The 144,179-nt window shown below is 35.1% G+C and overlaps 1 protein-coding gene across 9 annotated transcripts; it reads left to right on the plus strand.

Annotated features, from left to right (window-relative positions):
• Positions 1–3,985: 3,985 nt before the first annotated feature.
• Positions 3,986–110,430, plus strand: PRKACB (protein kinase cAMP-activated catalytic subunit beta). 9 transcript variants are annotated; one of them, XM_033114378.1, is made up of 12 exons: positions 3,998–4,229; positions 72,654–72,677; positions 74,308–74,331; positions 78,620–78,681; positions 80,829–80,957; positions 85,378–85,476; positions 86,516–86,598; positions 89,462–89,588; positions 90,511–90,606; positions 93,836–93,958; positions 101,106–101,270; positions 107,092–110,430. In XM_033114378.1, exons 1-12 carry the CDS (start codon positions 4,184–4,186, stop codon positions 107,215–107,217), a joined length of 1,104 nt encoding a protein of 367 aa, XP_032970269.1. In that variant the 5' UTR covers positions 3,998–4,183; the 3' UTR covers positions 107,218–110,430. The 9 variants fall into 9 exon arrangements, with proteins under 9 accessions (XP_032970272.1, XP_032970269.1, XP_032970268.1 ...); XM_033114379.1 differs by lacking the exon at positions 3,998–4,229 and adding an exon at positions 64,059–64,297; XM_033114380.1 differs by lacking the exon at positions 3,998–4,229 and adding an exon at positions 64,584–64,891.
• Positions 110,431–144,179: the final 33,749 nt, after the last annotated feature.

The raw sequence follows: 144,179 nt of genomic DNA on the forward strand, positions 1-144,179 counted from the left end.
ATCTAAAACAGACGTATAACTTTTCTCAGAAAGTGTATTACATACTAAGAAAGGAAAAAAATGTTGTTGGTTTTGTTCTCCCTCCAACGTTTTGCGTTTTTTTTCCCCTTAATGTTTTCAGTTTGTATTCCAGTCCCTATGCAAGGGATACGCTACAATTCTGCTCTGGTAGAATTGCTCGTTTTTGTTGACTTTGAGCAGATTACTGAACCACAGTCAACTATTTTAGTCTCATCTGTAAGGGAATACCCAAAAAGATGAATACCGAACTTCAGGTAATATTTGTTTTTGAACAAAGGGATCAGAATTATGCCCAATAAGAAAACTTTGTATTGTTCTAGAATGATTTGAACAATTATCATATTTGTAATTTATTACCTATAAACTTACTTCCTCATTTCAGAAGTATTATTCTGTCCTTTGTCTAATATTTAATGTGGAATCATTTGGTTTAGGGCATGCAATACTGTACAATAATGAAATATTAGAGTATGTAACTTACTAGTTGTCATTCAAAATCATCTTATGATTGTTAAATAAATTCTCACTTGTACTTATTTGATGTATATTACAACATAAAAACAAAATGACCTGGTCATATTTACCAATAATTTTCAATCCCAGCTTATTTGTCCTAGTGATGGTAAATGAAAAACAAGTATTTCTGACATACAGAGGTTTTTTTTGAGGGTGCTTTACTTTAAAAGGACTTGGAAATCAAGTTGATAATATAAGTAAAAACTACAAATAAATAGTAACAATTTACTAACTTTTTTCCCACTTTCTAGCTAGAGTGAAGGGCTGACTCTAGAAAAAGGAGAGTCTGTTCTAAAACCCTAATTTTCTCATCTGCAAAATGGGGATAATAAAACCTACTCTTAATGAGAATTGAGATTACATTGGTATCACAGAGGTGGCATATAATCTAGTGCTCTGCCACTTACCATTTGAGTGACCTTGGCTTTGTTACTTCACTTCTTTGAATTTTTTGTTTTACTCATTTGTAAAATGGAGCTAATGTAACGTTGTCTTGTTTATGTAGTTTGTTGTGGGGATAAGATAAAAAAATGGCATGTGAAAATACGTTTATAAAGTACTAAAAAATATAAGGATGTTTATTTCCAAAGAAACTACCACGGGTACAGTGTTCAACTGCTAAATAGTGCTGCATGTTATTAGGTAAAATATTACATGGAAGGGGACTCAAAGTCTTTTCTCTGTATGACACTCTTCTTACTGCATCTGCTTTTCTAGGGAAAAAAAGTATAGTTCTATCTTTGTACATGTCCAGGTTATAGCAAAGTTATTAGTGGCAAAGGATAGCAATTGCTTCACGCAAGCTCCAATCTGCAATCATTCAGGCATAACTAGACAGTTAATGAAATTTCTGCCTCTTCTACAATGTAAAAAAAAAAACACAAAAAACTTGAAACAGTCTTTTAGGAATTAAAAAAATAATTCCTATAGAGAACTTTTTTCTAATAATGAAAAAGGAACTTTTATATAATTACAACTAAATGTGAATGTTAACTAAAAACTATTTATGAAACTATATTCTTTAAAATATTTTTCTTTATCAGAGCAGCAGTGATAAGCTAATGTAAGAAACAAATAATAGCATAAGAAAAAAAGCAAAATATTTCCAATGGTTGATCAATTTCTTCTTGATTAACAATTAATTTACTTTCTTAACCAATGATAACGTTAAATTGAGAAAGGGAAAAATTTTGTAAAGCTGAGTATTTTGCTTATTGATTTTCCAGGATGTAGTTATTACGTATCTAACTCTGTAATCATTGTCTCCTTTGCAAATTAATGATTTACTAAACAGATGGCTGCCCTCTTATTAGACACCTAGAATTCAAAATTGTTAAGGGACAAATTATGCATATAACCACTATTTTATTATTAAAGCTGGTCTCTAAAAAGGCACACATTTTAAAACTCACCCAAATATGCAAAGTGTAAGTATTCCAGGATCTTATCATGATACCATCTAGAACAAAGTATATCAAAAAGTTGTCTTTAATTTGGCATATATCATGTTTCCCCGAAAATAAGACCTAGCCGGACCATCAGCTCTAATGTGTCTTTTGGAGCAAAAATTAATATAAGACCCAGTATTATATTACATTATACTATATTATACCCGGTCTTATATTACAGTAAAATAAGACCGGGTCTTATATTAATTTTTGCTCCAAAAGACGCATTAGAGCTGATGGTCCGGCTAGGTCTTATTATCAGGGAAACATGGTATGTGGCCTAATGCTATTTACTGAACTTTCTATATATGCAGAGCAAACTGTCACATCCACAACACAAAACTGAATGTGATTGAAAGGATGAGTGCGTCACTGTTGCAACACTGTTGCATGCTAACACAAAATCTCATAATATCTAATCCAAATCCTTCCTTCTATTACTTTCATATTACTTGGATTTAATAGAAACCTAGAAAAAAATATAATGAATTTCTCCAAGAAGTAAACTCATTGTGCATGTATCTTTTCAAGTCAATGGTATTTCAAATAGGGATAAAGAAGTTTACCACCACATCCACAGACTTCTGAGAAACATTATGGACAAAAGGTTAGACTGTGGAGCCCCACTACCTAGGTTCAAATCCTGCTATCCCCAGATAACAGCTATGTAACTTTGGGTAAGTTGCTTAAATTCTCTGTGCCTCAGTTTGCTCCTAAGTAAAACAATGATACTAAAGCAACATGTCTTATAGGGTTCTTGAGGATCAAATGAGTTACTATTTGTATCGAACTTGGAATACAGCACGTGATATAAATGTCTGTTACAATGATTTAACAGAATTGGTAATAAGAAATGGCAGGAAGAGCTTACTGACAAACTTCTATATTGCCACTCCATTTTTATCGGTCATATGTTTTTTAAATTCTGAGAAATTTCCTTGGCTTACTTTCAAGTCAACAGGTATCCATTAGACACGTAATGCCTTGGGGATACAAAATAAATTTATGTGGCCCCTACCCCTGGGGAAGTTGAAATCTTTCTACACTAAATTTAGACTAAATACAGAGCAAAGTTCAAAGGAACATGCAACAACAACAAACACTGGAGTGCCACATAAATAACCCAATACGTAAAGCTATTCGCAAATTTAAGTGCTTTAAGATGTATATTAATAAAAACGCAACTACCAATTGGGAATGCATTTATTTTTATATCGACACACAGAGCTGCTACAAACCATGCAACACAATAGACATCCTGCAGAAATAGCATTTTCCTTTATCTCCGCCAGAGATGCCTGATGAAACCTGCGAGAGCAATCCTTCTAAACCACCGCGAGCCAAGACTGCACTGAAAACATCGAAGGACTTGTGGCTGTTGCCGAAGAACCAGGAGGACAACGTGGTGGGCTCAGCGAATACCTGAATCCGCAAGGTGAAGGGAGGATCCGGATCACAATTAGAGACGAGGTTATTTCCGCGGCTGATGCTGACCAGTCCTAATGGCCCAGAGGCGAGAACGAGGGATGTCCCCTCGCCAAGTGATCTACCTGACGGTGCGGTTCTCTGCAGCAGGGGCTGTGTGTAGAAGGCAGCCTGTGAGCGAGGAGCCGCCGCGACGAAGGGCACAAAGCTACCCGAACCCCTGCCTGGCCTCGGGCGGCTCCTCGCCAGGACTCTGGCGACGCCAGGCTGAGAGACAACGTGTTCTTCAAAGCTAACGGTTCTCACGTCGCCACCCACATCTCGGGGATGGGCCTCCGAACACCAAGACCAGCGACAACATCCGGCTCGGCGGGCAGCGCGGACTGGCTTGTCCGGGCCACCCGGGTCCACCTCCCCCAGGCCGATCCCCCACGGTCGGCCCTCGGAGGCCCGGGCCTGTACGTCACTTCCGGTGCTCGTGCCCGCCGGTGGACAGGGACCCGGACCCTGGCGGGGCGCGCTGCTGCGCGGGGGCGCGTAGGGAGGGCGGGGCCGGGGAAGGGGGAGTGTCTGCTGCCGCCCGGCCGGAGGAGTTCGCTGAAGCCCCGCACTCAGAGTCGGCCGCGGCTTCCCGCCGGTACTCTGGGCATCAGCACCCGGCACACTCACCGCTCTGACCGGTGCAGAAGCGGGAGTTGCCTTAGCCTGTGGAGCGGCGGGGACGGCCCCAGCCCCGATTTCCCTCCCTGACCCCCTCTTTCCATCGCCCAGTCATGGGGAACGCGGCGACCGCCAAGAAAGGCAGCGAGATGGAGAGCGGTGAGTCAAGGGCCGGGTCCTGGGACCCGCAGGGGGGGCCAGGGCGGGGCACCGTGCGCCCCTTCGGGTCGGTGCCCCAAGGCTGCGGGCATGGTCCAGGCCTCGCAGCAGCCGCAGGGAGCTGCTGGAGGGGGCCCTGGGGACCAGCTGCCTTCCTCCTCCACCTCCCTGCCCCCAGCTCCGGTCTGAGGGCTGAGCGCTAAGGGCCGGATGGAGAGAGGAGGGAGAAGTGCGGTCCTCGCGATTCCCCGTCTCACTAGAACGAGGGGGACTCACACATTCTGAAACACTTCCCCAAATATGGACGGGATAAAGAAGTCCCTTGTACCATCCCAACCCTTTCTGCTCCCTCCTTTCTACCCCCCTCCGTCCCCCTCCCCCCGCCACTTCTTTGGGAGCCACAGGTAGTGCTGTGGGCAGAATTGGCTCTTTTCCCTCCATCACGGTTGCAACCAAACCTTATCACAAGGTGAAGGCTGCTAGTCTAGCTCTTCGCAGGTGAGGTTAATCCGGAGTGGGCAACTATGTTTTAGAGATCCTCCCTCTTCAGATCAGGAATGGAAAATACGATAAGACTAAACAGCAACTTTATCCATTAGAGAAAGAAAGCGAGGCAGACTTGCCTTTTCTTAAGATTTTCAAGAATCTGCTACAATCTCTCTAAGACTTAAAGGTCACTCGGAGTTGAAGAGCTTCCAGAAAACTGTGGATTTCTTCTGAGAGCTGAAAGTGCAGGCGCAGCACACTTGACACAAAACAGGGCTATCCGAATATCCATCCATCCATCTATATATTTAGTGGGGGTGAAAAAAATAATTTTCCTCCCAACTTCTGAGTTCTTCTAACTGCTAGTAAATTAACACGAGACAGATCAACAGGAGAAAATCTCCAAAGTTTGTTATGGATCTACATTTGGGGGTGCCATAAGATAAGAGACCTAAAGGTGCATTGGGCAGTTGAGGTTTATATGCCATTTTGGATAAAAGAGAAAGGGGCAGAGCTCTGGGATTTCAAAGGAAAAGTAGGTTACTTACAGGTAGATAAAAAAAAAAGAAAAGGTGGTAAACAAATTCCTGCTGGGCCACCCAGAAACAACGGGGCAGAGAGGGAAGTCTAAGAAACAGGCTCTTCTCTCTGTCTGTCACATTTAGTTTATATTATGATGCTCCCTTCCTTTAAGCAGGTTTTTCTGTGTGAATACCTTTAGGCAGATAAAGCCGGAGGGTCAAAGATCTTTTTCCTGAGTCTTTTGTTTTGTTTCTTAGTAACCAGTTTAGAATCAATATCCCAAAAGGCACATTTTGAGGTGGCAAAACTTTGGTTACCCTTTACATGTGTATCAGGATTGTTGTATAAAAAAAATAAATAAACAGTTTGCCTTTGTCAGATTCATTTCAGATTTTAAAATTCAGACTGACCAAGTAACAAATGGTATTTGTTATAACACCATGAGTAAATTACATCTCAGCACACTTGAGGGAATGTCTGAAGATTTTTTCTAGTTTGTTTAAATAGTATCTCTAAATGCTTCTATGTTTGTAACATGTTTTAGGCCAATTTTGTAATTTAGCATGAAGGAAATAATTCTTTTTCTGTATTAATAAAGCAGAATTGATTTGGAAAGATTTAGTTATTCATTTTGTTTAATGTGAATAGTGAGATCAAATTAAATGCTTTATGTTTCACAAGTAAGGTTTTGGTGTTAATTTTCAGGAGTTCCAGAAAAGTTGGATGTACTATCATGCAAATCATCAAAAAACACACCTTATGTGATATGGAGATTTTAAAAAGCCAATGTAGAGGTAGAACTTTATCTTTGTAACTAAATGTATAGAAAGTATAAAGAATATAGAAAGTGAAAAGAATTATTTGTGCCTGATGCGTTGTCATTTTTCCCTTTTAATTTAAAGCTGTATTAATTTAAGCTAAAACGTGTTAATTGTATTACAAAAAGTTGAATCATATCAGTGATTTTTATTAGCAAGTGCTGGCCTGTACAGTGTTTATATTTTTAATAATGATAATAGACTCAGCTGTGATCTACAGTACTTCCTCCTTATCCATAATTTTGCTTTCTATGGTTTCAGTTACCCTGGTCAGTCACATTCCGAAAATATTAAATGGAAAATTCCAGAAATAAACAATTCATAAGTTTGAAATTTGTGCCGTTTTGAGTACCATGATGAAATTTCGTGCCATCTCACTTTATCCCACCCAGGACATGAACTATTCCTTTGTCCAGTGTATTTACTATCTGCCCATTGGTCACTTAGTTGCCATCTTGGTTATCAGGTCTACTGTCAATGGTAACAGTGCTTGTGTTCAAATAACCGTTATAGTAGCCTAGCACTATGTCCCAATGCCTGTGTCATCCACCTCACTGCATCTCATCACATAAGCATTGTATCGTCTCACATCATCACAAGAGAAGGGTGTGTATGGTACAATAAGATATTTTGACAGAGAGAGACCACATTCACAAAACTGTTATTACAGTATATTGTTATAAGTGTTCGATTTCATTATTAGTTACTCTTGTTAATCTCTTACTGTGAGTCTACTTTATCAATTAAACTTTATCGTAGGTATGTATATCATGTTTCCCAAAAATAAGACCTAGCCGGACAATCAGCTCTAACGCGTCTTTTGGAGCAAAACTTAATAAAAGACCCGGTCTTATTTTACTATAATATATTATAACGTAAAACCGGGTCTTATATTAATTTTTGCTCCAGAAGACGCATTAGAGCTGATTGTCCTGCTAAGTCTTATTTTTGGGAAAACATGGTCCATAGGAAAAAAATAGTATATGTAGGGTTCAGTGGTATACATGGTTTTGGGCATCTACCGGGGGTCTTGAGAACGTATCTGCCGTGGCTAAGGGGGAACTACTGTATTTCTGTTCAGTGTTTCTTATTAAGTTACCAAACCAATTCTCCCCTAGACAATATTAATTTGAAGCTCATATTTATGGGATAACCTTGGAATATTTATAGAAAACAGAGTGGAAGCTTTAAATGTTTATCTAAATATACTTAAATTATTCCTGTGAATAAATTCCTTTCTAAGCTTTAATTGTTAGTGACAGCCTACTTCTTAAGGATGTCTGCCAACTTTTTATGTAAGTTTATTAATGGAAAATGAAGGTCATTATGGTAGTTTGAATAAATCTTGAAAGTGGTAAAAAAAAAAAACATAGCAAATAATGTCTCATGGGGACAGTTATTTGAAATGTCACGTGTTGGTCAGTTTGTAATTTTTATTTGGAACAATGTTATCAGGCACATGCTGCTGCTGTTCTGTAGTGAACAAAGAAATGTTATTGACTATCTTAAAACTTAATGAAAGAACAGCTTTACTATTATATATCTAACTGTTCTGTGTATTTTTTTAAAAAATTACTCTTGAAAATATATGCTTTTCACAATTTGAATATAATTATTTAAACTTCAGCAGATAGATGCATAAAGCATAAAGTTTTAGAAATGTAAGTAATCAGTGGAATGATTACACTTCAAAGCCAAAGAGCCTGATCTCTGAAGAAGCTGGAGTTGAGATCATACTAATAGTGATACACAGTAAGAAATAGATTCTGGTACCCTGACTCCATTCTGTATCACTAAATAATCAATTAATACATATATTTTCAAAATGTCTACCAAGTGTATTAGTTTCAGTTGGAGACCCTGTGAATAAAAACTTAAGGAATTTACTATTTAGTGTAAGAGAGAAAATATACATATAAAAGTTAACTGGAAAGCAAAATACAGTAAGTGCTAACATTATGGAAAGTGACGTTAGAATTCTGAAAAGTACCAATAGGAAAATGTTTGATTTGAAAAGCTGATTTAAAAATATCAGATTGGTTGAGATTTGAGGTTTGTTTTGGACCATGTCTTATACAGGTGACCCTGGAACTTAGTTCTAAAAATATTCCAGAAGAATGAAGCTGCACATAAAGATATTTGAGAAGGATCTTGATTAGCTTTGACCATCTGGTGCTTATGTTGTACTCTATTGAAACCTATTCCTCTACTCTTAAAATTAAACATTTTCTGGGATAAGACTTGTAAGCTAGGGAGATTCCATTCTCATTTCCACAGTTTCTGGAGACAGCATTAAGTTAGGTACCTATTGTACTATAGTGAACTAGGAATTGTATTGATATGTCTTAAAACTTAATGAAATAATAACTTACCATTACATACTTGTTTTGTGTATTTTTAAAAAATTACTCTAAAAAATATATGCATTTCAAAATTTAAATGTAGTTATTTAAACTTCAGCTAACACACAAAAGCATAAAGTTTTGGAAGTTATGAGTATATAATTCTCTGAGAAGTTTTAAATTCTTGTCATTCAAAACCGTTTTACTTATCCAATCTCTCACTGTTTAATTAGCCACAGTGACCAACATGAAAAACACATGCCACTTATTTTAATCTGGGAGGAGTTTTATTTGTTTTATTTATTTCATTTTAAAAAAATGTAGACCCCCCAGGTTGCCTGTGGAGCTTTGTATTATTACACTCTCATGGCAAAGGTGTTAAGACCTGTGGGTGAAGTGTTTTGGATGCAGATTCTCTCATGACTGCAAGTAGTAGAGCCACCATGTAACCTAGGGTTTACGTAACAATCTTTGAATGTTTCCCAGAGTATCTCTCTGTCTTAAGAACTTAAGGTGAATAGAAATTAATCAAAGAAAGTCACCAGGAGACTAGGTTCAACCAAAATGCAAGTTTCATAACAACTACATTTTTTGAAGGCTTACTATGTGCTAGGTTCTCTAAGTGCTTTGCATGAATTATTTCACTTAATCTTTTCAACCCTATGAGTAGTTATTTCTCCGCTTTATGGTTGAGGAAATGGAGGCTCAGAGAGCGGAGATGACTTGCCTAAGGTTACATAGTTAGTAAGTCAAGAAGCAACATTTGAACCAAGGCAGCCTAACCCCAGAACCTGAAATCCTAACCACTGTGCTAAACAGCTTCTGTATCCAGTGAAAAAGCTGATTCTAAGACACAGCTTATACTTTACTTCATTTTAGTTTATTATCAATTATAGAAAATGTTGGTTGTTTTCAATAGTGACTTTATTTGGATATATTAAATATCTTCAATGAGACTCATTTTTCTCTTGTACCTTTCTCTAGATTCAGTTTTCTCATCTGTACAAAGAGGAAGAGGGATTAAATTACCTTGAAAGTCTTTTCAGATTCAATATGGTATAATTTCAAATTAAGCCATATAAAGTTAGTTTTATATCTTAAAGTCTTTATTACTATTTGTATTTAATTATGTCTTCTCATCCGTAAATGTATGCCAACCAAAAAATTACTATTTGAACTTGTATTGACATTTTTAAAGTATTTAGAAATTATCGTTTTTGCCATGGTGTAGAATAGCACTACGCAATCATCCTTTCTGCCGTGATGGAGATGTTCCTACCTGCATTGTCTAATGTGTTACACACTAGCTGCATGCAGCGTCGAGCACTGGAAATGTGACCAGGGCAACTGAGGAACTGAAGTTTTAACACATGTGTGGCTATGAGTACTTGGTATGTTGGACAGCACAGATGTAGAACATACTAGCTGTCTTTCCATAAAAATGCCAATGCATCTTCCCAACATCTTGGGAATTTGTGGATCCTCACAAATGTGTGTAGATCAACAAAATGCTAGATTTATCTTTTCCCAGCTAAGAATTAACTTATTTCTTCAGCATTTTCTCTGAATAAGCGTTTGTAAACTTAGTGAATAGATGATTATAGTTTGGGAATTTGTATATAATCTGTAAAGTTAACTACAAAGTTAATTTCTTTATTAGGTGCTACTAGAATTAAAATTTTGTAGCTTTTAATACTGAATCTCACTGAATATATTCTTATTGAAAATTTTTATAGATTTAAATATTGATTAGGAGCAAATTTAGTGATCTCATATCTTACTCATGTCTTTAATTACAGACTTTTATTTTAAAGGAAAATCAGTAGGCGATATTTGAGCTATTTGTTCCAATTCAGTGGACTGACAGAAGTACTTAGGAATAGTCTTCCTAGGGTTAAAAAATAAGAAAAAGGAAAAAAAGAAAGTCAAAACAAGCAGCAACACTATTTAGATGATAAAGACATGTTATGTCATCCAGTTTTGTGATTCTGTGATTCATTTGTGCAGATTATCTACTTTATAAAATTATCTCATGTTCAGGAAACATTTTCCTTATTCTCCTGGTCAGTGTCCTCCACTTAGATAAAGACAGATTGTTACTTTTCATTTTCAGCAGCAGGATAATTAGAGGCATGAGAACAGCTTAGAAAAGTAAGCCATGGCTGAGTGGCAGAAGCAGCACATGTAAAGATCCCACGTAAGCTATTAAGATCCTGTCAGATAGTCAGGAGTTGACCATAAATCATTTTGATATTCCATTAAATTAATAAAACAATTATTAGGTTGGTGCAAAAGTAATTGCGGTTTAAAAGGTTAAAAATTATTGCAAAAACTACAATTACTTTTGCACTAACCTAATATAATTTACAAAAAATTCTCTCTATATCTAGGTGATAATAAATATTAGTACATTTATGTGACCAGATTTCCTTGGGGAAAGTAAATTTTAAGTTTTTAATGAAAAAAATTGTGTTAAATACAAAAATGTGGAATTTATGGGCGATAAATATACCCAGTTCAGTACCATATAATTTTGAGCATTTTATCTTAATTAAAAAAAATATTCCTTCAAGAGTATCCTATATGGTTCTTTTCTTTATTTGTTCATTCATTCATCCACATACTTGAGCTTCTAAATGACTGACTCTAAGCAAGACTATGAAACTAAAGATTAAACAGGACACAGTTCCTGCTCCAGAGTGTCTGTTTTCCAGAAGAGGGAGACAGACATGTTAACAAATTAATGGAAAAAAACAAACAAACCAGAAAACAAAAAACTTACAAATATTTTCATGGAAGTTCAGTGGGGGGACCAATGGAAAGTATGGTCATTTACACTGGGGTGGAGGGTGAGATTCAAAAAGGACTTCAAAAAGGAGGTGAGCCCTGATGTGAGCACTGGAAATGGTAAATGTTCAACAGCAGGATTACAGGGGAAATGGGTTCTGGGTAGCGGTGGCACAGAGTGAGCAAAGATGCAGAGGTGTGAAGCAACATGGCACATTCAGGAAAAGGAAATAAGTTCTCCATTAGGACTAACTGATAGGAGATGGGGTTGGTTGTAGGGAAGAGAGAAGACTGTGTAATACATGATGAGACTGAAGATATGGATAGAGGCCATGTAATATAAAAGAAAGAGTGTATTTTACCCTATAAACATTAGAGAGCTGGTACAGACTTGGAAATAAGGGAGAGATACAATTTGGGTTTTCGAGAGATTACTTTGGTGGTAATGTGAAGATGAGTCACCATGGAACAAGTGGAGTGGAGGCAGGAAGATCAATTAGAAGACTCCCTCATGAGGGGCTTTGAGGTTATGAATCAAAGTGCTAGAGGTAGGGATGCAGGAAAGGATCTGAAATGTGAGAAATTTGGAAAAGAAAAATGAGCATACTGTACTTTACTGATAGCATGTGGGGAATGAGGAAAAGGAGGAATTGGGAATGACTCCCAAGTTTTCACCTTCTGCGTTTGGTGGATGGGTTGTGATGCCAATAATGGAGTTAGAAATAAATACAAGGGGAAGAGCAGATTTGGGGGAGCATATTCAACTTGGGGTACCTATGACTTTTCTGAGACATTTTATCTGGTTGTTTTATATGTGGATGGTCTTTTATTCTCCTAGCCAAGAGGGATGGGGGCAGGAATGATCTTGGATGGTCAAGGGGTCTTTTCCACATTTCATCCTCATTTTGTTCCTCCTTTTAAGGACAGATGGTTAGAAACTATAGAACTGTAATATCTGATAATATTTATAATATCTATAAATTAGGAACTACACCTACTAAATGCACTGATGAGAACATTGTAAGTTTTAAAGACACAAAATAATTTAAAGTTAGGTAAAATATTACGATCCTAATTCAAGTATGCATCCTGTAACCTATTGAGCTTTATAGTCATGTGGTATAGTGGAAAGAACATGTAAAATATAGTACTAACATGTATTGAATAAATAGCAGTTTTCTTCCTCTGGAGTGTTTTAAAATAGATATTAATAAGTTAAGATGTAATTTAATAAAAAGAACGTGAACTTAGAGTAAGAAAAATCTAAATTCTGTTTCCTAATACATTCTGTTGCTTTACTTTGGACACGTGTTTTAATGTCTCCAAGCTATGCTGTAAAATTGAGAAAGATGGATTTGATAATGAGTCTGTGGTGTCTTCCACCTTTATAATCAAATGATTCCAATATATGAGTATTTATGAAATGAAAGAATATACATTTGAAAAGGAGCAAGACTCGGACATAAGTTATAGAAGGTCCTCACAAAATAATGTAGGTAGAAATGAGTCCCAACGTGAGCAAATATAAGGTAATTATCTAAGGAAATGTTTTATCTGTACTTAAAGAATTATAGTCTCTGCATTTTGACCTGAAAAACAAATTTACGAATCACTGTATTGATCTTTGAAGATACTCTCATGTTCTCATGTTCTGCTACAGATAAAGGGATTATCTGAATGTTGGTCAACAGGAGAGTGTATTGGAAATAAATGATTCTTGAGCAGTTAACAAATACGGCAAGGCTCTTGGTAAGACTGTCTATCTGAAATGACATGAAAAGAAGGGGATAGGAGATAACATGGTTAAGGAACTGATAATGAGGCTGTGGTCTACTTTTAATGTGAAACCCCTAGCACACTATGTGTAGTTGTGATATTTTGTATATGGCAGATCCAGAGAAAGTTAAAATCAAGGGCAGCTAATAGAAGTAAGAATGGAAGATCTATCGTATGAGGATAAAATAAAAATAAAAATCAACAAAACTCTTCAATCTAGAAAAATTAGAGCTGCATGATTGAAGTGTATACATCAAGTAGTATCAAGACAGAAAATATAGCATTGTTCCCCTAAATTTGAAAAACTAGGATCCATGGGCTAACCTCAAAACTTATAAAAGCTGGTTGTAGAGCAAATAAAAGGAAGTATAGTCAAACCTTGATAAACTAGGCTTAGAAAATAAATCTATTTAACTGATTTTGCAATCATTTGTATTAAAGGTAAAAATATTTGTACTTATAAATTCAGATAGTATCTTTAGCAATTGCTAGAAAAATTTAATGCTCTTTTACTCTTTTTATAGGTTTTGTCACCCCTTCAGATTTTACAGCTACCAAAAGAATCATCAATATTAACCAATAAATCTTTTTCTTGATAATATTGAGGTTTATTATGGTAAAGCAAATGATAAATTCTCGCCCCTGATGTGGAGGTATAGCTTAAAATTTTATATTCTAATCTGTTATAATTCATTCATCTATTTTTTTAAAATTCTGGGCGGTGGGAGATAAAGAGTTGTCATTATGTAGCTCATAGGCTAGTGGAAGATTTAGGTAAGTAAGTGAGAGCTTTGTAAGAGGTATGTATAGCATAGAATGTTTCCTGTAGTAATAGTTTGGTTGTTCACTTTTTGGTTGTAATGTAAATTAGATTCAGGAATCCTCTATAGCTATGCAGGTGAGTTTCTGAATCAAATTTGGGACTCTTTTAAAAAGAAATACGCACTAATTGAGAATTCACAATGATGACTGATGCATTAGCATATTGGACAATATGCAGAGACAGTATCTATCTTGTTTAGTGTTTTAATCTCTAGAATTTGGCACAATACCTGGCTCATAGTGGAAGGTGAGATCATGGATAGTTAAGTGATTTAAAAAATTCAAGCCTATTTTAGAAATGTTTACTCCTCTTCCCCCTCAGTTGGCAGGTAATTTCTCTGTAATATATTGACTATTTGGGTATGGTAGTAGATTTAGTTGGTAAGAGGATACCTCTTTTCCTCTCTTCTTAGCACATCATTTATTCGACATTTGTATATCAAAATTATATCACTTTTAATTGGTAGGGAGAGACTGATCTCAGGCTTCAGGTAGGAAGACGTAGGATTAGGGAAACTATTATGCTACCAACCTCTTAAAACAATTCCTGTTCTTTTGAGGCCTGCTATGGTCTGAATATTTGTGTCTCCCCAAAATTCGTATGTTGAAACCCTAACCCTCAAAGTGATGGTAGTAGAAGGGAGACCTTTGAGAGCTGATTAGGTCATGATTAGGGCAGAGCCCTCATGAATGGGATTAGTGTCCATACAAAAGAGGCCTGAAGGAGTTCCCTTGCCCCTCCCGCCATGTGAGGTACAGTGAGAACATGACTGTCAGTGAGAAGGTGGGCTTTCACCAGATGCCATGTCCGCTAACCCCGTGATCTTAGACTTCACCCTTCAGAACTGTGAGAAATACCTTTCTGTTGTTTATAAGCCACGCAGTCTGTTGTATTTTGTTATATCAGCCTGACCAGACCAAGACAAGGCTGTACCATTCAGCAGGACGTTCCCCATTCTGTTGCTGTCATTTACCAATCTATTGCGTACTTCTCTTTATTCACCAAAAACTGTAGCACCTGGCTCAGTCTTTCTCTATACTATGAGCCCTGCATTCATTCATCACGGGTGGCTTCAAATTCTATGTGGATGACCCATCCATTACCAGTGTGTCTCAGTTCCTCAACCACGTTATCTTCTGTCCCCTTCTTTCCATGTCATTGCAGATAAACAGTCTGACCAAGAACCTTGTCGTATCTGTTAACTGCTCAAGAATCATCAATGAAGGCATGCCATTCTCTGATTACCATGTCCTCTCCTTTTTGCTTGCTTTTTTTTTTAATTAATTAATTTATTTTTTAAATTTATTGGGGTGACAATTGTTAGTAAAATTACATAGATTTCAGGTGTGCAATTCTGTATCACATCATCTATAACGCTTTTTTTAGATATTCCCATTATGATCATTCGGCATCAGATCCTCTCATCTATTCATCCATCAGCCCTCTCCCTTTATTTTCCTTCTTAACTAGTTTAGATTACACAGTTCCCAAAATCCTTTACACTTTTGTCTTTTTATCACATCTTTTCCACAAAAATCTAACTGATAAACTCAACTATCTGATTTCTCAGTGCTTTCAGCCCAGATCTAAGCACTGGGTGGCTGGAGAAAGCCACATAGAAGGGCGCTATGAAGTCAGCCTCAGACGGGCTGGCAACATGACCTGACAATTCTACCACATTTATCTGATTCAGTCTGTCTCCCAGTCTTCACAAGTTCTGTTTCATTCTCTTCTCTTTATAATTCTGAACTCCCCATTATCTCTCATTCTCAGTGATGATCATGCCTCATGTTTCACAAAGAAAACAAAAGATATCAGACAAGAACCCTTCAACTTCTTTCTGTCAAACATCCACATATCTTGTATTTTAACTTAGCTCATCTTGTTATTCTCTTACAATAGAGGTTATTTGTTCCATTTATCTATTGTTACATCACATATCACTTCTACATTTAGTGGCTTAAAACAGTGATAATATTTGTTTTGCTTAGGAAGGTGCAATTTGGGCAGAAGCTGTATACAAGGACGTCTCATCTCTGTTCTGTTCAACAGCAACTAGCTCAGCTCAAAGGCTGAGGCCTAGAATCACCTGTAACCTTGATCATTCATGTAACTCCTTTTGTGCTATCTGTGGATAGTGGGAACTTTAGGTGGGACCCCTGCACATGGCCTCTATGTGTGGCTTGTGCTTTCTTATAACATGGTGGACGAGTTCTAAGGGAGAGGAAAGGAGAGAGCCAGGTGGAAGTTGTATCACCTTTCAAGACCTAGTCTCAGCCGATGAGCAGTGTCACTTCTCCTGCATTCTGTTCATTAGAAGTGAGTCATTTAGGTGAGTCCATATTTGAAAGAAGATGAATTAGATTCCACCCTTTGATGGAAGTTCAAAGTTTTTGGAATGTTTTTATATCCACCACATTCTACATCTTTCTCTGCAAGGCCAGTCCGTCTACCATTACTTTGGACCCCATCCCTCCTGTTTTCCTAGGAACCTTATGCTACTGGGTGTTCTTCTCTTTTATGTTAACCTATCTGCTTGTCATTTGTGATACAAATGTGAACCCCATTATCTTGAACTTTCAGTTTTGAGTTTTGACTCTACAGTCTCTTCTTTCCCCCTTTTTCACCTACTAAAGTGAACTGGCCTGTGAATGTGGCCATTTCAGTTGCCTTTGGTTGCCAGGCAGGTAATTTAAATGTGTGGTAAAGCCTGAGGCCAAGATTTCTTTAAAAAGGAGAAAATATTCTTTTTTTGCCTTCCTATGTTATAGCAACTTGCATTCATCATGCAGAGAACATAACCTACACTTAATGCAGTTCAACTTTTAGAATACAACTTGTTTGAAAGTTGTGGTCTGCCTATAAGTGCTTCAGTGTGTAACAACATAAAAACATTAAAAAAATGTTAAAATGAGAGAGGGGCAACTGACTGAAAGTGTATGCAAGGAGGTGATTATAATGCTTGACCTTTGAATTTATACTTTTTAAGGAGTAAAAAGGAATTAGGGTATGAAGTATAGTAAAACTGATTGGAGGTCTTGGTAAGGTTTGAAGATACAGCTGATCCAGCGGTATTAAAGGGAATGAGCTAAAAAGAAAGATAGGTGGTGATCAGAGACAGGATAGAATGAAATGGGTCTAGGGTACTATTTTTGAAGTGAGTGTCTAAGGTAGGATAAGGTGGGGATGTACATATCAAATGAATATAGATATTAAATTAGAAAGATTAGAGTATATAGATATTAAATGAACATATATATTAAATGAACTACAAGTGGCCCAATTTTATTCGTGGTGTTAAATATAAGAAATATATACATGTTACGATGCCTGTTTAAAACTTTCATTAAAAACCTTAGCAAAGTACTTAAAATTTTGATTTTAACAATGTAATTTTCAGATAAAAAGACAGTATGTTAAATGTATTTAAATGGCATCAGTTTTTAATCTAATGGTGTATAGCCCATGATCTGCAAAATGGAGAGATAATGCTGAGTTGTGAGACTTAGAAATTGTGTATGACGTGTTTCTCTTGGACCTAGATGATCAATATGTAGTAACTATAATGTTTTAAGGTAAATCCTTAACCACTGTTTATATAGATTGGACACTTTTTTTTATTGAGTGTGAAGTTCCAGTCAATGGACAACTAGAAACAGTAAATTAATGTACTGGAGTAATGTTAGATTATAAGGAGAGGATTTATATTCATAACCTCAGAATCACCCAGAATAAAAAGATGGAAGAATTCAGGGAGAAATTTTAGAGTTATCCTTCAAAACTTTTAAAAATTACATAAAACAGCTTACATCTCTCTCACAGTAACCCTATGTAATAGATATTATTATTTCATCATTTTTTCTAGTAAGAAAACTAAGGCTTAGAATAGTGAAACAAGGTCACACAGGGAGTTAATTGGCAGAGCTTTGTGTGACGTAGCTTAGTTGATCTGATACAAGGCCTTCTACTCATAGTCCCTATGTTATACTGCTCCCCTAACATGCTGATGATAATTTTCTTTTAAAAATTTGGAATTGGAAGCTGGCCTAGAATCCAGCGGGCCCTTCGAAGATTTGTCTACCTACCTGTCACCTTTTTAGAATATTACTCAGCCTATGTGCCAGGCACTGCTGTCAGTACTACATGCATAATACCTCATTTAACTTCATAACCTTTTGCGGTAAAAACTATGATTGCTTTTATACAAGGGAAAAATAGGCACAGAGAGGTTAAGTAACTTGTCCAAAGCCATATGGTTAGTAAGCAGTAAAGCAGGGATTTGAACCTAGGCAGTTTGATTCTAAAGTCTGTGTTCTTAACCGCATGCCATAGTGGCTGCTTTTCTAAAAACTTGTAAATTTTTTATTTCATTTATGCATCTCTTTCATAATAATCTTTCCAGTGATGGTAAACTCATTATCTTATAAAGCAGTATATCAGTCAGGGTTACACCAGAGAAACTGCATCAGTAGGATATATATTAAGAGATATAGTGCAAGGAACAAACATCAATTTGTGGGGTCTGGCTAGACAAGTCCAAAATTCACAGGGCAGGCCATCAGGAAGGGCAAACAGGAACTCTGGGGCACAGGCTGAAGCTACAGTCTGTCCCCAGGCTGAATTTCTTTAGGGAAGCTTCAGTTATGCTTGTAAGGCCTTTCAACTGATTGCATCAGACCCATCCAGATTATCTGCTTGAAGTAAACTGATTATGAGCTTTAATCACATCTACAAAATACCTTCATAGCAAAACCTACATTAGCGTTTGAATAACTGGAGACCATACACTAGCCAAGTTGGCACATAAAACTGATCATCACAGACAACTTTTTTTTTAACCCCTAAGGGGTGGGATGGGGTGGGGGTCGGGGAGTGTTTTTTTCCCCTAGCCAGGAATGGAACCTTCTATTTTATTTTCAACCTTCATTTATTGATTGATCACTCCTACTACCTCAACTCCACCCCCCACCTCACAAGATACATAAACCATATTGCATGTAAAGTAAGAAAATTTAAAATAAACACAAGCCTCAAAATAAAAAGTACAGGGCCTGCCCGGTGGCTCAGGCAGTTGGAGCTCCGTGCTCCTAACTCCGAAGGCTGCCAGTTCGATTCCCACATGGGCCAATGGGCTCTCAACCACAGGTTGCCGGTTCAATTCCTCCAGTCCCGCAAGGGATGGTGGGCTCCGCCCCCACAACTAAAATTGAACACGGCACCTTGAGCTGAGCTGCCTCCCGGATGGCTCAGTTGGTTGGAGCACAGGCTCCCAACCACAAGGTTGCCGGTTCTATTCCTTGAGTCCCGCAAGGGATGGTGGGCAGTGCCTCCTGCAACTAAACTTGAACACGGCACCTTGAGCTGAGCTGCCACTGAGCTCCTGGATGGCTCAGTTGGTTGGAGAGCGTCCGCTCAACCACAAGGTTGCCGGTTCGACTCCTGCAAGGGATTGTGGGCTGCGCCCCCTGCAACTAGCAATGGCAACTGGACCTGGAGCTGAGCTGCACCCTCCACAACTAAGATTGAAAGGACAACAACTTGACTTGGCAAAAAGTCCTGGAAGTACACACTGTTCCCCAATAAAGTCCTGTTCCCCTTCCCCAATAAAATCTTTAAAAATAAAAAATAAATAAAAAATAAAAAGTATAGAAATGAGGAAACCAGAAAAACCTATGCTGAGACTAGGTACTGTGAACATAAAATTTAGCACTTTTTACGTGGCAAGGGAGTTACTATAGAATCTCTTTGCAAATTCACTGAAATTCTAACAGAAATTGAGCATGGGTTTCTATAAGAAATTTAATCTATTAAATAAGCCTACATAATTGATGAGATAATTGTTTAATGAAAGAGAATTCTCTGATACTTAGATAGACAGATAAGTTATTTGTGTCTACCTTTTTATCCTCTTTTGATAAATAAAATTTGAAATGCTGTAAAATCCATTACTAAGACATAGAAAATTTAAAGTAATATGTCAGACTTTCAACTAGACTAAAAGGCTTATAAAAATCTTAAGTGTGTGCCTTACAGACCCTCTCAATTAGATAATTTGGGTTTCTAGAAATAAGGACATTGTCCCATAGCAGGCTTACATGAGGCCCAGGATAGAGAACACTTTCTCAGAAAAAAATGTGAATGTGGCTTTTGTCTGTTGGAGTTGATTATAATTTGATAATAAGAAACCCACAGAGTTTTAAAAGGAATTGTATCACTTAGATTGAAAGGGGCAGAGAGTTTGTAATGAGAAAAAAAAACACAACAAAAACTCTCTGTGCCTTCAACCTCCTATGGAAGGAAGAAGGCTGAGAAGCTATTCAGTTCTAAATAGAGGCCATTTCGTACGGAAAATGAAGAATGACTCAGAGGATGCAGTCAAGAAGCCAGGAAGTAGAGCTAAGAGACTTGGAGAACCACTCCCGGGGCTAATCAAGGAACTGGTGACATGTTCCCAACTGGATTTCAGAATTGCTATTGACCTATGACTATTATGTGCCTCTTATTTTCTCCTGTTTTGAATTTCTTCCATTGCAGTTTTCCTCTTCTTGCTTCACCATTGATTATTGGGTGTGTACTGTATAGATAACTTGAATCTTAGTTCACTGGTCTTCAGATCAAAAGAATCATAGCCGAGGAGCTGCATCCAAGAGACTGGATCTGAGGATCCACATTTACATCTGTACCTGATTTAGATTCGGTCTTGGACTTTGAGCCAATATTATAATGGGATGAGAATTTCGGGAGTCTTGGGAGGGATTGAGTATATAAGTATTTTGAAAATAGAGTAGTGTAAATAATATGTGGCCAGAGAGTAGACTGATAGAGTAGAGAAGGCTCCAAAGTTTTTAACTACTTTTTTCATTCAAAGGCATAGTTGATTTCTTTACCCCTTTGAATCTGGGCTGGGTTCGTGATTGTTTAACCAGTAAAATACAGTGGATGTGATTCTGGATCAATACCAGGCTTATGCTTTTGAGAGGGCTGAGAGCCTCTGCTCTCGTAGAAGCCAATGCTATGTAAGAAGTTTGACTATTCTAGCATGCTGTTAGAAGCCCAACTGGCCACTTGGAAAGAAAACATCTGAGACAAGAGAGCAAGAGTGAGAGAAATTGGCTGCATGAAATAGCAGCACTTGGCACTAGACAAGTGAGTGAAGCTTTCCTAGGCCTTTTTCGTCAGTCAGCCCAGCCTTCAGCTGAAGCCAGATGAGTGAGTGACTCAGGCAACGGGGAACTGAGATGCCAGATATGTGCAGCAGTCGGGCTATTCCAGCCATCCTCCAGCGGCTTGTGCCACCCAGCTCGGCCCTCACTCCTGCAGACAGAGATGAGCAATTCCTACTGTACTTTGTCTAAATTCTTGAACCACAGAATTGTGAGCAAAATATAGTTATTGTTTTAACAGTAAGTTTTGGTATTTGTTACATAGCAAAAGACAACTAAAACACAAATGAAGGAGCTGAAATACAGAAAAATTCTGTCACCTGCCCAACTTCACAGAGATAGGAAGAACCATAGTCTTCATTCATATTTTTACCTGCCTACATCCCCGTTCTTTTCAGAGGATCCTCTGGAACCCCTTTTCCATCATTAGCAAACCTGTCTGCACCTGTAGGTTTTTCATGTAATGCAGGTTTATTCCCTATCACCTTACCTGTAATAGTTGGACAGTTATGGTTAGATATGACATACAGCTGGGCACTATTTAAAAAAATCTCAAGTGGGACCTTCTCTGAGTATTTCGTAAGAGAAATCTCTCACATGAAAGCATTTAATTAACAAAGTACAACTGACTGAAAATTTCTTAAAAGACATTCAGAATGATTTATATAATGTACCAAAAGGTCAAATAACTTAGTCTTCATGAGATGTTAAAGTTTTTCTCAAAGATCCTTTTGATTGCACTATTGATTAGAGATCTTTCTGGACTATTCACTAGAACAGAATTCTACCCTGGTCACTTCTCCCTTCTGGATATTTTCTTCTGGAACATCCAGTTCCTTCCCATTTCCTTAACATGCAGAGAAACTTCTCCCGTTCACAGAGAACCTAACAGAGAATCTAACATTGAGGTACTGACACTTGGCTTTTTTTTTAACCTAGAGTGAGTTTATCAAAGCATATTTTTGCAACGAATGAATTTTCCTATAACTATTAAGAGAGTGAAAGAAAATTTCCACTTATCATTACTTATGTATTAGAAAAAGAAGAAAAATCTCAAGCAGAATTCCACCCTTCAAAGATAACCACTGTTAGTAGCATTTTTTCTTTAATACAGTAGTCCCCCCTTATCTGCAGTTTTGCTTTCCATGGTTTCAGTTACCCATGGTCAACTGCATTCCAACAATATTAAATGGAAAATTCTAGAAATAATTCATGAGTTTTAAATCATGCACCGTTCCGAGTAGTGTGATGAAATCTCCACGCTGTCCAGCTCCGTCCCTCCAGGGTCATGAATCATCCCTTTGTTCTCTGTGTGTCCACACTGCATATGCTCCCTGCCCATTAGTCACTTAGTAGCCATCTCAGTTACCAAATTGTTTCCATATCACAGTGCTTGTGTTCAAGTAACCCTTATTTTATTTAATAATGGTCCCAAAGCACATGGGTAGTGATGCTGGCAATTTGGATAAGCCAAAAGGAAGCCGGAAAATGCTTCCTTTAAATAAAAATGTATGCGTGTATAGGAGAAACCTTAGTGCACATAGGGTTCGGTACTATCCATGGTTTCAGACAGCCACTGGGGGTCTTGGCACTTATCCCCCGTGGATAAGATGGGACTACTGTGTAGCCCTTTAAAAAATACTGTGGGTGAGTTTTAACAAAAATGGGATTATACTGATGATAGTAGAGTGCTATGTGCCAGACACTATTATAAATGCTTACTCTGGTTTATTTAATCTACTCCATAACCCAGTGAGCTCTGTACTTTTATTAATCCCATTGGCAGGTGAAGAAACTGAAGCAGTTAAGTAATTTGCCCAAGCTCACATAACTGGGATTCAAATCCAGGGAGTCTTGAATTTAGAGTCTGTACTTTTGATCATTATTCTAACCTGCCATCCATATTAACACACTGACTTATACTTTGATTTTTTTTTTCATTTTTATGTTTGAATTTTTACATATAGTCAAATATTATTCTGTGGGATAATTCTTTTTACATTAGCATCCAGTATGATAAATTTATTAAAATAATATGTAAGAACTGATTTTTTAACTCTACTTCAGTGGTAACCATTCTCTCTGCTTCCAATAGCATTGACTAGTTTTGCCTGTTTTATAAATGTAATCATACAGTATGTGCTCTTTTGTGTCTGGTTTATTTTTTGCCTGATAGTTTGTAGGATTCATCCGTATTGTTGAGTGTAGTTGGGAATTGTCCATTTTCTCTGGTATTCTATTGTTTGACTATATTACAGTTTATCGATTCTGTTTTTGGGATGTGATCATTTTCTATTTGGGGGTATTATCAATGGTGCTGCCATAAACATTCTGGTACATGTATTTTGGTGAATATACATATGCATTCCTACTGAGAGTATACCTAGTTGTGGACATTCAACTTTAACAAATATGGTCAAACACTTTTCTAAAGGGGTTATGCCTATTTGCATTACTACCAGCGCTGTATAAGAGTTCTCATTGTTCTATATTCTTACCAACTTTTGGTTTTTCCTTCCTTTTTTGCTTTAGTCGTTTTCGTGGATGTTACAACATTTGTTTTATAACTACATAGTGTTCCATTGTATGGATATGTGTTATCTTTTTTTAAAAGGCAGCTGCTATCGTTGGGTATTTTTGTTTTCCATTCTTTTTTTGAAAAAATATAAAGTGTTGAGATTAATATTCTTATTGATTTATTTTTTAAGATTTCTCATACATATTTCCCATGCACATAATTGTACAAATAACATGAGTGTCCGTTTCACTGAAACATTACAAGAATGAGTTATAACTTTTACAACGTTAGTTATTGGCAAAAGACAGCATATCATATTTTCAATTTAATTTTATTTCCAGCAAAGTTAACATTATGTTTATTGGTAATTTTGTATTTTCAATAAATAACTTGTTCTCATCCTGTGCTTATATTTCTGTTGAAATATTTGTGAATGCCTTTATTTGTTACCATTATTAACCCTTTCCTGGCTATATAGGTTTCAAAATTTCCTATTTACCTTTAAATTTTACAAAAATTTGTTTTTATGAAATCAAATTTTTATTTTAGCTTTTGTCTTTGATATCATGCTTTTAAAGGTCTATTCATATTTTCAATTCTTCCATTCTACTATCTTCTGACAATTAAGTTCACGAACTCATCCTAGAAAAAGTGCTACATACTTCATTGCTGAATATCACTATAGTCACCTACAAAGCACTCCCCTTGGGAAGCTATGCACTGATGCCAGCGCCTAGTCCACCCTTCAAAGAAATTTTGGACTTCCTTTTCTGGAATGGCTATCAGAGCTGTTGTCATATTACCATTGATGTCCTGAAGTTCTTCAAAATGTCTTCCTTTCTATTATTTCCTTTGTCTTCGGGTAAGGAAAGAAGTCTTGGGGGCAAGATCGGTGAGTAGGAGTGACTGGAAATCACTGTTCCAATACAGTGATTTGTTTACTGGATAAAAACTCCCTCACAGACAGTGCCCTGTGAGCTGGTGCATTGTCGTGATGCAAGAGCCATGAATTCTGGGTTAAAAGTAAAGGTCACCAAACCTTTTCACGCAGCCTTTTCAGCACTTCCAAAAAGTAAATTTGGTTAACTCTTTGTCCAGCTGGTACAAATTGATAATGAATAATCCCTCTGATATCAGGAAAGGTTAGCAACATCGTTGCAACATGTTCCTGAACTTAATTGTCAGACCTCGTGTGTGTGTGTGTGTGTGTGTGTGTGTGTGTGTGTGTGTGTGTGTGTGTGTATATACCGTGTTTCTCCGAAAATAAGACCTAGCCAGACAATCAGATCTAATGTGTCTTTTGGAGCAAAAATTAATATAAGACCCGGTCTTATTTTACTATAACATAAGACCCGGTCTCTAATATAATATAATATAATTAATATAATATAATATAATACAATATAATACCGGGTCTTATGTTAATTTTTCCTCCAAAAGGCTCGTTAGAGTTGATTGTCCGATTAGGTCTTATTTTTGAGGAAACAGGGTATATGACGTGTATATACATATATACACACATTATATGTATATTCAAATTTTTTCCATTTGGAAAATAATATGAAAATGTAACCTTAATCTATGCTATCATTTTCTTTTTCTCAAATTCCCTTCAAAACCAAACTTCTCAATTAATAGGCTAATTTCACAGCTTCCACTTTCTTACTTTTCTGTTTACACTTCAAATTCTCTTACTTTGATTTTTATCCCTACCTGTTCTGGCAAGTGTCATCAGCGATCCTAGAGTTGTTTTTGTTTATGAGCTTTTTCCTTTATAATAGAGCTTTCCTATTCTAGTGTTTTCCCAAATGAGTCATCCACTCATTTACTTCAGCTACCACTACTTCCTATTACTGTATTTCTCATCTTTGTACCAACACATTTCTCTCTTCTAGTCTTCAGCCATATCTAACTTATACTGGGTGTGTTCTTTTGAAAGTAAAACTGAGGAAATTATCTTTTCCCTAAATCTGCATCCCCTTTTTTGAGGAACTTTCTAGACATAGAAACCAGAAATCTGGGAGTCATCCTAGCTTTTTTCATTTTCCTTATCCCTACCTCTCATTGGTGATTGGGTCTTAATCAATGATTTGTGCCCTCATTTTTAGTGTTACTGCTTCTAGCTTAGTTCGTGTCTTTATCATTCCTTTCCAAGATATCTAAAATAGTTGCATAGCCAGTCTCTCTACCTTCAATTTTCTTAACCGTCTCTCAAATCTGATCTAATTACTTCCTGCTTAAAATGTTTTTATTGTGCTCCATTGCATGTAGAATAGAATTATTCTTAGCATGGCATATATAGCCTGTCATGATTTGGTCCTTTTATCTTGTTTGATTTCCTTCCTATTACTCTTTATAGTACTTTCTAAGACACAATAAAATATTTCTATTACTATGATTGCATTGGAATTGTTGCCGGCTTGAACACCCAAAGTTGTGGTATTCAGAAGTGTGCCCCAAATACCAAATGGTTCATTCTGTACTGCTAGCTAATGTTTACTAAGAGAGCACAAATTAACATTTTTGGTTGTTCTTTTTTTAGTTTGAGCAAAACAAATCAGTTTACAATGGGAAAAAATATATTGGGTTAATTCCAAGCTAAAAAGGATTTTGCTGTTTCCTGCTTGGGGTTATCTATAGTAATATTTTCTATTATTACTAGTATAGAAGTAATCTTCTAGTAATCTAGTATAGAAGATTTATTGTACATGATCTCTTCTTCCATTATTTCATTATTATAGAAACATCTCAAAGGAATTATCCTGGAATATAAATAGTATACATTCATAATTAGCAATTTCTTTATCATATTTTACTTGGTAAGTATGCTTCTTTTTAAGGTATAATTTTTCAAATTCCCCCCATACTTTTCTTTCATAAGTCCTGTATCCACAATGTTGCCTGTCTGGAAATCTCTTTATCTCTTCTCCCTTTGTCTAATTAACTCTTCATGACATCCTTTACATTTCATGTCAATCATTACGTCTTCAGGAAATTGCTCTCTGATCTCCCCACACTAGAATAAGTTCTCCTCCTATATGTTTTCATAGAATCGTGCCGCTTTTTTTAATAGTACAGTCTTTCCCACTGAATTATAATGTCTGTTTTTCCTCTTCATTGAAATCTAGCATATAGTACTGTGCTTGGCACATATTAGGCCCTCCAGAAATAATAAATAAATGAATACAGTTTCTTGATAGGCAACAGAGGATAGATCTGAAATACTTTTCAGATAGATACTTCTTTTAAATATAGCCATAACAACTTAGATATATCTAAATATTATTGACCCTATAGAATGATGTGCTAACTGGTGCTTATAATTTTGATTTTGTATTTATTCCTAATATAAGATTGGGAATATAGCCATCAAAATACTCTTCTTGGTAGTAGAGAAGACTAATTATGTCCCTGGAGATAACTGCAACTACATACTTCATCTTCAGGCCAGGGTTTACTTGCTTTATTAGAAGCAATGTCTTAATGAGAAACTAATATTGCAAGTAGGTCTTGTGAACTTGGCTCAAAGACACAACATCAAATGGAGATTATTTTGTAGGATTGAGACTATATTGGTGCAGGAATGAATATCCATTGGTGACATTGTTATCAGCGTTGGAAGTGAGTGTCCATTTTACAACAGACAGTGTCCTAAGTGGATTTCTTCTCAACTGTGGCTTGCCTCCTTCGGTTCTGCCTTAACCTGGTTCTCCAGTCTTCCTAACCATTTTATAATTTACCAACTAATAAATTCCTTTTCTGCTTAAATTAACTAATATCAGTTTTTGTTTTACTGCTTTACAACCAAGAACCTGATTGGTACATATCCTCAAAGGGGAGCGTAGTTCACATGTCCTCCCAGGAAAGGCAGCTAGAGGTCGTACTTGTATGCATGTTTCATAGGTCTCCTAGGAAACCAATGAAAAGTAATCTCAAGATGGATAGTTAAGCTTTTACTCATAGGAATGAAGGCTCATAAAACTCTAATTGGTAGTTTGGACAAATGTTTTTACACAGAACTCTGAAAAGACAGTGCTCCAAATTCCTTAAGAAAAGAGATTGACAGGAAGCATAAAATTGATGGGATTAATATCCAGAATAAAATAATATTTTATAGGTGAACAAAGAGAGAAATGAGAAGGAAAGAAAAATATAGTAAAAAAATATGAATAAATTACTAAAGATGAAATTCAGATGATCAATTGACATATGAAAATATATTTTATTTCATTAGTAATCAGTGAACTGTGATTTAATATGAAATGTCTTTTTACATTCACCAGGTTAGCAAAGATGAACAAGTCACACAATATCATGTATGGCAAGCATATTGAGTGTAAATTGGGATAGCCACTCCTGAGATGATTTGGTTGTATCTATTAAAACTGAAAATGGATATAAACTGTGACCCAAGACGTCCCAAGAAATTTTAGGTATCTTCTGAATAGAAATATTTAACATGTACAAAAACAATTACGTATTGAAAAAAGAAAACACAGGTGTTGGCGAGGATGTGAAGAAATTTGAACTCATACATTGCTGGTGGAAATGTAAAATGGTGTAGCCACTTTGGAAATATTTTGGTAATTTCTCAAATTGTGAAGCATTAAATTACTGTACTCAGCAGTTCTAGTCCTAGAAATTTATCCAAGAGAAATAAAAATATATGTCCATACAACAACTTGTACGTGTATGTTCAGAGCAGCATTATTCACAATAGCCATAAAATGGAAACAACTGGTTAAACAGAATGTGCATATTCATACAACAGAATACCTTTCAACGTTAAAAAATAACAAAGTATTGATACATGCTACGACATGGATGAATCTCAAAAACTTTATGCTAAATGGAAGAAGTGAGACACAAAAGACCCATGTTGCATTTCACTTATATGAAAAAGAATATCTGTAGAGACGGAAAGTAGAGCAGTATTTGCCAGGGCTAGTGGTGGGAATCGAGAGGGACTGCACATGGGCATGAGGTTCCTTTTGGGGTGATGGGAAATGTCCTAAAATTAAGTAGTGGTGGTAATCCCATAATTCTGTAAGTTTACTTTAAAAGTTACATTGAATTGCACACTTAAAACTGGTTAATTTTATGGTATATAAATTATATCTCAACAAAACTTAAAAATGGCTAATCGCCATTTATAATTTCATTTGTATATATGAAATAATGCTCTTGCATATCTCTAGTGCATAAAATTCTTATTTGTGTATAGATGTAAAATTGTGGGAGTTTTTGTGTACTGCTGAAACCTAAGGTAATGATAATAAAAGATATTTCTGGATTTGTATGTGAAGCCTAAATGGACCCATTCTGCCACCTTCTGGCTCACTCCATATCTTACGCTGGTATGAACTAAGTATCTAACTGTTCCTGTCGTGGCTGACACCAGATCATTTATTTTGAGGCCTGGGAGATTTCAAATGGGGTCAGTTTAATCTATCTGGTATTGTTAATACCTTGGGCTCATATTTGTTTCTTAGTTCTAAAATGTGTTAGAGTTTATTGAATAGGATACCACATTGATAATGTGTGGGGCTGTTTCGTCCAACAGTTACATAGTTATAACTACATTTGGCTTTTCCACAATACTACAGTTTTGTCAGATATTACTTGATATTAAAACTATATCATGTTTTTTAGCTATTACAGTCACGATACGTACATTATTTGGAGAGTGATATAGAAATGAAAGTTACTGAAATCTCCGCTAAGTTCTTACAGAGAAACTAATGTTGGGTTCAACAATCACTTTTTAGGGCTCTAAAATAAAAGGAGAAACTATATGTATGTTAGTGAAATCTTAGTACCTTGTGTCCTTGGTTTTGTGACTCTTCAGTGTATTTTCATTTATTGGAAAAAGATTTTGGTAAAAGCTTAAAACTTGAAAATGTAATTCATTTCAAACAAGTATGATACACTTCTTGGGGGAGATAGGCAGAAGGAATTAAAACAGAATATAGAATATTACAATTTTGTGACCTTTTACAACATATTTTACCTCTCTGTGCCTCTGGCCTCTGGAAAAATGAGATAATAACACTCATCTTCAAGGTAGGTTGTTTTGAGGAAAAATGTGTTACTTCATGTAAAATACTAAAATAATGCCTACCATATAATTTAGCATTATCATCAATCTTACAACATTTAGACTATATTACATATTACATTTTATAAGTCAATAGATTATAAAATATTCTACATAATAAGTTTTATATTTTCTTACAGTTTATATCCAATATTAAAATAGAGAAATTGAAGACAGTGGAAATGCATAGCCTCCTAAATTAGAAATATATGGGATATACTGGGGCTTAATATAGGTCCTCTATTTCTGTCTGTGGCTCATCTTTGATTTGAGAAACCTAAAATTATCTCATAAAAGAGCAATGGTGTCACTAAAAAAAAAAATAATCTATTCAAAAACATTTATTGAATGCTTACTCTGTAATCACCTTTGTGTTGTATTCTAGAGGTAGAAAATTATGGGAGAAGCTCCTAAGAAGAGTTAGCAGTATAAACATGTAATTATTGCACAATGTGGTCAGTACAGTAATGTGGGTGTTAATATATTTTAGGAGCTAGAACAGAGGAAATAACATTGAACAAGACATTTGAGGAACGAGCAGGAATTTTACAGGAGAAAGTTCCTATTACATTTGTTAACCTAAAAGCAAAAGGCCAAAGAGAGAGACAACAAATGTTTGAGATCCAAAGAATAGTTATTTGGGAAGCATTGATTCAGGCAGAAACCCCAACAGTGTTCTGATTAGGAAGTGAGGGCAAGGAGTTTTTATGAGAAAGGGAAGGGAAATAATTACATGAATAGAAGGAAGGAATTTCTGTTGGTATTAATAAGTCAAGGAAGGATAAGCTGAGTTATTTTTCAGCTATATATGGTGCTGCTAATTCTAAAGAAAGTCTTTTTCAGTCTGGTAGTCAAAATGTCTGCTTTCCTGTTAGCTTTGCAAACAGTTATTTGAAATAGTGTTGCTTTGGCCCAGTCCAAAGGTTGTTTTTTGCCCAGTTCAAACATTGCACAGGTTTGAAGAGTAAGATATGCAAGGTAACTCTATTTTGCAGTGACTCCATTTATATTATTTTTCACCATGAATGGAACATTTTTGATTGTTTTCTTTACTACTGGTTCACTTGCATGTTCTCATATTTCATGTTAGTAGCTCTCTGTGTCTCTGGCCTCTGGAAAAATGAGATAATAACTCTCATCTTCAAGGTAGGTTGTTTTGAGGAAACAACCTTTCATATCAACCTTTCTGGGTATTGCCTTTCATACCCAGAATGCTTTGTCAGACATCATCTGAAGAATGAGGTTTTCAAGCATTTGTATTTTACTGTGGAAGACCAGGCTTCCGTCATAATAATTCTGGATAATGGTCAACTGTACTTTTCTTGATGGGCACTTGCAATGTTGCTATCTGAGCCTATAGCCCCCTGTGTTCACCTGCCTATTCTGTGGAACTAGACCTACCATTCTGGCAGGCAGATACCTGAGGCCTGGAGCTTGCCCTTATCTACACTGGTGAGGATTCTTATGTGAGTGAAAGGAGTGACTCCATTTGTGTAGTTGCCATGGGAGTGGGATATGTTCCATCTTCTTCACATCTGTTTCAGATATTTTGAAAGTCCCTCCATGGAGATTTCAACATTGTGCTGCCTGGCCATAATCCTGGCTAGTGAGTCAATAAATATTTCAATGAGAAAGTTGTTATTTACATAAAGGGCTATCAGAGCTGCAGAGAGAGAGTGCCTTGGCCAACCATGATTAGAAATTTCATATTTCATATACTTTAGAACTCTGAAAACAGTCCCACTTTTCCCACCCCTGTCATCTTATGTTTAAGACTTGTATTATTTTTCTATTACTTCCATAACAAACTACCATAAATTTAGTGGTTTAAAACACACTCCTTTATTGTCACATATTCTGTAGGTCAGAATTCTGACTGGCTCTTACCTGTAGTTTCTGAGGAAGAATCTACTTCCAACATCATTGATAATTTATGGCAGAATCCATTTTGTTGTGGTGATAGGACTGAGGTCTCTGTTTCCTTACTGGCTGTCATCTGAGGGCTGCCCTAACTCCTGGAGGCCTCTCACTGGTCCTTGCACAGAGGCTCTAGTATCTCAGAACCAGCAATGGGTGCTGAATCTTTTTCATGCTTGGAAACTGAGAACTTCGTGCCCTGGCTCTCTTCTGCTTCAACCTGGAGCAAGTTCCCTGTTTTTAAGAGCTAATGTGATTAGATTGGGTGCACCTAGATAATCCACAAGAATCTATTTTAAGGCCATTAATTAGTAACCTTAATTATATCTGTAAAATCCTTTTAGCTGTGTCTTATAACATATTTACAGGTTCCAGGGAATAAATGGAACAAATGGGGGCAGGGGACATTCTGCCGATCACGAATACATTGTCTGACTTTCAAGTTTGGTTTGAACCAAAGCGGGAAGTGTATGTACAAAGGCATAGAGTTAATAAAGAGCACGTTGTACTAAAAAAATGGTAGTTAAGTTTGTATTATTGTTGAGTTATAAATTGGTGAAATGGTGCTAAATGGAGGCTTGTTTAAGGTTGGCAAAGGACCATGATGACTGCGGAGAGTTTGGACTTTGTAGGCCATGGGAAGTTGTTTGGAAGTCATTCTTTGGAATGGCGTAGGATTGTGTTTTAGAAATACGATTGTGTTTTACTAATATGACAAATACGATGAGAGTCGAACTAAGACATTGGGAGTTTGGAAAGAAAAGGAAGTCACAGACTGTGACCTGTGGTATTCATATCAGACTCAGGCACCATTGAGAGGAGGATTCATTTAATAGTCAAAATAAATTTAAGCCATTCTTTATTCTCTTGGATAAGAAATGTAAAACAGTTGATAACAGATATGCATATGATTAAAATAAAATTTAGAATGTAATGATGTATTTCAGACTCATATCCAACTCTCTTTTAGAAATCTCCCTTTTGACGTCTGATCAATAGGACTTTATGACAACATGCTTCCAACCTCTTCTTTCTTCCCCCTTCCCTCAATTGACATCATTATTTACCCAGATGTTCAAGCCAAAAACATAGGTATTATTTTTGATAACTTCCTTTTGTTCATTCTCTAGGTTAAATATATCAGCAAATCTTCCTGTTTCTCCAAAATATATATGAAATTTATCCATTTTTCTCTCTCCCACCACAATCTCAGTTCAAGTGGCCACCATCTCTTGCCTGGACCGGTGCAGTAGTCTCAACTGTTTTCCCTGCTTCCACTCTTACTCTCAACCTACGCAGACCATTTCCCAATCCATTCTCTGCCCAGAGTCATATTGTTTCTGCCTCATTCCTCTCTCAGAGTCTTTAATCCATTGTTCCTACTGCCTGGTATATTCTTCTTCCATTAGTTCCTGACTTGTTCCTTTTTATGTTTCAGGTCTTGGCAACTCAAAGAAAAGTCACATTTCTCAGATATTTGTAGACCACCCTATATAAAGTAGCCCTCTCCCTACAAGTCACTTTCTGTCATATCTTCTCTTATTTCCTTCTTCATATTTCTTAATCTGAGAAGGAAGAGTGAATGGGGAGAATATTTATTTTTACCTACAAGCCTCCATTCATACAGTTTTATCTTCTTGAATTGCCCTTGTTACATTTTCTGGTCTATCTAAATTGTACCTATCCTCCAAAACCCTTCTCAATTTTTACATATTTAATTTCATTTTCCTCAATATCTAGTATACACTGAACTCCCCTTTCTTCTCTCTATGGTCTTTTGGTACTTTAAAGTCCCTTTAGTCCTTTAAAGTGCCCTAAGAAAGAAATACTAATAGTCAAGGATGTTGACATTCTAAAATGGTCAAATTTTGATTTTATACCTCCTGTGATGTCCATATAGATCAAGTATTTGGAATTTTTTGGTATAGTGACAAGTATTCAATAATGTGTTTGGTTTAGTGTATCAGAGGGGTTATTTTGTTATCTCAAGCCACAAACGTATATAGAAAAAAATTGCCTCTATTCTACAGTTATGTATTTAATTTTGTCATATAAATCTTGAGTTATTACATATGGTAAATTTTACTAGATTTTACTTAACTTATAAATTTTTAAATTTATACTTAACTTATAAATTTCTTGGGTAATTATGTTTACATAATTATTTTATATTCTCTGTAAGTCAATGCTTGAACATTACGGATTCTCAGTACATATTTGTGGGTGGTTATATGTTCTCTATTTCTTTGTTAATTAGGTAAAAATGCACATTGGAATATGTTAAGTTCTTTGGAACTTACTTAACTCAAGCCTCTAAATGAGCACATTACACTAACACCAAAAACATTTTCTGAAAAGATAATAAAGCTAATTCATTTCTGGAAATATACGTCATTCTTCCAAGGAATAAAATATTCACTGGTAAAATCTCACTGGTGCAAGACATGACCAGTATGCCATATTTGAGTGAATGTAAAGAAATGGAATAAATTCCACTGTATATGTTACCTGAAATATAATATAAATGCGTACATATGTACATGAGATGAAGATATGTAAAGGAGAAAAACCAAAGAGTAGAATAAACAGCTATGTTTAACAATTAGAAAATAGTAATCTATCAAAAATTGAAAAACAGGTGCATCAGTGGTTTAAACATATCCTTAGTGGGCATGCTAATTTTCTCCTATTCCTTAAAAATATCTATAAGAAATACAACTAAGTATTCTAAAGCTTTTATTTGCTGGGAGGAAGAATAAAAACTGAAAACAAAAATGCTGTCCTATGAAACTCTGCAGGAGGTATATTCAACTGTATCATTATTAAAAAACAAACAAACAAAAAGTACCTTTCCAGAAAAGAGTAAAGTTACATTACATGCAGGTATTACGAATAGTTGCATTTAATTAGGTAAGTTGCATGAGTTCAGAACAATCAATCATTTCCCATAAATGTTTATTCCTCGTATATTACTGAACTAGTTTACTGTGTCTGACTATAATATAAATGAGAATATTGTGGTTTTATTTCTTTTTGTTTTTCTTATGTTTGATAACTATACACACCAAATTTAGTTTTTGTTCCCTGTTGGAGTCTGACTTTTGAAAAGTTATTTTTAATAACACATTTAATTATCTGTATTGACTATTTTCCTCTCTGGAGATTTACCAGTTTGTTTTAAAAGTACTTCCAGTGAATACATTTTAGGTTTTGAATAAAATTCAATATATTCTATTCTTATATCATAAAATTATATATTAAAGATAAATATATGTTGAATGGAAATTTTTTATTCCCATTAGACAACTGATTTGCAAAATTTTGCATTATGCAAAAAATACTTTACCAAGACTGTTCAGAATCTAAACTATTTTTTCATTAAAATTATTCTATAATATAGGTACCTTCCTGCTAAAAAGCAGTTTTAAAAAGTGTTTTGGCATACAAGGTGTATTATACAGTATTGGATACAGAGAACTGATACCTTTCATATTTTAGGAGAAATTTGCCTAGGTGTCACTGGAACTGTCCATTCATATCTATAGCATTATGTCCAAATTGCATATGCAATTTGTGTGCAAATTGACTATTATGGCATACCTATCACTTTCTCATAGACACACTCAAATATTACAACAGAACAGATTTTAAAAATCTTATTTGAACAATTTAGATGTTTGGATGCTTCCACTGTTTAGACTTTAAAAAAATGATACTGAAGTATACTTTGATTTTCTTTAATCTGATTTAGATACATAATAGCCATGTAGTAATCAGATTTATTAATGTAATACAGTCTGCATTTCTATAATATTTACAATTTATAAAGCAATTTCACATATGTCATCTTATTTGAGTCACACCTAAAATCAGCAATATAGTCAGGAGAGGTATTAATGACCTTGTTTTGCAGAAGTGGAAACCAAGAATTATAGAGGTAACTGATTACTTAAAAAGTGTCATAAACTCATCTATTAGTAAACATAATAAATCCTAAGTTCTTTACTCAGTGTGCAAGGAGCTAGTTAAGTCACAGAAGTAACTAGTTTGAATCCCAGTTTCCACAGTTCTTCCCATCTACAATATTCTCATCAAATCATCTATTCAGAACTGTTTTAAGAAAAGTAATATTGGAGTGATGTCAACCTTAGGCAAAAGGAAACAACCCCTCTGTGTCACCCCTTAAATCTACAAACTAGTTGGTCATCTATAACCCAACAAAGTTCCCTCTGCTCAACATACCAAGACACCAGAGGGATCCACACAACAGTGCATCTGGAAAGTGGGAGTGTTGGAATTCATAGGGGAGCAGGAGGAGGGAAGGACAGGGACGGTTCACACTGCCCTGGTTCCCTAGTTGTGACAGATAAGCCAGCAACCCTAGTGAATGAGCTAATGGTGGAGGAGTCCCATACCACAGCCCAGTGGAGGGGAAGGGAAAGCAGCAGCATCAGCACCCAAGAATCTGGCTCCCTCCCCTGATTGACATAGTGGTCACATCATCGGAAGAAAGCCAGATTACAGGAGACACATCTACGGCACCCCAGCCACAGCACAGCTGCACCAGCAGCCATAGGGAACCAACTAGCAGCATAGCTGGTTTATGAACCCGGCTTCGCTCCCACCTGCCACATTCTCCCACCACTGCGGTTGTACTTTGACACTAGACAACCCAGACATAGCAGGGGAACCCACCATCCTGGTCACCAAGGCAGTGACTCCCAAACCATAGTGGTACCCGCTCTCCCCATGACCCCAGAGTAAGAGAAAACAAAAACTTGCACTATAACACCATCTACTGGAAAACAAAACACTGTAATTATCAACTTTCTGAACTGTTAAAATCAAAATGGTACCTAAATAAGAAAAGGGCTCACTACTGCAAATGTGACGGCAGAGAAACAACCCATCAAGCAGCATGAACAACCGAGGTAACACAGGGGGGGAAAATAGTTCTCCAGAAACCAAACTGAAAGTCATGGAAGATTGTGATCTAAATGATAGAGAATTCAAAAAAGCAGTTATAAAGAAACTCAGTGAGATAGAAGAAAACAGTCCAATGAGCTCAAGAATAAAATTAATGAACAAAAGGAATACTTTACTGAAGAGATTGAAACCATAAAAAACCAAACAAAAATTCTGGAACTGAAGGACTCAGTAAATGAGATGAAGGGTACATTAGAAAGCATTGGAAACAAGAGCAGACCACATGGAAGAGAGAATTAATGAGCTTGAAGATAGGAAACTAGAAAACATTCAGGTGGAAGAGGAGAGAGAAGCAAGATTTAGAAAACAAAAAAGCAAACAAAAATAATGAACTGGATGAGAAGTATCTGACTCCATTAATAAGTGCAATGTAAGGATAATGGGTATCCCAGAAAGAGAACAGAAGGAGAAGGGAACAGAGAGCCAATTCAAAGAAATAATTGATGAGAACTCACTAAATCTGAGGAAGGAGATGGACATGCGAGTACATGTAGAAGAAGCTAACAGAACACCTAATTATCTCAGTGCAAAAAGACTTTCTCCGACGCACATTATGTTAACTGTCAGAAGTTAACGATATAGAATTCTCAAGGCAGCCAGGAAAAAAACGATAGTAATCTATAAAGGAAATCCCATCAGGTTATCAGATTTCTCAGCAGAAACTCTACAGGCCAGGAGAGAATAGAATGATATATTCAAAATATTGAAAGGTAGAAACTACCAGCCAAGAACTTTTTAGCAAAGTTACCACTTAGATATGAAGGAGAAATAAGGGTTTCCCAGACAAAAACGAATAGAATTTACCACAAAAGAATTTTATTACAAGAAATGTTGAAAGGAGCTCTTCTACCTGAAACAAAAAAGGTAAAAGTACACAAAACTTTGCTTAAGGAAACAAACAAAAACAGAAAATGCAACTTGATATCAGAATAGGATGTTAAACAATTATAAAATAAAGGTTAAAGGGAAAAAAAGCATTAAAAACTATAGCTACTTCAATTATAAAATAAAGGTTAAAGGGGAAAAAAGCGTTAAAAACTATAGCTACTTCAATTATAAAATAAAGGTTAAAGGGGAAAAAAGCGTTAAAAACTATAGCTCCGTCAATTTGGTAATGAACACACAACCTAAAAGGGATAATTTGTGACAACAAAAGCATAAAAGGAGAGAAGGAAAAACAACTTGTATAGGCAAGTAAAGATAAGATGCTATCAGAAGAAAAATGACTATTTTATCTATGAGACATTTTATACAAACCCCATGGTAACCACAAAGCAAACATCTAGAGCTAAGACACAAAACAAAAATAAAGAGGAAACAGAAAAATATCATAAAGAACCACCAACTAAAATACCAAACAGAAACACAAGGAAAATAAACAAGATACAGAGCAATAAGAAAACAATAGATAAAATGGCAAGCAGTAGTAAGTCTTCATATATCAATATTCAAAGAAAAGGACAAAAACCTTATAGTTTCACTTATATATGGAATATAAAGCAAAAAACTAACATGAACAAACACAACACAACAAGAAATCATAGATACAGACGACAGAATGGTGGTAACCAAAGGGGAAATACGTGGAGGGAGGGGGAAATGGGTTAAGGGGCCAAATATATGGTAATGGATGGAAACTACACTTTTGGTGGTAAGAATATAATAGAGTATAAATATACAGTTATTGAATTATAACACACACCTGAAATTTATATAATTTTATTAACCAGTTACCTCAATAAAAAATAAATTACAAAGAAAATATCTACTCGCAGTTTTGTTCAATATTAACATTCCTATCATTAGTCAGTGATTAAATGGATAATTAGCCAAGATAATACAACTTTCAACATTTTTCCCCTATATCTTTTGATCCTGGATATTTATCAAGCAAGTTAGTGAAGTATGTATGTTATAATCTCTAGAATAACACCAACAAAAAATAAAACCCAACTATACAAATATACAGATATTCAAATAATCCACACAAAGGCAGGAAATGGGAAACAGGAATAAAAAACAGAGGAAAGAGACTTCTGGTTTCAATTCTGACATATAACAAACCTAGAAACCATTACTCCTCGTCTTACAAAAGCAACTACCAACCTAAAATCTGTAGAGACAGGCAAATCTAGAGTCATAGTAGAGATCTACTCACCTAGAGCAGAATCCACTGGAGCCATAAATTGGTAAGAACATTTAGATGATAATTTTTACAGATTTCTGGATCCTAGTTATGGACTTGCATGAAAGTGTAAAACTCTTGGGAGCAACATTTTTAGGGAGGCCCCCATACTTTAATGGGTTTTATCTTCAGGAACCCTATCAGGCTCTCAAGATGAATATCCCAATATAGGTTCCCTTGTGACTCTCATAAGAGGAGGTAAGGGTAATTATTGTGAAATATACCTAGAGTATTCTACAATTGTCTACTCTTTGGGGGAAAGGATTTTCCAGAGCCCTGTCTTAGTTTGGGCAGAGCATTCTTCCTACTCCAGCCCCTTTTAGCCTTCCTATCTCAGGTGGGAAAAAAGCTATACCACTGGGAAAATACCCATGAAGGTCACAGCCTAGATAAATGAGCCAAGTAAAAACTTGAGATTTAATCTTAAAATTATAGAATGCTATTACCTTCCCACACCTTACCCTCGTACCCACACCAAAAAGAAAAATTAATACTGCAAATATGCAACTATGTAATAGGTTCCAGTAATAACAATAGATTATAGCTGAAACAGCTGGAAGGCAAGGATTCTCTCTAAGGAAGAGTACTGAGGGAAGCCCGGAGACAGAACAAGGATACCAGAGGAATTTGAAGCTTCTGACATCTATTGCAAACATTAAACACAGCCCACCTCATGGCCAAATTAACAAATCTACAGTAATACCTATTTACCTCTATTCCTATTGCTCAAAGTTACCTGGTGAACTTTCAAAAAAAATTTAGAAGGCATGCCTAAAGACAAGAAATAACAGTTTGAAGAGACAAAGCAAGCATCAGAACCAGACTCAGATATTATAGATGTTTGAATTGTCAGGGAATTTAAAGTAACTATAATTAATATGTTAAGGACTCTAATGGAAAAAGTAGGCAATGTGCAAGAATACATGAGTAATGTAAACAGAGAGAAATTCTAAGAAAGAATCAAAAGGAATTGTTGAAGTAAAAAACACTGTAATAGAAATGAATATACTTTTGATGGGCTCATCAATAGAATGGACACAGCTGAGGAAAGAAATCAGTGAGATTGAAGACAGATCAATAGGAAGTGCCTAAACTGAAATGCAAAGAGAAAAGAGACTGTGGGGGGAAAAAAAAACCCAGAACATCCAAGAACTAAGGAACAATTTCAAAATGTGTAACATATGCATAATTTGAATACCAAAAGGAGCAGAAGAAATATTTGAATAACAATAGAGAATGTTAAATGACACATTAATGACAGACAACAAAACAGGCCCAGGGAGGTTAGAAAGTACCAAATAAAATAAATTTTAAAAAAAGAAACACACACACACACACACACACAAACAACCTAGGCATATCATATTCAAACTGAGGAAAATCAAAAACTAAGAAAATCTTGAAAAATGTCAGAGGGAGCGGGGGATGGAAAAAACCTTTAGAGGAACAGAATAATAATTATGGCAGACGTCTTATCACCATGCAAACAGGAAGAGAGTGGAGTAAAATATTTAAATGTTGAAAAAAGGAACAAACCCACTAACCTATAATTCTCCATCCAATGAAATTATATTTCAAAAGTGAAGGACAAATAAAGACTCTCAGACAAAAACTAAGGATATTTATTGACAGCAGACCTGCAAGAAATAATAAACTTTTCAGAGAGAACGAAAATATAGGTTAGACATATGGATGAACATAAAGAAAGGAAAGCATTAAATAAGAAAAAAAGAAGATACAGTAGAATTTTTTTCCTTATTCATCATTGATCTAAAATATAACTATTTAAAGTAATAATAGTGATAATGTATACTAGGTGCTAATGTAATATGGTAAGTGAGATGAATGTCAGCAGTGTCAGGAATAGAAAGGATTTGGGAATACTCTGTTATAAGGTCCCAGTATTAAATGTATAACTATTACATTGTTTTGTATACCTGAAACTAATAAAAATAAATAAGGTACAAGCATTATAAGTGAAGCACTATAGTGCTAATTAAATATAGACTTAGATCAATTAAAATATATATTGAAAACACTAGGACAACCACTAAAATATTTCTTCAAAAGGTGTATAATTTATATGTTAAGGGAGGAGAGTAAATAGAATCATATCAAATGTCAATTAAAATCAGAAGAGGCAGAAAAGTAGGGGAAAAGGGAAAATAAGTAGAAAACAGTTACAAACATTGTGGATATTAATCTATGTCAATAGTCACTTTAAATGTAAATTATATAAATATGCCAGCTAAAAGACAGAGATTGTCAGAGTGGATTAAAAACAAAACAGCAAACAAACAAACAAAAAAACAAGACCATCTATGTATATGGTCATACACACACACACACACACACACACACACACACAGCTATGTGTTGTGTGTAAAAACATTAAATAGAATCTGGTAAAAAGGAAAGGAATGGAGAAAGATATACGATGCTATCAACTAACCAAAAGGAAGCTAGAGTAGCTATATTAATTTTACATGAAGCAGATTTCAGGACAATGAAAATTATGAAGGATAAAAAGGACATTACATAATCATTTGATAGTTGATTCTCCAAGAAGTCTTAATAATCCTAAACATATGCACTTAACAAAGTATCAAAGCATGCACTTAAAGTATCAAAGCATATGAGGCAAAAGCTGACATACTGAAAGGAGAAATAGACAAATGCCCTATTATATATAAGTTGAAGACTTCAACACCCCTCTTTCAGTAATTGACAGATCAAGCAAGCAGAAAATCAGTAAGGATGTAGACGGCCTGAATAATACTATCAAACAACTTGATCTAATTAACATTTATAAACTATTCCATTCAACAACAGCAGAATGTACATTCTTCTCCCGCTTACATGGAACATTCACTAAGATAAATCACATTTTAAGCCATGAACTCCACCTTAACAAGTTAAAATAAAAAACTCATGCAAAGTGTATTCACAGACTACAATATAATTAAATTAGAAATCGATAACAAAGTAATCTGGAAAAATCCCCCAATGTTTGGAAATTAATTGGCTAAATAACATATGGGTCGAAGAAGTCTCGAGAAATTTTAAAATTTTGAACTGAAATGCAAGTACAATTTATCACAATTTGGGGGTTTAGCAGAAGCAGTCTTCTGTCATTTTCTTAATAACGTATAACCCCAGCTAATTATGAAAAAAACACCACAGAAATACCAGTTGAGAGACAGTCTACAACATACTCCTGAAAATTGTCAAGGTCATCAAAACAAGGAAAGTTTGAGAAACCAACATAGCCAAGAAGAGCCTAAGGAAACATGAGTACTAAATGCAATGTTATATCCTGGATGGGATCCAAGAACAGAAAAAGGACATTAGGCAAAAACTAAGGAAATCTGAATAAACTATGGATTTAGTTAACAATAATGTATCAATTTTGGTTCATTGCGTGAGCAAATTTACCATACTAGCGTAAGGTGTTAATAACAGCGGAAACTGGGTTTGAGGAATATGGCAATTCTTTGTATTATCTTTGCAATTTTTCTGCAAATCTAACTGTTCTAAAACAAAACATTTATTTTTAAAAAAAGAGTTCCATTTAATAAAGTCTTAAAAGTGCAAATTATCCATATTATCCAAGTATCAATTGCCTGGGGATTTGGAATGGTAAAAGGAGAGATTATGAAGAGGCCTGAGAATAATTTGGGGGGTGATGGTTATGTTCATTATCTTGACTGTGGTAACGATTTCACAGTTGTATTTACATATCAAAACATCAAATTTTACACTTCAAAATTTTCAGTTTATTGTATATCAATTATATTCATTAAAACTATTTTTTTAAAGTAGGGGAAAACAGAGAAGAAATAACAAAATATAGACCTAAGTCCAATTATATCAATATTAAATATAAATGGTCTGAACAAAACCCAGCTATCTGCTATGTGCAAGAAATCAACTTCAAATATACTGTTAAAGAGTTTAAAAGCAAAAGAATGGGGGGAGGGAAGATACATCATACAAACACTATCAAGTGAAAGCTGTAATGACTGTCTCAATATCATACAAAGTCAACTTCAGAACAAGGAAAATTAGCCATGATTAAGAGAGACATTTATAATTCTGAAAGTGTCAATTCAGTGAGAAGACAGAACAATCTTAAAGGTATATGAATCTAATAACAGAAATTCAAAATACATGAAGCATAAAATGATATAGCTGAAAAGAAACAGAAAAATCTACAGTTGAAAACTTCTATAACCATCTGTCAGTAACCTATTAAACAATTAAACAAAATCCAGAAGACTATAGAAGATGTGAACATCATCATCACTAAATTGACCTCATGGACATTTGTAATATAGTTAATGACAACAGAAGACTCTCTTTTCAAATGTAAATAAGACAAACCATAACAGTTCAAAATAATAATCATACAAAATATGTTCTTTGATCATAATGGAATTAACCGGGAATCAATAACAAAAAGATACCAGGGAAATCCTCAGATACTTGAAAATTTAAATAACACACTTCTGAATAATCCATGGTCAAAGATAAAGTCTTAAGGGAAATTAGAAAATATTGTAACTGAATGAAAATGAAAATACAGATATGTTAAAATTTGTCAGATGGACAAAATCATTGTTCAGAGGGAAATGTATAGAGTTGTGTTCATATGTTAGAAAAGAAGAAAAGTCTTAATATAATGACCTAAGATTCCACCTTATGAAACTAGAAAAAGAGCAAAATAAACCCAAGGAAAGTAGGGGGAAGGAAAAAAGATAATAGCAGAAATCAATAGAATGAAAACAGAAAAAAAAAGTAGAGAAATATTAATAAAAACAAAAGGTGGCTCTTTGAAAAAATAAGTGAAACATAGAATCCTCTAGCCAGAATGACCAAGAAAAAAGAGAAGACAAATTACCAATATCAGGAATGAAGGAGGGGGATATAACTACAGATCCCACAGATATCAAAAGGGTAATAAGAGGATATGAGAAAGAACTCTATTCACAGAAACTTGACAACTATGTTAAAATAGACAATTTCTTGAAATACACAAGCTACTAATATTCATTGAAGAGGAAATGGATAACTTAATAGTACTATATCTGTTGAAGGAACTAAATTAGTATTGGTAGCCTTCCAAAGGCCTAGATAGTTTTCCTGACAAATTCTACCAAACATTTAAAGAGGAAATTATACCAGTTCTGACTCTCTTCCAGAAAACAGAAGACAAAATACTTCCCAACTTTTTTTATGATGCTATATTTAACTTAACATCAAAATCATGCAGACAGTACATGCAAATGAAACATGAACAACATCTCTTGTAAACATACACACAAAAATCCTCAGTGAAATATTAGTAAATTGAATCCAGCAATATATATACAATACTACACCAAGACCAACAGGTAATTATTGGAATTCCAGGCTAGTTTAATAATTAAAAATTAATCACTAACTGTAATCCCCCATATTATCAGATGAAAGAAGTAAAGCCATATAGTCGTATCAACAGATGCTGAAAAAGCATTAGATACAATTTAACATCCCTCTAAAATAAAAATGCTCAGCTAACTAGGAATAAAGGGAAACTTCCTTATCTCAATAGGGGCATCTACAAAAACTGTCTACAGCTAACATAATTAGTGATGAAAAACTTAATGCTTTCTTCGTAAGATTGGAAATATGGCACACTCACCACTCTTGTTCAGCATATTACTGGAAGTCCTACCCAGTTCAGTGTGGCAAAAAAAGAAGTAAAGAAAAGGCAGAGATTATAAAGGAAGAAATAAACCATTTGTTCAAAGATGACCTGATTGCTTCATAGAAAATCCCCAAAAATCTACAAAAAGACTACTAAAACTAAGTGAATTTAGCAGTGGTACAGTGTACAAGGTTAATATATAAAGATAAGTCATGTTTCTATATACTAGCAATGAACAGTTATAAACATTTTAAAGTGCCATTTACAATAGCTTCAATTAAAAAATTATTAAATACTTAGGTATAAGTTAACAAAATATGTACAGGATCTGTATGCTAAAAACTATAAAGCACCAAAGAATGAAATCAAAGACCCAAATAAATGGAAAGACATACTATGATCATAGATTGAAAGACAATATAGTTAAGATGTCATTTCTTCCAATAAACACAATTTCAATAAAGTTCCATCAAGATTATTTTTATAGACATTGACAAACTTTTAAATTTTGTATGGAAAGGTAAAGGAACTATAATAGCCAAAACAATTTAGAAAAACAAAGATTTGGGAAATTTACAGTATCATATTTAAGACAATAGAAAGCTACAGTAACCAATACAGTATGGTACTGATGAAAGAATTGACACATAGATAGATCAGTGAAACAGAATAGAGAGTCCAGAATGGACCCCCACAAGTATGGTTAATTGGTTTTTGATAAAGGTACAAAGACAACTCAATTGTGAGTGGATATATAAATTGTGATAAATCCATACAATGGATTACTATTCATCAATAAAAATGACTGAACTATTGAAATACACAACATGGATGAACCTCAATTGCTACATTATGATAAATGAAAGAAACCAGTCTTAAAAAGTTAAATCCATTCATAAAAGGTATGAATCCATTTTTAACATTTTTGGAAAAGGCAACACTATTACCCTAAAAGCTTTAGTTGCATAACAGGGGTCATAGTCATATCATTTGCCCTCCACATGAAGCAAATACCTCAGTTATGTATCAAATATGTTTTATGTTTTTCTTTAACCTTCAAACTACAAAATACATAGTTCTCTTTGGCCCCAACATGATTGTAAACATAAATGTGAACAGTGAAATTACATGGCTATTAGGTGACGATCTGAATGCAAACGTTATAACAGATTCTCAGACTCTGGATGGCATATTCTGAAACCAATCTCACCTCCTACTTTCTTTCCATTGCTACATCCTCACTCTTGTTTGAAAAATACTTCATTTAAAAACAAAACCTTTGCTTCTTGTGGTAATATTTTTTTGTGCAGTACAAAGGAGCCCTACTCTAAGAGCTAGACGACCTAGGAGATTTGGGGCAATTCACTTAATGTTTATAAGTTTGTTTTCTCATTTTAAAATGGCTAATAGAGGGAAATCCAAGATGGCAGAGGAGCTAAACACTGTGCTTGCTTCCTTCCATGAACAAATTAAAATTACAACTAAATTGTAGAACAGTCAACATGGAGAACCATCTGAAATCTGGCTGAACAGAAGTTTTATAAATAAGGATATGAAGAAGAAGCCACATCGAGACTGATAGGAGGGGTGGAGACACAAAATGGGCTAACCTCAAACCTGTGTGTGGCAGTTGAGAACCAGAAGGGATATCTCAGCCTCAGAGGTTCACCCCAGAGGAGTGTGGGACCTCAGTCCCGCACCAGCCTCCCCAGCCCAGTGTTCTGGTGCTGGGAAGAGAGGACCCCCACAACATCTGGCAGTGAAAAATAGTGGGGATTCTGACCACTCAGATTGGGCGGAAGGCTGTGGGAAACCCAGACGTCCTCTTAAAGGGACCCCGCACAAACTCTTTTACTCCTAGACACTCACCTTGGGCTTCAGCAGACGGACAGTAACTCGGAGGGTATTGGAGACATACAGGGGGCAGACTGAGTTTTGTGGCTTTGTGACAAGGGTTGGAGGACAGTTGGCATTTTCCTTGTGAAGGGTCCTCCTCTTCTGCAGACGGCAGGTGGCTGCCATCTTTAATATGTTGAGTCCTTCCCCTATGCCTACGGCCAAATCTGAGTCTGTTTGGTCTGGTGAGTTCTGCTGCTCTGCCCTGCTGACTCACTGGGACCCCGCCCCACCCAACTCTCCCAATGTCAGAAGCACTTTCTCCAAGAGCAGCCAGCCTTACCCGCATTGCACTATTTCTTTAAAAACTATCAGAGTCTGACAGATAGCAGGCAGGCCGCAACTGGCCTTGGTTTGCTTTGAGACTTTTGCTGAGTAGCTTGAGTCTCAGCAATGGCACCAAACCAGAATTTACATTAACCTGGTGACCACAACTCCTCCCACTCTAGTGACACACTGAGACTGCCTCACTCAACTTGCATATCATGCAAGGCTTTATCAATGGCTGAACCTTAACGGAGTCAGCAGGTAGCAGCAGGCCTCAGGGTGTCCTGGTAATTTGTGGACTATCCCAGGCCAGGTACTGATATCAGACATCCCCAGTTCACAGTGCATCCACTCCCCCGTGCCTCCAGGGTTAGCACAGGCAGTAAACAACTGCAGATCATGTTGTTGCTCCTACCAGGTAGCCCCTAGCTGGTCACAGGCAGTGGGTGACCTGGGCCTGCACTGGAGTCCCTCGCAAGAGGCCCCAGAACCCAACATACTTGGAGGTTGGCTTCAGACCACAGCAGAGAACCACCCAATTAGCCAAACAAGTGGCACACCCAAAGGGCAGTCTCAACAGGCACCAGAGCACACTGGGGCAAATCCCATTCAGTGAGGTAAGCCTCCTGCACAGCAGCCCATAAACTGTTGATGTGGCAAAACACAGCCAGTCAGCCTGAGGGTCAGTCCCACACACTGACATGCCAATAGCTACCAAGGCCCTTCCATAACAGAAGGGCACACACAACCCATGAAAGGGACACTCCTGGAGCACCCAGTGCAGGTGACTAGGGAGATTGTGCCACTGGGTCCCATAAGGTAGCTACTACATAAGGCCACCTGGCCAAGATTGGGAGACATAGCAGATTTACCTAATACATAGAAACAAATAGAGAGGCAGCCAAAATGAGGAAACAAATACATCCCAAATGAAAGAACAGGAGAAAACTCCAGAAGAAGAACTAAACAAAATGGAGGCAAGCAACCTACCAGATGCAGAGTTCAAAACAATGATTATAAGGAAGCTCAAGGAACTTAGAACTTCAACAGAGAGATAGCAAGCATAAAAAAAGGACATAGAAACCATATAAAAGAGCCAGTCAGAAGTGAATACGATAACTGAAATGAAAAATTCATTAGAAGGAATCACCAGCTGACTAGGTGAAGCAGAGGATTGTATCAACGATTTGGAAGACAAGGTAACAGAAAACACCCAGTTTGAATAGCAAAAAGATGTAAGAATCCAAAAAATGAGGATAGTTTAAAAGACCTGTGGGATAACATAAAGCGGAATAACATTTGCATCATAGTGGTACCAGAAGGAGAAGAGAGAAAGCAAGGGATTGAGAATTTATTTGAAGAAATAATGACTGAAAACTTTCCTAACCTAGTGAAGGAAATTGACATACAAGCCCAAGAAGCATAGAGTCCCAAACAAGATGAATTCAAACAGGCCCACATCAAGATACATAATAATTAAGATGGCAAAGGTTAAAGACAAAGAGAGAATCCTAAAAGCAGCAAGAGAAAGGCAACTAGTAACTTAAAAGGGAGCTCCCCTAAGACTCAGCTGATTTCTCAACAGAAACTTTGCAGGCCGTAAAAGATTGGCACAAAATAGTGAACGTGATAAAAAGCAAGGATCTACACTAGGATTACCTAGTAAAGCTATCATTTAGAATCAAAGGACAGATAAAAAGCTTCCCAGACAAGAAAAAGATAAAGGAGTTCATCACCACCAAATCAGTATTCCAGGAATGTTAGAGGGACTTCTTTACGATGGGGTGGGGGGGAATAAAATTATGAGTAAGAAAATGGCAATCGCTACATATCTATCAACAGTTATTTTCAATGAAAATGGATTAAGTGCTCCACTCAAAATACATAGTAAAGCTAAATGGATAAGAAAACAAGACCCTTACATATGCTGCCAACAAGAAAATCACTTCAGATTGAAAGACACAGAGAATGAAAGTAAAGAGAAAGATTATTTCATGAAAATAGAAATGAACAAAACAGAAAAGCTAGGGTAGCAATGTTTATATTAGACAAAACAGACTTAAAGCAAAGTCTATTACAAGAGACAAAGAAAGACCCAGTAATCCCATTTCAGGGTATTTATCTGAAGAAACTCAAATGCTACTTTGAGGGGACATGTGAATCCATATATTCATTGCAGGATTGTTCATTGCAGGCCAAGATGTGGAGGCTGCCTGGGTGTCTGTCAATAGAAAGATGGATAAAGAGGAGGTAGTACATATATACAATGGAATATTGCTCAGCCATGGAAGGAAATTAGTTCTTGCCATCTGTGGCAACAAGGATGGACCTGAAGGGAATTGTGCTGAGTGGACTGTCAGACAGAGAAAAACAGATGCAATGAGATTTCACTTATATGTGAAATCTAAAGAACAAAACAAACTCAAATACAGAGAACATTTTAATGGTTGCAAGATGGGAGGGGGTTTGAGGATGAGTGAAAAGAGGGAAGGGATTAAGAAGTACAAATTGGTGGTTACACAGTAGTCATGGGGATGTAGGTTATAGCATAAGGAATAGGGTCAATAATATTGTAATAACTATGTATGGTGTCTAATTGGTGCTAAATTTGTTGAGGTGATAGTTGGGAGGGAGTTGGATACGGTGAAGAAATGAAGGGGTTAAGAAGTATAAATTGGTTGTTACACAGTAATCATGGGGATGTAGGCTATTTCATAAGGAATATAGTTAATAATGATGTAATCACTGTATTGTTTCAGGTGGGTACTAGATTTGTAGGAGTAATAGATGGGAAGACGTTTGGAGGTCAGGGTGAAAAAAGGTAGAGAGTAAGAAGTACAAACTGATAAGTACAAAATAATCATTGGGATGTAAAGTAAAGCATAGGGTATATAGTCAATAATATGGTAATAGCTGTGTAGTGCCGGGTGGGTACTAGATTAGTCAGGGTTAATTTCTTCAATTATACAAATGTCTAACCACTATACTGTACATCTGAAGTTAATATAAAATAATAATGAATGTCAACTGTAATTGAAAAATTAAAAAGGGGAGAAAGGTAAAGGGGAATAAGGGGTTCAAATCTCCAGGTATAAAACAAGTCATGAGGATATAATGTACAGTATGGGGAATACAGTCAATAAGATTGTGATAGCATGGTACAGTGTCAGATGGCTGCTGGACTTATCATGATCACTTCTTTAGGTGTATAAATGTTGAATAATTATGGTGTACCCCTAAAACTGATACATTGTATGTTAGCTATATTTTAATAAAAATCTTTAAAAAATAAAAGAAATCCCAAACACCTATTTGAAAAGATATATGTACCTCTATGTTCTTGCAGCACAATTTACAATAGCCAAGAAATGGAAACAACCAAAATGCCCATCATTAGACGATTGGATATAGAAGATGTGGTACATATATACAGTGACTATTACTATGCCATAAAAAAAGGATGAAATCGTTTTTGCAACAACATGGATGGATCTAGAGGGTATTATGCTAAGTGAAATACATCTGACTGAGAAGACAAATACCATATAATCTCACTTATATGTGGACTCTAACAAAATAAATGAACAAACAGAACAGAAACAGACCCATAGGTCCAGGGAACAAACTCATGGTTACCAGATGGAGGGGTTTGGGGGAGCTAAGTAAGAAAGGTCAAGGGACTAGGAAGGACAAATTGGTAGTTACAGAAGAGTCTCGGGGATGTAAAGTACAGTATGGGGAATATAGTCAATAATGTAAAAACTATGTATAATGTCAGATGAGTACTAGACTTATCGGGCGCATCAGTTCATAAATTATATAAATATTTTAACCACTACGCTGTACACCTGAAACTAATATAAAATAATACTGAATATCAAGTATAATTTAAAAAAATTAGTCATGGGGATACATAGTACAGCATATGGAATATAGTCAATAATATTCTTATAACTATTTACAGAGTCAGAAGGGTAATAGACCTCGTGGTGTTATTTGTGAGGTATACAAATATCTAATCACCATGTTTTGTACACCTGAAACTAATAAAAATAATTAAAAAATAAAAAGTACTAAAATAAAATACTGCTTACTTCATTTGTAAAGATCTGATGATCCAATGGAAATAATTTTATATGTTATAAAGTGCTTGGTAAATGTAAGTTATCATTACTATTATTAAAATTAAGAAATAAACAGTATTTTATGGTATCTTATGGCAATCGAAAGAGCTTCATCTCTGAAAATGGTTATAATTTCTAAAATTAATGCAGAATTAATAATAAGGACTATAAACTAAAGTTGATTACACTCTAGTTTATTACACATTATTTAATTAAACTATTAATAGACTATAAGATATGCTATTACAGCAAATTTTGGGTACATGACTAAACATCTTAGTACAAATTAAAGGTCTGAAAAAACCATCAGGAAAAATAATAAGCGACATACTTCTTAAGATTTAATTTTAATTACGAGGGAATTCAGTTTTAGTTAAAGCTGTAGTTGTTTCTTTCTGGCAGTAGATGCCAGTAGAGTTCTTTTTAATAAAAATCAAATCGCCTAAATGGTTACATAGCAACAGCTTCCTGGTTACATTACCATATGTAGAAATATTGCTCTCAGGAATAAATATTCTACTTTCTATAAGGGCTTTGTAACAAATGGAGACAGTTTTATTGGAAAAAAGTGTTCAGATTTCAAATGTAGAGTATTCTAGGTATTTATCCAGTGAGGATTACTTTTTTTTTAATAATAATTTTGTAAGTTTTATGCATTTTTTAAAAACATAAATTAATCTTAGTGTCCAGTTAGGAATCTGAAATATCTACACTAAAATCAAGCAACATTGAATATAAGTCTGGCTACATGTGTTGTGTTAAATATGAATATGGTTGCGATAAAATATTAGGATTAGTTGGTAAGGGAATACCATGAATAATATTTTGGGGAAGTTAATATGTCAGAGATGAGTGATTGAAAGGAGTGTTTGAAAGCAGGGAAATAAGTTATTTTAGAAATTCACATTTGCACTGATAAAAATGGAACTCAAAGCCTGAATAAAATTTAGTAACTGATTGAATATAGAGAAAAGGAGTTTAATGACCTTGCTTCTATTACTGTTTTTATATTGAACAACTATGGTCCGATCATAAATACAATTAAAATGTTTTCAAGTGTTTGATGATTCTGCTTAGACCTTTAATTTGTTAAAAATGAATGGATACTTCTACAAATATTCGTTGAGTGTGTAATATATCTATTGCATTTAGGAGTTCAAGTAATTCATAATTTGAAGCATACATTTATAAATAGCAAATTTTAACATGAAATTATAAAATCAATGGAAACAAGGAGAGAGCAGTTTAGTTTTCTAGAAAGTATGTGGGAAACTTCAGTGAGAGGGGATGACATTTGTGGAAAGCCTTGAGGTTGAATAGAGTTTCTCTCAAGAGAGAGCAAGTCAAAGAATCCAGAATTTTATCCACTTCTACCCATACAAAGTCCATGGTCTGTAGATGTTTATTAAAGACTGCAGACTTGTTCAGTGTCTGCTTTGTGTTAAAGCACTGTCAGCTGTTAAACAATTTATCTATTATTATATATACATTTATACAGAAAGTTACAAACTTAAGAAGTTTAGTCTTATAGATATCCTTGCCTATTTGTTTAGATTGATACTAATTTTATTACACAAAACAGTGTACACAATTGAGCTGTTATTTGGCAAAATTTATTAGTCAGTGTTTCGTGTGTGTGTGTGTGTGTGTGTGTGTGTGTGAGTGTGATGTCCCCATTTGATTACATTTTTGTTACTATTCTATTTGTCAAGTGGCTGGCAGGAAACTTGGACCAAGATTTTTTTTAGATAAATTTTAAAAGACCCTTCCTTCCATCCTTGCTTCCTTCCTTCCTTCCTTCCTTCCTTTCTTCCTTCCTTCCTTTCCTCCCTCCATCCCTCCCTCCCCCCTCCTTCCTTTTCTTCCTTCCTTCCTTCTTTTTCTTTCTTTCTCTTATTTAGAGCTTCCAAAGAGAAAACCACACAAATTTCTCAATTTTTAATTAGTGTAAAAAGGCAAGTACTCAAAATCATTGTTATATGTCACAGATTACTTTTCTCTGCAAGTGGACAATGGCAAATTTTATTTACTTTTAATCAAAGGAGCTATTTCTAAGTGAGAGCCCTGAATCGGGTCAGGTAAGCTGTAGTTCTCTGTGTTAAGTTTAGAAATTTAGATGTCAGTCAAGTAGAAGGAATTTATTTCCTCTCAATTGAAATTTACTGTGTGGCTGATTTTATATAATTTTAAATCTTATATTTTGTACTTTAAAAAAATTTTTTTAATGTTTTAAAATGTACTGTTCATAGGCAGTTGTCAGTGTATTATAATTTTGTTAAGCAATATTGACATACTAATTTTTTGTAGTTTCTGTATATAGTAAACTAAAATCAATGAGTTAGCAACATTCAGTTCTTTCTTTAAATGCTAGTTCAGATTTTTTTCTTAAAGTGTATATGTTATAAATTTGTTTTGCAAGAGTTTTGTAATACCTATTCCCTGCCAGTTTTTGATGGAAAGTTAACTGCTTATAAAGATTCATAAAATATGTATATTAGCTGATTTCTTAGAAAAAAACATGTTTAACATACTATATTTGGCAAGTGGTTTGGCTGTAGTTGTTTGCATAGGGTTGTAATACATATTTAACTAATTTCCCTTTTTTAAAGAAATGTTTTAGCCTATTATGTATATACAAAGCACTAACCTGTGTATTAATATTAAAACACTGTTAAACATAGACCCTTTTAGGCCAAAATTTCAAGTCTTTAAAATCCCCACCCTAGTTGAGATGAAGAGTTTGGCTAAGAAAGGCTCAGTAATGTGCTGTTTTATATTAACAGGAAACAGAACAGCAGTAGTGGTTTGAATACCCTGCAAACAGGAAGTTTGACACATGCATAGCTCTTAGCTTCTGTGTAAGAAGTTGTTGAGCTCCTCCTGGAAATATTTTCAGTTACTTTAAGTAAAGTATAAATGCACGTGAATGGCAGCTTATAGAGAACTATCCTGTAACCAGTATACAGGTACAACTGCTCTTCAGAAATTGGAAGGTTTTGCTAGCCGATTATTTCATAGACACTCAAAAGGTACTGCACATGATCAGAAAACAGCTCTGGAAAATGACAGCCTTCATTTCTCTGAACATACTGCGTTATGGGACAGATCAAGTAAGTTTTTTTTTTTCATGGTACGTTATAGCTAAAAGCTAAAATACTAATTGGAGTTTTAGGATAAAACAAAGAACTATGTTTTGTTTGTCTTTTTATGATTTGCACAAGGACATTTTTGCAAGATCAAGTTGAAAAAATTCCACAAAAACTTGATAAGTTGAGCCGAATCATGTAGTTCATTGTTTAATGTTTTATCTACAACTATTTGATTATCAGTGGGAAACTTTTCTATAAATTTTTTACATCATTTCTAGTGTATGTTACTGGTTTTTTTAGTTTTTCTTATATAAAAGTGAAATGTCTAAATTTTACAAACAATGATCAGTTTATTTTTTAAAATTTCTTGGATGTATAAGACTTAAAATTTGAAAGGGGCAAAAACACTCTTGAATTATTAATTACATTTCTATTTTGTTTGCCAACTTTTATTTTTAAATGCATGTGTGAAACTTATTTCAGTTTTACAAGCAGGATTTCTAATGTAAAAGCATAATATGATTAGTCTATGTGAAATCTTGGATCTATGACATTTTAAAAACCAAAAGCATTTATAATTATATTTATGTTACTTATAATTATCTTAAAGAGAGGAAAAGTTTATCCATGCATCACATTCTTTCCAGGATTGTTAAAAGGTTTGGACTTACTGCCTCCTTTGCTAAAATGGTGATATGTAACCATTTTTGGTGACATGCATTTTAAAAGACAAATTTCACATATAAACAATACCAGTACCTCCATTCCACATATCACCTTGGATCCTCCCCAAGATATTTTTGTCACTCTGATTAAAGGAACAATAGAATTACCCTTAGTACTCTTGCCCTTTTTGGTGTGTTTGATCATCAAATAGCAATAGGTTTTGCCTCTTTCTGTTTATATATTCTATAGCAGTTAAGGAAGAAAATTCAGCTTAAAAAAAACAACAAAAAACAAGAGTTGTTTACAAAATTTACTCCTTGGTTTATACAGTACCTTCATAGTTCTATAGAAGCTTATTTGAATTTTTTTTTTTCCCTCCATAGAATTAGTTTACCCTCAAACTATTTTAGGGAGAAAGTAAAGAACAAATACTTGTATAGCTTTTTTTACTCTAAAGGTTTTTATTATTTATAATTACTTCTTATATACTCATAGCAAGTTGATAGATGAGGAATCTCAAATATCTTTAAGTTAATGAACTAATGAGTATGAAAATAATAGTACATCGTTAAAATTTACCATGCAACAAAAGTTTGATATTCATTCTACTTGCCCCATTTTGTTAAATTGTCACCTGCTAAGGCCTTTTGGAAATCCTGTTTATGCATTTCAAGGATCTTTTAATTAAAAGTTCAATGAAAAATGAGGACAGTACTTAACTAATATCTATTTCACTAATTTCTGTTCCTCCAAATAGTGCATGTTTAATAAATGTATCTTGAATGAATATGATGGGTTTTTAATAATTGAAAGTTATTTTTGAACTATACTCACCATTTTCAAAATGTATGGGGCCTGTGATGTTTTCTGAAACACATTTTAAATCTAGCAATGGAAGATAATATCATGAGCCATGATTTCTTTTGGAAAAAAACTGACTGATATTGTGATGTCACAAAATAAATAGGATCACTGTGCACAGGTAAAATTAGGTGCAAACCTTGTAACTCTGCAAATAATAGGCATGATATAAGAAATAAATAGTAACTGATGTTCATTAATCAAGTGTTCTACCACTCTTCTTTCATATCCCAAAAATATCAAATATACACAATAATTTTATATATGTAATAATGAGTATGGTATACTTGGAGCTCTTGTTTCCTATTATGGAATCTGTTGACAGAGGAGAAAACACTGGTGTAACAGAAACAGAGGAATCCTATCATTGCACATTCAAGGGTTTATTTTTGTGGTGAAAACACAAATTTTTATTCATTTCTAGAATGAGTTACGGAAGGAGTTTTGACCATATGAAGTTTTATACAAACCACATTCTTCAAAGCTACTTAAAGCAGCTTACTTGCATGACTTGTTTTACAAGCAAAAGGAATGTTATATCTTCTGATAATACATACTCCAAATATGCTTGCTCCGAAAGTGCTATTTTAAGGAATCAACTAAGCAGAGAAACTACACGTCATTTTTTTAAAAAATTATGTTCATGAACTATTGAGTAAGGATTAACTACCAATTTAGGCAAAAATGAATTTAACAAGTTTTACTTCAAGTTTCTTTCTTCTCCATTGACATTAAATGTAGGAAGAATGCAGAATAAAGGCCACATAGTGGTTTCCAGGTGACTTAAATGTGTTTCATCTTTTACTACTAAACGTTTGATAATATAAATATGTAACAGCGAATTCAAAGTACATATACCGTGTTTCCCCGAAATTAAGACCTAGCTGGACAATCAGCTCTAATGCGTCTTTGGAGCAAAAATTAATATAAGACCCTGTCTTATTTCAATATAATATAAGACCAGGTATAATATAATATATAACATAACATAACATAACATAATATAATACCGGGTCTTATATAATATACCAGGTCTTATATTAATTTTTGCTCCAAAAGATGCATAAGAGCTGATTGTCTGGCTAGGTCTTATTTTCGTGGAAACATGGTAAGTACATGAAGTTCAAAAGAAGAACATGGAGGAATTCTGCTTTTTGTTCTGATTCAAAATAAATGGGATTATTAACATTTATTGAGTTCTCTTTCTAGCAAATTTATTACAGTTAGCTTTTAATATTCTTTTGTTCATAAATGATGTATTAAGTAATATAATGCAGAATTTGATGAAGTTTTGAATCTTTTAAATTTTGGCCTTTATACATTTGAATATCTAATTACAACATTTTAAGAACTGAATAGGTGAATACCATCAAACTCTTTTCCTATCCGAGGCTATTTCTCAGCAGATACAAATCCATTTTAGTGAATCTTAGATTTAAATACTATATTGAACAAATAAACAATTTTGTGTATTGATTTCTTCATATAGAATTGGGTAACTAAAAATGGTTATAACAGACCACTTTATCTAGTCAGTTTTATCTCTCCAAAACTCAGTCTTTCAGACAATTCATTTCCATGGTTATTTCTTAGTCCACTAAATCTGTATCATTGTAACTTCTAAGCTAGAAGAACTTTCACATTATATTTTTATCTACTTTTTCCGTCTGCAACTATTCCATAAGCTTCTTGATAGTAATCAATTTTTACTCATTTGGCAAACTTTTTTACTATTTACTAAACTAGTCAATAGACAAATCTCGGGGGGAAATAAGATCTCGTTCTTACCCTCAAAAATAAAAGTAGGAAGAGCAAACATACAAACAACATAATATTGAAGGCATAGTGAATGGTTGCTTAAAAATCTATAAATAGCTTATTGTGGGAGTTTAGTGTAAGTAGGATTTAACACTAAAGAGAAGATGGGACCTTCATATTGAAGAAGGAATAGAATTTTGAGACTCAGACGGAGGAAATTATTATAATAACATAAATATGTGAAAATATAAAAACAGGATTTTCTTAAAAGATAGTAAGATATTGTCTGGAAAAGCAGTCTATCTGATCTCAATACCACAGGGTATTAAGAAGGAACAGCCTTTACCAAGTTTCCAAGAGTTTTGTTAGATCATTCCCCCAAACTTATGAATGCCTATCATCATTACATTTACATAATTAAATTGTCCACGGAAGTGATTCTTCTCACAGCTAAGATCTGCTTCAAGCCAACTATCTATTCTTAGAGAAGCTTTTGGCAACGTTTTTTGGTTTTTATTGAAGTATAATTTACATACCATAAAACTCACTCATTGTAAGTGTATAATTTCTAATCAGTTTAACAATAAATTTATAGACTTTTGCAGTCATAACCACAATTCAGTTTTAGAACATTCCCCATCTCCCCAAAAAGTTCTTTTGTACCATTTTGTAATAAATTCTCACTTTCACCTCACTCTGGGACAGACTCTGGTCTGTTTTCCTGTCCCTACAGATTTCCTTTTCTGGATATTTTATATAAATGGAATCATACAACAATGTAGTCTATTTTTTCTGGCTTCTTGCACTTAGAATAACATTTTCAAGATTCATCCATGTTACAGAACATATCAATATTTGGTTCCTTTTTATTGCTGAATTATACTATGTTGTTTGGATATAACACATTTTGTTTATCAATTCAGCGATTAATAAACATTGTTTTCAGTTTGAGATTATTTGGATAATGTTACTATAAATATTTGTATACAAAACTGGGTGGATATATGCTTTCGTATCTCTTGAGTCTGTGTATAGGAGTAGAATTTTGGGGTCATATGGTAAGTTTACGTTTATACTTTTAACTTCCAATTTTGTTTTTTTTCCTAAGTGGCTTTACAATTTTACTTCCCACCACGAGGCTTACAGTTTCTTCACTTCCTTGTTGTCCTTCTTAATACTTGGTATCGTTTCTAAGTCTCGTTGATTATAGCTCTTCTGGGGTATGTGAATTGGTATTTCATTATGGTTTTCAGTTTGTATTTCCCTAATGATTGATGATGTTGAGCATATTTTCATGTTCTTATAAGCCATTTGTACATCTGCTTTGGAGAGATGTATTTTCAAATCTTCTATCTACTTTCAAAAGTGAGGGTTTTGTCTTCTTATTATTAAGTCTTAAAAGTTTTTTATATATTCCGATCACAAATTCTTTGCCAAATACATAATTTGCAAATATTTTCTCTCAGTCTGTGATTGTCTTATTTTCTTGAGTGATGTCCTTGAAGAGCAAAAGTTTGTAATTTTAATGAAGCCCAATGTATATTTTTTCCTTTATGGATTGCACTTTTGGTGCCAAATCTTAAGAAATGTTTGCCTAACCCAAGGTAGTGAAGATTTTCATTCTATGCTTTCATCTAGAAATCATTTCTTTGAGTTAAATTTTGTATGTAGGGTGTGAGGTATGGAGTGAAGTTCCTTTTTTTACCTTCCTCCACATGGATATCCAATTTTTACTGCACCATTTGTTGAAAAGCCTTCTTTCTCCATTGAATTGTCTTGGCACCTTTGTCAAAACTCAATTGACCACAAATGTAAGGGTTCACTTCTGAATTCTCAGTTTTGTCCCAATGATATATATGTATATTTATGCCATACCACACTGTCTTGGTTACCGTAACTTTAAAATAAAATTTAAAATCAAATAGTGTAAGTCCTCCAACTGTGTTCTTTACCAAAATTGTTTTGACTGTCTAGGTCCTTTGCATTTCTATATAAATTTTAGCATCAACTTGTCAGTTTCTGAAGAAAAGCTTGCTAGTTTTTTAATAGAGATTGTATTGAATCTGTAAATTAATTTGTGGAAAATTGCCATCTTGAACATGAAATATCTGTCCATTTATTTATATCTTCTTTAATTTCTATGCAGTGTTTTCTATTTTTTAGTGAACAAGTCTTGCTAAATTGATTTCTAAGTATTTTATTTCTGTTAATACTATTGTGAATGAAGTTGTTTCTTAATTTCATTTTTTGGATTGTTTGTTCCTAGTGTATTAGTATGTTTTTGATTTTTGTATATTGATCTTATATCCTATGATGTTGCTAAACTTATTTAGTAGTTCTACTAGTTTCTTTGTAGAATCCATAGACTTTTCTACATATAGACTCATATTGTTTGCAAATAAACATAGTTTTATTTATTTCTTATCAGTCTTTATGCCTTTAGTATATTTTTTCTAACCTCATAGCACTGGTTAGAACCTCCAATACAAAGTTGCTTAGGAGTGGTGAGTGCAGATTTCCTTGCCTTATTCCCAGTCTCAGGGGGAAAGCATCCCATCTTTCACCACAACACATGATGTAAGCTATAGAGCACTTCCACTATCCCCACACACGTCCTTCATCAGCTTGAGGAAGTTCCCTTCTAGTCCTAGTTTGTTTGCGGTTTTATCACAGGTATTGGATTTTGTGGGATGCTTCTACATGTATTCAGATGATTATGTAGTTTTGTTTTTTATTCTTTAATATGGTATATTCCATTAATTGCTTTTCAGTATTGAACCAACTTTGGATAAATTCTACATGGGCATCATGTATAATCCTTTTTATATACTGCTGTATTAGGTTTGCTAATGTTTTAAGACTTCAGCACTATGATGTATTGGTCTGTAATTTTCTTTTGATCTTTGTCTAGCTTTGTCTAACTTTGATACCAGGCCTCATAGAATAAGACGGGAAGCATTACATCCTCTTCGATATCCTGAAAATGTTTGTTTGGATTGGCATTATTTCCCTGAATGTTTTATAAAATTCCACAGGGAAGCCATAGGCACCTGAGCTTTTCTTTGTGGGAAAAAAATTTCATTACTAATTCATTATTTTATTTGTTTATAGGTCTTTTCAGATTTTATATTTCTTCTTGAGTTAGTTTTGGTAATTTTTTCCTATGAATTTGTCCATTTCATCTAAGTTATTTTATATAATTGGCCTAAAGTTATTTATAGTGTTCCCTTATAACCTTTTTAATTTCTCAGGTGTCAGTGGTAATGTCGTCTTTTCATTCCTATATTTGGTAATTAGTATCTTCTCTGTTTCATCTTATTTTGTCATGCTTTGTTTTAATTTTTGGTCAGTTTAGTTAAATGTTTATCAGTAAGACTTTTAGTCTCATTTATTTTTCTATTGTTGTTCTATTTTTTATTTCATTGAATTCTGCTCTGATCTTTTTGGTTTTGGTTTATTTTGCTCTTCTTTCTTGCATTTCTTAAGGTGGAAGCTTAAATCATTGATTTGAGAGCTTCCTTCTTTTCTAATACAGGTGTTTAAAGCTATGAATTTCCCTCTCCTCTCTGCTTTATTTATAATTCATAAATGTTGATTTCTTGTAGGTTTTTTCCATTCAGTTCAAAATATTTTCTTATTTCACTTGTGATTTCTTTGTGACTTAAATCCAAATATATGGGGATTTCCAAGATATCTCTCTGTTACTGATTCTTAATTTAATTCTGCTGTGACCAGAGAACATATCTTGAGTGATCTTTTAATCATTTCAAGTTAATTCAGATTTGTTACATTGCTTAGCATATGGTTAATATGGAGAATTTTTATGTGTGCTTGAAAAGAATGTCTACTCTGCTGATATTAGGTGCTATGTTTTATAAATGTCCACTTTTGATGGTGTTATTCAGGTTTTCTGTATCCTTGCTAATCTTCTGTCTAGTTTTTCTATGAATTATTGAGAGAGGAATATTGAAATCTTCAACTATAATTGTCAAATTATCTAGTTTTTAAATTCTCTCATTTCTGTTTTAGCATTTTGGAGACTCTTGTTCAATGCATTTTTAATTGTTAAATCTTTCAGATGTATTGGCCCTTTTATCGTTATGAAATGTCCTTTTTTTTAATCTAGTAATAACTTTTGTATTAAAGTCTATTTTATCTGATATATATAGGTACTCCAGCTCTCTTATAGTTACTATTTACATGGTATGTCTTTTTTTTCTTTTTAATTTCCACCTATTTATGTCTTTAAATCTAAAGTGTGGCTCTTGTACACAGCATATGGTTGGACCTTACCTTTTTATCTAGTCTAATAATTTCTGCTTTTTGATCTATATTTATTTCATTCACAATTAATGTAATTATTGATATGGTTGGATTTACATCTTCCATGTGCTGTTTGTTTTCTCTTACAGACTTTCTGTTTTCAGTCCTCTCTTCCTTTTTTGTTAAACAAATATTTATAGGGTGCCATTTGAATTCCTCTTTGATTTTTTAAACTAAATATTTAAGATATTTTCTTAATAGTTGATTACGGTGTTATAATATGCATTTTATCTTCCCACAATCTAGTTCAGAATAGTAATGACTTAATTCTAGTAAAATATAGCTACTTTGACCCAATATAGCTCAGTTTTTTCTCCAGTTTTGTGTTATTATTTTCACAAATATTACATGTATATTTTTATAAACTCAGCAATGCAGTATTCTAATTATTGCTTCTTACAGTTTTAAGTCCTTTAAAGAAATTAAGAGAAAACATAAAAATATGTACTTATGTAGCTTTTACTTATGTTTACCATTTTCAGTATTCTTCATTTCCTCCTCTCAATTTGACTACTGTCCAGTGTCATTTATTTTTAGCTGAAAGGACTTCCTTAAGTATTTCTGCTTGCAACAAATACCCTTTGTTGTTGTTTATCTGGGATTTGTATATTTCACCTTAGTTTTTGGAGGATAGCATTCCCAGACAGAATTGTTGTAAACTATTTTTTTTCTGGTTTTTTTCAGCACTTTGAATATATCATTCCACTGCCTTCTAGCCTCTCTTATTCCTGTTAAGAAGTTATGATTAATTGTATTGCTTTCCCCCTATACATGATTAGTCATTATTCTTTGGCTGTTTTCAAGATTTTCTCTTTGTCTTTGTCTTTTAACAACTTGAATATGATGTGTTTAGGTATGGAAAGGTATGGAACTCTTTGTGTTTACTATACTTGGAATAACTTAAACATCTTGGATCTGCAGGTTAATCTTTTCCATTAAAACTGGCATTTTCAGCCATTTTTTCTTTAAATATGTTTTATTTGCCCTTTGTCTCTATCCTCTCCTTCTATGATTCCCATTACATACTTGTATGTGTTAGTAACCTTGATATCCTACAGATTTCTGAAGCTCTATTCATTTTTCTCCTATCTTTTGTTCTCTGTATTCTTCAGCCTGGATGATTTCTATTGGTCTATCTTCAAGTTCACTGATTCAGTCTTTTGTCCTCAAATCTGCTGTTGGGTCAGTGTAGTGAGTTTTTAAGTTTTGGTTGTTGTATTTTTCCAAGTCTATATTTTTTATGTTTTAATAGTGTCTCTTTTTATAGTGAAATTGCCTTTGTTATATCATTGCCAACATATTTTCCTTTAATTCTTTAAACACAATTTCCTTTTATTCTTTTGATGTATGTGTCATAGTTCTTTTGAAGTCTTTTACCTGCTAAATTCTATATCTGGGCCCATACAGTGACATTTTCTATTGACTGCCTTTTTTACTCAGTATGGATTACATAATGTTTTTTATGAAAAAATGGACTTTTTAAAATAATAATTTTGTAGGAGTTCTGGATTCTGATTTTTTTCCTTCCCTGAAGGTTGTTTTTGTTTATGTTTTATTTTGTTTTTAATAACTTTCTTGCCCTTAATCTATGGACTGTGTTCCCCATGGTGTCTGGCAGCTGATTTCTCTGCTTGGGATTACCCTGTGTCTGCATAGTATTGTTGTTAGTCAATGATTAATCAAAAGTTGTATTTACACACTTTGAGCCAGTCTATGCTGATGGAGTGGTTTGTGGGTTGGGGAACACATTCAATATTCAGACAGTTTTCAAGTCTGTACCAGCTTTAACTTTCTGCTGGGCCCTCTTGGGTCTCCCCTATCAGATAGTTTTTCTAGTCAGCCAAAGATATGTGGGGAGTTTATTTAGGCCCTCTCTGCATCCCTAATTTCCATTTTCTATGTTGAATTTCTTGCTATACCACCAGTTTGCTGTATACCTCTACCAAGGACACACTTCAGACTAGCAAAGATGGACATTTCCCTGTTCATTTCCTACTGTTTACTTTTTTTTATTGACAACATCACTTGTTTGGGATTCTTTGGCCTTCTCTTCAAATCAAGTGAGCCCTCTCTGGCAGCAAAGCTGTTGGTTGTCATGGTCAGCCCCGCCCTGATAGAAGTACGACACTGACAGCTGTGGGGGAGCAGGAGCAGCACCAACCAATAACATCACACACTCTCCTGTTCTTACGCAAAATTCAGCAGGTTTTCATGAATAAACGCCTCTTCATTTGTTATCTGTGCTTGCTAAATTTCTAAAGCCGTGAAACTGTTGTTGTTGACAGTTTTATCCAGCTCATAGTTGTTTCTTGGGGAGAAGATTTGCTGACTTACTTATTCCCTTGTCACTGGAAGTCGTGTCTCACCTGGCAACTTTTAAAACGGCATATTCACTTGCTGAAGTTCCACTTAACAAGGCATCATTCTATAGAACATTTGTACCATTTTGGTACAAATTTTGGGGTCTCTGGGAGTCAGAAAATCCTGTTCACCATGCCATGCCATCTGCCCACCTTGCTATACAATCTGTCATCTTAATCTTCTTTGCTGTAAGGAATTTTACACTTCAGTAATGATTGCCAGAAACTTTTCTTGTGTGTTCTCCTCTTTTGAAAACCACCTAAGTGGCATCTGACACTGTTTGTAATGCGGAATTTAATGGAAGTTTATAAATAAGTTATTTTATGATATCCTTTAAAATAAAGATATATAAAGGACTATATTTTTTCTCTTCCATAATACAGAATGTTTAAATGGTTAACATTTGTGCTGCAGTATAGCTTTCTGGCTCATGAAAAATGAAAGCTATCAGCGATCTGGGCAATAAGATTCATCGCCAATAGTCACTAGCAACAGCACACAGCATTTTAATATCAGTGAGGTCCACAGCCAGCAGTAAGAGCTGGTGTAATTGAAAGACGTTTAGGTGCAATCATTCTGCTGTTTGTTCCTTGCCAGGTTCAACATGGGATTGTGTGAGTATTGGAAGAAAACAGCAATTTTTTTTATATCTTTGAAAGATGTAAGAACGGTAGCTAAGTGCTTAAGAAATATGGTAATTTTAAAATCATGTGGCTTTAAAATAAAAAAAAAACAAGGTATTTTATTTGCCTTGGTTAATTAAAGCTTTAGAAAAGCTACTCCTTGGTTACAAGTGAACCGATAATTCTGGTCTAATGTTGCCGTGGTAACAACTCATGCTGATATAATTGAGAACATCTTATACATCCTGGTTCGAACATTTTCTCCCTGCCATTTTGAGTTGTTCTAGTGGTATATGAAAGAGGTTAGGATAACTAGATTGAAAGAAATTAAATCTAGTTATACACATCTTTGGCATTAATTTGGTGTTTACTAGTGACATCTCACGCTGGGCAGTTACGCTTTGCTTCTGGGGGCTTTCCTTTTTAAAACAAAAGAAAGCTCTTTTCATTTTTTGTGTGCTGCATGTTCCAGTGTATGTGTTTACACCATCGGCTTCTACCTCTAGAGATTAGCATAACTCCCTTTGCTGTTGGATTGTTGTTTTGAGCAATATGTTTTGGAAAGGTTGGTTTTCATCATGAGTGGTAAGTATGCTCTCTGAGACTCTGAAGCTATTTTTACATTTTTAGAAATATTTAACTATAAGAGGAAATAATATTTTTTAAAGGAGCAGTTGTACAGCCAGAACTACAGTGAATTATATCTTCTGTTGATGCTTTGCATTTAGGCATTAATTTGCTTTTAAATGAAGAACTGTGAACAACTAATACTACTGTTAATAATCAGTTCCTAAATTTCTTTAGGTTTGATTTATTACATTTATTAGATACTCTTGTTACTGTGTTATAAATTAGTAGTGAAAGACCCACCATGATAGGAGAGGAATATTTTGTATCTAATCCTGAAGGTGATTAAACTTTCTTCTTTTTAGCTTTGTCATTCTAATATTAATTTTTGTTAGCTGATTTTTTTATATGAAAATGCTAATCTTGAATAAGATGTTGCCAAAATTTAATTGACTTATTGGTTGCTTTTATGTACAACTCATTGAGAAATAGGGGTTTAATGATGAAATAAATATGTACATTTTGGTTTTGGAAGCTTTATTAACATTTTTCAGAAATATTATTTTGGGGAAAATAATTTGTTAGAATAAGTACTTTTGTGATAATTAGTTTTCTTTTTGTTTTTAATAACATGATTTTTTTTTTAATTCTAAAAATGTTTTTTTAGAAAATATACTATAGTATATACTGCACTCTATCACAGGGTGAAAACTATTCACTTTAAGCCAAAACTGCAGCTAAAAATAGATATCCTGTTGTTAGAGTGAGAAATATTTGCTTACAGCATAATTCATTATTATCTTTTTGCTTAACTTAAAAAGAGGATATTTATTTATAAGTTAACCTTTGAATCAGATTTTTAAAAGAAGTATTATGTTTTTTCTTGTAACATAATAGTCTATAATTTACACTTAAAAGATTTGGAATTGGAATTCAGAACCTGAGAGAGTTGAATTTTTGCTGTATAATGATAGAATTCAAAACAGCTGAACCTTTTCTTCTATAACTGAAGATCACCTAATTGTCACATTTTTTTTATCGTACTGCAGTATAACATCAACCTCTTGCACACTGTTAAATACTTGCTTAGAGAATGTTAGACATTACAATACAAATTTTACATGCAAGATATTAAGAATTAATTATTATTATTATCCTGTTATTTTCCTGTTAGCAAATGAATATTTCCAATTTCGTGTTTTAAGTTTGGGCTGATATCACCAAATCAACATGTTACCATTCCTTAGAATTTCAATGGGTATCAAAACTGAATATACCTGGTAATCACACTTAAAATATTAGATTTCTCTGAATCTAGCCAATGTGTGTTTTCTCTTTGAAAGTTGGGTATATAACAGAATCTTTAGGTAAACACTGTGGTGTTCTAGACGTTTTACAATTGGATGTGTTCGTTTTAGCTGAAGAAAATAGTTACTGGTGTTCTATTGCTTTATTTTTCTTTTAAGAAATCTACGGATTGGTCAGATAATATTTGATATACTTGATCATATCGGCATGCCCTTACAGCCTTTTCTACCATAGGAATCATAGTAATCACAACTAGGTAGTCTGACATTTTCAGAATTGTTCAAGTTTTACTCTTGCTATAAATGGTTAAATGCCTTAGCCATTTTAAATGTGGAAAATTACAAATGAAGTGTGTTTTCTTTGTAAAAATAAGCACATGCCAGACCTTCATGTCTTAGTCTATAGCTCTACTTGTAGTATTTATGTAAATGTGGCACTCTTCTGGTTAAAAAGCTATTCCTTTTTTCCTGCCTGCCTATTAAATGTTAATTTTCACTAGGAACCTATCTTTGGCCCTCTTTTAACACTACATTCTCTCTGAATGCTCTCATCCATGCCCATATCCTTAGTTGTTACCTGAACGTTTCTTTCAAAAGTGAATTCTGTCTTTCCATCCCAAATCTACTCCTTTTTCATTGATTCGGATTTCTATTAATAATCCCACTGCCCATGGAGGAACTTCAAACAGAAACTTTGTAGTCATTCCTAACTTGTTTCTTAACCCCCAAACATGCACTCAAGTCATTAATTTGTATTGATTCTACATCAGCAATGTCTCAGAAATCACTCAATTTTCTTCAGTCTCACTGACATTGGGAATGCTTTTAGGTTAAATATTCTATATCTTCTTAATCCTACTGCAGTAACTGCTTCACTTGTCTCAGCTTTTACTTTTGTATCCCTCCAGATCATTTTTCATGCTGCCATTTTTAGAAAGCAAATATACTTATTTCTTAACCCAACGTGAAACCTTTCAGTTACAGGTGTGATCTCTTAGATAAAGGTCAAACCCCTTAGTAGGTCATGTAAGATCAATGACTTATCTTTCTGGCTTTATTTACATCTCTCATAAAATTCTGATCTATCCATACATATTATTCTGATCGATCCATACATACTATTCCTTGCTACTGTTTCCCCGGAAAATAAGACCTACCCGGAAAATAAGCCCTAGCATGATTTTTCAGGATGACATCCCCTGTACATAAGCCCTAATGCGTCTTTTGGAGTAAAACTTAATATAAGACCCAGTCTTATTTTCGGGGAAACACGGTACCTTTCTATATTTATACCTTACCATAAAAATTCTGAAAACCACCTATACTTTTAGTGCCTCCATCATTGATTCTATAGAGTCAGGTGACTCTATAGACCCTGTACTCTCAAAGCAAGCTTATAAACTATAACAATTATTTGTATTATATTGAAATTAGATATCAGCATGGCAGTTTCCTTCTCCAACCTTTGAACTCCTTAAGTCAATAAATGCCGTGGTCATCTCTGTGTTTCCAGTAGTTACCCCAGTGCCCTAAATACAGTAATGAAGTCATACATTTTTGTAGAATAAGTGAATGACTAAAAATTATCCCCCTTTTTTTTACATATGTGAATACTTTTCTTACATTATCAATGAAAAATAGCAGTCATTTTATTTATTTTTTGTAAATTTATATGCTTATCAGAACATAAATAGCATCATTATAGCAACATCCCCAGGTGAGAACTCTGATTTGTCCACCTGTAGTTGAAAGCAAATCTCCAAAGAAGAAGGCCTTGACCTTTATGAATTACGGGACATTTTCAGATTTGAGCACAAGCACTTAAATTGTCCATTCTAGATCTTGATTGAAGATAAAAGAACAACAACAACAAAAAACTCTGGGAAAACAGTGTATTAGTTCTGCAATTAAGGAAGGGTACTTGCCCAGAAATGTACAGTATCAGACTGACGATCAGACACCAAAGTTTAACTCAGTTTTATTTTGAGTATCTTTCCTTCATGGGAAAGAAATAAACAGTAGTTTCACCCTCACTAACTTGGAGGGATGAGGCCTATAAAAAAGACTGCTGGGAAGTGATAGATCCAATATTGCTGATTACTTTCATTTAAAACAGTTATAATGGAACAACCCAAAATTTGATAGGGTATTCCAAATTGAAAAAGTGGCTTTTCTTCTTCCCTGTGACAGGGCCCTTCCCTGATATGGTGCATATCACCACTAGCAAGGAACTTTATAGTCCTGGCTTCATTCCCATTTCTGAAAGTCACTGGATTATTTAACTGATAATGTAAATACGTATCAACTAAATATCTGAAAATATGATTCCAACATACCCAAATAAGAGGTGAGAGGCGAGAGGATCCACCGTATTTGGGGGCATTGTAAAGTTCTGAAAGGCTTCTCATTGTTCATGAATGAATAAGCAAGAAAAGCAACAACATGGAGCCTATAAAAGAGATAGTGCATCATTAAAGGATTAAATCGTAGCCTTCAAGAGAAAGAGAGTGAACTTATGTTTAGAAAATATTTGTGGTGGAGGGTTTAAAAATAAATTATACATAGCATCTTTGTTGAATTCTTAAAATTTTCAAGTGAACATGGAATTTATGAAATACGACATGAAAGATAAGATAAAACAAGAGACTAAAATGCAAAGACAGTTGGTTAAGAGGCAGGAATAGAAACAAAGCAATAATGATATGATAATGGAAGGTTCTAAGAAATAAACCTGGAATTTGCAGAATATAAAGCTGCATTAGGAGCAGTAAAGACTGAAATAATCACTGCAGGAGAGTAATGATATGAAGAACTAGCTTGATAAAAACCTCCAGAATGTAGGGGAAATGGACAGGATCGAAATTATGAGGTTAAAACTATGTTAGGTTAAAGTAGAAAACTCTACAAATTGAATGAATAACATTCCCAAAGAACAGATAATGACTAACAGAACAGAAGTAATAATAAAAAATATATATGATTCAAGAAAACCTCTCAGTTGAGGAAAAATTTGAATCTGTAGATTGAAAGAGCTCATTGTGTTTTGACAAAGATTAACAAAAGACACCATCAATTAAATATATCTTGATGGAAGTTTTGAACTTCAAGAATTAAAAAAATGAATCTCACAAATATCCAGGTCTTTTTGCATGTTACAACTTAACATAAAGCTAGTCTTATACAGGAAAAAAATCCAAAAATTAGAGATTTGAAAATCCTTCTAGAGCAAAAATTAATAGAGATACAACAGCACCTAAAAATGCTGAATAAAATATAGTGAGCATGCCTTTAAATGAATACCTGAACTTACAGACATATAATAGATACCCGCAGTGTGCAAAAAAGTGATATGGTGAATGAAAACTAGAGCTATAGGAGGGAGTATACTTTGACTACCCCAAGGAGATTTTCATACCTTGGTTACCAAAGGACTTTCATTTTAAATGGCTTTACAGAGACAGAAGACAATTTATTTGATCTATGCAATGTGGGATTTTTTTAGACTCCTATATAAAGCCAGGATCCTCAAAGTATCATAATTTCAGTGAGAGAATAGATTAGAAATTAAAACCTCTTCACTGACAATGAGAGAAAATAAGGCAGCTTCTATCTCTTGGCTTGGGTTCCAGAGGACAGGAGAGCGCTATGCATGCATGTGTGTGGGATGGCTCTCCTGAGAGTTTGTAATCAATTGCTTCTCCTCCAGTAGAGTTCAGGTTTTCATCTGTATTAATTGTGTGGTCTAAGAATCATGAATAAGATGAAGTACGTTATTGTAACAGTCCCAGACTAGTAACATCCACTGGATGCCAGGCAGATGCTAACACAAAACATACTTTCTAGTCAAGCTCTGCAGGTTGCTCATATAAAGCCCCAGTGAACTTTGAGTTCACAATCCAAAATCAAAACACACACACACACACACACACACACACACACACACACACACACACACAGCTATAAATGCTATTCAACAGCTACAACAGGATTAGATCCTTATAAAAATGTCAGAGAGGAGAATTGTCACATACAGGCTACCATTTAAAATTAATAATCGTATTAAATATGAGAAAAAGTTGTATGCACCTCTACAGAACCTCAAAATATATAACACAAGATTGACCCATTTAGAAGGAAAAATTATATAAGATTTATAGATATATATAAAAAATTTTCATCCAGTAATTAAAGAATACACAGAAATACAGAATACTAAACATATTCAAAATATTTTGAAGAATTGATATAGCCATGGTGTCTGACCACAAAACAATTTAATCAACAATAAAAGACTAAATAAACACATAAATTTTATATCTGGGGATTTAAAAATTCAGATGACTCACAGATCAAGAATTCACTTACAAATTTAAAACTCAATATATATCAAAACTTGTGGGGTGTACCTTAAGTGATTTAGAGACAAATTTTTAAATGCTTATAGTAGGAAAGGAGAAAGACATTAATGATGTAAATATTCAAGTAAAGTTAGAAAGCACAGCATGAGCATAAAGCAGTGAAATAGAAAATATACATCAGAGCTAAAGGTTAGTTCATAGAAAAGACTTTTAAAATAATTGATCAGAACTATACCTATTTAAGATTTAATCAGTTAAAATCCTTACTCAAACTTAACAAAATGAGGACTGGACCATTTTACAGTCAAGTTCTAGGAAATATTCAAAGAACAAACATTTCAATCTTGTACAAAATCTCCCAAAAAATTAAAAAAGAGGAAGTATTCTTAAATTTATTTGAGTCTGGTATAGTCTTACAAGTAAAGTATGGGAAAAGAAAATTAGAAACATTTTCTCTGAAGTTAGGAATTGTCTATTTCTGTACAACATTGCACTATTAGCCATAACCTGCACAGTAAGACAAGAAAAAGATCATTATTTACAGATGATATGTGGTTGTCTAAATAGAACATTCAAGAGAATCTACCAGTATCATTTTAGAATTAATAACAGAAACTGGCAAGATTGCCAGATATAATAAGATCAATATATAAACATCAACTATGTGTTATACATCAGCAGCAAACACAAACAGTAATTTTTTTTTTTAAATCTCCCTTGTACAATAGCAACCAAAGTTTTAAAGAACCTGGTAGATAAATCTAATAAAAGGGTAATAAGACCTTTAAGGGAAAATTATAGAATTCTAAGAGATATTTACCTAATCTTTAACAAGATGTGATTTACTATCCATTAGATTAGCAAAATTTAGAAAGTGATAGAACACATTTTTTTGAGGATATGGATCATCAAGGATGTGGTGGCAATATAAATTGGCATAACCATTTATTGATCCACTTATTACTATCTAGTTAAGTTGAAATATGAATACTCTGTCATCTGGGGATCCACTCCTAGCTCTATACTGTCTGCAAGAAAGAATATTTAAATTTAGAACCAAATGGAAAATCTTTAGCATATTATTATGGTAGATGTAGTATTACTCTGAGAAAAGGCCTCAGTGAACAATTAAGGAAGTAAAATACATTTCAAAGATTGCCTGGATCATTAGTTTCATGACTGTAAATTTAGTTTAAGTTTTTATTACAAAATCCTATAGGGAACATCTCCAATCAAACAGGACTTAAATGGCCTAGAAAATCCACAGCCTCCCAGACAGAGAGCAAGTTGGGAGAGAAAGCATGTAATGTGATTAGTTCTGACTAGTACACTATGTGGGTTCATGGTGTATCCCTCTGTCCATACAGATACTAGTGAAGTTAATTTGATCATTTTAATAATTTGATCATTTAAATATATGTTTCACCAAAAGTTTTTATAGTTATTTACAGTTTAATGAAAGCTAGTCAATTATAGTGTTCACTTGTAATTAAGACTTGATAAAGAATTAACTAATAAAAAAGCATAAGGAGAGGAAAGAAGAGTAAAAGAAATATCACAATAGGAAATGTAGCTTTTACTGTCTGTTTAATTTCCAAACACCCATTCATGTGTGACTTTGTGTACGACTAATTGATATCTTAAAAAATAAAAGTAGACATGGTCCCATCCACTGAACTAACTACACAAACGCAACTGCAATAATTAAAGTTGGTTTTTGTAGCCACTATTATTTTTAAGGTTAAGGGAATTTGCTTTGAATGAACATGTTTGAATGTGGTAAAGCAAATCAAGTGTCCCTTCAGCAAAGAGAACACAATTGCTCTTCACATTAAAGGGACAGAAGATAATGTTTCATTAACACATTTTTAGAATAAGGTTTTGTTGATTAAAAATTATATATATATATATATATATATATATATATATATATACACATATATCCAAAAATTTGTTGTGATCCTTATATAAAATACTTGTATTTGTATGCTCAAGTATTTTTTTATTCTATTTCTATGTGTAAATATACTAATGAACATATATGGATGGATAACTTCTTGTGGGTCTGTTATTTTATATGTTATTTATCTGTTTAATTTATTCTTTTTGATCAAGCATGCAATTCATCAGAAGCTTCTGGTAGGAAACCACTTTTTACAGAATAATTCTGTTATTTGATTGCTATAAATTGGGTTTTATGAGGTATTTTGTGGTAACTAAAATGTTTTATATTTAGTTTATTGAAAAAATTTGTAGTATAGCCTGTGTGTGTGTGGGGGGTGGTATTCTTAGAAATAACAAATGTAGAGGTGGGTGTTTAAAGTAGGGGTGGCAGAAGACAATACAGAGGTGGCTTTACTAGATGGGTGAAGTAGGGGTGGCAGAAGACAATACAGGGGTGGCTTTACTAGATATACATTCTCCAGAGGTTTTGGAAAGGATTGTCCTGTTCTGTTATTTGTCTAAAGAACTTGGTATTTTCATACATAACTTTTCTCAGTTTCTACCTTGTTTTGTGTTTCCTGATATACACTAAATAATTCTTAAATAATGTTTTTATTAAGGTAAAGGATGAAAATCATTTAATCACAAAGTGATTAGGGGACCCAGGGATTATAATCTGTTCAGTAAAAAAATATATATTACAATAAAACATACTATAAAGAAATATATAATTGCTTTAGTGCCTAATACTTGCTCTTTCCCTAATAGAAAAATTTATTTCTATTAAATAAAGAATAGCCCCCTCCCTTAGTCACTACATAGATAGCCATTAAGGTTTAAAATATTCGGGCCTCTAACCCCCACTGTTATCCCTCCTTGCTAAACCTGACCCCCCTCTTCCTTAGCAAGTGACATGGAAACAATTACTTCCATGATCAGGCACCTTCTTACCTATGCACTTCACCCCCCACTGCCGCTGTACCCTTACACCCTGCTGCAGCTACTACAAGTCAGTTGTCATTTCCTGGATAAGTCATGCAACTTCCTCCCTGCCTTTTATTTAAGATCATCCCAGCCTAGAATGTCTTCTTCCTCAGCTATTATCAGCCAAAGGAACTCTGTCCTTCAAGATTTAGCACCAATGTTATTTACTCTACTATGCCTTGCTTTACAACCCCAGAATTGCCTCTTTCAAGCTGGCGTAGCACATTATCATTTCCTTAGTTGTAGTCGTTGTCACGTTCCAGTATTATGGTTCACCTATCTGCCCATTAGTTTCTCATCTCCTCATTAGTGGAGATGTGTTTATTGTTTGTAGTGCTCCCAGAGTCTAGCTCAGTTTCTGGTACCACTGAACAGTGTTCAATAAATGTTGAAAAGATTGTTAAACCAGCACCAAGGAAGTAAAATGCCTGAAAGACACTAATGTCTTTCAGAAGAGAGTTAACAAAATGTTATAATTCCGAGTGTCTTTTCCTACAGTAGAGTTTAGAATAAATAACAAAAGTCCGGAGATGGTATTGCAGTAGTTATAGGATGTGTGTTTCAGTATATGCTACTTCATATTATTAGCACTATTACTATAAGGAGTTAAAGTATTTATACTGATTTTGGGATTAAACAGTAATAACTGATTTTATTTCTTTACCATTTAATTTTAAAATGTCCTCTCTGGATATGTTCAGTCAAATAATTGAGTTTCTACATCATTGTTCTATTTCTGTATTATAATATTCTGGGAAAACGTATATAGATGATTTCATGCTACTCTGTTGTTTATATGAGTGTTATTTAATCATTGTTTAATTTATTTTTTGGATACAAGCTTGCTCCTCTTCAGAAGTATCTGGTAGGCAACTGCTTTTTAATTTAAAAAAAAAATGTTACCTTTGAAACTTTTTATTTGGTTGTTTGCAAGTTGTTGTGCACCTCATAAAATTATATTTTTATGAAGTATACTGAGTTAATAAAAACAGTTTCGTTGAGGGAAATTGTTTAGTTTTATGTTGAGTTTTATCTATAGAAATGGTTTATATTGCAATTTCTTGGGTGATATTTTAGAAACAACAAATACAGCTCTAAGAAGCAGTGGGAGTTGTAAAGGGTAGCAGAACTAGATTAATACACACCACGTAATTAGATGAACTAGGTTAATGAATGGTTTGTGAAAGAAAATATACTGTTGTAAATTTTGTATAAAGCAGCTAATATTTTAATAAGGTATTTATCCTAGGAAGTTTATATGCTATTTTGTTTTATTTTCTGTTTGTTTCTCTTCTATTTTTTTTTACATCCGTTGTAAAAGTTAAGTAATATCTTGTTTTTATTGTAAAGAGATGTAGAAGATGGCGGTGACGTTTACCTCATTACAAAGAGACTGGAGAACCCAACATCTGGAGTAGTTATAATCTGTATATTAATAATTTCTAAATTCTTACAAAATACGAATGATAACCTCTTAAAAAAAACATTGGATAATGGCATACAATAATAACATGCTGTTTTCATAATAAGTAGTAATGTAGTTTATCCAACACAGAATCCAAAAATGCCTAATAAATAAATTTACTAAATATAATTAATGAAGCATTCTTATTCATTGTAGAATTATCTGCATATCATGGAATAAGGATGTGTCATACTTGAATTTTTAATAAATTTTTCTAATGCTTAAAATGAATTTTGTAATCTAATTTTTAAATTATGTCCTATGTATAAACACGATATATTCAAACATATTTTAATGTCCTTCTGGAAATGCTTAAAAACTGTCACTGTGTTTCTTCTTTCTTCATCTTGTAAATGTGGGTAAACTTTCCTACAGACCAACCCTGAGTGAACTTTGGTAGGCTCATTTATTTAGAATACAATGTGATAGGCCCTTTAAATAATACAAACTGAAGAGGAAATAAATTTATTTGGAACATAAATATAATTGCAATGTATACTCCTAAGAAGAAATTGAATTAATATTTGGTGTGTCCTCATTTTTGTAGTACCTGGTTTGCCCCTTTGTTGATCACTACAGAACAAAATATATTTGCAGAAAAATCTTTCTTTGAGATATTTTTTCCTAAGGAGAGTTACTAATCACTGTTGGGTGCTTTGTAGATAGGTACCCATGATCACGTAGCTAAGAAGTGTTAGAGCCAAGATTCCAGCTCACATGTGCCAAGCTCCAAAACCTTTGGCTATTTCAGGATATCACAGTGGTTTAAATAGTTAACTATAGATATGGCTTATATATTAGAACACAAGAAGAAAACAAAAAAATGTAGAACTTTAAGCATATGCTTTATAGGGAACTCGATTAAATGTGCTGCAGCGTTTGGCTGTTTCTCCTACCACTTAGTTTATTAATTAGCTGCTAACACCTTATGTCAGTGGATATAAACTTGAAACATAACCAGAGAAAAGCATTTAGAAAGTTAAATTCACCACTATCTAAAAATAATAAAATTCAAAACAAATACTTATGGTTCTGGATTGCCTATTGTTTTAGAGTTATTCATAATCCAGCATATTGTGAAATATTTTATTTTTGTTGTCTATATTTATAAGATGCATATTTTGTTTAACTGATATTTTTACAAAGAGTTAACTATGTTCATCTTTGCATCCAAATAATGCACTTATGAACTAGAGATTTTATGTGTGTATATATATACTTATGTGACAAAAAGTGCTGCAGGAACAGAGTTTTCTTCATAGAACTTTTAAATCACATTATATTAATGCTTATTCTTTACTCCGAAAAGGAATCTATTTATTGAAACAATTCACAAAATTTAAGATCTTTGATTCATACCCATTTCTGATAAAGTTATGTAAGACATTTATGAGAAATGTTGTTTACTTTCTACAGTGCTACTTGACAGTAAACTCAGAGTATTGATGAGAATAGAGAATATTTCCTAATAATTCCTAATAATAATTTAGGAAAGAATTTCCTAAATATCTTGCTAGTGAATAAAATTAAGTAGCACCTGAAATTTTTCGTCTAGCTTATTCACCAAGTAAGTAATGGAAATTTTCTATCAAACCATCTTTGGCAGATACTGCCAGTCCTTCCTTTGACCAGTTATGTTTTCTTAAAACTCCAGATCCACTTAACAGAAAGTGACAGGAGAAGCTGAAACAGGATGTTAGGAAGGTTTTCTTTTTATTTCTCTGATTCTCTTCCTTGTCTCCAAATTATCTCTACTCAGGCAGGCATCTGGAGAGTTTATACTGCAACTAAATGTGTGAGTTCTATAAATAGAAGATAAAATATTTTTTTCAAAAGAAATCAGAGGTATACTTTGGGAATCACAAGTTGTTTCTTAAAAGACACAGTTGCATTTAGCAATAAATTATATTTTAAATTTGTTTTTAGCTGTCATTTACAAGTCAGTGCCATGTGCAAATATGTCTGCTCCATGAAAAAAAAAATCTTACTTATAAAGCCACTGTTCTTTAATTGTATCTAGTACATTAACTTTTAGAAGATGACTTAAACCATCCTAAACTCAAAGGAAATGTAAAAGTTTTCTACGCCCAAATCCACCCTGGGGAGGAATTAGACCATGTTTGCATAATTAGGTGCAATTATTTGATTCATTGTTTTGGTGGATGAAATTTTCATACAATGGGAAAATTCTAAGTTTAAAAATTATTTTTCTCAAACTGTCTAAAATAGGTATTTTAACAGCAAAATACAAATGACAGTTTAAAGTAGTAAAATAATGTCTTCAGAAATGCACACTCTTATGTTACTTAAAAACTAATGTCTGCCATTGGTGCCTGTCATCACTATTTTGAAATCTCAAAAAGTTTAGAGTGTCAACAACCGTTTTGGTTCATAACAGTGTTTTGCCAAAGTACTTAACTGGGTATAATGCGAAATAATACTGGGTGTTTTAAAATGCCTCACTTTAATATTACCACAGTAGTAAATGATCTCATTAAAGAATTTGTCAGTCCCTCACTTCTACTTTTGTCTTTTCATTACCATTACCATCACCACCACCACCATCATTGTCATTTGTATTTCTGAAATACATCCCAGTGTACCACTCCATGTTCAGTTTGTCTAACCTTTCACTATTTGAACCTTATTTAAATCCTACTTTCTGCTATTTTTTTCTTTATTTATAGATTCAGATATCAGAGAAATGTTGAGAACTTTCTGAACAAAAAGACTAAAATAATTATTTCTTGTATAGTTAGGTTTTGCTCTCATCCCTAACTATAGGAACAAGAATACATACTGTTAATGCCGTTTTATCGCTTTGGAATTTTTGTCTATTTGTTTTTAATCAACAAAGTTGTTTATAAACAGAAATCATTGATAATAACTTAGTGGAAAGACAATGAAAAAGAAGAATCTTTTTCAATGATTCACCGTTTAACAAACCTAAAACTGCAAACCCCAGCTTTATAAAATAATGTGGCTATTATTGATCATTATATAAACATCGGGTTTTGAATTGCTTTACTTCAATGTATATTTGAAATTAGACATTTGGTTTTGCTCCAAATTTAGAATGAGATTTTTAATGGGTTTTTTTCTGTTTGTTTGTGATGTTTGGTTCTGTTTTATTTTCAGATCTTTGTGGATAATTTTTATGTTTTAGTCTGTGGTTTGTGTTTTTCTTTTCTCTCTCACCTTTAGTAGAGAGAACACAAATCTAATAACATAAATCCTTATACATGAAAATAGCCCTTTATCAAAATCAATAATTTTTGAAACTCTACAAATCAAAAGTTCATTCTCCAGCTGTTTTCAGTTCTTACGTTTAAAAGCTCTGTTGTCCCTTTAAACTATCACTGCTGATTTATTTGCTATCCGTATTTTTGTCCTAGACTAATTTCTAACATTTTTACATTACTTTCACGTATGTTTTCAGGAACAGTATTTTTATTAATAGATTTGAAATTATTAAAGTGATCTCCATATAGAAAGATATGAGAGATTTTTAGAAATATGAGAAAATGTTTGCTTCCTGTTTAGAGAAACTAAATTAGATTTCTAGTGTATCATAGTTGTGAATACACGTTTCATGGCAACCATAGTTGACATAAGTCTGTTTTTAAAGCAAGTATATTTATATATAATACAAATATTCTTACAAGACTTTTTTTTAATGTATTTTTAGTGAAAGAATTTCTAGCCAAAGCCAAAGAAGACTTTTTAAAAAAATGGGAAAATCCTGCTCAGGTAAGAAATACTCAAATTTTTCTATGATTTAAAAATCCTGTGTTAAGTAAAATCATGATTCTTGCCTAAATAATTTACTTGCAGAAACTTTAATTTTCAAGTAACATTAATAAATATAAGCTTAACGTGGGAATTTTTGTCATAACATATTTTGACTTATTAATAATTTTATGTATGCCAACATTGGAGAAGAAACTAACTTTTAATATAATACCTGGTTATAAATTTTGATACTAATTCCAAGTTGCTACAAACTCTTCATATTTTCTAATATTAGAGTAATTTTTATTTATGCCTTTGCTAGCATATTATTTTTTTTAATTATGAAAATAGGGGTCCTATTGGCCAGTTTCAAATTCTTAATCACAAATACTTGGCTGTTGATAACATACCAAACCTAGGGATTCTTTCATAAACAGTTTGATGGAGTAAGTTGTATATAACTTAAGTGCTTTAAATCTTAACAGATCTATAAACTCTATATAAAAAGAGCCCTCTATACTTGCCAAAAAAATCTCCTTTTGAAGTTATAAATAATTAACAAACTTTAATAGTAGGTCAAATTTTGAAAACCGTTCTCTTAGCACAGTTATTATGCTTCAAATATTTGCTCACTAGAAAATATTTAATTTTAAGTAAATGTTGTTTTATGAAAATACCATCATTACCAAGATTTAGAGCATGACCTGTAATTTAAAATATAATCACCCTACTGATTATAAAAAGTTACACATTATCTAACATAAAGCATTAATGGCGGTGAGGATGACGACATATTTATATGAAAAGCAATGACTAGCAAAAAGAGATGTTCTTTGGTCTATTAATGAATTTTGTTTCCATTATTTATTTGGGAACTATATTAAATATTTCAATCCATCTGTGTTGATATAACCAAAAATTAAATATTAATTCATAAGGTTAAATAATTAATTCAATCAGAATTAGAAGGACTTTTTCTTTCTACATTGCCATAGAATCTCATGGCAATTTAAAGTTATTGAAATTTTAAATTAAATTATGATGAAAACAAATGTTATAAGTAGAAACTTAGAGTCGCTTGCTCTCTCTGTAATGGTTCAACAGGAAGATAAGCTGTTTCTCAAAAGGCAAGATTTGATTTGCAATAGGGACAAAATCCAACTACAATGGACTTTGATAGCTATCTAGATTCCTCACTTATACAAGAATCATTCTGCATCACATTTTTCTCAAGCTAAACACTGTATAGACTGGCCCTTGGAAATATTTTTTTCTAAGATTTTCATGGAGATCTTTGTAATGAAAACCTATTAAAGAAATGGGTCAGCAATTACTCCTTATTGCTATTTAGCATATAATTTGTTCCTAGTAATTTTCATTTTGTTGTGGCAGCAGCAAATTCAGTAGATTGATGCTTCCAATTCTTTGCTTCTAGGCTATAGTCAAAGCCAAACAAAGATGTTTGCTCATAACAAAGCATCTATTCAAGGAGAAAAAAAGAGACTGATTATTGTTCTGGGACAATGACTCTTGGTTATCTTTGTGAGAATGAGGAACTCTTCTTTCCTTATTACTGTTTTAGGTAATACTGGGTTATTATAACATCAGAAAGAGAAAGCCATTAGGATCTCTCAAGCTGTTATTACCTAGATCTATATGCTCATATAAAGATAGAAATGAAGTTCCACAGTGCTTTCTTCAGAGGTAACTCTAGTGAAAGGACTCTGATCCCTCAGATTATGTATTCATTAGTGTTATTTCCAAGTGCACTAAGACTATACGGCTTTCATGATTGTTTTTGTCAGTGTACCTCTGGTCAGTTTGTAATTATTAAAATATGAAACTAATTTATTAGAAGTCCAGTGCTAGGAATTCATATTTGAATATGACCATTGGTATTTCAGCTGTGGCTCTTATTTCCTCCCATTACTATTATGCTTTGTTTGGTAATACAATTCTCTTCTCAAATATTAAATCCTTTCTTATTCAAGGGGAAAAATAGAACCAATAACTTGGAATCTCACTAGCCTTTTGTATTGTTTTTAAATGGATGATTATAAATTAAATTATCTATTCTGATTATCATTAAACCTATTATAGTTAACGTAGTCTTCTTATGAGAATTTCTCATTTTAAAGTTTATTTTATTTTTCATGTACCTGTAGAATAATGCCGGCCTGGAGGATTTTGAAAGGAAAAAAACCCTTGGAACAGGTTCATTTGGGAGAGTCATGTTGGTGAAACATAAAGCCACTGAACAGTATTATGCCATGAAGATCTTAGATAAACAGAAGGTTAGTGTTTTTGTTGTTATTTACTTGAGGGGTAAACGTCACTTTTATCAGCTAGATTATTAAATAGATGCAATATAATGACTTAACCATTGACACCTTCAAATAATTTTATTGTTGCACTTAATTTGCATTCTTATTATGAATATATGATCCATTTTTATAGTTTTAGCATATAGAAGTACATTATTTCAATAATTATTTATACATATAACAGGTATGTGTATGTTTACTAAAAAAATATTGAATTCATCATATAAAGAACACGTATCTCTACTACATTCTGCCTTGTGGAAAAATGCAAGAATAAATCACTTGATCCTTAGATTGAGGTAACAGAAACTTAGTGATTTTACTTTATGACTTATTTTAATTAAGTAAAAGCTCTCTCGTTTAACATGATTGATTTAAAATTTGAAAACCTACAAACTATACAGAATATCAAATCATTATGTTATATATTTAATACTAATATAATGTTATATGTCAATTATATCAATAAAAATTTAAAAATAATTTTAAGTATTTATCACATAGTGGTATATCTAAAGAATCAGGATATATCAATTATTCATACTTTAAATATTAAGCTTCTATTTTCTTTGTAATCACTTATAATTAAATAAAAGAAAAATGGCAAGTCTTGATATATTATCTTATAGATACTGTGTTCCCAGGAATGATAATTTGGCTTACTGGGTTTAGATAGTAAGAAAATGTAGTAGAAACAATCAGGGTTACAGATAGTGGCTAGACTAATGCTGTCTAATAAATATAATATGAGCCACATATGTAAATTAAAATTTTCTAGTAGCCTCATATTGAAAAAGTAAAAAGAAACAGTTGAAATTAATGTTAATAGATTCTATTTAGCCCAATGTATCCAAAATATTATCATTGCTGTATGTAATTAATATAAAAGTTACTGAGATATTTTACATACTTTTTTTCACACCAAGCCTTTGAAATCTGTTATGTATATTACCCTTACAGTATATCTCCATTTGGGTTCGCCACATTTCCAGTGTTAACCACATGTGGCTAGCAGCTACCATTTTGGACAGCGCAGCATGAGACTGGTCTGAGGTTCCAGTCCAAGCTCTGCTTTAAAACAAAAAACAAAACTATTTTTATACTTTAAAATATTTAGGGAAGAACTTTTTAATTCCTTTTTTGGTAAGACAGTGACTTGTTAAGTAAGTTACTGAGAAAGCTACCTGGGGGATAAATCATGGCGGAAGAGTATTTCCCAGAATAATAGCTGTTATTTTTAGTCATTTCTCCATGGCAGTGTTCTGGATCTTTTCATAATTAGGACAAAGACTTTATATTCTGATTTTTTTCAAGTTTATTTATGTTAATATGCTAAAGCTAAGTAATCAAATAACATTCCATAATAACCTTCTTTTATGTCAATAAAGTCACAAATCTTTCAATAAATTCTTTTTGGCATCTTCTATCTTAGGGTGTATGGGGTGAGGGGAAGAAAATCAGTACAGAAATTAAGGAAATTATATTTCTTTATTCCATATTATGTGTCAAGCATGGCTAAGCACTTTATATTTACTGTATCAGTGAATCTTCACAACTTTGTATGACATTAATTCCCTTTTAAGCCAATAACCTTTCTATTTAAGTAGTTGTTTCAAAGTCAAACAGCTAGTGAGATGAATCAAGAATTTGACCTACGTTTGTCTGATTTCTGCATCTATTTTCCTTTGTTAATTTTTCCTTTCAAATGTATTTGTTATCCCTAAGATCTTCCCGACCACCCACCAACTAGTCCCTCACTAACATTAACTGGGCTTTCACAATAACATCTTAATTTCCACAACCCCAGAGTTTTCACTGTCTACTAATTTACCTTCCTCACTACCAACAATGTTTTATTATCATATCATATCATCTCACTCACTCAAAAAGCTTCCTGATGTTTATTATTAAATGAAGTCAGAACTCTTCAGCCTATTTCAAACCCTGCATTATTTTCTTCCAAACTCCACTGTAGTCTTATCTCACACTATTCCCCTACACATCCTCTATACTCCACTTCTCTGAAACTTGACCCACAGAACTGTACACCGGTAGTGCTATGCTGGGAGGGGTAGGAGTGTAGGTGATAATATATGGCCTGCTTCCTTATTAATAACTCTTCAAGAGTTTGACTAAAAAAGAGCAGTTAGTAAGTAAACATTTATAAGTGCTTTTAATAGATTTCAACCACCAGAGATACTAAGAAGTAAATATAAATATTACATGAATTTTGAAACTAAAACATGGACTAAACTCCCAGGGGTACTTGATAATTTTTCTCTGCTATTTAGTGGTACTTCATTACCAAAATTTGAGAACCACTGTCCTAAGCTCTAGCCGACTGGAACTAGCACTCAGATTTACATTTGTATATTTTCTCCCTTCAGGTAATGGTTCTGGATATGAACCGTGACTGCACTGTCTCCTCCATCTTTTCCTAACCTTTGTTATCTATCCATCATTAAGACCCAGCTGAGCTCTCACCTTTTAAAATAGATTATAATAATAACTGACAAGTTTTGACCTTTTACTTTGTGCCAGGCACTATGTTGTCACTTGACATGCATTATGTCACACAGTCACTTTTAAAGGAGTGTTACTGTTATGTCATTATCAGCATTTTATAGATGAAGAATCTAGGACTCAGAAAGATTATGTACTAGGTCTAACGTAAACATTTTCTCCTCTGAACACTTATGACATCATAACCCTCACCTGGCAGTTGTTCATATATTGCTATTCACATATTCATGCGTCATCTTTCCTAATAGATTTTATGCAGCATGCAGGCAAATACACATTCCGTGAAAGAAGCCAATCTGAAAAGGCTGCGTAGTGTATGAACTATATGACATTCTGGAAAAGAAAACACCTATAGAAATAGTGCAAAGATCCGTGGTTGCCTCAGGTTAGTGGGGAGCGAAGGATGAATAGGTGGAGCACAGAGGGTTTTTAGGGCAGTGTAACTACTCTGTATGTGTTATAATGGTGGCTACATGTCATTATACATGTGTCCCAACCCATAGAATGTACAACACCAACAGTGAACCCTGATGTAAACTATGGACTCCACGTCACAATGATGTGTCAGTGTAGGTTCATTGATTGTAACAAATGTACCACTCTGGTGGGGAATGTTGATAATGGGGGAAATTTTGCATGTGTGGGGGAAGAAGTTATGTGGGAAATCTCTGTAACTTCTGTTCAATTCTACTGTGAACCCAAAACTGCTAAGAAAATAATCCATTAAAAAAAGCAAACACAAACCAATAGTAATTCTCCAGGTAATATATAATGTATTGTGGTAAGTATGGACTAATTAGTTCTGTAACTAGTTAGAATGTGGACAGTAGTGAATCAACCATTTCATGTTACAGATAAAAACAACAATAATAACTGAGATCCTAAGAGTTGAAATAACATCTCCAAAGTCACAAAACTGATTAAATATGAATAGGAGACCTAGATTACAACACAGATCTTCTGACTCTTCAGCCAATTATTCTTTGCTCAACATTATTTTTATACTATAATTTTATATACTAATTATTGGATGGTATCTTTAATTATCTGTCTTGTTCATATGCAACTTCTTCAGTTCTATGACTACTCCACATTGATAGTAAGACTTTATCAAGAAAGAATGTCACCTTCTAATGATTTACACACATATGATTATTTACATCTCCCTAAGGTCACCGTTTCTTAAATTAAAAACAGAATAACGTGGGATAGAATAACTGTCTCCATGAAGTCAGGATAAGTTGCTTTCCCCTGCTATGTACCTTATTGAGTAGACAATCCAGAGGAAGCCCAATTAATCCTAAATGACCTATTTATTATAAACATAATTGTTTTTTGCCAATATTTTGTGTATCCTCTTTTGTGGCTGTGCAAATTGAATTTTTAGGATTTGTCTTGTATTTATTCATGTATTATAAAGTGAACAAATTTTTAATTTATACCCACTGTTTTTCAATTATTGGCTTTTCCTCAATCTTTAATTTCATTACTGATCCTCTGAAGATGTAAATCAATACCTGTTTATTGCAGTGATTTGTGCCAGCTCCTTAGTGAACTAGAAGTCATTAGGAACCAAGTATTTTCACATATTATTTTTTAAGTAATTTATTATGAGTCTAATTCTTCTTAGCTCTTGCTTCTTTACTAAAAACCGTAGTTGACCATCTTAAGACCTAGTTTTAAATCCTCTGTTAGATTTTTCATTTAAATCTGATAAGTCTATCATCCTTGTTCAACTCTAGCAATTTTGTTTACCGAAGTTCATTATTATATGGAAAAAACATTTGTTTAATTTTTTTCTTGTAAAATTATAGTAACTTTTAAATTCCATTCAAATGCATTTAATATATTTATCTCTCAATTACAGGTTGTTAAACTGAAGCAAATAGAGCATACTTTGAATGAGAAAAGAATATTACAAGCAGTGAATTTTCCTTTTCTTGTTCGACTGGAGTATTCTTTTAAGGTAAATTTTACTAATATCCAAATAAAATATTTTCAGCCTCATATACACGTTTTTTAAAGATAAAGTTATAATATGATTCTAAGCCAGATGATAAACTTGGAGAATATGAATAAACAAAAAAAGTAAAATATTTTGGTTTTATATAATTAAATCTTATTGTACTTATAAACTTAGGTAACATGTGAAAAGGTTTTGGTTCTCCCTGGGGAATTTGTTAAAGGTAATGTGTAATTTTTCATGAGCTGGTACTATGAAATCAATTATTTTAATTTATCAAAATCCATAGCGGTATCTTATTAAGCAATTCTTACATTCATACAAATTAATACACCTACATACTTTATTTTTGTTTTGAACATTTTCTGCCACTATCTCACCATTTACTTTCTCTTAGTAATTTGTGCTCTAGTCTTTTCATGTATGTGAGATAGAACAATCTTTGGCCCTCTGCTCAACTGTCTCATAAACGTACACACAAGATTTATTCTTTAACTTGGCAGCTGTTCAGTTCTTTGGAATGATACTTGGCATCTCTCTGCAATATGGATTCATATGAAACATTTCAATCTTTTTTCTTTTTCCTCCTTTATTCTTTAAATCAAATAAAGACCTGTGACTTCCTGATGATGTTAAAAATCATTCATCTCTCTGACCTAATTTAGCACATAAAATGTAAATATTCTTACTAACTTTTTCAGATTGTTTTTTAACCTTGTTATTACTTTGTATACACAGAAGCATTAAATTATTGCTGCAGTGTTTAATTGTTCAAGACTTAAGTGTTCCCTGCAAGAGTAGGAATGGGGAAAAGTTCCAGACTAAATTGTAACGAGAATTCTAAGGGGGAAAAAGTGAGTGCCCCAGTGCAAAAATTTAGAGCATTTTCTATTTATTCTCTTTCCCAAGGTTAGTAATCTGTCAGATGGATTTTTAAATTTGTCTTTTTCTAACTGAAGAAGGCGTTATCTTAAACTATTTTCTTAAAAAATAATCTTGGTTTCATAATTTTGATTTATTTATCCTTTTTATATTTTCATAGGATAATTCTAATTTATACATGGTTATGGAATATGTCCCTGGGGGTGAAATGTTTTCACATCTAAGAAGAATTGGAAGGTTCAGGTAACTAATGCTTTACTCTCCTTAAATCTTACTATGTGCTTGTTTTAAACCAAATTTTTAATTTATTGTCAATGCTAAAAATTTACATCATTGAATTTAGTAATATTTTAGCTAAATGAAGAATTACGTGGAAATGTTAATGAGATCACACCATATTGAGTTTTAAAAATTAAATAAAAGCAGCATGACACCTATGTTAATGTTCTACCATTGGTAGATATTGTGAAGCTCTATTAATTGAAGAACTTCAAGAAAATGCCAAAATTAATTGAATTTAAACATACCAGTATTTATTGAACAAATATTAATTATGCAACTCCAGGGAAGTGGTTTGTTTGAGGATGAAGATAAAAAAGGAATATATAGAAAAGACAATAATGGTATCATAGTGATGAGATTATAAAAGGTTGTCTTGCAAATTTAATGCTCCTTAAAGTTGTTTCTATGTTGATGTTTGAAAATACATACATAATTTATATGTACATAATTAGGTTATTACTAATAAAGTCATGCAGTTATTAAGATAGGTTATAGATTCTGTTATATTTACGTGTGTGCAATAGTTTATAAGCTACTACTGTTCATTAATAATTACTAATAGAATGAAGCTAAAACCAGAGCAGAAATAATTCACTAAATTATATGTTGGCACAATTAACACATAAATATGAGTTCAGACAGGAATGATATGGTAATTAGATTCATAAAATGATGATGAGAGACTTGGGTTATCATGAGATTATTCAGTTATGGGCCAACATTAGAGATATATTAGAGCCTAAGCCAAAATTCATTTGTTGACCTAATATGTATAGGGTACCTAATAGGTATCAGGCACTGTTCTAATGCAGAGGAACTTCTGTTTATCTTTAATGGTTTCTTTTACCTTTTGTAGTACTTTCTCCTACTATCCCTTGTCCAAGCAGGCCCAGAATCCTCATGTTGCCCTATAATAATTCAAAGTTTTCCACTGAAGAACCATAGCTATACCTGCCTTCAAAAAATATTTTGTCTATTTTCTGTAATTACAACTTCTTTCCTTTGCAACTCACTGCACTTTTATTTCTTAAATATTTGACTTGGTATTAGGACGAAAGCAAGTTGATTGATATAATTCACACTGAGACACTGTCTTTTCTAACCTTTCATACATACTACATATACACTTGAAAGGTTGCTAACTCACATCTTAGAAACTTTGAGGCAGCGAGACTACTGAGTTATTGTTCAGCATGGATGGCTCTAATCAGAATCAATGGAGTCGTTATGATTCTTTACTTAAACAGCATCTGTCTAGACTTTAAGCTGCTATAGCATTAAATCATCCTGCAGTGTACTTTGTTTTCACCTTTCAACAATTTGATTATAGATCTATGTAATGTTTGTGTTCCTCCAATCAAACACCAATATGTGGAAAATATAAGATTCTGAGTTTATCTCATATTTATTATGATAAATTTATATTCACTTATAAGATAATAAGTGCATCTTATATTTACAGATGCCTGGAGAAAATAGGAGGGGACCTCCCAAGTCAAATGTTTCCAAGGTGTTAGGGATAAATGACCAGGATGGTTTTTCCAACCTCCCTTTACACTGTTCTCCTCAATTCCTTGCTATGACATAGGATGTAGATTGTTCGTGTTGGGGTGGGGCCAAAATTCAAAAAGCATTATAAAATATTGTCCCCCAAATGTATTTTTCTTTCCCTGTTTATTCATTCCATAAATATTTACTGAGCACCTGATGTGTATCAGGCTAGGAGCTAGGAAATAGTGACAAACAAAAGGAGCAGCATATACAGAAGATGCCAAAAAATGTATACATATTTTAAGAAAGGAAAAAACTGTATTAAAATTGTAATACTCAATACATACTGATAACAAAAAATGAATACATTTTTTTGGCACCCCCAGTATTATCTTTTTTTGGAATCTCTATTTCTGGTGCTACCAGATCAAACTTGTGCCAACCATCTTGAGGGAAATTCTATTCATAGTTAAGGTTTTCCATTGAGGACACAAATCTGAAAGTCATCGCAATTTGTCAGGCAGATTAGCAGAATTCAGTGTATACACTAGAAGATGAAATAGAAACTCAAACTAAAAAGTCAGTACATTCTTTTGGAGTAATAATTCAGAATGTGGCATCAAAACTACACTAACCTATCAATTGACCTATCTACACCTGCAAGAACTGTGTATATTTACAAATATACACATTAGACCTGTGTTTCTGTGTCTGTGTAAACATGCATAGTAAAAGATTTGGAAATTTAGACACCAGGATTGTATTTATGTTTTCTGAATGGGATTATGGGTGTCTTATTCTTCATTACTACTTTATGATACTTTTCTATAATGAGCATATATCATTTTTATAATAGGAATAGTCTGGGTAAAATGGCATTAATCTGCAGATTATTACAGTTAAAGAGCTTCTGTATAGTAAAATTCTTTAAGCACTTGAAATTTATGAGAAATGGAGCTGAAACCTATTATAGTAGCGATGGCCCTGATAGACAATCTAATTGGGACATTTGCTTTTCAATCATCCTCAGGGTCGGGCGTAATTGTAAATGCATCAATATCTTTTATGGCCAATAATAATTTAAAATATATTGACAATTTGAGAATTATATTTTTCTTCAATATATGCTGCCCACTAAGCATACCAAAGCATTATTTGAAAACAATTTAGAGATTAAATAAATATGTGGAAACTAACGAGATTCATTACATATGTTTCAAAGAAAAAATACTTTTTACTCCCAAACTACTTTCACCCCATGTTAATTTTTTATGTAATCTAATTCCTGTGTGTTAACCCATTTTACAGAAGTCAATGTTTTGTTCCTTTGCAGTGAACCCCATGCACGGTTCTACGCAGCTCAGATAGTGCTGACATTCGAGTACCTTCATTCACTAGACCTCATCTATAGAGATCTAAAACCTGAAAACCTCCTAATTGACCACCAAGGTTACATCCAGGTATGACCTGAACGCTTCATATAGAACGTATTTGAGAAAATACTAGGTAAGAAGTGTATGTATTTCACAACTACTAATATTGGAATTTTTTTTTTCTTTGATGGAGACAATTACTTCCTCCTAATAGTTTAAACTGAGCTTGTAGTTCCGCTGTTATTACCGAGAACAAAAAGTCCCATCAAGGATAGACCCTGTTTATATCTTCTGCAGTTTGTAGCTGTGAACTGAGCACAGCCTCCTGCATAAAGAAATAGTAATAGCTAACTTTGTGAGGACTCATTTAGTGCCAGGCATCATTTCAAGTGTTTTATATGTATCATCTCTTCTAATCTTGATAACGCTATGAAGTTTTAAGTACTAATGGATAGCCTCATTTTAAGGCTGATGAAACTAAGGCACAGCAAGGACACACAGGTAGAGCCGGAATGGAACCCAGGTAGTCTGTTCCCAAAGTCCACGCCTTTTATCACTATAATGCAGCTGCCAAAGGAACTGTGGGTACCAATACTGGACTGACTGGTGGCAGTGTTTTCTTTCCATTTCTGCTACTAATTGAGTGGGAACATCCCTTTTTACACATTATCAGGAGATTTTCTCCATGATGCTTTTGCACTTCTGATGATGTAATTAACAGCAGAGGACTTGTTGGACTAAAGAAATACTTCTCGCACTGCTTCATTTTTATTAAAACTATTTTGGGGTTAATTTGCTTCTTTGCTTGAGTCAGGGAAAGGTTATATAAGCAGGTGTTGTTTTAACCTACATTCCCTGAATAGTGGCGCTCATGGATTAGTCTCAATTATATTGACTTATGTTTTCTCTGGTTTCAATTTTAACCCTTTTTTAAACTTTCAACTTAAGTACAATAAATACATTTACTGTGAAAGAATAAATGTTCACAGCTATTTTTTGTCTTTCATAGGTCACAGACTTTGGGTTTGCCAAAAGAGTTAAAGGCAGAACTTGGACATTATGTGGCACTCCAGAATATTTGGCTCCAGAAATAATCCTCAGCAAGGTATACTTATAAAGTCACTATGGAAGAAGTAGAAGTATAAGGCATGCATTGGTGTAGACATTTACGAAAACAGTTTATTAATCTAATGTTACATTTTTATTGAATCTAAATTATGAATTTCAATCTGTGTATAATTACTAAAAAATAATTATTTAGAGTCTACTACTAATTCAATAAACCCAGTCAGTTTTAATTCTGAATCTAAGAGAAATAGTGAATAAATCTGACCTAGATCCATGTTTTCAAGCCAGCCCAAAGCATAACCTTTTCACAATTATTCCCAATAACAGGTGGCCTAGGAAGCCATGCTCTGGGTTACACCGAGAGGCAAATCTAAAGATGATACGCACTAGTTGTCCATTCCTCCTTTGTTTCAACTTTACCAGTTACATGAAAGAAATGTGTGTGAGATGTAGTTGTTTTTGTTTTTAATTTTAGTGTAATATTAGGAATATTACAGCAATTGAATACTGTGTTTCCCTGAAAATAAGACCTAACGAGAAAATAAGCTGTAGCATGATTTTTCAGGATGCTCGTAATATAAAATAAGCCCTAATGCGTCTTTTGGAACAAAAATTAATATAAGACCCGGTCTTATTTCCGGGGAAATACAGTAGGGCTTATTTTATATTACAAGCATCCTGAAAAATCAAGCTAGGGCTTATTTTCCGGTTAGGTCTTATTTTCGGGGAAACATGGCAGTTATAGTCTTAATAGAAGACAATTCTACTTCTCCAAACAGTGAAAATGTGGTGAGAGAAACTTGTAATTTTATCTAAAAGGATGGTTTAACTTCTGTTTTCTTTTCCATCGCCATCCCTTGCTGGAGAAAGCTAGAAAGGAGAAATTAATAATAAGTGGTCACAAACAAGAGCAAGGAAAGAGAAGGGATAAGACATGTGCCACGATATTTACAAACTGAATACCTACCTTCTGAATAATGGAAATTTGGCTAACCTATAGAAGTGTTAGAATAAAATAAAAGATTTCTTTCCGTTTTCTCTCATTATCTTTCATAATTTAAATCTTTAACTTTTCAGTCTTTTGTAATCTAAGTATCGTTGCTGTTAACACATTTCTTCTTTAACTACACTTAAATAATATGACAGAGTAAGTGCTAAAACTTTAAAAAATGTATATATATTGTAAAAATAATAAATGTTCATTATACAAAATTTGGAAAATACAGAAAAATATAAAGAAACAATAAAAAAAAAAAACAACTATCATCTTACCACCCAGAGCCAGCCTTTTTTGAAAAAACACTTTAATATATTTTTTCTACACACATTATCATAGTTGAGATATAATGAATGTGCAGTTTATAGTCAGCTGTTCTCACGTGAAGGATAACAATCATGCAAACATCACTCTAATGGCTTTCTTGCAAATGTAACCACAAAATATTTTGCCATCCTTCTATTGCTGAATATTCAGGTTGTTTCCCTTTGTTTCCTATTATAAATAACTGTGATAAATGTCTTTGTGCATAAAGCTTTTTCTGCATTTGAAATTATTTTTTTTTTTAGCATAAATGCCTAGAAGTGGAATTAGTGGGTCAAACGGTATAAATATTCTTAGGGTTCTCGATACATATTGCCAGGTGCTTTCCAAAAAGATCATAACATTTGACACTAGCAGTAGTATATGAGAGTGCCTGTTTCACCTCACTCTCTCCAGGGTATTCTTATTTTTAAAATCATAACTAATTTAAGAGGAAATAAATGACATTTAAAGTCGCAGATCTTTGATTAGACTTTTAGTACTTATAGCCATTTGTATTTCTTTGTGTGTGTGAATTACTATTTCATGTCTTTTGCCCATTTATTTATTGTAACTTAGTTTTCCTTATTGATTTGTTTTCATGCTCTATACCTAGAGTATTAAAAGCATCTGGCACATTTATTATGAACATTAACACACACTCTAAAACACAGAACTCAAAGTTTAGTAAAAGGATCTGGTTCAACATTACATGCTTTAATTATATAAAAATATTGTAATGAATGACAGTACTAGTGAGTTAAGAGTTAAACAAAGTTTAACTACCCATTTCTATTAGCAAAACAGAGTGCTATTCCTATAATACCTGTCTCTCTCTCCCTTTTAGAAAACATACAGAAGCAGAAAAAAGGAAAAGAAAATCTCTATATTGCAGTATTGTATTTTAGCTAATAATTCGAAAACTAGTTTGCAAAACTAAAGTTTTGACAAAAGGTTGGAATTTGGAGAGTGGTGAAGGTAATTCATTAGAGGATACTTTTGAGGGCAAACCAAAAGATCTGGCAAGAACTCAGCTCATTCCTCTCCATAATTAAGTTATTTTTAAATTTTTTTCTTTTTTCATAATCTTTTTCTGCCAATTGACACTGATCATAGTTGTTAACAAACTTTATGTAAATATGTTAATGTTTTATTCATATTTTTATGTGAATACTCCTACATCTTAATTTTAGTAAATTTAATATGAAAAAGCAACCCAATTAAAAATTACCTTAACATTGGACATTTGGTTTACAATGCACTTTTTATACATGTTATTTCCTTTCATTTGATATATAGTCCTGGCAAAACCCCATGAATTAATTTTCTTTTCTGTATACGTTTGAGAGATGAGAAGCCAACAGTAGATAGCTAAAGTGAAGTATATATTTAAATATTTACATTTATTAGATTTCAAATTAAACTGTTAGCTTTCATAAGATCCTGTGAAATGGATAAGATTATCTTTAGTATATTTACCCTCCTAAAATCCAACAATAGAGAGTATTTTGTAGTCAGCCACACTATTTATTATGAAAGCCAATGTCTACTAGTTTGTTTCAAAACTTTTGACATTCCTAAGTATTCTCTGGAAAATCCTGATTTATAAGACTATAGACCTGAAATGGACTTGAAGAGGTAATTTGGTCCAACTCTCTTCCTCTTGTTGAGCAGCAACTAAATTATCCCAATTAAACAGGGGATATGTTATTGTGTATAATATTCTTTATGATTTTATGAAGGAGATTTAATCATGTTTTCTAATATCCAATTCCAATATTTGGAAAAATCTCCCTTTTGTTTAGTTTAAACCTGACCTTATACATTTTGTTCATTTTTTATTCCATCCTCAATAGTAATTGCTTTTAAATTGTTTTCATATGCTTGAAGATCATTTTGAAGTTATCTATGACTTCATTCTCTTCTGAGTGAATTAATAATTCACATTTGGTGTTGGTTTTCTTAGGGCTACAATAAGGCAGTGGATTGGTGGGCATTAGGCGTGTTAATCTATGAAATGGCAGCTGGCTACCCCCCATTCTTTGCAGACCAACCAATTCAGATTTATGAAAAGATTGTTTCTGGAAAGGTAAGCAATACATTTTATTATTCTATTGTTCGTTATTTCTATGCATGTATTTTAAGTTTTGTAGATTGAAACCAATTGATATTATCAAAATATTACCCTCAGTTGGGAAAAATATGGAAATATCCATAGTTTCTGCCCTTGTATCTATTATTCATTAAAGATAGATGTTAAATCATTGAAGTCTCTTTTAAAAAAATGAACAGTTTTACAAACAAATTAGCAAAATAATTAGACATTTTTCATTTTTGGTATTTTTATCAGTTGTAAAATATAAAACCATAGCCCTAATTCTTAGTATTCCTTTAAATAAATAAAAATTATTAGTTATTTCATGGGGGTATCTCCTTGGAAAGATGTTTTAGGGGCTTTTTTTATATGCCCTTGCTTTTCCAGGAGAGACTTCTTGATTGAATTATGTCAAACACCACAAAATTGAAAGCAAATATAAAACATATTTTTAAGATAGAAATTCATAGAAATGATATAAATAATTGTTCATGTTGCTTGTAATCGCCATTGATTTGTATGTATGTTTGTTTGTTTGTTTGTTTAAAAAGTATTCATTTTTGATCAGGGTAAAGACAATCTCAATGTCAACTTGTCACCTAATCATAAACTTGAACTTACAGTTTCATTGCTCTAAAGACAATGCACCTACTGACTTTGACAACATAACTAAAAATGAAAATATCCCTTCTGTTCCTTAGGGTTGTATGTTGAAAGAATAAACAGAATCCCTTGCAGTAGCCAACATTGGTACTTGGCCTAGGTTTAAGGTCAAAAGAGTAAAACAGAAGCAAAACAAGGCCAAGAGCAATTGAAACTTGATAGCCCAACAAGTACAGATATCATTAGAAGAAAGTAAGTTGCAGGCACCTAATAAAACAAAAAAAAAGGCAGTTTCATCAACATAAAGTTTACATTTGGTTGAAAAGTGAGAGTCAACTATTCCATTTTTAGGATGTGTGCCAATCCTAGTGGGTAACATAGAAACAAAACTTAAAAACCTTAAATGTAGCTGATCTTTAGCAAATATGGAAATAACATTAACTTTTTTAAAACAGGAATAGATTTACTATTCTATTTATTTTGTGTTTTGTTTTGTTTCATTTTGTAATTGTGACCTTTGAAGGTAAAAAATAGCCTAACCAACCTAAAGAATCTGGAAGGATATAGAGGAAAACCTCTATTTCCTTGTATTTGGGCCAGATTCACAGTCTCCATTTAGTGTGAAAGCCGATCTTCAGCATCAATGAACTTAAAATTTGCAATGTTTGATATTCAAAAGGTAACCTGCATGTCGTAATCTAGTAAGCTATCTTTTTTACCAAGACCCAAATTTAAATCATGGATGCTGCATAGCTTGGGCTGTGAGAATAAGACACCAATAAAATGGGTCCATCCAGCCACCTAAAATCCACACTCAACACAGTATGTTCCATATGGCATAGTGTGTATGCAGTCTCCAGGGATCACAAGATTTTCAGTTATATTTAACTGTATTTTAGGGGGAAATTTTTGTAAAAAATAAATCCCTCTGACAGATAAGTAAACTAAAGCTAGGTATTGAAAGATTTACTCTAAGATAATACAGAAAGGCAGAATGAAGTATTAATATTTATTTTAAGTACCTAAGTATCACTGCTGTCTTTGTCACTTTTGTAGATCTCTCGGCTTCAGGTTTCTTACATTTGTAATTGTTTTCACTAAGCAGTATATTGAAGTCACAGTGAAAGAACTTTGTAGATGAACAAAAGAAAACATCAAGAAAATTAACAAATAAAGCAGTGATTTATTTTTTAAGAATTTGAGAAGTGATTATGTAAAATTTCAAGAGAGAATAAGAACCAAAGGGCATAGGAAGAATAATGAGAGAACTAAAATACTTAAAATCAGTGAATAGAAGAAGAATATTTTACCAATACAAAAACTAAGAATGCAGAAGTCATAATACTTCCAAATAATTTAATTGCTGATAATTGCAAAGTTCCTGAATCTTTACTATATTGCTTTTATTTATACTTCATAAAAGGAATCAAATTATCTGACAAGGATGCTGTCACAACTAAATTTCATTTACTTAGAAAAATTGCTTTAGTTAAAATGAGTATATCTTCATCTGTATGAATTGGCCTCAGCTTGCCAGTCATTCTACATTGTGTAAATTTTCTTCAGCTGTTTATGAATATGTTTTTATTTCATATCAAACTTGAACATTTAGGATCCAATATTGGCTTAAAATTTAAATCTGCCTATGTCCTAAAATAGCAATTTAAGAAGAGTAGCAACATAAAATTTTATATCACGATATCTGATTTTTTTCCTTCGTTTATTTAGAAAATATGATAGGGTGTTTTGTTTTAACTAAAGGTGCCAAATTATCTCTTCCCATATAATAAATATTAAGTTATTTTCATTCCTTGTTTCCTTTACTCATTTAAAGTAGAACTCATAAGGGAGCATTTGAGATCTTGCACCCACCCTGCATATGTTGTCAGTTTGGTTCAAATAAACTCATAAAAATTCAAAAAAATAAAATGAAATAGAAGCAGAATATTGCCATTAGTGATCTCTAGGATCTGTATTACGTGAACATAAAATTGTATTCATTGTTTACCAATAAAACCATCTGCTTCAACACTCAAATTCAAACTAGAATATATAGCTCTCGACATTACAAAAATAATAGTGTCTCTCTGCTTAGTAACTAAAAGCCAAATAAGAGACTAACTAGTTTTTAAATTGTTTTAACTTTTCAAGTCATTAAAAATACAATTTTGGTCTTATAGTTGTGGATCCTATATTTATATTTTAAATTTTTAATGGTTTTAATGATACAATATATCGTTTAAGAATATAATTTTCATTCACAATTGTTTTTTTCTAATTGCTTAAAACATATGTTATTATTTTCTGCTACATTTTATGTTAATTGTATTTTCTATCCTGAAACCATATTATAAACATTATAGGTATTGATGAGTTATCAAAGTTAAACTAAAATGTATTTAATGAAGTGATTAATTCACTAAAATACATATATTTTGAACATTAGGTTGTTAAGTACTTTCTCTATTACAATATTTTAACTCAAGCTGGTATTTTTAAAGTCACAGAAAGATGATCAATCAGCTTGTTAGATTCTCTCCTACACATATTTTGCCTTTGAAAAAACAGAGGAGGTGTTATTTAAATGTCAAATTATTCATGCAATATTAAGGTTCAAGTTTAGAAATGCATAGTTGATAGAACAGTCTTATAATTCCTGCATTAACCATGCCTCATCCTAGCAATATATATGCTGTGTTTCTGTATGTAGTCTTTAAATTTCATGCCTCAGTGTCATGTACTTTATAACAAGAATCAGTTATAGTTGCCATAGCAACTCTACATGGCTGCATTACTTTTGGAAACATAAAATATAATTTTGTTTATTTTCTGTTTTTTGGTGGGTTGTTTTTTTTTTCGCTAATTTCAATTTGATGAATCAGCATAGCTCTTTGAAAAGTTCAATGAACAAAGAAACTATATTTCTGATTACATTGCAGAACAGTCATGGAAAAAATACTTTCACAATACTTCTCATTATTTCTCCCCCCAGTATACTTTAAGGCTATGACAGATTGCCATCATTTACATGGCTTACTATGAGAGTATGAGCTACCTATCAGAATCTCTGGGGAAGAGGAGGGTGTGATGGGATGTGAGGAGGATGTGTCTATAACTTGCAAAGGTTCCCAAGTGATTCTGATATCTACCATCACAGCCCCCCACTACGACTCCCCATTGGAGAATCACTGTTCTGAAGATTAAACAGATACTCACGCACGTTAACTAATTCAAGACCATCACTTTATCTGTATTCCAAAATAAAGAACTAGTTTATTTAGGTACGTATATTTCTCATTTGTTACAGATAAATTATCTGAATTCAGAAGATGATTTATTTGTAGCACATTACTGCCTACCATTCTGAACACCATGAAGGGGAGAATAAATGACACATTACCTTAAACGGTTCACGCAATCTCTTTTCTAAACTAAGATAGGTCTACTGCAGATAAGCGATTTCTTTGGAATCTAAACAAAGAATGTAACCACTGTATAGACAAATTTTGTAATTTTTCAAGTAGACAGTGTGCCTTTTTAATATCCTATATTCTCTAGTTTTTACTCCAATTAGGATAAATGAGGAAATGTGCATCAAATATTTTTAAGATAAAATTTTTCAGTCTTTTATAAAGTTTTTGAAAACAACTATTTTCAGATTATTGAATCATGGAAGTAGTGTAAAATAATTAGAAGTTTATACCCTAGAGTCTGAGTATCTATTTTGAATTAACAGCTCAACCACTTACTAGCTCTGTAGTTGTGGGCAAATTACTTAATCTCTATAGGGCTCAATTGCATCACCTTTAAAATGGGGATAATAAGCATACTTAAACTCAGTGTCATGTTTTGGATTTTATGAGCCAGTGCATATAAACCATTTGGCACAGTGCCTAACTTCTAATCAGGCATTGTGTCAGAAGTAAAACCTAGTGAAGGTATCTTTTTGTGGTTGTTGTTAACAACATAAAACCTTTTATAATCTGTGATAATACAGGCTTTGCAAAAATGGGCTTTTAATTGCTAATTTATGAGTTGACCTCAAATCCTGGTCATTTATTAGCCATTCAACCTTCAAATAGTCGTCAGTTTCTCACCAATGACTAGTTTTCCTCTGGTGTGACAATGGTTTTAGTTTATTATTTATTTTAAAATTTTTTGATCTGTCACTAGCAGAAAAAATAAAATTTCTGCATAAAGAAATGAATAGAGCTGCAAATAGTGCTTCTCAAGCTTTCACATACATAAGAAACACTTAGAGATAGAAGCTCAGATTTTCAGGCTGAATGTCCCCATCATCTGAAGCCATTCCCAGGAATCTGCCTTTTCATTCTGTACTCTCCCGGTTCATTCCAGTGGAAGTGGTCCCAGGACCACACTTTGAGAAAAGTGTGGTCACACTTTTTTACAGAATAGCTTGAGGGTGGCAGTTAAAAGATTATGGTTATGAATCTAGTGCTGCCATAGAATTTAGCTTTGCATGCTAATGATTTAACTCTACTTTGAGAACATGAGTGTATACGTCAAGTACGTTGAGCTTTTTGAATGTCATAGTATGAAGGAGTTCCATATGTTTGAAGACAGTGTGATAAGGAGCAAAATTCATGAAGCTAGGAACCATAAGACTACATATCTAGTCCGAGCTCCGCCCTTTATAGTCTAATGATTTGGTAAGTTATATAATGTCTGAATCTTAATTTCTCCATCTTTAGAAAAGAGTTGATACCGTATTCACTGAGTATGTCACATCTAATTAGGATGTAGGTTCCATGAAATCCAAGACTTTGTTTTTGCTCTCTGCTATATATCCAGTGCCTAGAACAAAGCCTGGTACATAGTAGACACTCAATAAGTAACTACATTATTTGAAATGATGTAATAAATTCTGGGAATAAAAACACAAAAATGGCCTTCCATCCAGGAGTTCACAGTTTGGGGGAGACAGACATGCACAAACACCAAAGCATGGTTAAATTAATTAGTGCGCTGTGAAGATCAACTGCGGTAATGTAATAATGATGCACTATTCAAGTTATAAGGTGATGGCGGCACTTGTGGAGAACCAAAGTAAGAATGCAAGGAGCTCAGAAACGGGCCTGTTAAGCCTTTAAAGCATTTTTGACAGAGGTATATAGTTTGAAGTTGAGGCCATAATAACCTGGATAAGAGTGTTTGTGTTTAGTGGAGGTGGGAATATGCAATGGGGCCAAGGTGAGGATAATAGGACAATGGGATTACAATGAAAAGTGCACATGTGCACGTACAGATATGTGCTACATACTTAGATACCTGCATGTGTAGGAGGAAAAGGGCAACAAGTTGAAAAGGATAGGGGAGAGGTGCTAGTAATGAAGGAAAGGAGTAAGGAGGCATAGATGTAGCTATTTCTTTTAACATCATCTCTTAGTAGTACCCATTTCAAGTACCGTGTTTCCCCGAAAATAAGACCTAGCCAGACCATCAGCTCTAATGCATCTTTTGGAGCAAAAGTTAATATAAGACCCGATATTATATTATATTATATTATATTATACCCGGTCTTATACTGTATTATATAAGACCGGGTCTTATATAATACAGTGTAAGACCCTGTCTTATTTTACTATAAGACCAGGTCTTATATTAATTTTGGCTCCAAAAGACGCATTAGAGATGATTGTCTGGCTAGGTCTTATTTTCAGGAAAACACAGTAATACATCACTTCAGTACCCATATTAATAAAAGGGTGAGAACTGGGAGTTAGTTGGAGTAGAGAGTTAGAGGAGAAGAATGTGTTTAAACAAAATAAACCAAAAAAATACTTAGATCTCCTATGAATGATACATTACTTTATTGATTGCCTAGTATATGACATCTGTAGTTATTTTGGGTTTTTTGTTTGTTTTTAAGGCTCAAGTCCAGTCAACTAATTCTAAAGTCTTCATAATTTAGGAGGTGGAAAATGCTTTTGAACCAATCTAAATCATTTTTACACTGTTGCATAACAGCAGAATTATGCTTAAAAGTCACCCACTAATAAATGAAAAATAGTTTCATATGCTGTGAAAGGCAGTGTGGGTTTTTATAGTCATTTTTAGACTTCCTGTTTATAATCTCTTTTCAAAATGTGCATACTGATAACTTTATATGCTGCTTTTTCTATTTAAATTACAAGTTTAAATTTGTATATCTCTAAGACAGAGGTTTGTAATGAAGGATCCAACGGGTGTCTCTTAAAGATGGATTAACCTTCTGATGTTGCTGGAAAAGTATGCTATGCACATTTTTCTGGAAAGAGGTCCATGTTATCAAAGAGGGTTCATGACCAAAACAAGGCTCTAAGAGAACAGTTTTAGTTCATTCACCCAAATATCTTCTTTAAGATTACTATGGAAACTGAAATGTGTAGTTAAAAGTATTGGAATATCATCACTGCATATTTTTGTTTATATAATAAACTATCACCTTAAAAAAAAAAAAAAAAAACCTTTCTGAAGTCAAAACAGAAATACCATGCATCTTGGAATGTGTGTTTTATGAAGTGGTGTGTTTGTGCAGGTTCGATTCCCATCGCACTTCAGTTCAGATCTCAAGGACCTTCTAAGGAACCTGCTGCAGGTGGATTTGACAAAGCGGTTTGGAAATCTAAAGAACGGTGTGAGTGATATAAAAACTCACAAGTGGTTTGCCACAACAGATTGGATTGCTATTTACCAGAGGAAGGTGAGTCTTTTCTTTAATTTAAAAGCTTTAAAAAAAAATTGGTATTTAAACAAAACAGAAACAAACTCATAGATACAGAGAACATTTTGATGGTTGCCAGATGGGCGGGAGCATTGGGAGTGAGTGAAAAGGGGGAAGGGATTAAGAAGTACAGATTTGTGATTCCAAAACAGTCACAGGATGTAAAGCATAGCATAGGGAATATAGTCAATAATATTGTAGTAACTGTGTATGGTGCCAGATGGGTATGAGATTTATCAGGATGATCACTTCATAAGTTACATGAATGTCTAATCACTATGTCGTACACCCTGAAACTAATATAGTATTGTATGCCAACTACAATTGAGAAATACAAAAATATTTAAAAATAGAAATACAAATAATAATATATGTAGTGGAAATATTTTCAACTTAACACATGGTTTTAATTTTTTTACCTTCTAAATGCAAAACTTAAAGGAACTTTATATCCCACAACTTAAAAATGAGTTTTCTCCTTGATAAAAAAAAAGTATATATTGTTTTGACCATCAATTTGAAAAGTTTTCCTTGTTAAATTTTTTCCTACCCATGCCTCTAACTCTTCACAATACCATGGTAATTATACATTAGACAATGTCCTAAGGGTTTGCATTTCAAACCTGAGATGAAGCCATATTCGAAACACAATATGTAAACAAATATAGTCTCCAACCCAGAATTGGCACACAGGGAGATTTAATAACATTTATTTGCTAGATTCATCAGATATTTTTCAGCCTTTATCACTTCATCTTTGTAATAAATAAAAACATTCAAAAAAAGATTTTACTGTGCTGAATTACCTTTATCTCTCCTTTTGCTTCTTAAATACCCCGTTAAAGATAATTTGTATTAATAAAGTATTTTCATCTTGGATATGTTTAATTTTTTTATAAAACCAAAACTTCTAATGTTTTAGACTTGCTGTTTTTAATAGTGCTGTGCAGCCACATGATTGAATTTCCTTAGGGAAAAAAATGTAAATGCTTTAATTAAGTATTAATTGCTCAGTTTTTTTAATTTATATATTTTATAAAGGATTATAAAAACAAAGCATTGAAAAATTTTTACTGCAGCAAATAGAAAACGTAGCAAGACCAAAACAAAGTGAGTGCAGCACAGCCTCTGCATTTCTTAAGAGGGTTTCAGAAACTCTTTAACCATTCAATTCACGAAACATAGCTGTTAGCATCATTATCTCAACTGGATATGTTATGTAGTCAGGAACAAAGTCCTTAGCAATTTAAAATAGATGTTAGATCTCATAAATAAACGTTTCATATTTTCATATTATTTTCTATTTTTATTTATTTTTACTTATTTCTTTTTTTATTAAAGTATAGCTGACATACACTATTATCTTAGTTTCAAGTGTACAACATAGTGCTTCTATGTTTATATATCTTATGATGTGATCACCAATATGTCTAGTTTCATATTTTTTCTAAATTTCCTAGCTCACTACAGTGTACAGTACTTTATAATTAATTAAAAGAAACTCTGTAACTTCTCATTTTAGTCTTTGAAGTTATCCTGTGGGATAGGTGGTACCATTTTCCCCATTCTACTGATAAGAAAATCAGCTCAGACAGGTTAACTACTTCAAACATAATCATATAGCTGCTCAGTAACATCTATATTTGATTCCAAGTTCTTCAAATTTCTAATTCCAGGCTCACATTACCCCTTTAGAGACCTTTTTAACATGGTTATTAAAATGAAGCCCCAAACCACTGAACAATACGTTGTTTCGTAAGATTTTTATAGATTTTAACATATCACGTGCTTAACTTTTATGCGTTGAGCATTTTTGGAGTAGTAAGACTGCCTCAAAGGGCAGCAGAGAAAGAGCATGAACTCGGGTTAGGTGGCCACTGGCCTGAATCCCAGCTCAACCAACCATTAGCAGTATGATATTGAGCAAAATATTTAAACTCTCTAAGGCACAGTTTTCTGATCCTTAAAATTTGGATTAGAGAATGCAAAAGAAATAGTTGTCTGGGGAGAAAGATAAAATAGATTAGTCCCGGCTCTATTTTTCTGGTTGAAGTGTTTCATATAGTCATAATCAGGCTTCAGACCGTTAATATTACAATTACGACCTCCTACACAATTCTGTTTCAGTGACTTATTTAATGTATATTTTCTTTTAGTGTTTTTTGATCTAACTTCTTTTTGTTGTCATTGTTTAATAATGAGCCAATTATCCTCTCAGCATTTGTTGAATAATGCTTTTTTGGCCTCATATTTGAAATTCCAACTTTACTAATATTAAGTTATTATATACTTCAGTCTATTTCATATCTCATCAATATGCTTTATCATAGTACCTTATCAAGGAAGATAAAATACAGGCTTTCTTATGAGTTCTTCCTTATGAGTTCTTTGTCTATTCTTATACTGTACACTATACCATTTTATGTAGCTTTACAATGTGTTTTTTTAAGTTTTCAAAATATTTACATTTAACGTGGAATTCTTACATTCATGAAGAATTTCATAATTAAAAATTTTTCCTGCTTTTTATATTATACTAAAATACACATAACATAAAACTTATTGTCTTAATCATTTGTAAGTGTACAGTTCAATGGTATTAAGTATATTCATACTGTTTGCAACCATTACCACTCTCCATCACCAGAACTTTCCATCTTGCAAAAGTGAAACTCTGTACCCATTAAAGAATTACTCCCCTCTTTTATTGGTCTTTCCAATATATTTCATTTGGGACTCGTAATTGGGATTATAGTATATTAATTAGAAGAGAACCAAAATCTTGAGAATTCTTCATCATGAACATGTTATGTTTCTACATTTATTCAAATATTTTCTCCCATTCAGTAAAGTTTTAGAGACACCTCCCCCATGCAAATCCAATTTCTTCCTTAAAGTTATTCCTTAAATTTATATTTTTGTTGCTATTATGAATGTGTTTGCTTTCCCAATTATAGTAAAATACAGGAGAAAACATGATTTGTATGTTTCTGTTGTAATTGGACACCTTACTCAAGGACACCTTATTGTAATTGGACACCTTACTCAAGGACACCTACACTCAAGGTGTAGGTTTTGTTTTTCTGGTGTTGAGATTATGTGGATTCATAAAATGAGTTTGGAAATTTTCTGTTTTTTATTATTTAGGAAATTTAAGGAATATAGGAATTATCATGTATTTATTCCTTGGAAGTTTTAACAAACTAATTCTTTGGATGTTGGTCTCTTCAAGATTTTGCCTTTTCTTGAGCCAATTTAGGAAATGTGTATTTTCCTATAAAATCATCCATATCCCTTTGTAATTATCACTGTTTATATTATCTTTATTGTTAGTTAATACTGCATTTATATGTACTCATATTATTAGATTTGCTTGAGGTTTGTCCATTGTTTTAGTAAAGATCTTTGATATATTTTAAATATTTTCATATTACATTTAGAAATAAAAACTTTTGCTGTTACTTAGCAAACATTTACTAATCTATACACATCATATATTGTATTTTTAACAATTATTCTTAAAATGGTATAAGAACTGAACTGCTACTGCTCATTTAGAGTTCATGTGCTTTCCAAAGGGATCGACTTATCCCAGGTAGTAAATGGCTTATGTGCCAGAAAGTACCACACCATAACTAACAGGTTATAGTATTGGGCAAATTGATCGACAGTAAATCTTGATTATGAATAGAAATGGACTTGGGGAATCACAGGGTAATTTACAAATAGAAATAATTCAGTATTTTAGTGTAGCCATTTGGTTTAATATTGTCTCAATTATAACTATGCACAGCAGATCAAAAATAATAAATTTGAGTAGTTCCATAGCCTTTTTTAACTCTCTGATCAAGTGCTCCTGAACAGTGAAATAGCCAAAGGCATTTAGTCGAAGGACAAGAAACAAGAAAATAGCCTGGACAACTCAAACTGTACAGTCATTCTCTTGAGATGATGTACCAATAGATGTGATCCTAAATTGCTTCCTGACTAGACATGAGGCGACTGTCTCCTTAGCTCATTTTTCTCTTTGGTGTAAACAGTAGTCCATTCCGTAAAGCAGGTCATGCAAGGCAACCAGCTGGCAACCAGAAAGATGGCATTAGCTCTTCCGTCCTACTCAGTTGTTACTTTATTCTTCGTAAATGTCATGTTTGTATGCATATCTTAGTATAGTTGTACATATAAATAATTCATAAATAAATAACTGTACATATACTGGTGATGTATTTGCAACATTTTATTAAAAGTCATATAAATCAAAATACTTTGGAGACTACTGGTGTAGATATTAGAAAGAACTCTGGACCAGTAGTGGAGTGTCATGAAGTTGAGACCTGCTTCAGCCACTGATTAGTCATGTGAATTTGGTCAATTTTCTGTTTGATAATCTATAAAATGGGAATAAGGATACCTGCCCTGCCTCTCTCACAGTGTTATACTGAGGAAGAAATGACATAGCTGTGTGCATAATTATTTGTCAACACTATAGATGCTGTATAAATTGTCATTATTTTTTCAGCATTTAAAATCTTTCTCTCAAACATGTTCAACGCAGCACATAATCTTATAAAGACCATATTTTAAATAATGGAAAGACATTTTACTTTTAGGACCCCAGGAGAAAAATGTTCAGAATTTAATAATTCTATAATTCTAAAATAGGTATGGTTTTTCCAACTTCCCAGAAAGTTTTAATAGCCTGATATCGTAAACAAAATAAACTTAGGAATTTAAAAAGGAAGGGGGTTAAAAGTAAGAATTATCTGTAACCTCGGGAGAAAGGAATTAAGGAAAAGGGGGGTAGAAAAATAAAGGCTTTAAGAAATAAAGAACTGATAAAGGAAAAATTGGAGTTTTATAACTTTCAGTGACAGCATTTTGATGCCAAGTTAATTATCTTAGAAATCTCTTAAGTATTGTGTTGGCCTGTACTATTCCTTGAATGAAAATGTTGAGATTAATAGCAAACCTACTGTTTGCTGCTTTTTCTAATGTTGTTATCTTTTAGGGTCTTAAAGGCATTTAAAGGTGCTACCAAGTAATACTACTAGGAGTTTATTTTCCTGAGTGTTTGGAAACTCTCAGGCATTTGTTTTTCCTTATTCCAACATGTGTGGTTTGTTCCATACCACCAAACAATTAAGTCAATTCTTACATTATCAACCTGGAGATATTGTCAGATCCCACAAATTAAGGGCTCCGTGCTACAAGACGCCCCACCACCACCACTTCAGACACCAATCACAAGTGCAGTTAGTCACCAGTGCTTTTGACTAACCAGCTATAGGTTGAAGGTTCCCACAAACCCCTCCTGGGGGTAGAATAATTTGCGTGAGCCTAAGTCCCTTTACTTACTACGATAGCGGTTTATTATAAAAGGCTATATAACTCAGGAACAGCCAGATGGAAGAGATGCATAGGATAAGGTATGAAGGAAGGGGCTCAGAGCTTCCTACTCTCCCCGAGCCTGTCACTCTCCCCAAACCCCCACTTGTACACCAAAGCTGAAGCTCTACACCCCCTTTTGGGATTTTATGGAGGTGGCATTACAGTAGGCGTGATTAAGTAACTCATTGGCCTTTGGTGGTTGAACACAATTTCTGGCCCCTCTCAGGGGGTGTGACTGAAGGTTTCAGTCCTCTAATCGCACGGTGGGTCCCCTTGGCAACCAGTCCCCATCCTTAGATTACCCAGGGTCGTTCCAAAAGTCACCTTATTAACGTAACAGAAGATACCTTTACCACTCTCTACACTTAGGGAATCCCAAGGGATTTTATCTTTCTCTCTATCTCAATTATAGGTTGAAGCTCCATTCATACCAAAGTTCAGAGGCTCTGGAGATACGAGCAACTTTGATGACTATGAAGAAGAAGAAATCCGTGTCTCTATAACAGAAAAATGTTCAAAAGAATTTAGTGAGTTTTAGAGATGAGCAAGGAGATGACATCAGAGCTCAGGCTCAGTCTTTGCACTCTGTTGAGAGAGAAGGTGGAGCCGAGACCGTCCTTGTTGAAGCAGTTACCTAGTTCCTTCATTCCAGCGACCGAGTGAAGTTTTTATTGCCATCATCTGTGTGTGCACTCTGCGTCCACCTTTGTAACAAGGCACCGCTAAGCAAGCATTGTCTGTGCCATAACACAGGACTAGAACTTTCCTGCTTCTCTTTGGTTTGTCTTTCTCCTCTCCCCCTACATCCATTTCTTCCTTTTTCATTTCCATTAGGTTTTCTACAAACAGTGCTCCATCTTACTTTATTGGTGTTTCAAATGGGCAGTGTTATGGCTATGTGGTATTTGAACAGAAGGGTAAGTTTTGCTTTTAGTAGTTCTTGCCAATATTTTTGTTGGCCAATGGCTGGAAGATATACTTTCTAATACTTAATTTTACTTTGAGTAGCTCAGACTCAGTTTTTCCAGAACTCTTAAGAATTTTTGAGGACAGAATATTTTATCACCATGGAAATATATACAAATTAAAACAATAACTTCCTTAGAATTCACTGTTCTGGAATACATTTGAATAGACTAATATAGAGTAGCTAGACCAGCAGTTTGGATCCCTATAGATCAGGGGTTCTATTTCCCGTCACTCTTTTTATATCATCCTCCACTTGAGTAATTAAGTGACCAGCTTGTGCAGTGTGACAAATGTGTGTCAATCACAGGAAAAAATAATGATACGGTTCATTATCACCCACATTCTCTCACTTGGTACCAGCATTTCTGTAGGTATTAGAGAAGAGTTCTCTAAGATTTCTAAACCTTGACTCTTCCATAAGGGTTTTAACCAGTATTTTAATAGAATTTGACTAATGAAAGTGACAAATTTTTAAGTTTCTCAAATAATCCTCAGTGTAAACTTCTTAAAGGAAAAGAACTAAAAAGAACATTAATGTGGACAAATGCTTTGCTAAGTGAAACAAATGGATTGATTCTTATAAACGATATAGACAAATTCTTACTTACATGAGATTTTTTTGTTTCTTTCGGTTTGTTCTGTGTGTCACAGTTAAGAACAAAGAAAGATCATGCCAGGTAATTATTCTGGTGAACTATATTTGTCAGCCTGAGGTAGAGGTACTGTTGCGATTTCACTTTCATCCTATGCCTCATCAATGAAGAAAGGGGCATACTTTCTAAAACTGCCACAATTGTATTTTAATTTTGAGGTGTGATATTTTTAGACATGTAATAATTTCCAGCCTCTTTTCTTTCAGTAAATAGAATGTATGATCATGCGTATACAATTTTAGTATTGGAGTTTAGTTTTTTTAATATTCTTTTTTGCCAACTGACTTAACATTGCAGTCATGTGGAAATTTCAAGCAATTTTGCACATTTAATTTAGTGTTTGTTGAGAATCCATGGCTTAACTCAGTTTTCAATTTTTATTTTTTTATTTTTTTGCTTTTAAATTTTTCCATCTGGTTATATCTCTGTGTGTCAGTGACCTATCTTATAACAACACACCAAAATAGTTGAAAGTAAACTGTTAATTTTATACCATCAATTTACATGCACATAAGATGAGTTGTTTTTTAATCAAACTGATCTTAATATATACAAGCATTCTATTTGCTTCATTATCAGTGCAGGTAGGTCACTGACTACTTCATTTCATCTCTACCACACCCTTATAAAATCTTTGAAGACATTGAAAAAGCCAGTCCAAGATGTTTTCTGCATCAATCTTTACATCTTTTGGTTGTCTTGTGTTTCTGCATGGTTATGTCATTTACAAGCTGATATGATTTCAGCTTTTGGTCCACCTATGTTTAAAATGTGCAAGAAAAATATAAACTACTTCGCTGTAACAAGTTTGATGTAAGAAAAATACATCATCATGATAATGTAAAACGTCATTTGTACAAAATATTTTCATTAGTTTTTTTGTATTTCACTTAGACCCAAAAACATGCTAATCATTGTATTCTATATGTATGCTACAAATCCTATGGTAGCTTTGTTGTATATTATTGTAAAATTATTTTAATAAATCATGGGGATGACAATTTGATTATTGCATTTTAGTTTTCAGCAATTAAAAAGATTTCTATGAATTCTAATTTTTAAAAAAAATGAAATTACTACTGTCCAGCACAACTTGCTGTAGAATCTATCTGGGTAGGTGAGCACTAGGCAGTACATTGGTTTTGAGGGCTATTTAGCCATTCCATTTTACTCTCTGTTTAAAGGACATGAGCAAGCTTTTAAATATATCCAGGGAGTCTATTTCCAACGAATCAAGTACACTGAATTAGAATGTCTTAAAATTATACAAAATTCTCAGTTTTTGCCACAGTTTAGCCAAGAACAATATAAAAACTTGAATAAGAAATAAGTGGCATGAATCAGTATTTAACCTCAGATTACATTATTTGAAACGGAAGAAACTACATTTTTATTCAATAAATAATGAGATGACATTGTAGAGGAAGGAGCCCGAGACTGGAAGTCAAGTCATTTGAGTTTCAGGCCTGGTTCGTCACTATAATTTGACCTTGATCTCAGTTCTCGGATCCAGATTCATTAGGCAGTTTCTAAGGTCCCTTCTAACTTTCACATGTTGTGATAAGATTCTATTTATTTCACATTTTGAAGGAATAACATGTTTTGAAGTAAATCTTGTTAGGGTGATATTTTAGGGCTTTTTCTTATCTCTTATAGTGCTCTTAAAATTCTTTGAATATCATGAGAACCATGTGTCTGTTCTGATTCCTTCTTCCTTCACTGATGCTAAATATCCAGTTGATATCAAACTATCAACCGACCAAAAAAAAAAAAAAAGGATATTGTGGCTTGTGGGTATTGCTGTCATGTTTTTGATATGTTCTTGTATCAACTGCCCATTGGCCTGAAAATACTCATTGTAAGCCTGAAAACAAAATCACTTTTCTTTCCCACTGACTGTTTTTTCTGCTTATTGTAAGAATCAAATGAAATAATGTATGTGAAAGCACCTTGTAACCTGTAACCTATCAATGTAAAGTGTTAAGGTATATTGTTACTTCATTAATTACTTCTTTGTTTAGAATGGAATTTCCTACACACTACTGTAGCTAGGAAATGCTGAAAACAACTGTGTTTTTTTTAATTAATCAATAACTGTAAAATTAAAGTATCTTCAAAGGATAAAACAATTTCTTGAGTCTTGAATTCTATTTGGTGCCCTTCCTTCCTGATTTATTTTCTGCAGATACTACAGATGCATGTAGAATTGATCTTTTTACATGTTTGAATTGATCTTTTGGTGGTGTTTTTACATGTTTGAATTGATCTTTTGGTGGTGGGAGCAAGAGCAAGAGAAGGAGGAAGGTCTAATAGTCTACTCCAACGGGGTGTTTACTAAGAAACTACTAGATTCATTCCTTAGTTTCTAAAAAGTGTTTCTCCTTCTTCCTCATGCTGTTAGTCCAAATTGCTCTTAGCATAATGTGGAAAATATTCATCTTTAAAGAACTGACTCTGCAAGGACCCTCATCCTTATATTGTGACAATGAATGTGAATTTATATATTCTTTTTCTCCAAAAGTGCCTTTGAGCTTCACATTTCCTCTTCCAGTTTTAGCCAGGTTAATTAGTGTGTGTTCCCATAACTGTCCTTGTCTTCAAGAAACAATTTTTTAGATAATTATTTTAAAAGCTTACTGTTTTTTATTGCTATGATTGTTCCTGCAAATATGTATAAATATTGGTGCATTTTAAAACATGGTGCTTACTATTTTTATTCCTGTGCTTGCTTCATTTTATCATTATTAGAACTTAATATAAATCCTAGTTTGCTCATTTCCTTATATGACTATCATGATTATTAAAATCTGGGCTTATCTTTACTACAGGACTATCATCATTTGAAATCCATTTATTTTTTTTCTTATGCACAAATAGAGCATGTGAAGTTAAATATTTCTATTTTAGCTTTCCTGACCATGTTCTATATATCTTATTTAATAACCTGTGTCCTCTGATAAGGGCTGCATTGGGTCCCACCAAAAACCATATGTTGAAGTCCTAAGCTCCAGTACCTCAGAATGTGACTATTTGAAGTTAGGACCTTTAAAGAGAATAATTAAGGCCAAATGAGGTCACATGGATGTGCCTCATACAATACGACTGGTGTTCTTGTAAGAAGAGGAGATTAGGACACAAAGAACACACAGACCGAGGGAAGCCATATAAAGATGTCGGAGGAAGACCGCCATCTATGAGCCCAGGAGAGAGTCCTCAAAAGAAGCCAACCCTGATGACACCTTGAATTTGGACTTCTAGCCTCCAGAACTGTGAGAAAATAAATTTCTATTGTTTAAGCCACCCAGTGGTACTTTGTTATGGCAGCCCTAACAAACTTGTACACCCACTGAGTGTACTCCCGTTGTGCATACTGTATTTTCATGGTGAAAGGCTTGCATTGATATTCCTTCCAATGCTTTATACTTAGCCAAAACTGAACTAATTTACCATAAGCAAAAAGAAAAAAAAGAAGAAGAAAGTGGATGTTATGTGGTCACAAGCCTCAATGCACCTGCTATCTTATTTCTGTTCTTTCCTGGAATGCAAGCAGAAAACAAACAGTCAGCACTGAGAGTCGGGGGAACGCATGGGTCAATGAAAGCACTCCTAACTCCTCATCACCTTTACCTTTGGCAGCAAGCCGTCCTCTCGAAGCACTGCTAATACAGCATAGAATTGAGCGCAGCAGACTCCCTGAGTTTACAGTCCCTGCCCATATCTTAACGATGATGTTAATCAAGTATCCAAAAGGAAAGTGGGAATTGGGATCAAGGGTTGATAACAGAACCCCCGTTGGTTTGTCATCTGATTATTCAGGGGTAGTAATGCTCACGGCAAATGATTAATGTGTTACTTTTCTATTACTACTGTAATAAATTAGCACAAACTTGGTGGCTTAAAACAACACAAATTTATTATCTTACAGCTCTGGAAGTCTGGCATCTGCAGTTGAGTCTCACTGGGCTAAAATCAGGCATCAGCAGGGCTGCATTCCTTTCTAGAGGTTCTAGGAGAGGACCTGTTTCCTTGCCACTCCCAGGCTCTAGAGCCTGCTCACCCTGGCTCAGGACCCCATTTCTCCATCTCCAAAGTCAGCAGCATTGGGCTGAGTCCTCAGGCTGCTTCCCTGACACCTCTGCCGCCTCCCTCTCCCACTTTTAAAGACCCTTGTAAATTGAGCCCACCTGCATAATCCAGGATACTCTCTCCGTTTTAAGATCAGCTGAGCAGCCCTTATTCCGCCTGCAACCTGAATTCCTCATTTGCCACATAACCGTACACATCTATAGTTTCTGGAGATTCAGACATGGACATCATGGGGGGAAACATTATTCCGACGAACACTCTTCATAATGTCAATTTAGGTAAAAAATAGGATTATCTGAAAGATGGGAATAGAGACAATCTTTTCACAATTCAAAGCGAACAAAGGCTTAAACTGAGATTTTCCTGAAGCATAGTGCTTAGCACGCACGGAGTATTCATGTATTGTCATAGAACTCAATTGAGTAGCAATATCCTTTCTGTGTACCTTGAAAGCTACTCAGCATCACTATTCATCAGCAAATTGCAAATCAAACCTGCCTTTAGGTACCACTATACACCAACAGAATGATCAAAATTAAAAACATTGATAATCCCAAGTGTTGGTGAGAATGTAGAGCAACTGGAACAGTCACTCCTTGCTAATGGAAATGTAAAATGGCACAAACACTTTGGAAAACATTTTGGCAGTTTGTTATAAAGTTAATCATTCACTTATCACATGACTAGGCATTTACCCAAGATAATGAAAACATGTCCGCACAGACACAAATGTTCACAGCATCTTTACAACAGTCCCAAACTGAAAACAACCCAAATGTCCAGCAACAGGTGAATGAATCAACAAATGATGGTATAGCCATACAATGGAATAAAAAGGAACAAGGTACTAATACAAGCAGCAAGATGAGTGCATCTAAAAAGCGTTTTGGTTGTATACATTTGTCCAAGCTCATTGAACTGTACACCTAAAATGAGTATATTTTTCCTTATACAGATGATTTTAAAAAACAATTACTAAAAGGAAATAAATATTAGAATAGACGTAATTATAGTAGTGATCTAGAAGGTATGGTCTAGGAAATCTCTCAGAATTAATATTCAAAAGCGAGAGATAGAAAATAGAATATAGTATGATGTCAGATGGTTGCTGGACTTACGGATCACTTTAGGTATATAAATATTGAATAACTATGGTGTGCCCCTGAAACTAATATAATATTGTATGTTAGCTATATTTTTAATTAAAATCTTTAAAAAAGAAAAATATGAAAGATAAGAAATGGGACATTAACGTCAGGACACATGATAACCATCCAAAAGTTCTAAAAAGAGACAGAAAAATGGAAAACTAATGTCTTCGAAGTCCTGAATGATTGTTTTACTTAGAATTGTGTACCTAGGCAAATTATTGTTTTATTGTAAAGAGGGGACTCTAGTTCCCAAGCACCCTAATCCTCTGGCATCTAGATAGGCCTGGCCAATGGGAAGTGATGATAAATGACTAGAGGGAAGCAGAAACGTATAGGCAGAGCGCTTCCTTCCCTCTGTGATCTGTACCATCTCCTGAGTTTTCTCTACTGTCCCCACTGCTAGTCATTGTCATGGTTCCGTGCTCCACTAGGCAGCCCTAGCTCCTGAGCTCTGAACCCCAACTCCTCCTTTTCCCCCCAGTGAGAGGACTGATGGAGCTCCCTGCTGTGGCTCATCTTTCAGCCACTTTACCATCCTGATATCTGTCTTGATTTGGGGTTGATTTTATAAAATTTTTAGTAATAATATGACTGGTACTTATTTTTGTTATACAAAGTACAGCTGTTTGACTATTCTTCCACTACCCGGGTAACCGATTTTTGTCTATTAAATCTCTTCTGTTGAAATACCTAGAATGGTTGTTATATTTCTGGACCCTGATTGATGTTCCCATTATCACCACCCCTATTCTACCTTCTACCAAAGGATCCTAGCCATCACAGGAAGAGAAGAAAGAGCAAAGTTAATCCTAGTTATCCCTGTAAGAGAAGAAATACCAATAGTAAAATAAAGACCATTCCAAATAAAATAAATTGTAAAACTTTTCTACCAACTGATACTCAGAAAGGAACTTCTAAAAATGTATTTTAAGAAGAAGAAAAATGCTCCCAGAAAGAAGAAATAGCTTCTTGGAAGTCTGAAGGGAAGAAATAAGGGAAAACCCGAAAATAAACATCATTAGAAATAAGAAATGAGATAGACATAGGCTGGAACACTAAAGACACACAAATCCTCCTTTCCTTCTCCCATCCTCCCTCCCAAAAACACAGAAATGACAGCATATATTTTAAAATATTTTTAAGGACATAGATTGCACTTTAAAAAAACACACAAACAAATATCTCCACAGAACAGAAACCCAATGGAAATGCATGGTGGTCAGTGGGGTTTGAAGCCACAGACTTACATAGAAAAAATTTATTTGTTACAATGAGATCATTGCAATGCATGCAGAAGGAAAAGATAAAGAAATTAAAATTCAGAGATGGTGATGGATATTGAGAACAAAGATGATCCTCTACTGTCATCCCTGAATTAAGAAACTAATGAATAAAATAGAAAAAGTACTCAAACATATCATACAGAAACCTTTTGCTAAAATGAAGAAAATCTGGATTTATATTTTGAAAGAATATAGTGTTTTTCAGGAAAAAATTGACACAGAGCTCTCATATCCTGGTGAAGGTTTTGAACTTCAAGGATTAAAACATTATACGTAAAGGTCAAGTCACTGCATAGTAGAGACAGAATCAGGATGGCCTCAGACATCTTCACAATAACACCCAGTGCCAAAAGATAATTAAGCAATGGCTCTAAAGTTCTAGGGGAAAGGAAGTATGAGCCAAGTGTGTTATACCCAGCCAAGTTGCATTTAATTTGAAGTCACAAGACAGGTGCCTTTGAACAGCCAAAAGAAAGAAATAGAAAACCTATACACCCTGCACATCCAACTGGATGTTTGAATCAAAAACACGAACTTTGTAATGGAGAAGCAGTGATACGAAGCCCATGGTGAACATTGAATCTGTCTATGTCATACTAAATCACCAACTATCTTACTTACAATTATGGAACCAAAGGTAATTTTTTTTAATTAAAATTTATTGGGGTGACAATGGTTAGTAAAATTACATAGGTTGTAAATGCTTTAAACCCTGGCAAAATTAGAATAAGGTAACTAACAAAATTGGAAGTTATGAAAGGGAAGTGAGACTGGAAATTTCCTTACCTTGTATGGCAGGAAGTCAACTAACAGAATCTAAAATTAGTACATGTGGTTCAACACTATGACTCTAACTTCTCAATGACTTTTTAAATAATTTTGCAATTCTGTGGGAAGAAACACTTATCAGCAGTTTTCATTTTCACTTCAATTTCTTTTTCTTGTGTTGAATTCAATTACATTTATTTTCATTTCAGTTTCCTTTGGTAAATTGAATTTTATAAGTTAAATTAAATTAAAAACTTTGTATGAAAAGTTATGATCTTATTTTCATAAAATTGGTGCTATCTAGTTATATACCTTTCTTTCTCTCTAGCCTCTGTCTCTATATGTGCCCAGAGAGAAGCCTGGAATAATGTTACTGATGGTGTGGGATTTGAGGTTATTTTATAATTTATCCTCTGTACTTTGCCAAATTGCTTGCATTTTTAAATGCTAGAGTAATTAATCAAAAACAAATATGCTCAATAACAAAGCATTGATTTTCTTTCCTTTAAAGAAATCATCAAGTATTATAAGACTTTCTCTTAGCAATTAAGCCATCTTCACCAGTTAAGTCTTCTTAAGAAATCCTGATCACTTCCTTTCAAAATTGAAAATGAGATACTATATCACTTATAATGCTTTTGAGCAAGCCACCAGGTACCACTGACATGGCCTTATTAGCATCATTACCATACAGAAATGTTTTCATCCCATTCCTCATTTCCCAAACTCATGAGTACCCTTCTCTTTTAAAGCCAGACCAATGTCAATGTGGAAAAAAAAGACTCTTTTCTTCACTGCCATTTTTTTACAGTATGCTAAAAACTCATACTCAATGACCACAACCAACTTGTTATTTAATATTCACTATTTTCTGTAATACTAAGTCAAAGTCAGAAAGCACATAGCTGAGTTAAACGAGACTATTCTCTGAATAAATGATGTAGTTACTGGCATCCCCAAAACGGCTCTTTCATTAAAGTAGCAATGTCCTTTGTTGCTTACTGATCTGTGTATAACCTCATTCCTGTCTATACCATGGCTCAGAAAATAATCAATATACAAAAGTTTTCTTCCACGTGATGAAAAAATAAGATACTGTTAAGAACTTCTCCTCAGGTATCCTCAACACCTAAAACCCAATGTAGAATTTACTCATCAGTGGTCTTACCTACATTTTTCTAGATTGTATGTCACTAGTTATTTTTTCTTATTTTACTTTTCCATCATACACACTTGTCATTTATTTGGAGCTGGTTTTGCACACTTTTTGCTGCTGTGACTAGAATTAATACTTTCTATAAGGAGGAAGACTTTGAATCTTGTTTTTGTAGTTTTGGAATTGATAGCAGTCAAGATTCTCTCATTAGCAAATGACAGACCACACAAGGCAAAGTAGCTTTAGCAAAAAAAGGAAGCAGTGAACTCACATAACTAGGAAGTCCGAGGGTGGACTTCTGTCACAATAAGATCTTAATCTGCCCCTCTTTTCACCTCTTGGTCCTGCTGTCCTTAGAATTGACTTCATGCTTAAGAGGTACTCTCCATGGGGCAGGAACTAAAACCATTAGCCAGTCCATGCTTAGACTTTCAAAAGAGTTTGTGGTCCCAGATGAAGGAGAAGGAGGTCTGTCGTATACTATATCAATTTCCAAAGGGGATTCTGATGGTCTAGCGTGGATCAAAGCTGACTTCTGTATCTAGACAAGGGAATGTACATGATTGATAGTCTTACTGAAATTACATGGATTGGGGAAAGGATAGTTCTCCAAAGAAAGATGTGCTAGTCAAACAGAGAAAAAAAATTAATGTTCACTAAAATATCTACATCTTCAACAACAAAACCCAGCAATTTTGTATAGAAAACAATTATTTTGTGTGTTCTGGAAAAACTATGAGTTTACCAGAGTGAGGGGTGTAAAAACTTCACTGGTACCATACCACTTATTAAGAAATATCCTAATAAACAACATCATGGGCTATGGGAAAATCCTACAAGAAAATCCTACTTTCAAAAATTTTTTGGCTCTTCCTTCTTCTCATTTTTATTTTTCTACTGCTTGTGGGAAATCACCAAACTTGGAGATTTGTTTGTAACAATACATAGATTCACAATTAATATTTTCACGGGTATCTACTTCACTATTTAAGATTTTTAAATTATTATGAGGTAAAGTATGTATTTTGTTATTTTCATCATTACTTTTATCATTCAATAAAAACTATTTGGAGACATTAATATAGTTCCCCAAAAAATGTGAAATTTAACAATAACATGTAATTAATATAAATTGTTACTCAGAACAAATCACACCCTGTTAATTGAATGTTATTTTAGAGAAAATTACCAAAGAGCACTGTGGTACATTATGGTAGTTATAAACATGTTCACAAATTCTTTCACATTCCTCCCATTGAGAAGTGAGGTCGATGTTCCCTCCCTTTGAAACTGTACTAACTTGAATGACTGGTTTCTAACCAATATAATGCAATAGAAGTGACAGTGTGTGACTTGTATAGCTACGTCAGGAAAGGCAACATAGCTTCAACTTTGTTTACTAAAATACCCTAATTTGGAAGCCTGAGGCACCATGTAAAAAGTGCAACTATCTTGAAGTGCCATGCTGTGAGGAAGCTCAGGCCACACAGGGAGGCCATATTTAGATTTGAGTCAATTTCTTCACCTGAGGTCTGAGCCAATAGCCAGCATCAACCACGAGCCGTGGGAGTAAAGATGCCTGCAGATGAGACCAGCCGTCTCCATGGAGTCTCTCCCAGCTGCTTAGTGTTCTTAGCTGAGGCCCCAGACATCGTGGTGCAGAATCAGGCCATTTCTGTTCTCACCTGTTTGAATTTGCGATCCATGAAATCTCTGAATTTAATAAACTGGTTGTTTTAAGGGGCCAAAGTTTGGGATAATTTGTTATGCAACAATAGATACCTGGAGCAAACATGCCTTCGTAAAGTATTAAGAACATAAATGATTAAAGCCACAATAAGATCCTACTGTGAGCGAGTACACATCTGCTGAGCAAAAACTAGAGAGCCTAAAAATATAACTGTGGCAAAGATGTGGAGCAGTCAAAACTCTCATCCACTGCTTTTGGAAATGTAAACCAATAGGGAAGGAAAACTGGACAAAATCTAGTAAAATTGCCTATGTCCATGCCGAGTGACCCAAGTTCTAAACATAACAATGCAACCTGGAGAAACTCATTTGTCCGTTAGGAGGTATGTATGAAAAATATTCATTGCAAAATGTCTTGTAATAACAAAAAAATTTAAAGCATTCTAAGTATCTAGCAAAATGAGAATGAATAAAGAAACAGAGGTAAATTCATATGTTTCTATGCAGGAAAGAAAATGAATTAGAGCTACAAACATCCACATGAACGAACCTCAGAAGCATACAACTGAGTGGGGAAAAAAAGGCAATTGCAGAAAACTCTAGATATGATACAGTTTACCTCAAGTTTTATATGTATATATATCACAGCATAGTGGTTAATAGCAAAGATTATGAAACCAGACTGTGTTCAAATTACGCACACGTGCCAACTGAGTGTCTGAGTTACCTAACCCATCTGGGTTTTAGTTTCCTCATCAGTAAAATGGAGATAATATTAATTAAAATAATATTACCTATCTCATTGAAAATTTAGCACTTTTAAAGCACTTGGAAGAGTGCCTGTAAGTGCTCATTTGGCTAATACTATTATTTTTTAAATTAAACTGCATGAAAATGATAAACATCAAATTCAGGATAATGATTATTGCTGGGCTAGGGATGAGACAAAAGATGGAAATGAAACTCAGGAGGGAAACACAGGGGACTTTTGTTGTATTATCAGTATTTCCTTTTTTTCTTTGTTTCTTTTTTTGTTTTTTAACTATCCCTGTCAAATATTTCTATTTCATTTATTTATTTATTTATTTATTTATGTATTTATTTATTTAATTGGGGAATATTGGGGAATGGTGTGTTTTTCTAGGACCCATCAGCTCCAAATCATTGTTTTCAATCTAGTTATAGAGGGCACAGCTCACTGACCCATATGGGAATTGAACCAGCGACCTTGGTGTTATAAGCACTGTGCTCTAACCGCCTGAGCCAACCGACCGCTCAGGATTTCCTATGTGCTGGATGGTGCATACATGGGGGTTCATTATATTATATTTTTATACATTTTTGTATGTCTCAACTATTTCATATAAATTAGTGAAAAAAAACAAAGACTATCGAAGATTTTCTGGAAAATCATTTTCTGGAAAATCATGAAATGACATTTTTGGACTGAACCAATGTCAAAATGCCTCTTGTAGTCAATAAATAATAGAAACATTGAGAAAAAGAGAACAAGAATAATGCAAAATATCAGATATTGCAGAAGAAAATTAAGGAAATACCCAGGTGCTAGAAACGAAGGGAGAGCTCAAAGCCATACTGGAAGCAGGAGCCGAAGCTACGGTGGTTGGTGGCTCATGGGAATAGTGGACAAGCTAGAGGCCCTAGGGACCAGCCTTTGGAGTTTTAGTGCCCATTAATGTTGGGAGAGGAGATGTGGCCTTAGGTCCATACAAGGTGAATAGCAGATACTTCTGCATTAAACCTAGAGCCTAAAGACTGAATATCAATGAAAAGGGTATTAAAAAAACTCCAACATCTATCCCAGGCCATTAAGAGGAAAGAAGCTTGTCATTTGGGAAGGGGAGCAGGGAAACGTGAAGATTGAAAAAAAAAGACAGCTTGAAAAATCACATCTCCAAACATGAGATCACAATGTGTGGTAAGGAAATTCAAGCAGAGGAATTAAGAGAGAAACTTGCCCAGGATGAGTTCAACTCCTTTGTCAGATATAAATGCAAAAACATATAATGCTGAAACCCCCCACAACCAAATATTCTCCCTGGGGAAAAAAATCTAGAAATGATATCAAAAAAATTGCAAAGTACATGAGGAAATCAACTGCCATGAGGGAGAGTTGGTAAATACAACAAAACTGAAAATTGGCACTCTAAGAATCAGAATAGTAATCCATCCTCCATTCCTAAATTAAACTTTAGGAATATGGAAAGATTGGAAGAAGAACCAAATGAAAATTCTAGAAACTAAATATATAGCCATTGAGGAGAGAACCAAATGACTGTGTTTTTTTTAATCCCTTCACCTTTTTCACCCAGTTCCCCAACACCCCCTCCCATCTGGCAACTATTATTGCATAGTAACCTATACGCAGATGAAGAGAGAATTTAAAAATTGGAAAGGATAACAGAATAAATAACTCAGAATGTGGCACAGAGAGATGAAAAATGTGTAAAAGTTTGTGACTTGTTGGATAAAATGAGAAGATCCAAAATATATCAAAGAGAGAGCAGTAGATATTCAATTTTCAGAGCAAAAAATGACCTAAAATTTTCCAGAATTAAAGAAACATGAGATTTCAGATTGAAAAGTACATCAATACCATGGAAAGGTAAGTAAAAGTAAACGTACATTAGATTCAGCAGAGAGAAACTGTAGAGCATTAAAGAACATAAAGAAATCTTCAGAGCAACCAGAAAGAAAAAAGTTACCTAAAAAGGATGACAATTAGATAGACATTTTTATCAGCAAACATAGATGGTGGAAGATGACACAATAATATCTTCAAGAGCTGAGAATAAAGATCTGTCAACCTACAATCCCATTTCAAGTCAAGTTCTCTTTGAAGAGTGAGGAAAGCAGAAAAGATTTTCAAAGTCAGCCCCTTACTAAGAGAAATATATTTTAAACGTACTTCAGTAAGAAAGAAAGTGAGCCCCTGAAAAGGAGTAAGATACAAGAAGCATTAATGAACAAAGAAATTAGCAAATATTTTAGTATGCAGTCACCATAAATAAGTAAAACAAACATTTGTGAAATGATTATGAATAAGGTTATTTCATAGATCTTCCCTTCGAAGCCACAAGCCATTCCTTACGACACTTTGAAAAACAATGAAATAGGTTTTTCTCCAATAATTCAACGGTGGTTCTACCTTACTAAATCAATTATTCTGTTGCTATAATTAACTACATTAGCATTCATTCCTAATTTTAAGAATTTAAAAATAACTTAGTAAATTATAAATAGCAGAAAACTTCAGTAACATGGTAGTGGTAGTCTCCAAGAAACCTATCACAAACATTGACTTTACAGTAAATATTAGAAGCATTTGCATTTAAGGGAAGAAAAAGACACCATTAGTATTTAATATTTTCTTGAGATTCTTTCAATGCAATAACATCAGAAAAATAAACAGAAATTTAAATATTGGCACAAAAGGGGCAAAATGTGTCTACATTGAAAATCTAAGACAATACATGAAAAATGACTGGATTTAATAAAAACGCGAAGTAAGATGGATAAACACAGAATCAACCTACTAAAAATCAATAGTTTTCCCATACGGCTCAACTACACAATTATAATAGGGAATGTAACTTTTAAAATCCCATTCACAATACTAACAGAAACTGTATTATACTAAAGATAGTATAACAAAAAAGAAATAAAATCTGATTGAAGAAAACTGTAAATCTTTATAGAAGAATGTAGAATATAACTTGAATAATATAAAGAACCATTATGTCCCTAGATGGAAAGAGTGGCAAAGACTCTCTCTGACTAAACTTCAGTTTAGATACGCTCTTCTGAGCCCTCTTTTCTACTAGGCCTCATCCTTGGGCCCTGTCTTTGGCCAGCCAAGCCCAGTTTTAAAAGAATCCTGTAAAGTTAGTTTAGTGAGAATCCCCCACCCTTAATATCTGATCACCATGGCCTTCCTTCAGCAAGAATCCTGTTAAGTCAGTTTATCAAGAATCCTCCTATCCTTCCTGTCTCCTCTTAGTAATTTTTCATCCATCCACCCTGTTCACTCTGCTCATCGGCTATGGCCACCTGTCTTCGTCCTATTCAGTGTTGAGCCCAATCTCTCTCCCCTACTGTGTTAGTCTTGAGACCTATCACAATACAGTAATTCTGAATACAGTCTTCCTTACCAGTTTGACAAGTGTCAGAATATTTTTTTACTTTAACAAGAGTCAATACTATAAACAGTCTTTTCAAATCAATCTATTAATTCAATGTTTTCCAGTCAAAATCCTAGAGAATTTTTATGGAGTTTATTAATGTTATTCTCAAGATTTCATGAAAGAGTATAAATATAAAATTGTACAAGGTGATTTTGTAAAATAACAACGACAGGTAAGATGTCCTGTATGTCTAAAGACTCTATAAAACTACTATAATTAAAACAATATGGTACTCAAGATGCATCCATGTTGTCACAAATGACAAGATTTCATTCTTTTTAATAGCTGAAGAGTATTCATGTGTTTGTATCACATCTTCTTTATCCATTTATCCATTGAGGGATATTTAGGTTGAAATAAGTCAGACATTGAAAGATTAATACTGTATGATATTAGTTATATGAGGAATTTTAAAAAGCCAAACATTTTTAAAGAAACAGAGTAGAAATAGTTACTCAGGCCTGGAGGTGGGGAAATGGGGAGATGTTGGTCAAAGGTTAAGTGAATTCTGGGGATTTAAGCTATAACATGATGATTATAGTTAATATTTCTGTATTGTATACTTGAAAGTTTCTAAGAGAGTAGTCTTAAATGTTCTCATCACAAAAAAGAAATGGTGATTACATAACGCTACGGTGGTAATCACTTTGTTATACATAAATGTATGAAATCAACGCATTATACTTCTTAAACTTACACCATATTATATGTAAATTGTATCTCAATAAATCTAGAAACAATCCCCCCCAAACAAGCAAACAAACAACAAAACAAAACAATTTGGTACTGGTGAGGGAGCAGGCAAATAGATCAATAGAAAACAATAGTTCAGAAATGTCCCCAAAATATACAGTTTATAATCCAATACAGATTGCATTTCTAAGAAGTGGTGGGAAAAATAAACTAATATATAAATGGTATTGAAACAGGTGGTTATCTATTTGAAAATTGTAACAAATTATAACAAATATAAAAACAAATTCCAGATGGATTAAAAATAAAATGTAAGCAATAAAAGTACACATTTAGTAGAAAAAATCAGAATAACATCTTTATAACTTTGAATATATGTCTTTCTAAGCAAAACATAAAACTCCAAACCAAGAAGCAATAAAGGAAAGACTGAATACTATCTATTTATACCATAAGTTTAAATTGTATAAAGGAAAATCTCCACAAGCAAAATTTTAAAATAAATAATATTTTGCAAAAAAATTTTGCAATATACATTAAAAAGGATTTATCTCTACTATATGACATAAAAAATAGCTCTAACAAAAAACATCCCAATTAAAAGTAAAAAAAATATATATGAATAATTCATAGAAAAATATAAATGGCAAAATTTATTTTTATAGAAAGCCCAATCATCAGGAAGCAGAATCAAGGTAATGCAAGTGAATACAAGATGGCAAAACAATGTAAAAGATTGAGAGAGATCATTTTCACATATAAGAATTCAGGGAATTTCATGGGAAGGTGCTTGAGGATTGGAGTGAAAAACAAACATGAAGATGTGGAAGATATGGAATCTAAGAAATAGTGAGATCAAACAAGAGTTCAAGGAAAGAAATCCCAGGTGAAACCAGAGCAGCAAGCCTAGAAAGGAAGTGGTCCAAACTAGAACAAGAATTTGGAGCCCTCCAAAAAAAAAAATGGCTTAAGAAAAAAGGCTAAGATGGATCCCAATGAAATATAGGATGGAAATAAAAAGCAGGAAGATCTATCAAGAAGTTGGTGAAAGGAAAATGTACTTTTAACAAAAAAAGAAAGAAAAACAAAGACTTCACTAAAAATAATGAAAAACCTAAACAAGAAAATTGCAGTCCAAAAGTGAAGCACATTAAAATGAGCTGTGGGTTTTGTGCAACTCAAGGAGTATCAGAGGTAGAATCCATTTTTTTTTTCTCAATAGGAGGAACATTTTATTTTCTATGCTAGGCAGAATAATGACTTCTAAAAGATGTCCATGCTCTAATCCGTGGAACCTGTGTATATGTTATCTTACATGGCCAAACAGATTTTACAGATGAGATTAAGATTATGAATTTGAGAGAAGAATTACCCTGGATTATCCAGGTGGGACCAATGTAATTACATGAGTCTTTAATAACAGAGAACCTTGTCAGGCTATGCTCAGAGAGAAATGTGAAGATGATGGAAGGGTCAAAGAAATACAATGTTACTGATTTTGAAAATAGAGAAAGGAAATGCGCCAAGGAATGAGGTGACCTTTAATAGCTGAAAAAGGCAAGGAAATAAATTCTCCACTAGCACCCTCAGGAGGAAGCGTCCCTACAGACACCTAATTTTAGCTCAATGAAACCCATGGAAGACTTCTGATTCCCAAAACTAGCATTTGTGTTGTTTTAGCAGGTCACTAAGCAACTGTGTTGAGTAGTAGGGCACTAAGTTTATAGTAATTTGTTACCTCAGCAGGTGGGTACTAATGCATGCCACAAGGTGCAATCGTCATGACCTTGACACGTGGTTCTGCAGTGAAAAGTATTTCACAAAGTAGCATAGATTTATTTTTGATTCTCAACCTTTTAGAATCAACCTACGTATAATGTAAAATAAGACTCAAATATCGATACAGAACAGAAGATAAACATTAATTATCCAAATGACAGAAATTAGAAGATGGAAGGAATGAATGGTGGATGGAAGAGTATCCTTAGATTACAAAATAGGAACTCAGAGACATCACTGAAAGTTGATGGAACAAGAAAGAGATTTAAGTATAAAATTTGAAGTTACACAAAGGTGCCAATATAACTAAAGATAGTGTTATTAACTGTCAAAATTAGGATGAAAAGGGAGAAAATTACATGGGGTGGTATAAGATAGTATCTAAAATTGAAAAAGCAGCAAACAGCAATATATTGTACCAGAGTCACAAAATTTATTTCACACTCGCCTTGGGGTAGAGAATATGTATGTAGCTCCTTAACTTTATCCCTTATCAATCCAGTTCCCCTCTCTCCCAATTGCCTACCCTCTGGCTAAAGGAGGAAATAGTGTTTATACTATTCAATTTATGAATAATCCAGACGATAAATCAAGCAGTTTATTTAAAAAGTATTCAGTCTGAGAGTTCACCCCTTCACCTGATTCTCTACCTGAGACAATATGTCTATAGGAAGAGAGGGAGAAGGTTTACCTGTGTGTTCTCATTGTATTGGGGAAAGGGGATTCTGTCCCTCACGCTGGACCTTGGGTGTGACTGGCTGGCATCTGCAGCTCTTAGGCATCGTTCTGCCACACGTCAGACAGGATGCTGGCATTGAGCCTACATCATCTGCACTTTCGCGTAAGACACCCCAGTCTGCTTAGGCACTGTGGAGTCCCGCCTCCTCTCAGCTCACAGCATGTTTTGTCCATATTACACATTCGGCTGCCCCCTGCAGTGATTCTTAGGCACCTGAGCTCTGAACATGTGCTGTACTGTCATTTGTTGTGAGATTGCAACTGGTACTTTGTTTCTAATAATTGAAATACCAAAGATCCTCCCGGATTCAAGTAATCCCCCTAACCACACTGTCTCAGTCACTGTGGTCTAACACACTTTCTTGAGTGGGCAAAAGAGGAGACATGACAGCTGTGGCCCCACAAATGTTCAGGGAAGCGTGTTACCCATTAGATCTTCAACATCACGGATGTCATGGCAGAAGTGTCCAGAATTGCTGTCATGCTTACTTGTGGCATCTCCTGTGCTATCACAGCACTCTAATGCTGCTCTTTACTTCCTTCATCTCACCAGATAGCCTGGAAGTGTGGGCAGGCAGGGACTGGCTCCAAGGCCCCTTTGAATCGGCCTGGCAGTCCTGTCACATAATGGGTGTTGACTGATTGCCCAAATGTTGGCCTGAGAATACTGTGGACACCTTAGCCCAATAAAACCTTAAGTTGAGTGGACTAGCATAAGCTGTCGATTCTGGTACATAAGCACAAAACTTAGATTTTTACAGCTATTTCCCTCTATCAGCAGCATCATAGTGGAATAAACATTGGCTTTAAAATAACATCTACCCGGAATAGTACCTTGGCTCTAACATTTACTGGTGGTGTAGAATTGAGGAAGTTATTTGACCTCATGATCGTCTTCTCACTTGTAAAGCAGAGATTTAAGAATGCAAATAAAATTAAAACAAGTTAAAAAAGGAAGGCATCTAAAGCATCTAGCATACTTCCTGGTTCAGGAGAGGTTTAGAGTAGATGTTAATTCTTTTCCTCCTTCTCCTTTTCTCTCAAGGAGCAGGGGGGAGATAATATACCCCATGACACAGGAGAAAAGAACACCTCCGAGTTCAAAAAAGTGATGTCCGATCAACTCTGTGGATCCAGGAGCTTGGTTGTTTTTCCTTTGCCCCTGGCATCTGCGCTACTACAGTTTGGCATATTGTGAATGACCATGGGACTGCCCTTGAGGCCAATCTTTAGCCTAATTCTTTCAGTCCATTTGTGGGCTTTGCTGGCCAGGCTCCCTATGAAGACAAGTGCCCCTTTGTGCCTGTTCCTTCCATTTTTAGAAAGATGACTAATCTTCTCTCTATCTGAGAGATAAATGCCTTCTAAATTGTGGTCCTTGCCCAGATCTATGACTATATTGCAGGAGCCTGCAAGGTTCACAGGGTCCTGGCACTTCCTGAGGTGACGTCACCGTGGGATTAAATGCCTGACCTAGAGTGGCCTTTCCCTGTGACGGGAAAGTCTTCACACCTAGACAGGAACATGTAGGGAACACTGCGGCAGTGAGCAAAGCTAAAATCCACTCTAGTTAACTTCTTTTCCCCTGAAAATTCCCCTTTTTGTGAAACATTAGCCAAAGGTTGCTTTTTTCATCTGGGTCATGTGGAAATCACGCTATTCTAGAAAGGAAATGAAGTGGCATTTCTTTGGCAGCCAATTTTGAATTCTGCATTTTAAACCATTCAAAGAGCTTCTGCAGCTGGCGGAAGATAGAAACTTATTTGAAGAGAGGAATTAGAAACGCATCAAAGAATTACAACTCCTTGGGGTAATTTTGATCAAAAATCAGACAGATGCCATCTGTCTAGCATGGCTTCTTCATTCATTTTGTTCATTCAGAAATATTATTAGGCGTGTCAGTTGTGAGGGCCCTCTGTTACGTACTCGTGATACAAAGATAATAAGAAACAACGATAGGGGGTATATACGTGAACAAGTAATTAAAGTCACATGAGACAGTTGCAATAAAAAAATGAATAAGCAAAGCATAATGATAGCTGGGAAGAAGAGCTGAGAAAAGGTTGAGGGGAAGGAGTCAAGAATATCTCACAGCATAAGTAAGCTCTGAGGTTTTGGTATAAGGATGTATAGGTCTCTAGGTGTATCAATGGGGAAAGGCATTCCAGCCAAAGGGCAGAAGTGTTATACTACATCATGTGTACAGGGAACTGCAATTAATATTCTGTAATACTGGAATACCAGATAGCAATGGGAAAATGGTAAGAAATGACGATGGAGAGGTCATGTGGGGTCACATCCTGAGAGGCATGGAATGCCGTACTATGATCATTGGACTTCACCCTGAAGGTTATGGGAAACCACCGAAGGATGCTAAGTAAAAGACATAGACGATATGATCTAAATTGCATTTCAGAGCTTAGGCTGGAATCAAGAAGAATGAATCCTAAGAGATGAGTAAAAAGAGTGTTATATTAACCCAGTAAAGAGGCAGTCAAGGTCCCAAGTAAAGTGCAAAGAAGAGGAGAGCGTGCAGGACTTACTGACCATTGGATTAGAAAGGGTGGGATTCCCAGGTTTTAGGCTTGAGAAGCAGATTTGTACAGGGATATCATGAGTCTGGGTAGCTGTGAAGAAGGTGGATGGAGATGCAGTTCTCAGCTCATCAGAGAGGTCTGGATGGACACACAAGTTTGGGAGTCGTCGTGCGGAATACAGGTGGCCGTTGAATCCTTAGGCATAGAGATCATTTCCAGGAGAACGTACAGAGCAGAAGTTATAAATGGGCAGCTCAAAGCCAAGTACGGCGGTAGATGTGTTTGATTTGGCTTGCATAATGCTTTTAAATATTTAAATTCATTGCCAACATTTAAAAGTTGGGAGCTATAACAAAGAAAAAAATCTAAAATTCTGGCTTTTCTGAAAAAAGTCAGAATATCTGGCAATGCTGAGTCCACATTCTCATACCAACAATGGCCCAGCCTGATCAACTGCTGCCCCTTTAAGAAGGGCACCCAGCTCACCTCTTTGTTCGTCTTCACTCACTTATATCAACTGTTTGGTCCCTGATGTCCTGAGTTTGCAAAGGGAAGGCTAGAGATGAGCAACAATAAAGGGGCCTGCAGTAGCAGAATAATGCTCCCCAAAGACGTTCACATCCAAATCCCCAGAATCTGTGAAGAGGTTTGGCTCCACAGCAAAGGGGAATTAAGGTTGCAGATGGAATTAAGGTTGTTCACCAGCTGAGCTTAAAATAGGGAGAGTGCAGTGGATTACCCAAGTGGGCCCAATGTAATCACAAAAATCTTTAAAAGTGGAAGAGGGAAACAGAAGGGGAGGTCATGCAGCATGAGAAGGACTCAGCCCCATGGTGCTGCCTTTGAAGACACAGAAATGGAAGAATCCTTAAAAGTGGAAGAGAAACAAAGTAGAGTCAGAGAAAGAGATGTAACTATGGAAGCATGGTCAGAACAAAGCAATGTGAGAAAGACTCCACCAGCCATTATGGGCTTTGAAGATGGACAGACGGATGAGGCCCCTGAGCCCCTAGGAGCTGGAAAAAGCAAGGAAATGGATCCTTCTCTAGAGTCTCCAGAAAGAAACCCAGACCTGCTTGATTGTAGCCCAGTGAGACTGGAGATGGGTGTTTTGATTGGACTTCAAACTTAGAGAGCTGTAAAATAATAAATTTGTGTTACTTCAAGCCACTAAGTTTGTGGTTACAATAACTGTAGAAAAATAAAACATGACTGGTGGAAAAGAAGTAAACAGGGAAAGAGACTGAGGAAAACCAAAGAGATAGGAGAGAACCAGAGAGAGGGCAGTAAGGTAACCAAGAGATGAAGACTTTCAGAGAGATACAATGAAATGACACTGAGATGTGAAGTTTGAAGACATTGAGTTCTGAAGGTGAAGATGAAATATAACAATGATATATTTCAACCCTAAGGGCACATCAGAATCACTAAGGGACATTGTTAGAAACCTCAGGCGCAGGGTCCACCTCAGGCTACTGCCTTAGGCTCTGATGGGGACCCAAGTGTAGCCATCTCTAAATGAGATGGCCGAGTGTTTTACTAGATTAAATGAGTACTTCATACTTGTTGACTTAACTCTTACTTTCAAGGCTCCTTGCAGCCTTTTAACAGAAGAAAAGCCATTTGAAATTTAACGGCACATTTTGATAAAACTATTTGTCTGCATGATTTTTGTTCCTACGTGGATAATAAACTCCTGGTAGGCAGTAGGTGCTTGCCAAATATTTGCAGAATGGACAAATGAAGTGACTGTAGGCACCGGATGACTGTTGTTTTGCAAAGTTAGCAGAATGGGCAGAGATCATGCACCTCTTAAGAGTCTACGAATTAAATGGTTCAGGTGATTTCTGTACATTCACTTATGTGGGTGAAGTTGCAATTTTCTGTTTTGGTGCCTGGAATCTTCCACTACTCGTCAGCTCATCAGAACCAGCCAGGATTAATCCCCAGGGAGCTTGTGGATTAGTGTGACAAGGCACCTCCTTTCATAGTCCCACTCCTGAAATGGCCTTTGGTAATAGTACACTAGCCTAGATAAAATGAAATTTATCTCTAACCTCCTCTTGGAGGTTGCAGAGAATACTCCCAGTTCAATGCTTAAAGGGCTGGCCTCGGAGACAGGCCTCTGAAAATTATTGAGCTAAGAATGCCAGCCTTGGGCACTCTTGGGCCACAACAACTGTCCTCCACTTGCATGACTCTGAAGTTCAAAATGTGACATCAGTGTGGGCGCTGGACACACTGGATCACAGAAGCCTGATCTACGTTGTCACCTGGGGCAAATTCCCAAGAACAAGGAGAGACAGCGTTGTGTTGCTGCAGTTCTAATGCAAGAAAAGAATTGCAAATGCTCGGTATTTAATGGAAGGCTAGAATTCAAATAGAACTTTCAGGGCGAAAGGAAGAAGCATGCTTTGAGATCCAGAGGGTGGAGTCTGGGAGATGCTGAGGGACATCCTGCCTCCTAGGAAGAAGGGGGATCAATCACTTGTTCAAATAGAAATAAGAGAGACTGACAGAGAGTGTTGACTATGTGTTTTCATGTCAGTAATGTCAGGAACAACTGTGACAACGTTGAAAGAGCTGGGACAGAAGCCAGGTTGCAATGAGATAATATGCTTTTGGAAAACTCAGCTGAGATAGGAAAGTAGGTCAGGATGCTAGGAAGAAATGTCATGATGAAGGAAGATTTTTGTTTTGTTTTTATGTGCTTCGTTCTGTTTTTAGAATTAAGGGGACTTGAACATATATGCTATCTGCTTAAAACACAGGAAAGAAAATGATGGTAGGAACAAAAAAAGAAAGGAACAAAAATGGAGGTAAGGTGAAGAGATGGGCTCATCAACACTAGTCACAGGTAGGATGAGTCAGTAAATATTTATTGAGCACTTACTATGTGCTAGGTAGGCACTGTCCTAAGTGCTAGGATGAACAACACCGACACAGATGTCGTTCTTTCCTAGTGACATGAATTGAAATCCAGGCATGGCTGCTTCCAAAGACTTAACAAAATGTTGTCAGGATAGTCTCTCTCTCTCTCTCTCTTTCACTTTTCGGGTAGTCTGCACTCATGTGGTAGTAAAGATGGTGCCCACTATTTTCATCGTTATATAGTCCACAAGACCCACAGTCTGAGTAAAATAAAGAGATTATATCTCAGGGGCTCTGCCAAGAACCCCTCCCCCCACAAGAGTCTCTGGATTGACTCTGATTGGTGCAGATTTCAGTTATGTGTCCCTTCTGACCCAGTATTGGTGGCCAGGGAGATTGGTGTTTTGATTGGCCCCAAACTGGTCACATGTCTACCTCTGGAGCAGGAGTTGGAGTGAGGTGAATATTAACAATATGGACTACAATGGAAGAGGATGGTTCCAAAAAGGCAATTCTGATGTCTTGGACAGAAGAAGGGACACTGGGGAGGCAAACAGTAGGAGTCTGATACAGAGGGATTGCTCATGAAAAGAAGGAAATCCCTCTCATCTCTTCAGGCTGAAGGAGAGGGAAGGATTGGTGCCAAAGTGGACAACTTTGAAGACGCAGGGTGAGAGTGGGAAAGTCAATACCTGGCAGACTGGTTTTTCCAGAAAAGTGGAGGCCAGTGCATGTGTAGAGAGGATGGAGCAGAAATAAGTTAGGAGACTCATGGAAAAGGGTTAAGGTTCGGAAGAGCAGCTGAGGGAAGTAGGAGAAAGGGCTGACCATGACAAAAGGATCATTAAGGGTTAACTGGTTTTGAAAACCATGAATCTGTCATGGCCCTAATTTGCACAGTTGTACAATTTTCTCCACAGGCTCAGCCCTGTATAATGACAACTATGACCATTTGTATAGAAAGACACAGTGAGAAGCCCAGTCTTCCTACTCATCCTGGGACAACTGGGCTATCAGGCAGACCCCCAGGAGTCGTATTTGTACAAAGGCTTCTAAGCCTTCTGCGAGAAGTGGTGAAGGAGGAAAGAGGGTAGGCCTGTGTGACACTGACTTTTGGTGACACAACCTTCCCACATCTCAAGAAACCACTGACTCAGGACAGGACATTCACTGGGTGGCATGAGGATGCCCAGTGCTTGGACCCCTCCCAGTCCCTGGTTCCTTGGAGATGAAGAATATGCAAGTTGCCCCTTTGGCTGGTACCTGGCAAACGCTTCACGGCCCTGTCTCTGGTACTTTTCTCCACCTCTAAGCTGTTGAAGAACTAACTTTAGTTAAGTTTCTCCTGAATACCAGGCACTGTAAGTTTGATATCATTTTTAGCCTTCTCATCATATTGATAAGATCGGTATTATTACTCTAATTTTGTAGAAGAGATGCCGAGAAACTTGCCCACGGTGACACAGCTAGCAAGGAGAGGGTTTAGGGTGGCTAAGGGCCACGGCTTTGCCTGTCATGTGTGCTCCTGTTCTCTGTCACTGGGTATCCGAGAACACTGCTCCCTACACAGAATCCAAAGATTCCTGGAGGCCCTCAAATACACTCTCAGGGTTTGTGAGAATGTTTCTTCCTTTAAAGGGCCTGTAACTTGCTTGAGTTTCAGAGAATTTGGCCTGGAGAACTGTGCTCACTAGTGGGAAGATACCTCTCAGCCCTGAGCTGCTGTGGACAGAAGCTTCAGGAACAAGTGCTGAGCTTGCCATGGTGTGGGTTGCAAAGGATAGGGGCCACCCTGGCTAACCACAGCTGTGTCTTTGCCAGGGATGTCCCAGAGGGATGGCTGTGGCTTTCAAGGAAGCCAGGAGGTGTCATGCAAGCTGCCAAGTGGTAAATGTCAAGGACTACAGTGATTACAGCACACAAAAGAACTTCGTTGGTCTTCAAAGAGCAAGGTCCAGGAGGCTTGGCACTTCAGTTATAACTCTCAAGTAGGCCCAGGCCAAACACCATGGCAAGTGTCACCCACTCCCATGTTTGTCCCCTAGACCTGGGGGACTTGGAAAAACAAGAGTTCAAAGGTAAGCACTGCATACAACATTACATTTAAAAAGCACTTCCACTTTAAAAAAGAAAGCTTTTTCTCCTTTTGAAACTCTCTCCAGAGAAGTATTATTAAGCCCATCTTATAAGGGAAGAGCTCAGTACGGAAGATAGTAACAGGGGCAGAAATCTATCCTAGGAACTTCCCGTCCAGGATGTTTCCATTGAGCCCACCTGAAACACCTTTTTCCAGCAGTACTGAAAGAGATCAGCATGGAGGTCAGTGCCCATCTCTTTGAGTTATCTAGTTAATATACTTTCATATCAATGTGCTATTTTCTCCTCCTGTAAACACTGAATGAGTCAACAGATGTTTTACAAAGGAATGTTCTTCAGTGAAAAGTTGTACAATGGGACAAAGGTCTTTAATGCTTCACATTCAATTAGTGGGAAGTTTTCTGTGACTCCTCACCAGGTCAGGCCCTCCCTTAAATAAAGTCAAATATGTCATTTGCTTTCATTGCTATGGTGAGCACAGGTAAGTCACATGGATTTTGGCTTTGGTAATAAAAGGGAAGAAAATGGGACTTTGAAAAGCACTACGTGTTAAACAGTGAATTCTCTTCATTTGGTCCTTTCCTCCATACTTTGTTTTCTGCACAATACCCTTAGAGCCATCTCCAAAACCCTTGGTGCCACTTGGCCAGAGCCACCCACCTGATAGGATTAGTTTGACCTCTAGAGCTTTGTTATTATTTTCACGATCTTTTAAAAAATGTTTACCTAGTAATCAATATTTAACGTTTGGGTAAAACCATTAAACAAATCAGATTCTGACCCAACTCAAAAACAAACAATCCTATTAGAAAAAGGGCAAAGGATTTGAATAGACATTTCTCCATATATATATATATATATATATACACACACACACACACATACATACATACATACGCACACACACAAATGGCCAATAAGCACATGAAAAGATGCGCAATGTCACTAATCGTTAGGGAAATGTAAATCAAAACCACAATGAGATGCCACTTTATACCCATCAACACAGCTATTATAAAAAAAGAAAGAAAGTGAGAAAGCAAGCAAGAAAGCAAAAAAAGCAAGAAAGCAAGCAAGAAAGGAAATAACAAGTGTTGTTTAGGGTCTGGAGACACGGGAACTGTGCAGTGCTGGTGGGAATGTGCAATGCGGGAGCCACTGAGGAAAACAACATGGAAAAAAACAATTTTAAATAGAATTACCATGATTCAGCAATTCCAATTCTGAGCGTATACCCAAAAGCCTTGAAAATAAAAGGATTCAAACAGATACCTGTACGCCTATGTTCATTAAACATTATTCACAATAGCCAAAAGATGGAAGCAACCCAAAAGTTCAATGAGGGATGAATGGATAAACAAGATGTGGTGTATACATACAATGGAACAGTTTTCAGACTTTAAAAGGAAGGAAATTCTGACACCTGCTACAACACGAATAAACCTTGAAGACGTTGTGCTAAGTAAAATAAGCCAGTCACAAAGGGACACATTCAATACAATTTCACTTCTATGAGGTACCTAGAGCACTAAATTCATAGAGACAGAACATAGAACGATGTTTGCCAGGAGCTGGGGAAGGGAGGAATAAGGAGTTATTGTTTATGGATATGGAGTTTCATTTTGGGAAGACAAAAAGCTCTGGAGATGAACTGTGATGATGATTGCACAATGATGTAAATGTACTTATTGCTACTGAACTGTGCGCTTAAAATGATTAAAATAGCACATTGTATGTTATATATAGTTTACCACAATAATAAATAATCAGAGGTCCATTTTTCTTGAAAGCAAAACAAAACACAACTAAGAATATGCAGAAATCCTGGGCCCACCTTCTCAGTCAGCATGTTCATGACAACAGAGGAGGCCTCTAAACAGAGACTCGTGTCAGCTCACAACCAAACACTAAATTGTTCTGTCACCCAAGAAGCCCACAAGCAGTGGGATCTTGGGAAGATTAAAAGGACCTATGCAGTAAAGGGGTATATGAATGGCAAAGCTTAGGGACCAGGTGTTTTTTCTGGGAATGTGAGTCTCTCTACCAAGGCTCATAGGACTGGTGACTGGCCAGGTGAGCATTCATTGCCTGGACCACCTGGTGTATCTATGTGTCTCTGTGGTACCTAGGTCTCAACTCAGGCAGGACCCTGTCATGCAGGGTAACATGTGGGGTCTCTAGTCCCGCTCCCCGCATAAGAACGCAGGATATGGTGAGGCCAAAAAGGAACACCAATGGAGCCATAGATAGGGGAGTCATACCACTATAGCTTCGTAGGCGGCTGGGTTGGAGACACAGGAAGCAGGAGCCACACGATCCGCAACCTGCCATCCACTTGTCTCTGCCAAACAACCTCCCTTGTTAACTGCAATCCGCCTCTCTGCAATCCGCAATCCACACTCTGCCGCCTACTAGCTCAGCCACCATCTTCTTGCTAGCCCCCATTTTCTGCTAGCGTAGCCACAGCAGTTATATTAGTGGCCAATGGCTCACTGGTTACAGCTAACGGCCAACTAGCCACAGCTGATGGCCATTTACTACCTGAGACAGCACCTTTCCACGTGAGGGCGAGAGCCTGGAAACTGCTCTCTGGGGCTCTGTCCCCACAGACCCCATCACATTTTCTGAGCAGGGAACACTCTCCTACATGTGAGTGTTTTTCCTCAGCCTGGCTGTAAGTTGGAAGACTGCTTACAGCATATGCTATGTCTCACCTTGGACCCAAGTAGCCTGGAGATTCATAAATTCCCCCAGCCAGAGCAAGAAACTCAGGAGAATGGTTTCCAGTTGTGGGGGCAAAAAAATAATAATTTTCCTACCACCTTTCTAAGTTTTTCTGGCTGGGCTAATAATCAAACTGACATGAGACAGATTAACAAGAGAATACGTCTAAAATGTATTATGAATGTTTATGTGGATGCCATAAAATATGGGACCTGAAGATGCATTGAGCAGCTGAGGATTTATATGCCATTTTTGACAAAGGACAAGGAGGCAAGTGTGTGAGATTTCAAAGGAAAAGCAGGTAATTTACAGGTAGATGACAAAGAGCAAACATGTGGTAAACAAATTCTTGCTGAACTAACCAGAAACAACGGGACACAGGGAAGTTCAGCAAACAGGCTTTGCTAGGTTTCTCCAGCAAAGGTGATGCTAAACTAAGGTGATGCTTCCTTTCTTTTAGCAGGTTTTTCTATTTTAATTCCTTTAGGCAGGTACAAGTTTCTTTCTGAGGCTTTTGTTTCTTAATAACCAGCTTAAAGTCAATATACTCAAAAGTGTATTTTGGGGTGGCAAAACTTTTGTCCCCCTTACAGTTCCATATGTAAGGAGCTTGGAAATTGCCACTCTGTCCTAACAACAAGTAAAAAGCTGAATGGACTGAAAACAAAACAACTTTTCTTGGATTCATAAGAAAGGAAAGACATGGATCAAACCACTGTCGCTAATATTGGAGAGACAGACAGGCAAACAATGAAAATCACAACTTACCGGAGCAGAGACTGAGGAGTGGAAACTGCCCTGGAAAACCAGTGCCGAGGGAGGAAAATTTGAACTGTAATTGATGAATTAACGAAAGCTCACTCTAGACAAGTCTGAGAGTTAAAAACTCCAGGGGGAGCCAGTGTTGGGAGGGAGGGGCAAACTTTTGTGAGTTTTACCTCCAAGAACTTCTCCAGATTCTCCCGGTAAGTACCTGGGAAAAATGACCTCAGGCTTCCAGCTGGGAGAGAGGAAAGGGAACTGTGGGGACAGAGCCCCAAAAAGCAGTTTCCAGGCTCTCGGCCTCACATAGAAAGGTGCTGGCTCAGGTAGTAAATGGCCATCGACTGTGATCAAATGGCCAGCAGCTGTGGCTAGTTGGCCGTCAGCTATAACCAGTGAGCCATTAGCCGTGAATATAACTGCCGTGGCTACACTAGCAGAGAAAAGGGGGAGCTAGCAAGAAGGTGGTGGCTGAGTCTGCAAGCGGCACAGTGAGGGTTGAGAATTGTGTGGCTCCTGGTTCCTGTTTCTCCAACCCAGCCTCCAGTGAGAGTATAGTGGTGTGACTCCCCTACCTATGGCTCCGTGGGTGTTCCTTTTTGGCCTCACCATGTCCTGCGTTCTTATGTGGGGAGCGGGAGCAGAGACCCCACAGACCCTGCCTGACACCCCGCACGACAGGAACCATTTTGAAATACACCAGAATACTTTGTTTTCTCAAAAAGGCTTGACCTCAGGAAAAACTAGTTAACAGGAGACTAATCAGCTGAGGTGTTATTAGCACTTATCTGGCCTAGGGGAAGGTAAATACCTAACTCTAGCCATGCTGTCATACCTAAAGGGGTGATGATTCCTATAACCTAGTTGTGATATTTTAAAGATGCAATAAAAACCCTGTACTGAAAAAAAAAAGGCATATGAAAATATGCTCCACATATGTCATCAGGGAAGTGCAAATTAAAACCATGAGATACCACTATCCACCTATCAGAATGGCCAAAATCCATAACAATGACAACGCCAAATGCTGGTGAGGATATGGAGCAATAGGAGCTCTCATTGCTGATGGGAACACTAAATGGTGCAGCCACTTTGGAAGACAGTTTGGCAGTGTCTCACAAAGCTAAACATACTCTTACATTCAATTCAGAAATCATGGTCCTTGGTATTTACCCAAAGGAATTTAAAACTTATATCCACACAAAACCCTCCACATGGATGTTTATAACAGCTTTATTCATCACTGCCAAAACTTGGAAGCAACCAAGTCGTCCTTCAATAGGTGAATGCATAAATAAACTGTAGTACATCCAGGCAATGGAATATTATTCATCACTAAAAAGAAATGAGCTATCAAGCCATGAAAATACATGGAGAAAATTTAAGTGCATATTGCCAAAGGAAAGAAAAGGATAGTGTAACACAGGGTCTCTGGTCCCACTCCCTGTATAAGAACGTAGTATATGGTGAGGCCAAAGAGGAACACCAACAGAGCCAGGGATAGGGGGCTCACACCACTATAGTCTCACTGGTGACTGGTTGGAGATACAGGAAGCAAGCTCCTTATGATGCCCAATGTAATCTGCTTGCTAACCTCACTTGCTAGCTGCAATCTGCCATCTGCTTCTCTGCCAACCAATCCCAACCCCTTGCTAACTGCAATCCACCCCTGCTAGCACAGCCACAGCAGCTATATCAGTAGCCAATGGCTAACTGGTTACAGCTGATGGCTGACCAATCACAGCTGATGGCCATCCACCACCCGAGCCAGCATCCCTCCACATGAGGTCGAGAGCCTGGAAACTGCTCTCTGGGACTCTGTCCCCACAGATACATGCTATATGATTCCAACTATATGACATTCTAGAATAGGCAAAACGATGGATATGGTAGTGTCCAAGGGTTAGTGAGGAGAGAGGGATGAACAGGTGAATCACAGAGGATTTTTAGGGCAGTGAAAATACTCTGTATGATACATGTCATTGTACATTTGTCCAGACCCATAAAATGTACAGCACCAAGAATTAACGCTAATGTAACCTATGGACTCCGGGTGACAATGATGTGGCAGTGTTGGTTCATCAGTTGTAACAAATGTGCCTCTGTGGTGGGGATGTTGATAATGGAGGAGGCTAAGCATGTGTGGAGACGGCAGGTAGAGGGGCAGCAGGTATATGGGAAATCTCTGTATCTTCCTCTCAATGTTGCTGTGAACCTAAAACTACTCTAAAAAAATAAAGTCTTTAAAGAACCCCAGAAGCTGACTGAGGTTTCCCTGATGCACTGAGGTGGCCCCGTAGGGACAGAGTTAGCTGCCCACTGTAACAGTGCCCCTGGGCGTATTGTGGGGGCAGGAGAGGTCAATTACCAAAACGAGTGTTTGAAACAAGCACCAGATCAAAGTACAGGATTCAAAATAGACAGAGGATATGGAAGACGGAAGAAGAAAGCCCATCAGTGGGAATAGTTACTAAATTGGAAGAACTTAACAAGATGACACATCGGAGGGAGAAGATAAGAGTCAGAGTGAGTTGCTGGGGCTTCTCCAGCTGGTTCCATTCGGACCTCAGAAGCACAGAGCCCCAGGCTGAGTGAGTCTTCCTGACACAGCTGGGAATGGGGTGCTTCGTCCTCCTAGGAAGAGCTAGAGGCGTCCCTGAGAAGGGGGAAGTACACCAAACACGTCCAATTCCACCCTGGAATACCTTTCCAGAATATTAGTTCTCTGAAAAACCTCTCAGACATTGTCCATTTCAGTAATGGCATATACTAATTCTTCAGCAGGCAAAGTTGATAAGAGTAGAATTATAAAGACAAACATGGACAAAGTATGCAAACAGAAAATTTGACTTGCTAAGGTGTTTCTCAGGCAACATTTGCTAATGTCCTAGTCTTACTGCTCAGGAGATGCCGACCACTCAGAACCTGAAAGGTCTCTGTGATAGTGGCAGGCAGAACAGTTTCAAACTGAGGGCTGGGTTTCTCCATGGACTGACTTCCTTGTGGCCTGGAATTGATTTCCCATGACTGACTTAGTAATAGAATGAACGGTAATAATGTGCTAACACGTCGTATAAATCTTCAGATAGTCAGCATTTCACTTTGTTCTTGTGGGCCTCCTGGGATGTGGATTAGCTTCCTGTCAGGCAGTCCTTACACAGTTTTTGTTTTCCTTCGCCCATTTGTGTGAACGTCTATGTTTTGATGATGTTACTACAAACAAGTCTATTGACAGGACCTAAGCACAAATTATTAACCCAGACAGGAGAAGTTTCATAATTTACTTTCTTTTATTGAATATACATTTCATTCACTAGAAAAATCTCAGTTAGAAGTAAAAAGAATTCTGTGTTAAAATCAGTTGAGGAAGAAAACTCAGTTGATGCGTTTTAATTAAGTGATAATGTTTGAAATCCAAAACCAGAACCATAAATTCTGTTAAGGCCTACCGGCTACTCAAAACAGGGCGAGTTGTGTCCCAAAAGCTGAATCATGATTTAACCCCAACTTAGGACTCCCCAAAATACTGTACTGCTTCATTTACCTAACTAACAAATGTCAAAAGAAATTAGGATGGAACCTACTTCCTGCTAATACGGGATGGTTCCTAGATAAATCAAGACAGACAGGTATGACATATGTTCATGTATTTCTGAAGGCAAGGAGGTGAATACTGATAGGACAGCTACTTTGGGTGGGGATTTCACCAGGTCCTGAGGGTAGCAGGGTGGAGAGGTTAGATGACAGGGAGGGATTCGAGGCGGGGAAATGGGACGAGCAGTTCTCTGGTGTCCAAAGCTGTCTGGTGCAACTGCATGGCTGAACTCTCTGGGCTCGTCAGTCACTTCCCTACTTCTGTAGTTTCAGTAAGCTCTGTTGCTTGGAAACTCACATAAAATGTGAAGTGGGAGCATTGCAAATGAACCTATCATAAACCATCATGCCCTGATTTTATTACCTTTGTGGCATTTCAAGGTGAAAGCCTATATTTAGCCTGTCTTTTTGCTTTCTCGGGCCAATTCCAGACAACTGCAGAGAAGCTGTGAAGTATCTCTTGCTTATATGTAGGACCTGCGCTCTCTCTCACACTCTGATCTGCAGGAAGCTTGAGGTCCAGTGGTCAGACCTTCTCAAGGACAGTGTTGGGGCTCACCATCTATGTTCTTCTAGCTGGGCTAATACTCAAATGAACAGAGACAGATTAACAGAAGAAAATCAAATTTTTAATACATGAGCACAGAAAATTCAAATAAGCATGAAAATTCCAAAGACAATGGGACGACATTGGATATACATGACATTTGGGACAAAGAAGGAGGTGAGGGATGCAGTATTAGGTTTCGGAAGTGAGAATGGGTGGTTTGCAGGTAGCTGAGGAAGAATGGAACCCACACGGCAGGCAAATTTTTTCTGGGCAACTCAGAAACAATGGGACACAGGGTATATACTTAACAAGCTCCTCCTACTGACCATACTTAATTCAAATTAGGCTACGGTGAACATCCTAAGATTTCCTTCCTGAAGCAGGTTTTTCTGTCTGAATCTCTTGGGCAGGAAAGGGGGGAGGATCAAAGGTTCTTTCTGAGTGTTTATTTCTTAATAAACACCTTAAAATCAATATCCCAAAAAGGCAGCTTCAGGGTGGCAGAATTTTCATACCCTTCAGCAGTGAATAATCTAGGAGCCGTTTACCGAGCTGGGCATAACCACCATTTCATTTATCTCTTAAATTCCATAGTATAACCTTCAATATGGGAACTTTTTATTTTAATTTGAGTTTTACATAAAGTAATGGCTGGTAGCTATTTCCAGACCAATTTATCTGCCATTGTGGGAATTCTCTTTAAGAAAAAGACGTGATCTGTCTGACATTCTTCATCCACCCACTCCCCTTTCTCCTTTCTAATGAAAACTGCACCATGGTAAAATTCCTTTTGCATCAGTCTTAAGTTTGAAAGGCCACCTGGCTGATCCAGGAGGCTGTACTTTCCTGTGACAAGAAAATGAACTTTTTTTTTTTTTCAAGTGCATGAAAGCAATTCCTCACATTTTTTCCAAAATAGCAAAAAATTGAAAGAAAGTTGCAGGAAGAAGTTTGCAAGCATTGCCACTATGCCAAAATCTGTATATATTTAACAGGAAGAGGGTATTTGACCTTTTTCTTCATATGTGGATTCCTGACCTTGTTCCTGCTTTATTTATTTGCTGTCAGCCACACGTCAGGCAGGTTGTAAATCATCACTCCATCTTACCCCAGCCCTGCTGGAAAGTGGCTGTAATTCTACAAGGCACACAGTAAGTGGCCGTTCAATTAAGGACACGGGGTCTGCAGCCAACAGCTCTGGATTTGAGACCTGTGTCCATCACGTACTCACGATGTGACCTTGAGCGATGTAATGTGAACTAGCTAAGCCTGTTTCCTCACCTGTATAATGGGATAACAGGAGTACCTACTTCAGTTTCCTCACCTGTAACAAGGAAATGACATTACATACCTCAGTCAGTTAGTGTGAAGGCGAAATTAAATACACGAACACAAGGTGCAGAGCACAGAGTGTAGTATAACAGCAGGCCTTCCGAAATGCTAAGTACAAGGATGGTGATAATAGGAAGATGGCATCTAGAAAATGACTGTCAGCATAGGCTGGTAACTAACACCAACACAGAGGGGAAAGAGCTGTGGCCAGAATGCACAATCTCTCTGGAGAAAAGCTTAAAAGGCCTGGCTGCAGTTAGTCCAAACGAAGTGTATCCCACTCTACCCATTAGCTGTCTCTATACCTGACTGCCTCGTAAGCAGCTCAGACTCAGTGTATTCAAATTTAGGCATAGTAACTCTTTAGACTCTCATGTCAACCAGGTCCTCATTCTGTATTCGTTTAATGTTACCTATCCCTCCTGCAAACCAGAAGGTTGACTCACCCTGAGGCCTCCCCACGCTCTTTACCTCCCTAAGCATTTCGTCTCCTGAGCATGCCTTGTCTTCTCTCCCGCATGCTGCAAATATCCTCTCAGCTACTCTTTTTCTCCCTAATCTCTTTTCCCTCTGCTCTACCCTCCCGTACTCTTGCCACACACACAGTGGTCATTCTAAGAAGCAATTTGGTCATGTCACTTCTCTGACTAAGCCCCTGCCATAGCTTCCCATCCATAAAAAGATTGTCTCCAAACTCCTTGGCCAAGTATACAGGCCCTCCACGCTCTAGCCATCGCTTCCCAAACCAACCTCCTTCCTGCTGATCTTTCAGGATCGCCCTACATCCTACCAATGGAAAACTCTTGTAAACCCAATAATATCATAGTAACCAGACTCCGAAACGGCCCCCAGTGATCACCACCTCCTGGTGTTCACATGCTTGTGCAGTCTTCTCCCATATTGCCCCAGAGCTGCTCTGGGTGACCAATAGAATGGCATAAGTGGTGGTACGTCACTAGGGAGATGAGGTTATAAATGACTGAGGCGTCTATCTTAGATTGTCTCTCCCTCTTTGGAATTATTTACCCACAGGGAAGCCAGCTGCCAAGTCAGGTGAGTAACTCTAAGGAAACGCACTCGGAGTGAGGCACTGACACGTCCTGCTGACAGACACGTGAGTGGATGCGGCTTGTGCAGCCCCAGCCAATGCTTGAGAACATCTTCTTGAGACTATAAGGCAAGACCATCCAGTTCAGACTCTCCCGGATTTATGACCCTCAGAAAGTGTGTGAGAGCTCGGACATCTATCGTTGTATGCTGCTGACTTTTGGAGCAATTTGTTACCCAGCAATAGATAACTATTGCAAAAGTCATCTTCATTTATACCTCCTTTCCCTAGCACATTCCTTTATACATGGCCCATACCTGCCATCCTTTGTCATCATGCAAGCCTCAGTTAAAAAGCATTTGTTCTATAAAGCTGTCCCACTCCTCCTCCAAACCTTGCCTGATCTGTCATGTGTGCTTACCTAGTATCTGGTATTTCTCTCCATTGTGATCCTTGTCACATAGTCCTGCATGGCAGACTGAGTAATGATCCCCCCACAATGTCTCCGTCCTAATTTCCAGAACTTGTAAATGTTACCTTATATGGCAAAAGAAACTTTATAGATGTGATTAAATTAGAGATATTGAGATGACGAAAGTATCCTGGATTATCTGGGTGGGTTGGTATCAGCACAGAGATTCACGTAAGACGGACTCAGAAGGAATCAGAGGGATGAGAGAAGGTGATGTGATGCTGGAAGCAGAGATTGGAGTGATATGTTCTGAAGGTGGAAAAAGAGGCTACAAGCCAGGAATATAAGGCAGCCACTAAAAGCTGAAAAAAGCAAGAAAACAGATCCTCCTGTAGAGCCTCCA

The sequence above is a fragment of the Rhinolophus ferrumequinum genome, chromosome 9 (assembly GCF_004115265.2).
Source record: "Rhinolophus ferrumequinum isolate MPI-CBG mRhiFer1 chromosome 9, mRhiFer1_v1.p, whole genome shotgun sequence".
Lineage (NCBI taxonomy): Eukaryota > Metazoa > Chordata > Mammalia > Chiroptera > Rhinolophidae > Rhinolophus > Rhinolophus ferrumequinum.

Bases quoted from the DNA above. Each gene is read 5' to 3' on its own strand.
- PRKACB (XM_033114377.1), top strand. From the start codon at position 53,552: ATGGCAGCTTATAGAGAACTATCCTGTAACCAGTATACAGGTACAACT. The intron at 78,682-80,828 runs GTAAGAAATACT...ATGTACCTGTAG, and splicing joins AATGGGAAAATCCTGCTCAG to AATAATGCCGGCCTGGAGGA. The intron at 93,959-101,105 runs GTAAGCAATACA...GTGTTTGTGCAG, and splicing joins AAAAGATTGTTTCTGGAAAG to GTTCGATTCCCATCGCACTT.